At 47.8% G+C, this 144,179-nt stretch overlaps 1 protein-coding gene and 1 pseudogene across 1 annotated transcript; one reads left to right on the top strand and one right to left on the bottom strand.

Annotated features, from left to right (window-relative positions):
* Positions 1-25,766: 25,766 nt before the first annotated feature.
* LOC126530605 (uncharacterized) lies at positions 25,767-49,154 on the top strand. Its single transcript, XM_050177867.3, has 4 exons — positions 25,767-25,837; positions 37,976-39,854; positions 42,682-43,212; positions 46,080-49,154. The coding sequence occupies exons 1-3, from the start codon at positions 25,767-25,769 to the stop codon at positions 43,129-43,131; spliced, it is 2,400 nt and encodes a 799-aa protein (XP_050033824.2). The 3' UTR covers positions 43,132-43,212; positions 46,080-49,154.
* A 6,051-nt stretch (positions 49,155-55,205) lies between these two features.
* LOC126531888 (uncharacterized) lies at positions 55,206-110,029 on the bottom strand (annotated as a pseudogene).
* Positions 110,030-144,179: the final 34,150 nt, after the last annotated feature.

The following is a 144,179-nucleotide window of genomic DNA, read 5'->3' on the forward strand; positions in this document are numbered from 1 at the left end:
CAGCCCAGCAGCAGTTGCTTTGACTGCCACGACCATGTTAAAGGGACACTAAAGGTTAATTTAAGTCAACGTGGACTGTTGAAATACCATCCCAGAAACCTTCGTGCGAGGAAGAAGCTTATTTTAAGGGAAAATGCGTTCTCAAGCGTCCGCGTACCTCTAGCGCAGTTCAAGTCGCCCGCCCTCAGATCGAGGAGTGGTGACGTCGTGGTCTCAGTGACGTTGTGCCATCGGTGAGTAGAAAACGTCCGCAGACGACGCTACGGCTTTTCTGCGCAAAACGCAAACGCGCGGCCAGAAACAGAGCCAAGACAGAGCCCACAGCAGCGCGAAAGCGGAACTGTGGTGGCTAGCGGAAGGGAAAGCGCACGACGATAAGCTGGTTCTTTATTTTATGACGTCAACCTTGACGCTCGCTGACGCAGACCCTGACAAGGACACATTGGCTCGCGATGCTGGGCTCGACTTCAGCGATTAAGCCCTGACGAACGGCGCCTGCTGCTGGGGGCTCGCGCTGCCGGCTTCGTTGCGTGCTACTACGACGGCAACTGTATGTCATGGCTGTACATATTCGCACATTTGTAGCTTTTCCTTCGTGAAAAGCAAATGCTGTACTCACCGCCCCATCTTCGACCTTCAGTTGTTCTTGCGCTTCGGAGAATGCAGGCAAGACCAACGGAATAGCGCTACGGGAAATCGCTGCTTTGAAAGGCACTCCACACGATTTCAGTAAGTCGGCGTTGAACTCGTAATCTTCTGGACGAAGGTGCAGCGAGCACACTATGCGATTTTTCGGCTCTTTGCCAACGAGATGTGGCAGAGGTAGGGCCCTTAACCACTTCGAATGGAGAGGTTCACTCGTTGGCACACAGTGATAAGTAACTTTGGATTCGCCGCTGCAACTGCCCTTGGCAAAGTTCCGCGGACCGTTCGCGCAACCCACGACATCACATGGACGTGGCATTCTCACTGCTTGTTCCAAATACAAGTTTCGCGAGCCAGAAGAACGAGCGCAGCACCATGCGATAACGAAACAACGCGCAGAGTCGAGCGAAAACGAAACCTTTCGACCACCCATACTACTCAAGGGTAACGTCAAAATGTTTTTTCTTAGAATCGAATAGAAGTAGACAAGTAGCATTTTCTTCCGTCTTATAATCTAATGAAATGATATTTTTAATACGAGTAGTTGAGTACTAGTGACATAAATTATGATGAGGAGTGCCTTCGTCATCGGGCTAGTACCGGAATGTCGCCGGAGGGTCTCAAATCATGTCATGCATTTACCTCAATTTCTCGGTTACTAACCCTTTCGCTATCACGGACGTACCGGTACGCCTTCGCGCTTCCCCCCCCCCACAGTGTCATTGACGTACCGGTACGTTCTCTATCGTGCGTTCAAAATTTCGCGCCTGAGCGCAAAGCTTGCGCTCCTGGATGGGCCACGCCATCTGATGACTCTTTCTACAAGTTCGTATTTTCGCCTCGACCTGTGTAACACCATGTATTGAAGAGTACGGTGCGACGGCCTCTCGCCCCTCGCTCTCTGCTGAGTGGCGCGGTGGCTCCGTGTTCGCTGTATCATGCGTCGCGCGCGTGTGGTTATGGGTTCGAGGGTTGTTCTGCCATCTCCGCTGGTTTGAAGGTTTTTATTTTTATTCTGTTGGTGTGTCTGTTTTACGGCGCGTCAAGTTCAGAGGCACGCGCCGCGCCGTTGCCTCTCCGAAAAGAGTGACTCGATTGCTGCTTTCGCTCTCTCGCCACACCCTCACTTCCGACTTGCAGCAGTAAACGTAAAGCTCTTCGAACTTTGTTTTAGCCTTTTTCCATCTCCCTCTGTCTTCTTGATTACGCAACGTCCCATTTCTCTCCGTTGTGCGGGCGACTGAAAGCGCATCCTCCCCGCGCGCGGTTGCTTTCGGATGGCTGAGCGCGCGGACCTTCGTCTGCTCATTGGAGTGGTGGCTCAATTCCGATTCAGAATACGAGCTGAGCTCGGATTCGGACTCGGACAGTCTCATGCGAGGAAGAGGTGAGTTCCGCATCGTCAGATTCGGATGTTGAACGGATGTTATAGTCAGGCTGATGATGATGTTTACTAACAGCAGCTGCAGAACACTGAAATGTGCATATTGCATTCACTATGCTGTTTGTACACCAATCATAATCAAAAATAAATTGCTATGTTCATTCCCTGTTATGCTCGTTCCCTGAAACCAAGCCGACACTGGGGTGGGTGGCGTCACGGCCAGAAAGGTCCGACAGCGAAAGGGCTAAAGCTCTGTTCGCGATTATATTGACGCCTTAGACCTTCTAGACCATTGCTCTATCACTTTAACTTGACTTCATAATAACCTTTAGTGTCCCTTTAACATGTCGCATCCACGCTTACTAAGATAACGGCCCCGGCAGATGGAGTCAGGGAGGCTTCAAATAAGTACGACGCAAACAATAAGAAATTTGAATCTCTTGTTTATGTAACAAAACTGCTATCTGCTCATGAGACAGGTCGCAGAATCGCCTAAGACAGAATTTACTGTACTATCCCGTACCACGCATGATGTAAATCTTGGTATTGACTTCTTACTGTAGTGTGGAACAACATTAGACTGCAGGGAGTGATGTGAGACCATCAGCGCTTGACGACGTTCCATGCGATTGTAAAGAAGTATTTTCCGTGTCCACTGATATACGTGTACCTGCTCAGACGGCAATATTCATCCCAGTGACCTCGCTGTACGTCCGTGTTGGTTTTTGCTGTGGGTTAATTGAACCCGAATACGTCGGCACTCTAAAGAAGAACGTACTTGTCTCTCGCTCAGTTATCGAAATTACAGAAAGTTGTGCTCACTTGTGGCCGATGAATGCGTCCTCCGAGTTGGTTATTTCGCCTGCCGTACTGAAGGTAGCGCGCTTCCAGGAAGATGGTGTAGCGAGAATTCGTGTACCTGCTACTTTCATGGACGCAAGCTCGCCACTTGTTGACCACTCTTCAAAATTTAGGAGCATGATTAATAAATCGTTCCCCTCTTCGCACCAACAACCACTTCAAGGGCTCCTTGCCCGCTGTGCTCCAGTGTTTGACTTTTCACAAGAGCGTCTGCATTCATCACTGCACTCCCGCGCACACCACCGCATCAATACTGGAAAAGCGTCGCCAATACAACAGAAGCCGTACCATGTTTCTTCTGCCGAGCGCAAAGTGATCGCCGATGAAGTTACAGACATGCTACACAAAGGCGTCATCCAGGAGTCCAGTAGTCCGTTGGCGGCTCCATCTATATTGGTCAAGAAGAAAGATGATTCATGGCGATTCTGCGTCAGCTACAGGCGCCTAAACACAGTGACAAAAAGGATGTGTATCCTTTCCCATGTATAGGTGACGCCATCGACTGTTTACATTCTGCCTCGTACAGGTGCCTCTGTCGATATGCGCTCAGGCTACTGGTAGATACCAATGCACCCCCCAGACAAGAAAAGACTGCCTTCATAACGCCGGATGGACTCTTCGAGATGAAAACGTTTCGGGGGCCGACATCGTGCGGAGCATGGGCTTACGACTGTTTCTAACCCAGGTGCTGCTTGCTTCATGGATCATCTGGTCAGCAACCTTCGTCGAGGACTTCATTCAAGATAACACGCCTGCAGGTCATATGCGGGGCTATGACGGCGACCGAGTTAACATAACAGGGCAAGTTTTCCCGCTCAGCATAGACCAGACTGCTTCATCCATCTGGCGACCTGGTACATCGCCAACGAGCGTATCTAAACGCCCACCGCATGCAGTTGCATTTGTGGCCGACACCGAACGGTGCATAGGCTTACAAGTGTTCGTAACCCAGGTTAGTTACTTGCACAATTCCAGCTGATGTAGGTGTTCTGACAGTTTTCTGTTTATGGTGTCGTGCCGCATTGACATTGACATTCGTGAATGTTTCGAAAACTTGCTCACTGGGTGTTGATATTTGATGTGTCATACTGCTTGTTTGCGTGCGCTGCTACTGTTACCAGGCGATGTTCAAGTCAACCCTGGCCCTAGGAGAGCCAAGTTTAGCTCTCAGACTCCTGCGAAATCGCAGCCATACTCGAGGCAGTCAGCGAATAGAGTAAGGACAGTCAGAGTTACTGTCAGGAATTAAGACAGTGCAACAATGGCAGACCAGTGTTCACGCAAAACTGGAAAACTTTCATGAGAGAAAAACAAACCTTGAACCCGCCGTGGTTGCTCAGTGGCTATGGTGTTGGGCTGCTGAGCACGAGGTCGCGGGATCGAATCGCGGCCACGGCGGCCGCATTTCGATGGGGGCGAAATGCGAAAACACCCGTCTACTTAGATTTAGGTGCACGTTAAAGAACCCCAGGTGGTCGAAATTTCCGGAGTCCTCCACTACGGCGTGCCTCATAATCAGAAAGTGGTTTTGGCACGTAAAACCCCATAATTGAATTTTAACAAACCTTGAGAAAGCCTTGCCAATTACCCACAATGCTGGTTTTTCTCGAGATTCATGTCATGGTGATGCCATATCGCAAATGTCGCAGAGTATCGCAACTTTCAAGGCGGTGGCACAATGTCACAATCTTTTTTTGCTTGCCTGACAGCAAGACCGAAACATGGGCTTAATCTGAGAACTGGGTCATTTCTGTGTGCTGAGAGCATGTGGGCATAACGCTGGAAAAATCCCAAATTGAAAGAGCGCGCAGCATTGGTCATTTCAGACCAATAAGAACCGTCCAGCAGTTACGTTCTGTCACTTTAAAGACAAGGAATCTATTCTTGCTTCAGGGAGTAAATTGAAATCCACCGATTATGCTGTATGAGGGGATATTTTGTTGCGAATTCGGCAGGCCTGTAAAAAGCTTTTCGAACTTGTTAAGCCAAAAAGTTCTTACTTCAATATCCGATATGATAAGCTGCCACTTGATGACCATGGTCACGTTTATGATGCAGTATCTGACAACGTATTTCAGTTGACGCGATTACTATATGATTGCCCAATTTAAGCAGCTAGGTACAGGGACAGGAGTGGTTTTCGATCTCAATCCAGCAACTAGTCTCGCAGAATTAAACGTTTTGCTGACAAACGGCCGCAGCATCAAAAATAAAAGCGATGGACTAGCAAGTGTTATTCTCTCGTCGGATACCCAAGTTATTATCGGTACTAAATCTTGGCTGGATGAAAGTGTGTGTAATGCAGAAGTGTTTCCATCTGGATTTAAAACATACAGGAGGGGCAGAGGCGGTCACGGCGGCGGTGTTTTCATCTTGGTCGATAAGGCATTTTCAAGCGCTCTAATTGATAGAAGAAACGATGAATGTGAAAGTGTCTGGTGCAAATCGATGCTACGCAGTGGTGAACATATTGGGTCCAACTCATTTTAACTTAGTGCAGGTGATGGCAGCATTGAACCCATACAATCGCTTTCGGACACGATGGAGTGCTATGAGTGGGATTTTTTACTTGGAGGGGATTTCAAGATGCCCCATGTGCTATGGGTTGACAGTCTTCTCATTTCTAGCTGTCTCTCCGCATTATCGTTCGAATTTAACAATATAATGACTACAAATGGTCTCTACCAGAACATTGATTTCCCAGCATGGAAGCTTGGAAATAAAGCTTCCACACTTGATTTAATTTTTTCTAGCTCCTACAATATGGTAAAACCTGTCTTAGCGCTCCATGCTATCAGTGATCATCAGACCTTTATGGCGCGCATATCGTGCACGACTTGATAATGTGAGGCCTTGTCGACTACTTCGAAGAATTTCTAGCCGCTAGTACATTTACAAATGTTAATGTCTGATACTAGCTCTTAAAAAACGCGCTACCGGAACTCACAGAGAAACACGTTCCACGTAAAACTTTCACTGGCATAAACAGGCGAAACAAGCCATGGTTCACCAATCACATTAAATGTCTACTAAACCGCAGACCTCGGATAATCAGCAGGTATAACCGAAGTAAGAATCCCGAATTACTTAATAAAGCGAAACAAATACGGACAGAAATAAATTTAGAAAAGAAGAAAGCCAAGGATACATTTTACTCTACCCTGAACGATAAACTTAAGCGCAACCTCCGTTCTTGCTGAAGGGCTGAAAGAAGCGAGCGCGCGACTTTCCAGCCATTCCATTGTCAACATCTACTTCTGTTTCGATAAGGCCATCTACAAGCAAGTCCACGGCATACCCATTGGTGCTTGTATCGGTGACCGCTGCGAATCTTACATTGGAATGACTGGAAAGTCGCGCGCGCTCTTTTTCAACCCTTCACCAATAATTTTTCTACGCTACGTTGACGATTGCTTTGGAGTAATCAAGTGCGTGCTTTGGAAACTTTCGCCACGCATCTAAACAATCAAGCAGATCCATTCAGTTCACGGTTGAGATGGAGACAGACATGGAACTGCCTTTTTTATGTATTGGTGAAAAGAAGCAATGGTGCGCTTTCCTTCAACGTTTTCAGAAAGAGTACACAAACTGGCCGGTACCTGAATTTCTTGTCCGTGCACCCTGACGCTCACAAGAGATCAGTTGTTGCCTCCTTGTTGAGACTTGCGAGCCGCATTTGCACGAAACCTGAATGCTTAAATTTCAACGTGCAGACAATCCGGAAAGATCTTTCGACGTGTGGTTACCCCCCTGCGTTCATGAGTGCTGTGGAACACCGTTTGTTCAACCCTTTCCAAGCTGGCAGTGCCCGTCCAAAGAAACGAGCTTCCATTCCTTACGTGCCCGGGACAAACTAGACCTGGTCACGCGTGCTGCGTAAATATGACGTTGAGGTGGCTGACGTTCCTGTTCGCAACTTGAGGCACGCACTCATTAGCGGGAAGGACAAGCTGCTGAAGGAAGCCTTTCCTGGCGTTCTTTACAAGATCCCTTGTGAGAATGGCGATTGTGTCTACATAGGGGAGACGGGCAACATTAAACAGCGGCTGCGCCAACATCAATGCGATGTCGATAAGAGAACAGTGAATGACTTCATATGCTTTGGCAGAGCACGTAGCCACGACTACGCTGGATTGTATTAAGGCACCATATTGACTGAATTAATTGTGGTCTAATCGGCCAGAAAAGAAACTGGAAGTCGCGGCTGTACCTGGAGTGTCTCGACATAAAAACAGAACATGCGCTCAGTCGAAACGAAGGAACCCTCCCCCCGTCTTATGCGCACTGCTTACATGCTGAAACCTATTTCAACAGGCACTTCAGCCTTTTTCGCGCCATTGTGAACAAGGCTCGGTATGGAAGCCAAAGCGTCTCGTCTTTGAATAAGTTTTACTTGGTCGGTGCACGTCTTTCTTTGTCAATAATCACGTATCCAACGCACATTGGGTCAAACCAGCTCCCTTCATTTCACCACGCCTAGACCACATGATCAAGGTTAGCTTGCCGCGTAACAGAGTCACTTATTCCCAGTCATTCGTTCTTAAAATATGCCATGACTGGAACCTCCTTCCTGCTTTGTTATTCAGCATTACAAACACTGATAATTTCCCCAGATCACTTGCAGCGTATACTGAATAATTTTTCGTTTCATTTTGTTTTTGTGTTCTTATCTGTTCAGTTTACGCATGCTTTAGTGTTTTTCTTCGTTTGTACGCCTAAAATACAGTTGCGCGACATTATTTGATGAAATTATTGTTTATATTCTCATTGTGTATTTTTGTTTTCGTTTTTATCTTTTTCCTTATACGTGCACGTGATGATAGCACCCTTCCCTCTCTAATGCATCGTATGCCCTGAGGGTACAATAAATAAATAAATAAATAAATAAATAAATAAATAAATAAATAAATAAATAATTAAATAAATAAATAAATAACAAAAGGCAAGATAGGATAAATGCGGGTAGAAGTCGTCTACACTGACTATCCAAGTATGTGCACAGCCGAAAGGCATCATGTATGAGCACTGTACAGCAGTCGCGCTCTTTTGTCGTGCTTTCGGCACGGCGCGCCATCTGGTGACGCCGCCGTGAAGCCCGCGCGAACCGAGCGGCACATACACAATTACCTGAGTTGGCGTCAAATAGGCTCAAGGGAGAGCGGTACGTACAGTGCTCACGGAATGAAACGCGTCAATTTAGGGCTAAGTAGTGCGCATACTTTCGTTTCAACCGGCTGCAGTTCGTGTCACATCGACGTAATTTTGGCGCAAACGCTTACAACGGAGTCCTCGTCACGTTTGGTGACCAAATTCCTAGCGACATGACATGGTGCTCTCGCGTAGTTTGCACATATGTAGGGTTCTACTAAATGCTCCGTGTCCTATTTCATTCCGTGAGCACTGTACACATGGCCACATAGCGAGTGGCACAGGCCCAGTGGCATGTATAGATCACTCTATAATTTCCTGTAATAAATTTGGCATGGATAGTAGGCGTCATTGTACCAAGTACGAGGACACGTCCCACGCGTCTCGCGAGGTGCTTCTTTCTCAATAATTTCAGTATCAAAGCACACAGCGCCATAATCTTGCTTCGAGCGGCGGTTCTCTCACCTGCAAAGACTGGTACCTTCCTTCGTTGGTCGGAGCGAACCATCGCGTGCAGGTACCTCGGCAATTCTTCGAGTACCAGGTCCAGCACGAGCGTGAAAATTCCGAGGCAGAGCAACACGACGAAAAAATCAGCGCGCATAACATCTGCTACTTCTTCTTACTCCTTCTTGCTTGCGTGTTTCCCATTCCATGGCACTTACCCACTACGTGGGATTGGTGAACAATCCCGAGCTCAGATTCCGAGGGTAGATAAAATTATGTCCGCACCGGGCAAACCACTGGACATCGGCAACCTGCGTCCCATCTCGCTGACGTCCTGCGTGGGCAAGGTGCTGGAGCACGTGGTCGCCAACCGGTGGCAGGAATACCTAGAGAAGGAAGGCCTCTATCCTGACACGATGATCGGCCTCCGGCGCAGACTCAGCACACAAGATGCCATGTTACAACTCAAACAAGAAATCGTCGACAACAAGACACAAGACAGCAAAGTAATTCTGGGTCTCGATTTACAAAGTGCATTCGACAAAGTTAAACACTCAGCCATATTAGGACAAGTATCAAGACTCAACATGGGGGTAACGAGCTACAATTATATTCTAGACTTCTTGACCAACCGCACGGTAGAACTGCACGCCGGAGACCTCAAGCTCCCCGAACACAAGCTTGGCAGTACGGGTACTCCACAGGGTTCGGTCATATCGCCGTTGCTCTTTAACCTCGTCATGATCGGGGTAGCGAGGGCAGTAGCGGGGACCGGCGTCCGGCATACTATCTACGCCGACGACATTACCCTGTGGGCGGTCGGTGGCACCGACGCCAGCATCGAGCAACAGCTGCAAGCGGCGGTTACCGCCATCGAGCAGCACCTTGATGGCACAGGCCTAATGTACTCGCCCGCGAAATCCGAGCTGTTCGTCCTCACACCGCTTCGACCGGGACGGAAGCGCGCTCCTCTTCGGGAGTGTGATCACATCAAAATTGTGACTGCATCGGGGCAACGCATCCCCGAGGTGCCCAAGATCAGAGTACTGGGCCTGCTGCTCAACAAGAGCGGCCGCAACGACGAGACCATCAACAAGCTTACCACCAAGGCAATGGACGCCATCCGGCTCATACATCGAGTCTCTACACGACGGGCGGGCATGCGTGAAGACAGTCTCGTGCGCCTTGTCCAGTCGTTCGTGATCAGTCACATTGCCTACGTTGCGGCCTACCTTAATTGGCACGTCACTGACAGGACCAAGATCAACACGCTGATCAGACGGGCTTACAAGACGGCGCTGGGTTTAATGGAGACCACGAGTACGGCTCGGCTCTTGCAGCTCGGCGTCCATAACACCCTAGAAGAAATAGCCGAGGCGCAGCTCACCGCGCAATTCGAGCGCCTCTCTACCACCAAGACGGGGCGCAGTATACTGACGTCCCTGGGTTACAACCCCCAAGCTCCCAGCCGGCAACCGTGCGAGATCACAGATGAGGCGCGGGCCCACATTTACGTGGACCCCATCCCGAAGAACATGCACCCAGAATCCAACCAAGAACGGCGGCAGGCGCGGGCCAAGGCCCTCACCGAACAACACGCCCAAGACCCGCACGCCCGGTATGTGGACGCCGCGGAATACAAGTGGGAAGGCTTCGCAGCAGTGGTCGTTGCGGCGGCTAACGGCACCAAGACAACGGCAGCGAGCGTGCGGTGCACGAACGCCACAGACGCTGAGGAGGTTGCCATCGCTCTGGCGATCACCGAGGCCGAGTGTCGCACCGTGCTCAGCGACTCGAGGAATGCCGTGCGCAATTTTGCCAAGGGACGAATATGCGCGCCGGCGGCCGCCATCATCGGCAAGCTCCAATTTCAAGACCGCGGCAGCACCGTCCGTATCAAGTGGTTCCCGGCGCACGCCGGCGAGTGTGCATCCTCACCGAACCACAACGAGACGGCCCATTCGGCGGCGCGAGCGCTTACCTTCCGCGCCCCCGAGAGTGACCGTTCCGTGTGGTGGTTCGAAACCAAGGACAGATTGACTAGTTATGCCGAAGTAACCAAGTGTTACCGCTTAGCTCGACGGACAATGCCGCCTCCCCACCCGGCACTCAGTCGGGAGGAGGCCGTAATCCTAAGACAAATACAGACCGCGTCACTCCTCGCCCCCGCAATGCTGCACGTGCTTCACCCAGAGCTCTATCCGAGTGGGCTGTGTGGTGTTTGTGCAGCGGGTCCGGCGGACCAATGGCACATCATGTGGGACTGTGCCAGGTTCCCGACGGCAGCTACCTCCAGGACTTACCCGCCAGAACTTCAAAGTGCACTGCAGTCTACAGACAAGGACTCACAACTATGGGCCGTCCAGCGGGCCCGGGGTGCGCTCGAAAAGCACAAGCCTCGTGACCCACTACAAACAGGCCCAACGGGGCTAGTGCAGAGTAGAGTATAACCCCGGGTCGACGCTTGGCCAGCGTCACGACTCGTTAAATCGTCGTTTGCCGGCACTTTATTAAAGTTATTCCTATCCTATTCCTATCCTATTGTAGGCAATCACTACGGTGTGGGGGCCCGTCAGAATATTACATACACTATTTGTTGGGCCCCGTCACTGTTGATTTGAGGGGCCCCTTTTTATTCCAGCGCGTCTTATGTGCACAGAGTTTTGCTAGTCATTGAAAGGTGAGGGGTGTGGGGAGATTCTGTTACAAAAGTTTTGGATCTGCTGCTGTTACCCGCCATTATAGCGTCATGGCTATAATAAAGGGCCCCCTCAGTATAATTAGTTCCTTTATACAATGAGAGCGTGAGAGCGTTTCCCAGCGTTGACGCTGCAAGAGAGCTTCGCACTCTCGCGCGTACCATCACGTTGAGTTACTGGCATACACCGCTGAACTCTAAGCGTCCATTATACAGGCCCGTCCCATCAGTGAATTGAAATTAACAACAAGCTTTTCACGACACCACGAAGCACCGCTGTGTCGGCTGTGGGTAGGAGGGGCATTCACTAACTCCTGCAACCATCGTGCTGGAATGCGCGCTGTGCAAGTGTGAAGAGTCCATTATTAATAATCTGCGCGACTGTCCTTGCTTCGATAATGAACGTCATACTCTACAGTGTGCCTTGAATAGACTGGAAGACAGGCTATTTCATGAAGCAAAGGTCTTGGGAGCCTGCACTCAGAGTTCATCAGCCCAGAAAGTCATTCGAGCGCTCCTTCAGTATCTGAACCCAATAGATTTGAGTACCCGACTGTGGACATACTGTACCTAGCTTAGTGCATGTAAAAATGCGGTATAGACGCATGTCGTCCCTCTCTCTTTCTTTCACTCTCCGGTCCCCCTTCCCACGGGTACGGTAGCAAGCTGGACTCAGCCTGGTTAACCTCCCGGTATTTCCTTCCTCTCTTCTCTCCCCCTCTCTCTCCAGGCGTTGACACTGAGCCACGCAGTCCTTGAGTTTCTCGTAAAAGGCGGGAAAGCCGTCCCAACGGTTGCGTCACTGTCGCGATCCACCTTTTTTCATTTTCCTGCGCTACCACCGGCCGCACACCGCCGAAAACAATTGGGAATTGTTCCGTCAGGCCCATTTGAGCTACCTAAACGTTGCTTTGAGCAAGTTAGTTGGGCCTGCGACTTGTTGAGCTGGGCGTATTTATTGTCAATGGCCTCCGCGGGCCAGCCCATAGTTCCAGGAGGCTAACTGGCTCTTACCGATGGCTGAATGAGACACATGCGTGGTCCTACGCTAACACAATGGCTCATAAACGACTACCTGCTGTCCTCGGGTATGCGCTGCGATCGCCAGTTGGAGAGGGGTCGACGTTTCGAAGAAGGCTACATCCGGAATATGATGTACAATCATATTCTTTGCTTTTTGATCACGTTGCACTTGCGACATTGCGCACTTTGCAGTTTGCTCGCCGCGCACCCATCTGGCGTGTGCGTGTGCATGTAGTCGTTGGCTACTGTAACGTGAGCAGCAGTAGCCCAGTCTTTCGACGTGCTAAAGAAAATAACAGCGCAAGCCTTTTGTTCATTTTCTTTGCGTCCTTTCACCTGTTCACCATGTGGCTGGCGTTAGATAATTGCGTTCTATTTGCGCTGCTACATAGCTGGCATTCATTATGCTCACTGCAGAAGTTGCTTTTTTGTACCTCATGCGCTACCACGTTAACTGTATCTTCTTTTTTCTTCATTTGTCTTGCATTTGGGTTTAATCTTTAGCATTCCCACTGTAAGTCTCCTTTTCAAGAAATTGATTCTTTGTTATTGTCACGGTGCCACGACAGGGACGAAGACGACGATCGCCAACAAGACGAAAGAGACGAATTAGTGGGGCTAACCCAACGTTCAGCCTTACTGGTTGCACCACTCTTATCTTCTGCAGAACTTGATTTCCCTGATGTTACTGACCTTACCGACACCGTATCGATCGAGCTCTGTTGCGCCGACTTTGTTCGTCTATTTCCGCAGGCACTCCCCTGTATCACAACTGTGCCCAAGCGGTGTGTACCGGATGGTGGCTACATCGTCACTCCCTGTGTGTCAGTGCCTTATTTTCGCGCGGCGTGTCGTTTCCTCACACCGTAGTGACCGTATCGGCTAACAAAACTTACCTTCCGCTCCTGAATTTCGAATTCTGCCCTCAGGTACTACCCAAAGGAATCTCTCTCGCCAAATTCTCGACGTCGCACAAGTACGACCTTTCTTCGCTCTCACCTCTTCTGTCTTCCTCCGACTCTTCCGCTGCCCGCAATTCTCTAGCGCACGACAATATTACCAAGAAGATAGCCCTGCACCTTACCCACACACAAACCGACGATCTTCGTCATGTTCATACATCTTATTCCGCCATTTTTCGCCTTGATGCTCGGCCTTTGGGCCAAAGCTCCCAAGTTGAGCTTCGCATGCGTACCGGAGATGCACCGCCTATTTACAGATGGCCCTATCGCGTGTCACACGCCGAGTGCCGAGTAATACAACAGGAGGTTGATAAGATGCTTACCAAGGACATTATTGAACCATCGTCGGGTCCGTAGCTCATCCTGTCTTGGTAAAAAAGAAGGACAACACCTTGCGATTCTGCATAGATTACCACCATCTAAACAGGATAACAAAGAAGGATGTTGATCCACTGCCACACATAGACGACACAATGGATTGCTACACGGTGTAACGTATTTTTCATCGATAGACCTGAGCTCCGGTTACTGGCAGATTGCCGTCGATGACGTGGACTGTGAGAAGACCGCATTTGTTACTCCAGATGGCCTTTATCAGTGTCGTGTCATGCCGCTCAGCTTGTGCAACCCTCCAGCTACCTTCGAGCGCATGATGGACATGCTCATCCGCAGCTTTAAGTGGTCTATATGCCTTTATTACCTCGTCGACGTCATCGTGTTCTCGCCGACCTTCGCGTCACACCTTGAACGCCTTTCGTCTGTTATTTCCGTCTTCCGTGCTGCTCGGCTACAATTAAATTCTTGAAAGTGTCACTTTGGTCGCCGCCAAATTAGAATCCTCGATCGGTCGACTCATCTGGCGTCCGCCCCAATCCCGCAAAAGTTCGTGTTGTTCTCGATATTCCTGTGCCGACCTGTGCCAAAGACGTCCGCAGCTTTGTAGGCTTATGCTCTTATTTCCGTCGATTTGTCAGAAATGTTGTGTACATTGCTCTGCCTCTGTCTGAACTTCTGAAGAAAGGCGCCCCCCTTTCATGGGATCCTGACCAAGATTCTCCCTTCCAACACCTTAACACCCTGCTCACTACTCCGCCAATTCTCGCTCACTTTGACCCATCCGCCCGTCTTGCTATGGAATTGGCGCCGTTTTAGCTCAGTGTCAATGTGGGCGTGACAAAGTATTGGGTACGCAAGTCACCTGCTTTCACACGCTTAACTCAATTACTCCATTACAGAGCGTGAGTGCCTCGCACTCATATGGGTAGTGAGCAAATCCCTGCCGTACTTATACGATCGACCTTTCACTGTCACCACGGGCCATCGCGCTCTCTGTTGGCTCTCGACACTTAAGGATCCAACGGGGGTCGTCGGTCGCTGGGCACTACGTCTTCAAGAATTCACCTGCACGGTGGTGTGCAAGTCATGTAGGCTCCACCAGGATGCCGCTTGTTTGTCTCGGCACCCAGTTGACGCTCCTGACTCCAGTGATGCACCTGCTGGAGTATTCACGCTTTCCGCCATCCACCACATCGCGAGGAGCAAGCACGTGACACATCCTTGCGCGACCTCATCAGCCGTCTCCGTTCTGACCCGTCAGACCATTCGCTTAACTTGATCCTTGTTTCGGATGGCAGCTTATACCGTCTAAATATGCGCATAGAACGACATGAACTGCTGATAGTCTTCCCTTCTCATCTGCGGGCAGCTGTACTCGCGCAACTCCATGATGTCCCTATCGCTGGCCACCTGGGTCTTTCCAGAACCTACGAACGTGTCCGGCGACGATTTTCCTGGCCTGGACTTTACCGTACCGTGGGACGTTATGTCGCTGCTTGCAAATTATGCCAACGTCGTAAAAAGCCTGCTTTGCTTCCGGCTGGAACCCTCCAGCCTATTTATTTACCCACCGATCCGTTTTATCGTGTTGGCCTCGACCTGTTGCGCCCTTTCGTAACTCCAGAGCGGGGAATAAATACATCGCCGTTGCAACGCAGTATTCAACCCGCTATGCCGTCACACAAGCCATCCCGGCCAGTTGTGCTACTGACGTTGCAGACCTCCTGCTCCAAGACGTCATTTTGCACCACGAAGCTCCTCGCCAGCTTCTCACAGACAGGGGTCGCAACTTTTTATCTTGGGTTATTGAAGATCTACTTCGCTTTGTGCCACGAAACACAAGTTCACGACATCATACCGCCCTCAAACGAACGGCCTCAGTGAACGCCTGAACAGAGCACTTACAGATATGCTCTCGATTTATGCCTCCGCAGATCATCGGGACTGGGACGTCCCGCTTCCATTTGTGCCGTTCGCGTACGATTCGTCACGTCATCGACACCGCTCTCTACTCCTCCTTCTATCTCCTCTTTAGTCGTGACCCGACATTGCCCTTCGACACGCTACTGCGAACTGCTCTCGAGTCCCCGTCCGAGTACGCTCGCGACGCTATAGCTACAGCCGCCCAGGCACGTCAGATTGCCCACCGTCGCCTTTCTGAGTCGCAGGCAACATAGAAGTATCTTTATGACAACCGTCATTGTGATGTGCAGTTCTCTGCCGGCGATCTCGTCCTCCTTCGGATTCCTTCACGGCGTGTGGGCCTATCGGAAAAGCTGCTCTTCCGGTACTCTGGCCCGTACCGCGTCGTCCGACAGCTCAGTGATGTGACTTATGAAGTAGCTCCAGGCGATGCTTCCCCGTCGTCCACGACTGATATCGTCCACGTGGGTCGTGTCAAGCCATATCATGCGGCCGCCATCTAGAATGCGCGGGGTCGACGCTTTCGCCGCCGAGGGTTATGTCATGGTCGCACGAGAGGGACAAAGACGACGATCTCCAACAAGACGAAAGAGACGACGTACTGGGGCTAACCTAACGTTCGGCCATACTGGTTTTACCGGCCATATCTTCTGCAAGGTAAACACGGTCCTATCTAAGCTTATATCTCGGCCCGTTTCATTTTCAACTCTTAGAATATTTTGTCAATAACATGAATCGAGTGTTTGAAAGAGAAATGGGTTTACGCGGAAAAGAAAAAGCATTACACCCAAGATTTGCGGCAATCTTTACCGAACAGACAATTTTTCACACTTCAAGTGGTCCTGTTCTGTATTTACAGATTAAGTGGAACATGTCAGCATGCTGTCGGTGTGCTACTGACTGCAGCTAGTGCAGCTTCCCTCCAGCCTACGAGCGCGGATCTGCCGTACGTTTGGATTGCTCCTCCGCGCGGTAGTCATTTCATTCATGAGCTATATATAACCCAGATTGTAACAGAGGTTATCACAATCATTTCAATTTCTACTTAAGAAGCTGGAGCCTCCAAAGCCCGTGTAAAACTTAAGATAAGCAGTATCAATGTTCTAAAATAAAAGAGTGCGTTTCTCTAAACTCATGTATGCTGTTTTCAGTTTAGCATTTTCCTTCTTTAGTTTGATGTTTTCCCAGAGCCTTTTGTTGATTATTTCCGTGCTAGCGATAGCATTTACTTCATTAGATCACATTCCATTTTCAGAGCGTCTTTTCATTTGGCATCCGGCTCCCAAATTTGGCCCATCATCTTGAGGAAGAAATCCTTGCACAGCGTTATTTACATGTGCACCTGCGAATGACTAGAATAGCAAGTAATGCGGAGGTGTTTATAGGGCATACGAGGATACCTGCTGTGGTGACATCACAGCCAGACCGAAGTTTTTCAAGATCGTCAAATTATGGTTGTATTCTGATTGTAGCTTTCACCTCGCGTGTAGAGGTCTATCTTAAGACCCTTGCTCACAAAGACAGGTTCTCACTTCTTTTGTTCGTTTCACAGGATCATCCATAAACTTGTGCATGTCATGACTTCAGGATTCCCAACTGAAGCGTTGCGCCCAAAGTCAGTATCGGCAGCTTCAACTCAGCATAGCAGCTTCAACAGTAACTGTTGAAGCTGCTTTCGCTTCAGCAGTTACTGTCATCAACGAAAGTCCACAAGAAGGGACAGAAAGGGTCCCTGAGCCATTATACAGCCACAGGACTGTGAGTGACGGTGTGAAGTGTGCTTTCTCTGCTTTAATATCTCACTCGAGTGACTAGGCTGCAAATAGTTGGACATCAACACAGTGACGTAGCTAGAAATCTCGTTCGGGGGGTAGGGGGGCTCACAATGCAGCTCGGCCTCCTCCTTATGGAATCTGTCGAGGGAACAAATACATATATAATAACTGCACTGCCATTGTCAAAGACGCCGCAAACGAATTCTTGAACGCTACGCACTGTCAAGACAAGTAACATATATTTCTTTTATGCGAAGCATATTACTAGAGCTTAACCCAGCTCCTCAGGCGCGGCGGTGTCGCCTTCAATACCACGTGACACCGTGACGTCACGACAGAGGAGAAACGGGGCTCCAACTCGCGCCGTCGCTCGCGGCGTCGCGGCGGTATATAAGCAGCTGCGCTTGTTTCTAGGTGGCTTTGGCTCAATTCTTGCAAGATGGGCTGGGTGGGAATCGAACCAGGGTCTCCGGAGTGTGAGACGGAGACGCTACCACTGAGCCACGAGTACGATGCTTCAAAGCGGTACAAAAGCGCCTCTAGTGAATGCGGTGTTGCCTTAGAAACGAGCTGTTTCTAAGGCTCAGGCGTGCGTCGCTTGCTCAGGCGCACATTTCGTTGCCGCGCCGAACGCTGCGTTGCTCGACGCTCACCGCGTCCAATGCGGGGCGCGTAGTCGCTGCGCCGTAGCCCATTGTCTTACACCCCTTGGCGGGTCGACGGGAACGCTGTCGCGTTCCACTCTTGAAGGCGAAGCAGAGTAACGCATGAGTTGTTTCTTCGTCTAGCCGAACCAAATATAGCCAAGCATCAGCAGTTCACCAGGCTAAACAGTGGTTCAACAACTAAAATAAAGGCTAGTATGCTTCGCATCCTGGGCTTAACCTTAGCTAAGCCACAGCCATTTTTTCATAAAAAAATGTATTCCTATGTCGCGGCAATTGCGTCAGAAATAACTGATGTCAATGCTTCGATGTTGTCTATTTAATCAGTAAAGAAAATAATACACGATCTTAATAACTCTATCAATTCGAAACCAGCAAAGCAGTGAATGCTGCTGAAATCAAAAACGTAAAGGTCATGAAATGAGCAACTCGAGGACAAATATTTCAATGAAACTTTGTCATTCAAGATTCTTGTTTACATTTTTGTACATATGCAACAGCCAGGAAAAAATCTCAATGACGCTGCCCTTCGTTTCAATGTATTGTGTAGGAGCAGCTGTCTCCGGTCGTGTATTGTAACTGCACCGAAATTATAGTTGCCACAGAGAGCAGATATAAAAAGGAGGAGTTCAGCAAAATGTACATTAAAAATGAGAAGATACAATGGAATATATAATTCCGAAGATATAGCTTGATAAAAGGCAAAACGTGTCACAGGAAAGAAAGTTCACGGCATGTATACACAAAACCTAGCAACAATATATTTAAATATACGTATAAGTTTCCAATAAATCTACGTATGTAAGCAAGAGAGTTTGTATATAATGCGTCAAACAAGACAAATAAACGTGTAGCCCAATCACACATTTACAGATCATGGAATCCTAAGGCCCACCCTCCTCCCTCCAATCCCCCCCATCCATCGCGCGCAACGGAAGTCGGCGCGCTTCCTCCCTGCTTTTCACCCTTGAGCCCACAAGAGTGAGCCACCATGGTCAGCTAACTCCCCCCCCCCCCCCCTTCTATGCTTTGACTACCACATACAGCATGCGGCGCGCGGTGACGATGTTATCGCCCTTGGACTTTATATGGAACATGACGGCGCCGGCAGGAATGCGCCTGGAGTATCGATATAATTACAATTGCAATAATATAATAAGGATAGGATAGGATAGGAATAACTTTAATAAAGTGCCGGCAAACGACTATTTAACGAGTCGTGACGCTGGCCAAGCGTCGACCCGGGGTTATACTCTACTCTGCACTAGCCCCGTTGGGCCCGTTTGTAGTGGGGCACGAGGCTTGTGCTTTTCGAGCGCACCCCGGGCCTGCTGGACGGCCCATAGTTGTGAGTCCTTGTCTGTAGACTGCAGTGCACGTTGAAGTTCTGGCGGGTAAGTCCTGGAGTTAGCTGCCGTCGGGAACCTGGCACAGTCCCACATAATGTGCCATTGGCCCGCCGGACCCGCTGCACAAACACCACACAGCCCACTCGGATAGAGCTCTGGGTGAAGCACGTGCAGCATTGCGGGGGTGAGGAGTGACGCGGTCTGTATTTGTCTTAGGATTACGGCCTCCTCCCGACTGAGTGCCGGGTGGGGAGGCGGCATTGTCCGTCGAGCTAAGCGGTAACACTTGGTTACTTCGGCATAACTAGTCAATCTGTCCTTGGTTTCGAACCACCACACGGAACGGTCACTCTCGGGGGCGCGGAAGGTAAGCGCTCGCGCCGCCGAATGGGCCGTCTCGTTGTGGTTCGGTGAGGATGAACACTCGCCGGCGTGCGCCGGGAACCACTTGATACGGACGGTGCTGCCGCGGTCTTGAAATTGGAGCTTGCCGATGATGGCGGCCGCCGGCGCGCATATTCGCCCCTTGGCAAAATTGCGCACGGCATTCCTCGAGTCGCTGAGCACGGTGCGACACTCGGCCTCGGTGATCGCCAGAGCGATGGCAACCTCCTCAGCGTCTGTGGCGTTCGTGCACCGCACGCTCGCTGCCGTTGTCTTGGTACCGTTAGCCGCCGCAACGACCACTGCTGCGAAGCCTTCCCGCTTGTATTCCGCGGCGTCCACATACCGGGCGTGCGGGTCTTGGGCGTGTTGTTCGGTGAGGGCCTTGGCCCGCGCCTGCCGCCGTTCTTGGTTGTATTCTGGGTGCATGTTCTTCGGGATGGGGTCCACGTAAATGTGGGCCCGCGCCTCATCAGTGATCTCGCATGGTTGCCGGCTGGGAGCTTGGGGGTTGTAACCCAGGGACGTCAGTATACTGCGCCCCGTCTTGGTGGTAGAGAGGCGCTCGAATTGCGCGGTGAGCTGCGCTTCGGCTATTTCTTCTAGGGTGTTATGGACGCCGAGCTGCAAGAGCCGAGCCGTACTAGTGGTCTCCCTTAAACCCAGCGCCGTCTTGTAAGCCCGTCTGATCAGCGTGTTGATCTTGGTCCTGTCAGTGACGTGCCAATTAAGGTAGGCCGCGACGTAGGCAATGTGACTGATCACGAACGACTGGACAAGGCGCACGAGACTGTCTTCACGCATGCCCGCCCGTCGTGTAGAGACTCGATGTATGAGCCGGATGGCGTCCATTGCCTTGGTGGTAAGCTTGTTGATGGTCTCGTCGTTTCGGCCGCTCTTGTTGAGCAGCAGGCCCAGTACTCTGATCTTGGGCACCTCGGGGATGCGTTGCCCCGATGCAGTCACAATTTTGATGTGATCACACTCCCGAAGAGGAGCGCGCTTCCGTCCCGGTCGAAGCGGTGTGAGGACGAACAGCTCGGATTTGGCGGGCGAGCACATTAGGCCTGTGCCATCAAGGTGCTGCTCGATGGCGGTAACCGCCGCTTGCAGCTGTTGCTCGATGCTGGCGTCGGTGCCACCGACCGCCCACAGGGTAATGTCGTCGGCGTAGATAGTATGCCGGACGCCGGTCCCCGCTACTGCCCTCGCTACCCCGATCATGACGAGGTTAAAGAGCAACGGCGATATGACCGAACCCTGTGGAGTATCCGGCAACTAAAGATTCTCGTGGCCCATTGCTTTCCTCAAAAGAAGTAACAAAATCAAACTTTCACCATCAACAGTCTTTTTTTGTTCTTTTGTAGGGCGGGGACACCGAAATGAAAAACGCAAACGAAAGCATGTTGGCCACAATGAAATGCCTACTTCGGGCACCCAATGTGGATACCGAAGGAATATCGAAGAAAACGTGAGACGCTCAGTCCACAGAGAACCATACGCATACTACTCGGTATCCTGCACCGGTGAGACAAAAGACCTTCCGGAGAGGTTGCGATAACGTCGAAGTTAAGGTGATGCCCTCAAGCGAACGCGTTGCAATCTCTCGAGTCCACAAAGTGATGCCGGTAATCGACCATTGTTTCTATTTCTCGTCTGCTAGTCAGAAAGTGTGCAAAACTCTGCCAGAGAAAAATGAACGCGCACCGAAGTGCGCTGCCCGGTGGTCGGGGCAACACGAGAAAAACGCATGTACTCTGGCTGGCTCTGGCAGCCAACGGGTTGCGAAAACAAGAAAATTGAAGAGGCTCAATGTGTCCTCGCGAATAAAGGTCGAAGTAGAAAAACATAAATGAGAACAAAGTTACCTTTGCTGGCTTTAGGGTCGTGACATGGATGCTCTTGCGCTCGGGAACAAAAATGTTGAGATTCTTTTCTGTGACATGACGTCACAAATGAACCACCACAACGCTTCGACTCATCGGACCTCGCTGCGTGCTTTGGCAGATTGTCTTATAGTGTGTTGATTTGGCTTGTCTCTTTGTGTGGTCCGATGAACGACTTTAGAAAAGTCGATGAACCTTTGGCGTAAAATTTTTATAAGAACACAAAGCACGACTTTAGAAATGTTAATGCACCTTTCCCATCAAACGTTTATGAGAACTTTGTACCGATAATGTTTCAAAATCGAAATCCATGTGCTCTGTAGATTCCGCGGCCTCTGCGAGATGCAGCGACGAGCCCGCTCACCACGAGCCCGCATCAAAACGCCCTTGAAAGGTTGTGCTCGGATGGAGCTCCCTGCGTTATGTGCATATACATGGAGGTGCATGGGCGCTGCCATGAAATGCAGCCCGAGTTCGTAGTGTTCGCGCCCAGATGTCTTTTCGAACGTGAAAAAGACATTCTAGAAAAAATCCAGAATAATATCCAGCGCCGGGGGTTGTTTTGGTCGGCGGTGCATCACAGCACGAACAATTTCGGGGGAGGGGAGAGACTGAAGCCCCATAAGAATACACTTCAAAATCGTAGAAAAACATTCAGATTAAAATTTTTGCACAATATATATCATTCTAAGACCGGCCTCAATCGTGATAGCTACATTAGGCCACCGGAGTACACTTCTGGCAGGCGCGATCACCCACTTAAAATTAAAGAGTATAGATGTAGAACTGAGCTTTTTAAGATGTCATTTTTTCCTAAGACGGTCAGTGAGTGGAACAGATTGCCCAGCGATGTTGTATTGCTATCTTCAAATGATGCCTTTGCTTCAGCCGTATGACTTGAAATTTTTTTTCTTTTTTTTTTTCTCTGTACGTTGTGCTTGCGTCAACAGAACCGCTTTGTTTCACTTCGCACATGTACGGTTATGCTCTGCTTTTTTGTTTCTTCTTTTTGTTGTGACGGCAATTTGCCCTGATCTGTATCTTGCTTTTTCATGTATTCTATATTAACTGCTGTTTATCAATGATATATGTACTTCTCCCCCCCCCACTGTAATGCCAAACTGGCGCTGTGGGTACTGTGATAAATAAAAAAAAATAAGTCTCCCCTCCCCTGGCGGCTCTCCTGCACCCAGAGTGAGCCAATATTCTATTGGGCAGGCTTTTGTCATTAGCAGGCAGTCGTGTGCATGTAATAGTTTATCACCGTAAACTGGTTGAGCTTCAACAATCTGGCCCACTCAGTTTCAAAGGGCAACTGTTAGCCTCCAGTTATCCACTCCCTCTTGCCCGCAAATTCTGGCATCGAAAATTTTTCGTCTAGTAAACAGCAACTAATAGGCGAAATTATAGAAAATGGCAACGTAGCTGCCGCACAGACGTTGCTCACATATAGCGCGCCAGGTCATGCGCGATGTGTTACAGCTGCCAGTGATAACCGGATGACGTTTTCCATAGCAGGGTACGTAGCTCGGAAGTACGTACTGAAGACAGGCTCCGAGCAGCGCTGGAAACATCTTGTAATGCTAAAGAAGTGGGCTGAAAATCTGAAGCTAACACAGTTGACACGCATGAAGGACGATGGTAGACTGCTTTACCCTTCTAGACTATTGTGTAAGTTTATTCTTGATCTAGAAAAAGCTTTGAGAACACGTTTCAGTTTGCTGGAGCTGCAAGCTGACAGCATACTGGACATCCTAAGCCGAATTAAGGCGAAGCAGTAAAATGTGCGCAGCTTGCACTAGTGGTGCAAGGCTGGCGTCAACAGCGGAGCTTGTGATCGCCTAGCTTTTATGTGGCTTGCCTAAGTTTTTTCTAGGTTTTGCGAGGTTGTGCTAGGTTTTGCTAAGTTGTTGTCTCGGCGTGCTTGACACTGGCAGTTTTCGAGCAGTCGAAGGGGTCGGATCGCCTTCTCGGTGACGTCGAGCATTCAGGCGCCGACTCTGGCGTTCTCAGAACTGAAACTCGGGATCCTCGACTCGGCGTCGCCTCTTCTCAGCCGCAGCTTCGGCGCGGTATTCGCTATCAGCACGGCCGCTACGTATCGCATGTCGCTCGGCAGTACGGCACTCTTCCTGATCATCATCATCATCATCACCTTGGTTACGCCCACTGCAGGGCAAAGGCCTCTCCAATACTTCTCCAACTACCCCGGTCATGTACTAATTGTGGTCATGTTTTCCATGCAAACTTCTTAATCTCATGCGCCCACCTAACTTTCTGCCGCCCCTGCTACGCTTGCCTTCCCTTGGAATCCAGTCCGTGACCCTTAATGACCAACGGTTATCTTCCCTCCTCATTACATGTCCTGCCCATGCCCATTTCTTTTCCTTGATTTCAACTAAGTTGTCATTCACTCGCGTCTGTTCCCTCACCCAATCTGCTCTTTTCTTATCCCTTAACGTTACACCTATCATTCTTCTTTCCATAGCTCGTTGCGTCCTCCTCAATTTAAGTAGTCTTCCTGGTGAGCCGCTTCTTTTTCGGGCGTCCGGACTTTGTTCGGTCTTCCCATGGCAGCAGCACGGAGTAGAGGAGACGAGAGGCGTGTCGCCGCGACGGCTGTTCCAAGCATTTATTCGCCTGTGACATCATGACTTCGGCCTACGCGCGTGGGGTGCGGGGAGGTTACGTGGCTCGGTGCTCTCGCAGGTGGTTGCTAGGCGTCACGAAGCGGCGCACTGCTGAGCTGAGTTTTCTGATCACGCTCCACGGTGGAATTAAAAGCTTAAACAGCTCCGCTGTTAAAACCAGCTTGGTTGTCCTGATTATTCTGAGGGCGTTCTAGCTGAGGTAACATTTCATTACATTAACACTCGGCTCCACTTCCTAACTAAAAGCATGAACCAGAGTATTGCTAAAAAACGCGAAGTAACCAAAGTCATAAAGCTCAGTAAGTGCTAAGTACTGACCATGTTTATCTGACGCGTTATTTGTGGTGCGAATCTGTGGGATGCTTTAGAAATAAAAAGATGTCCTTGTTTTCATGTTTGATGCTCTGCACTGTATTCCGTACAGCACCCTCCTATATAATAAGCCTTCACCACAACTATATTGAATTCACCCGAAACGTGTAGACCTATATTTAGCAATTAATCGCGTTCGCTGTGTAGCGAAGGTTCTGAGCGCGGGTGGTAAATAAAAAAAAAAGTTATGGATGAAGTGGTCCCCAAGATATACACAAAGGCTAAGCCATGCAGTGACTAACCTGACTATCTTATGTTTAAATTAACCAGAAAGCAAACACGCGCATTAGAACTGCAGCTGAAACTATTGAAGGAACTCTACAACGCGGCCGAAGCTTCTAGGACAGGTAGCAGTGGCTACATCTCGCGGCGTTCGTGGAAAAGGAGAATGCCAGAGCCCGGCCGGTTGCGCCACTAGATTATCTTCTAGTTCACTACATTTTGGAGCAATCTAGCGCGTACCCATCAATGCAGAGTCAATGGCAAATACAACCCAATCAGACAACCTGCAGTAATTATTGCTGATTGTGAGATGTGATCGAATTTGCGTTACGGCGAATTGGTGCACCGTGGCAGCTCAAATAATTCCCTCCGGCCTTCAATATAAACGAAAAAAGAAAAGCAGACACTCCGTGTAGTATGCTTTGCCGGTGCCAGGTGGCGCCAGTGCTCGCCTTAGCGCTCTCCTCCTCACTGGAGTGCTCCCCGAAAAATCGATCACCACCGAGTTGCGCCCCATCCGAGCCCACCCTTCGCTGAAGACAACCCATCTCCCCCACTTCATACGACGTTCTCATTTTCGCAGCAGTGCCTGAGCACTGAAATGTTAAACGAAACGCCTTAAGGTGTCTGCAGCTGAAGCTAAGCGCCGCCTGAGCGCAGTAAGATTTGGCAGGAAAGCGTCCACTTGATAAGCGTCCTCGCGCGCCGTAGTAGAATAGTATGTTCTTTTTCAATACAACGATAGGAGTCAACTGAACAAGGGTCTGGATCTGAGCTAGTTGCTACGGCTCTTTTCGCCGTCCGTGTCTATGTGCGCTTAACCTACCGAGAGGAGTGAACGCTTTCAGCTGCTCAACGCTTAAGAATGTCGATGAAGAAATATTCCTGGATAAAGGATAACTGCGCGCCACGCATGTCTTGAAGCAACAATAACACCATGCTGTTTTGGTAGCTTGGCCAAGACTGTGGCTTTCCAGAAGTGCGCGTGAGTGCTGTCAGGAAGAGGGAACGACGGGTCACGGAGGCTCAGACATCATGGCGGAGAGTGGTCCTGCACCGGACGGCGAACCATCGATGGAGGAAGGCGCAGCAGGGAGTGATTGCGGGTGAGTTCGTGTTTTTGCGTGTATCCCCTATGTATTCCTCTATCATATGATGCACCAGTGACAGGGGGACACTAGTCGTGTATTTCGAGCCAAAGAAAAAGGTGAATTACATCATTGCGCGCTTGGCAAAACAGTTCGAAAGGCAAGTACTTTTCCTGACTCCAGTCAAGGAGATGGGAAAGGCAAGACAACGTTGCTCCAACTCAACGTAAACGTTAGATGAAATAGGGCTGCGGCATGCGTGACGTGTTGTGTAAGCATCGTTCTGCCTGAAATTGAGCAGTAAATAAATAAACCTGGCTTGGAAAGCTCTTTTCTCGTGAAGCTGACGTGCTATTCTGAAATGCACTCACGTGAATGCCGCTTTAGATGGTATATAAAGCTCGTCTTGCGTTTCAAGGCAAAACACACACACACAACAACAACAACACGCAAGGACAGAACGACTGACGATAGAAACAGGACCAGGATCTCATGCAGAACTTTTATACTCGAGTTCAAGCAGACAAGAGTCTTATAAAGGTGTAGGATGAATAAATTATTTTTTGTAAAAATGAGCTGACATTGGAGTAGTCCGAGGTTAGCGCGCCCGTAGTCCAGAATGGGTTAAAAAAAATGTACTGAAGAAATTTCTGCGAAGGCATCAGAGTTTACCGTTAGCGTTGTTTACTATGTAAATATATTTAACGTGCATTTGCCAGGTAAGATTAGTAGCTGTGTATATGAGATTCCATGCACATGTATTGCATGCGAATTTTTTCTAAAGGAAATCTTAGAATGTAACAATCTTGCTCACGACTAACTCAGTGTATGGCTGTATGCCCGTAGTAATTTGCATTTTTTCGTATTAAGACGCATTTCCTGTGCTTTAAACGTAGCGCAGATTTTGTAGAGCTCGTATTTTAGGAAGAAAACAATTATTGCAAAATTTCAAACGTGGCCGATATGAGAAATGTTTTGCAACTTTGATGCCCCTTCGCGCGTTTGCTCTTTCATAGAGACACTTGAAGACAGAGTTAAATATAGAATGCTGCCTTTGCAGCATTCCTGCAGAAGATGTGTTGCTACTTCACATAGAAGATAAGAAAAAAAATGGGTAAATAAGCAAGGTTTAGCAGAAAAGCTCCTTTACGACAAAAGAAATGAAAAAAAAAACCCACGGAAACAACTTTTAAATTTTTTGTTTGTAAGTCCACTTATGTAAGGCAAAACATGGATGCAATATCATGTTTTTTTTTTCGTTCCCCCTATTCACAATATATAATAAATCAAAGTGGCCGATTTTTAGCGTCCTGTTTTTAGTGTACTGAGGCCTCGTTCCGGTTTTTTAACACTTACTCTATCTAAAATAAATGAAAAAAAAGCAACGGTTGCCATAAATGAAGGGAAGTTTACCTCAGATTTTCATTGTAGCGAGAACAGTGAACGTGTTTTCTTCTGGGTTTCCTGGGACTCAATGCCTGAGAGAACCATCTCGACCCTATTTGTGGTGCTCGAACAAATTTATTGCGTGTCCCTTGCAGTTAAAAAAGCTTAATCCCCGTCAGTTGCGCGGCAGCGGCAGTTCTCGCAACGGGCATCACATATCCGCTTGACTGCTCGTGGGCGCCACACCCACACATGCCACGAATCAATTTTCGCTGTCGATGCTGCTCGACGGGTGCAGCAGGCGCACGCAGCCACGCCACATTCTCGAGCTTGCCGCCAAGTTCGGAGAGCATCTCGTGCGCCGATTGAATGGAGGCGGCACTTGCAGGCCTCTGGTTGTGCAGGGAAGCTTCGTGCTTAAGGAGTCCACCCACACCGTGACCGGCTTTCCATGCCCGGCAGCGGAAAACGTCCGCCTCGCGGACGTCTACTTGGCGCGCCACAACTCATACACTTGGTACTTATTTTTAAAAGGGCTCGCTCTACCGATCAATGGCGTAGGTGACGTGACAGCAGATGGGTGCTTTTTCATTTAACACGTCGTGCACCCCACCTAGGGCGTAGCAGGCGTGCGCTGCATCGCGACGCATGTTGTCGCTTATGACAGCGCAGCTGTGTGATCCCTTCCTTGTCGCGGAGACGCAGGTGAAGATTTAGATTTGTTGCTCGTGCCAATGATACGATTGTGTTTCATTTCAGAGAAGGACAGTCCAGTTTTCCGCGAAATCAGAACGATGCTTCCGCGCGGCTGACCCTTATTGTCCTCATGAATAGCCATGACTTGAGGGCTGCGTATGCATTCGTGAGTAATGCATTTGGCCACCGATTTCGCTACCTCATTCACAAAAATTTGAGGACGCTTAAGCTTCAAGAGTGGAACGCCATAGCATTCAAAGATCCCTGACTGCGTCTCACGCTTCCCGGCAACTACACCTTATGTAACCGTAATGTTTACCTGGAAGGGCTCGCGGCGAACGCTATGCATTAAGGCAAGCTTCCTGGCAGAAACGCTGCCTCTTGCGAGGGCCGACCCCAGAAGTTGCGCACTGGCGCGCCAAAAGAAAAATTACATAATTTTCACGTTTCTGTTATCGTATCGAACTTTTAAAATTTCAGTCCGAGATTTCACATAAAAGGCATGCGCTGTTGGTGTTTTGTTTCATGGCATTTGTTTCTGGGCTGTCATAGTCACAATTCTGAGGAATAACTTAGTAAAAGATGTAAGACAAGTTGTGAGCAACTTTAATAATATAAGAAAAACATTAGTACCGTATAACATATAAGGCAATTTTGCTCATGGGGCGCCAACGCCGGCTACTGAGCCGGACGCCGGATTTTCTGCAACACGAGGCCGTTAACGCTATCGCGTGAAAAACGGTTGGAGATGACGTCTTCTTGATTAAGTCGCCGCTTTCTCAAGGAGCGAACGTGATCTTGTCCTCGTCAACCATTCTCAGACGAGCCAAAGTGAGGTTTTTACTCCATGGGTAGCTCTCGCATTGATCTGCCATACAATCTAGCGTTGGGAAACCGCGAAAGGCACAATGTTTTCAACCCTTCTAGCGAACTTTCGACCCGCCGTAGTTGCTCAGTGGCTATGGTGTCGGGCTGCTAAGCACGGCGTCGCGGGATTGAATCCCGCCCACGGCGGCCGCATTTCGATGGGGGCGAAATGCGAGAACACCCGTGGTACTTAGATTTAGGTGCACGTTAAAGACTCCCAGGTGGTCCAAATTATTCCTGCGTGCCTCATAATCAGAAAGCGCTTTTGGCACGTAAGACCCCATAATTTAATTTTTAAGCAAGCTTTGCATGCCACTTACGTTCCCCGGCAGGGAGACGCAAAGGTTGGCGCAGCAAACCTCTTCTGGTGCGAGTAGCACCAAATTTGGACGCCGGCTGTAAAACTTTGACAGAGCGGTGGAAGTTCTGGGTTGAGCTGCATCGAACATCTGGAACCGCTCGCGGATAGGACGTGTAATAAATTGCTTTGAGACCTACTCTCTCTGGCCGTTCGTGATGACTGACACAATGTCCTTCTTGTTCCGAGTCTGCCGAGAGTACCCAAGTTCGTCCTTGGTGAAGTAGCCGAGCGCAGCTTGCACATTCGATGTGCTTAACATTAACCGCGTGTACGAAATAGGATCTGACCACATATCATGTTTCTCGCGCCAATTTCGGGCCTTTCTGAGCATGTACGTTGTGACAGCTGGGATTGCCTCTGGAACGCGTTTGTTTCCCTCTTCTGGTGGCATAATGGTTAAGAGGCAGAGGCGCTCTCGATAGGACTTTGAAGCCTTGTACTCTTGCTTCAAGCTTTTTAACCAGTCATCGCACGCCCGACAAACTGTTACAGATAATCCAGGTGTGCTGTCGCTTCCGTATGCAGCGTTTAGAGTTGAGTGCATCTTCGTCACAACGATGCTTTAGATCTCGGCCCGGTTTCTCTTTAGGTAAGACCGTGTGCTGCGTTTGGGAATTGAAGGTGGAGGCTCCAATGGTGAAACGTAAAAAGAAAAGTGGACGTACATATTCAATTCATCAATTGCTTCTTCTTCCTGAGTAAATGCTTAGTCTTCTTCATCACTCGTCTAAGCAGGTGAAGGCAGGATTTATATATATTCTACATTTCTATATAACTATATTCGCTTCTGTGCACTATGAACGCAGACGAACAACACATCGTAATATTCTGGGGGCCTGGACACAGAGGAATCAAGGGTAATATTTTGGCCATCAACTCGCTACACCGAGAAAAGCTCAAAACGCTCCCACGACTGTCGCAGCCATAGATATGAAAGCGTTCCGGTAGAAAAAATATTAGAAGCTATTGGCAACATCTTTAAGATGCTGAAATAACTAATAAGTTTCACCTAATCAATAACGGTTAGGGACTTGGTCATCAACAAAGAAATCACGGGAAGCGGATGTCGTCTAAACTCGAGGTAATGATCCTCCTATCTGTGCCAAATGTAACGAGAGGTTGACCGTCCTTCACATCTTACTGGAGTGCCGGGAAGCAAAATTTGAAAGGAAAAAACACTTCACTCTAGCCTGCAGGCAACATATCTCGGACTGCGCCCGTCCTTGTCCCTCGCTGTCTTTGGTGCTCTTTCGCCTCCCGTGGCCCTTGCATCATAAAAACCTCATTCATCATCATCAACATCAACACAAAAAGAACCAATTTCATTTGTTTCCCATCAGTGATACGATGTTACACCTGAAGAGTGAAGATGCTAGCTAGAGGACAAAGCGAGCACACACTCATAAGAGCATCAAGATGTTCAATCTGTGTTGTTAGTTCTGAGAGCACTTTACGTGTCGGTTACAGCTTTGAAGGGAAGTCGGTACGAGGAAAGAGGTGAAAACACAGCTGGTGTAATATGCTGGTGAAAGGTAGCATTTCACGTTTACCGTTATTGCTGTCTTTCTTTTATCATTTGAATGGAATTTTATTTATTCTGCTCATCACAGAAAAGAATCAGAAGCTAAAGGCCGTATGAACTCACGAAGGATTTTGCTCCTACAACAATTCGGACCGCAAGCCATACACGTACAGCACACAAATTCCACAGACATGGTGAAATCATGGCGAGTGTCGCGATACAAAATGTTATTTACGTGAAAAAGAGAAAATGTCTATAAAAATCCGAAAATTGTAAACAAGAATCTCAAGGCAGATTTTGTTTACAACTTACAAGTGTAACTTCAAAATGAAATAAAATATATCACAATATACTGCGGTTTCAATCAGACAGACTCAACATTGTTCCGAATGAGAAAAGACTGATGTGATTAATTCGAACTCTCCACAATTTCGTCATCATAATCATGTAGTCGATTTAGTAGTGAAGGTGCTTCGTAACTGGCTAGTTGTTTTCAATAATTAGTTCTTATTTTTGGCTTTCTCATAAGCTGTCAGAAGATATAGTGCGGATTAGAGTGCATTATGGATATACTGTGATTTGCTTTCTTTAATGTATCGCAGCAACCTGTAGTAGTGAACCTGGTTTGCCTTTAACACAGAACGTCTTATTGAAAATGGTTTGGTGATAAATAATTAAACATGACCATGATACCCTCGAACGCACGTGAGACTATTTCTTGTAGCGCTATCAATTTATCGTAAACTCTTAGCCAAGTAGTGCCCCAAATTAATATTGTAACGGTAACGAAGAACTCCGCAAGTGAAAGAAGAGGAAGAGAATGGCAAGTATAGTGATACAATTATTTCATCTGAAAATTCCTAACATTTTGTTTGAATTTCTAACTTTAATTTCTTCACTCCCACGCTCTGTTATTAAAATTTATTTTTTGTTTTAATTCCAAACACTAGAAACCGCCTGATTCTTAGGCAATCCCCCATAGTGGGTATGCGCCAGGGTTAGAAAACAAGACATGACAAGAAGGATAGAGTAGCATTGGGTCAGAATAGTTGTGCTTTGGGGCGGCTGAGATTTGGGTGGGTCGTGTATCGCTTGGAACGAGTTCAAGGCGCCGGGCCCCCATTATATTTTCGTGGAAGCGGTCATGTTAAACCGCACCAAGGCGTCCTCTTTCCCCATGCCTTCGCTCGCATATAGCTGCCGCATTCTAAGCCGGCGCCATCATCGGCCCCTCGACTGGGCCACCCCATTTCCGCGAACGACGCCACCGTCGCTTCCATCTCAGGCTTCAGATTCTGGTACGACACCTGCAAACATTCACCATGTAACTTCTGATTCTATCATCCCTTGGAGAAATCTCCATGACTGTGACTGCTTTCGGAAAAAGTGTAAGTGTCCCACCCATTGTGGTGCAAAACCTTTGCGCACCCTTAATTTTGGGCTGCAACTGGTGCTCAACACTGGGCGTGAGCATGAACTTTAACCACGCCAGGTATATAATTGCTCCCTCACGATCCGGCACTTGACCTGGCAGTCAACACAGTCGCAAATAAGATGCTGTCCTCGTGCGCGCGCTCTATATTTGAGTTCGCCAGCCATGCGGTCGCAGGAGCTCTCTCCTTTCTCAGCAATGGCACTTCGTCGTTGCGCAAGCATTTCTCTTGCTTTCGTACGAGAGTACAAGCCTTCTCAACATGGATATGTGCACTAACGACAGCGCTTCTACCGAAGCCGCACAAAAATGAACATGTTCGCCCACCGCAACTGTTTTATCTCCTGTGCTGGCAATATCTACAGTAACCATACGCTTGTCTTCTGCTGCGTGGGTACCCGTTCGTTGCCACATGGACGTATGCTTACATGCGGATGTCTTCGTTGACTGCACTATCTGCTCGGGACCGCGCAATGAGTTTGCCATCCCACGCTCTTTACTGCGCTCCTCTTCTGCATTTGCTGTCCTGGCGTTCAACCTATCAGACAGCCCACTGCGCGTGCACTCTGGAACTGTGTTGGCGTCCGGGGCTGCCCTTTAGCCCTGCTCCGTCCTCACAACAGTGCAACACTGTACTTCTCCAGAGAGTGGCGATGACTTCGTCGTCTTCAATGCGTTCCATTTCGGCCCAAACCTAACGTCATCCGATAAGTCAGATACTCAAGCATTGCTGGTGAAATTTCAAAGGTGCTTGGCGTTATCACCGAGCGAACGTGGCTGCACTACTCGTGTTCGTCACAAAATAAACACTGGCTTCCATGCACTCGTTCGGCACAACCCCCGTCGTGTTTCTCCTGCTCAAGTGGAAGATATATTACACTTTGGCATCATATCTCGCTCCTTTAGTCCTTGGTCATCCCCCCTATAGTTCTCGTGAGAAAGACGGATGGCCCTGCGCAATTTCGCGTAGAATATCGCCGCCTCAACAGCATTCTCGAACCGGTTGTATACCCTCTTCCTTGCCTCGACGACGCCTTAGATCGGCTTCAGGGGGTCAGATATTTCACTACACTCGATCGCCTCTCCGGCTAATGGCAGGTCGGGCTCGACGAGAACGACCACCTGACCTAACGAGCTGGACGCACATGCCTTTGCATCGGCCGCTCTTCGACTTCATCCAAGCAACAGACCTACGTCCTTTTTATTCAATATATGCCGTAGGGTATACTGGTGCCAAATAAACAGACCGTCACTAGCTCATTCGTGCCCCTTGTCCCTTCCCTCGAAAGCTTGGAAATGCGCATAATGTTGCCATAGCGACAGCGTAATCGCAGCTACGGGCGCAGGAACAAGCTATGAAAAAAAACTCGCGTGAAAAGCAAAGCCAGGTAACATCTCATGTGTTAACGATGGCACGAAGGTTACGCTTTGATGGCCTGTTGTAATTTTCTCCTTTATCTTTTCTGTTCCTCGAGCAGGAGTAACCGCCGCGACAGCACAGTGGCTGTAGCGTTGCGCTGCTGAGCTCTTGGTCGCGGGTGCGATCCCAGTCGTGGCAACCGCATTTAGAGAGGAAGGGAAATGAGCAAAAAAAAAAGAGTAAATCACCGCCCCTTCTAGTCCGTGAAGATGATCGAACAGTGAAACTGTGTTAGTTACACCGAGCGTTACACAGGGTGTTCTATTTTGCTTGCGCGTGAAGTACAGCTCTACTCCTCCAGTGGGTCTATCTGAGTTGCATGTTAGCACTAGTGCAGTGAATTCATTCACTTGCGACATGTTGGCATCGCACGTGTCCGTGAAACAGATGACATCGACTTTCTAAGAATGTCATCGTGAATCATGTCAGGAGCGTGCTTGTTTAGAGAACGGACGTTTAGCAATGTCAATGTAACTTCACTACGATTCACTGTAAGACCTTCTAGGCAAGCCTCTGTCAGTCTTCACAGGGTGTTTGCGAAGTCTAATGGATTCATCTGCCAGCTGCCGGTCAACATTCTCCTTCCGTGGTAGAATCGGTAAGCCCCTTTGATGTTGGTCAAGTACAACCGGTTGATGTCGGCGCATCGGCTGAGCGCCGCATCGACAAGGTTCTGCTGGTAAGAAATGTATGGCTCATACCCCCTTAAGCACTAGTTGATACTACCGTAAACGCGGCGTCCCCATTACGACGACAAAAGCGAAGTGAAATTCTACGCTGGACTAACGAGCGGCAACCTAGCCAGCTGGGGAAGACGACCACGACAACGAACGCGGAAGCAGTGGCACCAGCGCGTTCGCGCGTTAGCACCACGTAGCGCCAACAAGCCAGCTGTGGAAGAAGACGACGACGCTGGAGCCATTGCTGATGATGACAGCTTTAGCGAAGTCCGACAACGACGGCACATGGTCCGCATAAACAGCTTCGCTGTAAAAGGCGGTGCATCCATTCTTTAAAGATGATGGACGACTTTAAGGCTATTACCAATGTACGGTATATTGTGCTTAGTGCGTAATTGTTATAACCACTCCACACTTTAAAGCCTTTGGTACTTAGGGTATCATAAATAATTAAGTAAATAAATATTACTCCCGCCTACGACTCGTCTGATAATAAGATTGTCGTTATGGCATAATTTTTTTTTTGACCTGGATTGCGCGGCTCATCTTTTAAGGTATTCACACACGTTGATGATGTTGATAGGCCAATGTCGTGCGACTTTCTTGAGGTTGACAGAGAGAGAGAGAGAGAGAGAATAAACATTTTTATTCGGTGAATGCAGCTTTGGAGAGGCGTCCTCATTCCAGAATACCTTGAGCTCGGGCCGCGTCCTGGGCCCTCGCAATCAGCCGTTGCTGATCCTCGAGGTCGGAGCTGGCCAAGGCTCTTTCCAAAGCTCGTTAGTGGGGTAAGGGTTTGGAGGATTTAATGGTGCCGCTCTGCAACCCCCTACTATGTGCCTGAGGGACCCGGGCTCTGCGCAGAAGCGGCATTGCGGAGAGAATTGTGTAGGGGCTATCAGGTGATTTCTGGTTGGGTGGGGGAATGTATTAACCTGTAGAGCTCGGAGGAATCGCTCCTGCTCTCTAGGTAGTGACTTGTGTGGGGGTGCATATGTTCTGCGGGTTAGCTTGTAGTGTTGTGTGATGTCTTGGTACGAGACTAAAGGGTGCATGCGCTCGGGTTCAGACTCCTCGGCGTCGGCTCGGTGGGTCTGATCTCGAGCCACGTGGTTGGCGACCTCGTTGCCAGGAATGCCTTGATGAGCTGGCGCCCAGATGATCATGACTGATCTCGTTGGCGGCTTTTGATTGATGATCCGGAGCGTAGTGGTATGAATTCTGCCGCTAGCAAAGTTGCGGCGCGCCTGTTGGGAGTCGGTCACTATGACTTCAACCACTGTTTGGGAGAGCGCGAGGGCTATGGCCGCTTCCTCGGCTTGGAGGGGATTGTTTTGTGCGAGCGAAATGCTGCTGCGATGTTCTTTGTTGACGACTACGGTGGCTGTTCTGGCCGCGTGTCTGGGCTAAGAAGCAGCATCCGTGTAGGCTGTGGAGGGTAAAGTCCCGTATCGCTTGTGTATGGCCAGGGCGCGTGCCTCCCTTCGCTCTGCGTTGTGCACTGGGTGCATATTGCGAGGTAGAGGACGTACGGTGATGTTGCTCCGGATAGCATGGGGTAAGCTCACAGTCTGAGGCGGCGGACGGCTCAGAGGGGCAGAGAGCCCCAGGCGTAAGAGAATGGACCTCCCTGTTTCCGTTACCGCCAGCCTTCTTCGCTGACTGGATAAATGTGCCTCGATCAGCTCCTCGGCCGTGTTGTGCACACCTAGTCGTACTAGGCGTTCTGTGGACGTACTGATCGGCAGGCCCATCGCCTGCTTATATGCCTTTTTGATCATTGTGTTGATTTTCCTGAGTTCCGTCGCGTTGAGTAGTGCGTATGGAATAGCGTAAGTTATTCTAGACACGACGAAAGCTTGGACAAGCCGAAGCGTGTCCGCCTCCCCCATGCCTCTTGTCTTGGTTGTTATTCGCCGGATCATGTGGGTAACTTGGGCTGTTGTATTCTTAAGCTTTTGAATTAATATTGTATTGGTGCGATCCGACTGGAAACCATTCCCAGTATCTTTACGCTCTGAGACGGAACGATGGTGTGTCCCTCCAGTTGTATGTTGATAGTGGGCGAGTCGGATCTGTGCTTCTCTCGCGGTGAGACCAGGAGTAGCTCCGACTTTTGGGGGGCGCAGCTGAGCCCGCATGACTTAGCATAGTCGCTCACCACGTCTGCAGCTTCCTGCAAGCAGTTCTCCATTTCCCCGATGGACCACACTATAGGAATAACAGTCTTGGAAATTGCACCGCAACGCCACACCTATATTTTTGGGACGGCGCGGTGGGTTGTGCTCGGATAAAAAGTTACAGAGGCACTTCAGTTTCCTTACGTGCATTGAATGCGAAAGCATTCTTGCCTTGTCGACTATATCGACGTCCATGTCCCTTGACTATGTCGCATGACGTGATCACTTGGTCACGTTCTCGAATTAAGCAAAGTCAGTTTTAAGGGTGGGTCAAAGCAATTTTGGGATTGGGCTAGGTCAGTTTTGAACGTAAGTCATACAATTTTCGAATTGGGAAAAGTACATTTTGGGGATGGGCCACCCAAACTTTGGGGATGATCAATTCAATTTTAGCAAGTGGGCCAGGTCGGTTTTGAACGTTGGTCAACTCAAATTTCGAATTGCGCAAAGTTAATTTTGGGGGTGGGTCAAGTAAATTTTGAGAGTAGGCCAGGTCGGTTTTGAACGTGGGCGAACTCAATTTTCGAATTGGGCAAATCCAATTTTTTGGGCGTGAGCCACGGCGTCCGTCCGACGACGTGGCTCACCGTGAGATCACCGTGAGACGACGTGGCTCACCGTGAGGCCCGAACGTGACGTCATCGAACGGGCCGGGAACGTGACGTCATCACTTAGTCACTTTGGTCTTGGTACCATCGTATGTTAACGCTGGACGCTTCCCGGATTTTCCGCTTCATGGGGCATATAATGCTGTCGCATTAATACACTTCAACTCGTACAACACCTGGCAGGCAACTGCGGCGCCATTCACCCATGAAGGTTTTCTCAATCGAGATATTTTATAGAGGGTTTAAATTAGCAGCACGTTTTTAGTGACAGCAATGGTGATAACTGTGAAGTGCGTGAAGCAAACGTACCTTTCTTTCTATATCTTTTTTGCTATCAGTTTCTGTTTCCACTATGAAGGTAACGACATATATAGTATCGCGCAAGAACAAATAAGAACGGCGCACAGGTGGAGAGTCAAGCCAGTCTATACAGCACAACTGCTTACGTGCATTCCCACTCACTGAGATTCTGGCCCTATCATGCCCCCCTCCACCTGCGTTTCCCCCTACCCCTATATAGAGCATAGCTTGCAGGCGCATCTACCAATCTCTACCCCTTACTCTGTTAGTATTGTGCAGTGCCAATACCATGCCGTTAACAATATATTTCTTTAGTGGGCCTACTTGTGCTCCAAAAAACTAGGGGATACTCAAATCACACTGATGGTTTGAGCACGGTCAACGTAGGCCTTCGAAATCTGGAATGACAGGTCAAGTCCGTCTGCTATTTACGCCTGTATGTAATCCCGTACATTCTAGAGTGCTCGCTGGTGGTGGCCTATATTCAAGAATGTGCAACACTATTCTGGGCGCGCACGCAGTCTCTTTCGTCAAACTCTTTACTACAGAATGAGTGACAAAACTCAATAAGGGCGGGATACAGTAGGCGCGTATGGCGCCAAGCAACAGCTTGATGGCGGTGATAATCATGTGTAAAAACATTCACCAGCAGAGAGCAAAAGAATACACGCATGACAGTATTGAAGGTCTGTCTGTGCATGCAGGTTACCACAGCCGGACAACGTCCTGGACTACGCCCTGTTCGTGTCGCCAGTGTGTCCCGAACTCGGACCAGCAGAACTGCTCGCCGACGCCGTCAGGTGCGCCGACATTCAGCTGGACAGCGTCACCTGGCATTCGATAGCGCCCTCTCGTTGCCGACATACTGTTAACCACCTGCGAGCGTGGAACGAACTTCTCTGGGAGATACGCGTAGAGCTCCTGGAGACTAGTCCAGGGATACTCGCGCTTTGTTCGAATCCACCCACCACGTGGTGCAAGGATGACGGTGACGTCGTCCCGGACAAAGGCGACGTGGGCTTCCGCGCTCAGCGCTACAGGAGTGCCGTGCTTCTCTTCCATTGGCTCCTGCTGAACAACTACTGCGTGAGAACCGTGGAGCTTGACGCCTGCCTCTTGCGTCACCACCACGTGCTGTTTTTCGACACCCTAGAACAGGCACCGTGGTTGCAGCGGCTGAGCTTGGGTTCTTACAAACTCGACGATGCGTCTACTGTAGGACTGACGCAAGTCCTCCCTAGACTGGTGCGACTTCGGGAACTTGAGTTGTACGATCTGTCCATGTGGGGACAGGTCAACGAATGCTGTGCTTTTGAGCGTGCCACGCGCTATCTGCTTAAAAAGACGGCATCGCTAAAGCGCCTACGCCTGACGAGGATCCTTTTCACATTAATTAACGCCACGCGTATCGTGAAAGGGCTCGAGAAGAACTCGACTCTTGAGGGTTTGCACATAGATTGGAATATTATTGAGCAACATGGCTCGCGTTTTGCCGATTACCTCGCTGGGAACGTCACTCTTCGAGAGCTCACGATAGAGGACTGGAGCTACTCGTTGCCTAATATGGGCACCGTGTTCAAAGCGTTGGAAACAAACCGAAACATAGTCCGAATAGTCGGTGATGGTATCTACATGAACATGGAAGACATTCGGGCTTTGAGCAATGCACTCTTGGTCAACGACGTTGTCGAGAGCATTGACCTAACCAAGTGCCGCTGGTGCACCGAACACCAACAAGGGGCCAAAGTCGCCGAAAGCATGTTAGAGCATGGTGCGACCTGTCACCCGTTCGCGAATTTTCTAACTCATAACAAGTCTCTCCATTTCCTGGGACTTCCTGAAGATATGCTGACCAGTGAGTGGGCACAATGTTTCTTAGAGGCCCTTGGTCGCTCCCACCCGTGCTTGAGGGTCGACGCTGGTTACGTAAACCAAGACAGACTCTGTGACCTACTCCCTCTTGCCAAGTCAAACGGATGCCTTGGCAAGTTTACCTTCCGAACGACCATTGACAACGTGATATCCGTGATCACACTCAATGAGGTACAATGCCTGAAAGGGGTAATCTGTCCCGGACCTTCGGAAGCAGGACTTGGGCGTGCGAACTCCTCAAAGCCGAGGAATCCCGTTCGAGCAAGATGCCCGCGCAACAGCAAGAGGCACAGCAGTGGGCACAGCAGGCATGTCACGGATAACCCTCCTCTCCTCATCACGGACATGCGAAGAGCCACGGACGCACTGGAGGAGATGATAAGTCTGCTTGTAATGTCGAAGAATCTTACGAGTCTGCACATCAATTTCTTCCGAGACGTAAGTGAAGATGCGACGCAGCTCCTGGCGGATTTTCTGAACCACACGAGGACACTGACTGACTTGGCCATTGTACTCGACTGCAAACCCGAGGCTGCGCGTATTATATTCGACGGCCTCAACCATAACAGAAGCCTGTCCACACTATCGGTGCAGACGTCACACGCGCAGTGTTTCAAGGACCTTCCCGACAAACTGGCATTTCTCATATTGTGCAGCGGGCACATGACGCGGCTAGAGTTTCCTCTCCTGGGCCCCTCGCAAACGACACAGGTGTGTGTGTTTTGTCTTGTCGCTGACGTAGAAGTGCAGCCACGGTTAGAGACTGTCCATTGATTCAAAGGGGCTACGTCTGCAAATACTTGCGCTGAGAAAAAGAGTCATATTATTAAAAAAAATCAAACGGTAGGACATGAGAAATAACCTCACCCACAGCTACATTTATTGGGAGCTTTTCAAGGAAAGCGTCAGAATGGGCCAGCCATTTTGCGCACGCAGATGAGATCGGACAGAGGAATTCAAGTTGCTAGAGTGCCACTTTTGGTGTCTCTTTCTAGTCGCTGCATATTACGGTAGCACAGACACTGAAGAAATATACGTGCACGCAGCCCGGTCTTTCGAAAGAACAAACGAAGCATGTTGTCAAAAGAAGTTTGTTGAACTCTATTATCGCCAATGAAAGCTCAGAGGTTGGCATCCCGCAACGCTTAGTGAAGAATATTGGCTCAGTTCCCGCCGTAACGATGAAATCCGCGCACTGCCCCTGATAGTAGCAGGCTTCTCTACAATGCATCTAGCGCGCGCCGCCGTAGCAGATGACGCGGCTCAAGACTCCGCTCTAAAGCGGGGGCTACATGGGGCGTTTTTCTCCTGCGATTATCGCGCGCCAAAAAAAAAAAAAAAAAAGAAACGCGCTGGCGGGACGCCGGCCAGGCTACATGAGGCGTACGAGCGGCGAACGCCGCCGCAGTGTGGCCAGACAAGGCAAAAATGTTTTGGCTACCACTAAATAAACGAACAATGCTTATATGTTGTTTGCTTGTGTAATAATTAATAAATTATGCAATAAATACCTCCCTAATATGTCTATAAACATTACCAGGTATGTTTAGTATTGTATCGATATTTTTGTGGATGTTCAGCGGAGAGAGTTGGCCGGAAATGTTTCGTCTGGCAACCTTGTGCGACTGAAACGGCGTGCGGATTGCGCAGAGTTTCTATCTGAGCTTCGTTCTGTTCATTGGTTGTGGCTCTCGCTGCTGAAAACTAATTTTAAAAAGAGTTTTCATTTACTTCGCGCGGACGGCAAGCAGGAAGTGACTCCGACAGGCACTTACGGTAGCGTCAGATGCGTGCGCGCTGCGTCAAAATCTAGCCGGTCCTGATCGGCGGCGGCGGGCGTTTTTCTCGACGCCGGGCGTCAAATCGGCGCCGTGAGGCGAAAATCGCCTCAAAAACGCTCCATGTATTCCGGGCTTTAGAGCGTCTGCGCCTGCGCGCGTTGCTGCCGCCGCCGGACTCCAGTTACAGCGTGTAGAATAGGCACTGTACTCCAGGGCTCACCGCATCGCGATGCAATGCGCTGCGAGTTTTCCCCTTAGTGTGGAACAGCCTATACAGCGCCATGCTTGCCTATCAGGGTACTCTGGGGTACTTGTGTATTCCTTTTAACGAAATATAAGTGCACTAACGCCAGCTTTTGTTTAATATTTCTGAATGAACGAAAGTCGCACAGTCTTCTTGTGTGGCATGAAGTAAGCAAGAGACTAGTCTAGACCGCACGTTGCCAGAGTGTACGATGCCACAGGCCGCTGCTGCGGAGGTTGCAGATTGATTCCGCCACCGTCTGTAGCATCTACACCTTGGGCTTCAGAGAATAATAATAAATTCTGGGGTGTTACATGCCACAAACACGATCTGACTATGAGACATGCCGTAGTGGGGGAATCAGGATTAATCTTGACCACCTTGGGTTCTCTAAGACGCGTCTAAGTCTATACATACGTACGGTCGTTCAGAAGCATACTGTCCCACAGAAGCAGCTGCAGCCGGCATCGAATCCGCGATCTCTAACTCAAACATGGTCAGCACGCGGATGCCGTGACCGGTAAATCGAGCCCGAGACCTCAGGCTTATAGATTAAAATTTAGATTTGGATAACCTCCACGATTTAAATTTAGGAACTATATACATGCCGAATCGGCACAATCTGTATCACCGATTCTGTAAACAGTGCTCCATAATATTTTTTTTTCTGTCTGCGGTTCTTTAAGGTGTATACACAGCACAGTACACGGATGTTCTTGCATTCCACTTCCGTGGAAATGCGGCCGCCGTAGCCAGGAGTCGAATATGTCCTATTGATCCTCAAACTGGTACTCAACAGGAGAGCGCCACTGAGCCATCGATGCGGGTAGAAGCACAATACCATTGCCCCGAGAAACAATAGAATATCTTAGTGCCACTATTAGCAGTAAGTTATTTTATATCCATTGCAGCACAAAGACCTCGCCCGACGATATCCCATTAGACCTGTCTTATGCATACAGGCAGACTCCACGCAGTGCCCGTGCCTAGTTTCTCCACAGATTTGTAGCCGTTTGCGGATTACCGCAGGAGTAAATGTAAGTTAGCCGGGTTGGTGGTGCCACCTGTTGGAGAAGTGTTCAGCGAGACAAACATAGAGCTGTTATGTGTGTTAAATGCGTCTAAGACATTGCGGTTAGACAAATTTTCAACAAATGTCGCTACCAGCATCGTTACTGCCGCACACATCTCCGGTAAACCGGTAATAAGCAGGTGTTTGCTAAAGAAGGCTGGTTGGTACATGACATATATATTGCATTCACCGCAATAAACCCGTTGTTGTTAGTCAGATCCTTCTCTGTCGTGCTCTCGTCATACAGCCCAAAGCGCTGTTCCCGTCCTAGCGGTAAAGCGCAAACGGGAGGAAGCTTGCGGATAACCTAGAACTCTGCTATCTTCCTCCACGTTTTTCTGCACCCAAAGCACCCGTTCTGTAATGTAATAGACCACCGGTTATAAGCTCGATGCATTGCATTTTGTTGTGATGCAGGTCTAACGATTGTTGCCTGTGCAGGTGTACTGGAAGCTGCCGCGACGCGTAATGGAGGCTGTGCCGCTAGTGGTGTCGCCCACTGACGGGCTGGCCGTGTGCCAGCAGCAGATCAAGCTCATCTTCAACAAGGTTCGCACGGACGCCATGCTCGAGCGCGAGGCGACTACTTTCGTCATGGGAACAAGCAGGACAACGGCGGCCGCCGAGGCATTCCAACGGCACGGGGGAAGCCCGGAACTGCTCGCCAGAGTGCGCGAAACGGGACTATTAAGAGGAGAGCTCGCTCAAGCCAAAATCAAAGCCGCTCGGGAGCGGCTTGCATTGGACTTTTTTGTTCTCACAGGAGTCGTGCGGGAGCATGTGGTGTGTCTAAAAAGTGCGACTGGAGCAACTCAGATCGATCAGGTGTTGAATGCCCGTGTGCTAATAAACATCGTCAGGCACCTTATGGTGTCGGACGTGGTTAGGTGAAAGCCCTTCTTCGTTTTACCTGAATGAGCATGGACGTTGAGATTGAAACTGCCGGATACAGGCTCTGCGCCCGCCCAAGAGGTGAGTTGTTGCTATCTTATTCGCTCTCATTGCCGATGAGCTCAAGACCCGCTGTATTATACTGGGCATAGTTGCGTATACAAACGCTGAGGGGCACAAATTTTCATCATTCGGGGAGCGACAATAACCTTGAATGAAAATAACATGTCCCGATCGAATCATGGCAGTTCAGAATAAGGACATGTTCTCATTTTATTTCAAATATGACACGCACCACCGAGAGAGAGAGAGAGAGAGAGAGAGAGAGAGAGAGAGAGAGAGATAAAGGATTGCACAGAAAGGCAGGGAGGTTAACTAGAGGTGATTCCGGTTGGCTACCCTGCACGGGGGAAGGGTTAAGGGGGATAAAAAGAGCAAGAGAATGGAAGGAGGAGATAGATAGAAAGAGAGACAAGCACTAACAAAGCACGCACACTTAGAGCGGTAGGGGGCGGTGTTATTAAAGTCTACCGTGAAGCCCGGTAGACAGCAGAAACCTTCATTACCCGAGTAGGGCCTTCAACGCGAATGTTCTTTCAAAGCACTGACCTAAAGCTTTGAGTTCTGACAGTGGACGATTGTCCAACGGGTTCGTTACTCTGCACATCACTTGTCTCTGGGCGCTATATCGCGGGCAGACACAGATAATATGTGTAAGCGTCTCATCGCTGTTGCATGTGTAGCACGTGGGGCTGTTGGCCATTCCAGTAAGGAAAGCATATGAGGTCGTAAAGGCAACGCCTAGCCACAGACGGTGCAGCATGGTCTGTTCACGTCGTGGTGACCCAGGCGGGAGGTGCATCCGTATGTCCGGAGACAACGAACGCAAACGACACATGCTGAAATGTTTACATCTTGAGGTAGTACACAAATTTATCGTTACGTAGACATGTTTTCGAAAGAGGCACAAAGTCGCCTCGTTCAATGTGAAAGCCGCTATTGGCGGCTTTAGCTCAGTGGGAAAGGAGAACAGGAGATCTGGACACCAGTGAACAAGACGAGAGGGGAAAACTGATTTTGGTGCTTATGTTTTGAAACAGTGCTTGGATGTTCTTTTATGTCTAGTCGTATTCTAAATTAAATTCCTTATTTCCCCGCGATGGCCTTTCAAAAGCAAAAGCAAAAAAAAAAAGACAGCTCTATTACAGTGAATGCAATTTGTATGTTTCCAGCCTAACCTGGGTCTCTATGCTACTTATTTTGCCGTATTTCTTAGTGTAAATTGTAGCGCTGTTCGAATATTTGAAACTTTCGAATAACGAATCGAATACTGTAGTAGTAGTAGTATTCGATTCGGCCTTTTATTCGCTATTCGTAAATGCGAATATTTATGGAACACTTTTCGAATATCTCGAAACGTCAAATGTACCCAGATAAAAATAAAACATCCGCGCGGGCATAGTACGGGGGACGTTCCGAAAGTTTTTTACTACATACTGTGACGGTATTATATTCAGAATATTAGAATTAATGTCGCCAACGCCACGGGATGGGATTAGCTTGAGGTTATTTATCAAGCATGCGACACTTTCAACTGTTATTTCTACAGGTGACATGTATTGGTAGTTTCGATACATCCGGCAGATAAGGCTGATCTTCTGTGGTGAATATTGAAGAAAAATAAGTATTGAAAGTAGAAGCGCACTGAGTACCTGAGAGGGGAGTGTTGTTATTGTTGTGGCCGACTAAAGTGAAAAATGGACAGCCAACCTTCATTGACAGATCAATTTTAAATACAAGGTCACTATAACTGTAATAAAACGAACTGCGCTAATAGCCCCTCTACAATTTTAGAGCCTAGTTGCAAACAAGCTTTTCACGAACGACAGGCTGCTTTGTGACCAGCTTTCCAGAAACGCTAAATAAGTGGTTGTTGAGAAAACACCAGACGGTATGGAAAAAGAAAACAGAAAGCTGCTGAAGTATCTGTATATAGTACATACAGTAACTGACCCGCTAAATGGAAAACATCACCGGTGGCAGCCTAAAAGATAAAACTTCTGCGTGAATGGACTGTAAGAAACAGTAATTGGCATACCAGAAACAAAAATAACCGGTGGGCACGTAAAGGATAAGAAGAGGAACTGAGGGGCCCGATTTTTGTTAGTCAAAATCATACGAAGCCAAAAGTCATTGAAGAAAACGGAAGCATAGGGAAAATCATTTAATTTTTGGTGGAAGCTAAAAAATTATAAGCTGAAGCTAAGTAAAAGCAGAGGAAAAAGTAACTTGCTGCCGGTGGAAGCCCAACCGGTAAACTCTGCATCGCGCGCGTGTTGTATTCGCCCTTCTGCTACGCCGACGACCACGTCCGCATTGTAGGGTATTTATCATATGTGTACATGATCTAACCCAAGTGTTAGCCAGCACCACACTTACACTGCGAAACCGAAAACAATGATGCTTGCAAAACCCATTTTGTTTGTGCATTCTGTCGAAAACGTTTATCCTTGTAGTTCTGATAATTTGCGGTACTGCGTTCAGCAGGAGAACAGTAACTCGACTTTAAGAGTCGGTTGTTGCGAAACATTTGGTTAGTTCCAATATTCAAAAATACCCAATAGATCATTTTTAAATATGAATCGATTATACACTAACTATTCATATTCGTATTCGCAACTCCGAATATTCGTCCACCTGGGATATTTCTTTTTCCTATGGTAACGCACCACGAACGGCTGATCGTCGGATTTTATTTTTTTCTGGGCATGCTGCTAAATTCAACTCAACGGCATTGGATTGACAACTATTTTATATAAATGTATTTGTATATCGTGGACTCCCTCTCTGAAACGGCTAGCAATTGGGCGACAAAACCTTTTCAAAAGAAAAAGAAAAGAAGTGTGGTGCACGAAAACTTATTGTTCCTTTTTGTTACATGTATGCAGGTTGGCTGTGCCTGGAGAAGAGTTTTTTAGCTGCACCAGGAAGCAAGAATCTCGACACCAGTCTTATCGAATTCCAGCAGGAGCGTCGCAAACACACGTCAATTGCTTGTGACGACGCCACGGATATCTGAGCACGGTCGGTGAAGTGAGAGTTGCAACGCCGCGAAAAAAACTGCTGTTCTGAACACTTTCGCCTACAAGCAAGCGACTGAGGAGGCGCAGCGGCCTCTGCTGGTGCTCACGGAAGCAAATAGTGCCACGTGATGACTTTGTTATCATTCTGTACAGTGCTGGCCGTTTAAAGCCTGTGTCGGTGTTTGGGAAGTGTGAAGCCCGTTGCAACAACGTTTATGCGGCGTTCAGCCTTCCCCGTCGTCGAAGAAGCAGTCTGATAAATAACCCTGAATGAGCTTCCGTGCGACGCTCGGATAGGCCGGATGGCTACCGAAGAGCGTTGGGGGAGCTGCGTCATGGCCGTGGAAGCACGCGCATGCTGGACTCCGTGTACCAGTGCAACAAGATGGACTCCTTGGTAGATCATGATGGTCTATAGGGCACGGAGGAGGGTGAACAAACTAAGACACGGCACACGGTGCAGTTTTGTGTAGTTGTGTTTCTAACGGTAGAGAAGGGTCGTGTTAACTTGGCCGGAATATATGCATGTAGCGCTAAAGACGGCAATAGTGAGCGGCCGCCTTGATGAGCCGTAATAAGGCCTCAGAGATGGATAATTTATTGGGACCTATGAAGAGAAGAGGGCAAGTGAGATTCTAATGTTCGCTGTGAACCAAGAGACCAAGGGTTAGAGAACTCGCTGCAGGAGGCACGGTAAGACGACGATTGTCGGAGCATTGCAGCGGGCCTACCTGAGGACTTTTCTGATCCACCGCGCCTAAACTACATGAGACCGGCAACTACTTTCTCTGCTTCCCAGACTGGGAAATGCGACAGGTTGCGGGCGGCCCTGTAAGACAGCGGCGGAGAGGCGCCGGAGTGAATGGCCACTGTTGTGGGAGAGGGCGGGTACATAGGAGCCGCGCGCCACCTCAGTCGTGCGCAGAAGAGTGGTCGGTGTAATTTCTGCAGTTTCTGACGAGAATGAAGGCGCAGTCGTTGGGAGAAGAGGTTAGCGAAAGTAGCCACTGGTGAGCGGCGATATTGAAGCACGAGCTGCTTTAGTTGGCGAATACGCCGACAGCGAGGGCGCTGAGAGTGGCAATGCGAAAATAGGAGGCGCTTTACTATTCGTAGTCTCAAAGAGCCTATCACCAGATGCATTGGAAGCAGACAAGCACGGTGCGCACATCGCACGCTGTCTGCGATACATCGAACCGCGGCACGGCGTCAGAACAGTTCAAATTTCGAACGAAACCAATGTTGACAGCCAGGCCTGTAAGCGTGGATGCATTGATAGAAACCGCGCGAAAACACGGGGAAAGAAGGAGACAGATGGGCGCAGACTTACGCCTGTGTTTACTGAGTCTATCAGTATCAATCTATGTTTCCTTGTGTCCCAAGGCTACGCGTACTTCTTTCGACGACACCTATTATGACGCGTGGCTTCGATAAGACATCCAATGCACAGCGCGCAAAACCGTCACTGGAAGTGTGCCGCGTAGCAAGAAGGGGAAGACAGATAAAGAATGGAGGCAGCAATCGGTGGAAGTAACATGATACGGTCCTTCAGATTTGGTGCGGGGGAAGGCAGGGAAAGAACGTCGCTTGCGGATGCTAGTTTTGGCAGTGGGTGTCTGTCGGCGAAGGGGGTAAACGAGCGCAGTATGGTAGGCATAATTTAAAGAAGTTATTCTCTCTCTCTCTGCGTGTGTCTCTACTGGCAGTGAAGCTCGCTTCAGGGCATCATAGCTACGTGGCCCTTTAATTACTCCCGTATCTCCTCAGCTAACACAGCGATTTGAAAATTTAGTGAGGTAAAGTGCTTTCTAGACGGCGCTTTACAACCAGTGTATTAGAAGATGAAATTTTCATGGTAGCACGGAGGGAAATGCTTTGCTATTTGAAGCCCTAGCTGGACGGCAAAAAAAAGTAAGTAAATAAATAAAAATAAAGCATTCCGGAGCTAACATCCCCACCAGGATGAGACATGTGTGCGCGGTAGTGAAAATTCGAAGACCACTCGACACATGCTAATGCAATGCGAAGGTATTCACCCAGTAAGACCGGTAGGGAACGTCCGCCTTTCAGGCATTTAAATTAGATGGAAGCATTAAGCGGTCAGCTGTCGACATAGGAGATCTTTAAAGTATAGGAGGAAAAAAAGAAGGGGAGAGCTTGACAGGACTGGATCCGTTGCAGGCATAGTAACTAAACAATCTAGAAATGGAGGTTTTAAGGAAGCCAGAAATGATTAGGGAGACATTGACAAAACGCTAGCTAGGCTGATGAATAATCTGTATATTACTCAATTAGATAAAGCAGGCTAAGTGACTATTTGTCCCCGCATCATTTCGAAGGATATCCGAATAAATCAGCATCGTCCTCATCATAACCGAAAGTTTTGATTGGACCTGGCGAGGGAATTATTCAATATTAAGGCAGGTTGGCTGAGTTCCTAGCCGTCTTCCGCGAGGAAGCTTTCTTACGGTGAGCGAACGGCTTCCGACGGCGACAATTCTGCCCGGGCCATCATTCAATTCGTTTCCGATGACTGTGCAGCGATCATTTTGCCAGGACGGGGTAGCGCAATAAAAGTTGACTTGTTCTGTTGCAGTGCCAGATCAGTGTCTCTCTACTTTAGTACAGGGGTGTGCGAATAATCAAAATTTTCGATTAGTATTCGATTTGAGAATTTACTATTCGAAACGGTCAATATTTTTTTTTAAGACTGCGAAGTCTTGATTTCATGGTAACAAATAAATCTCATTGCTAAAACGAAGAAAGAAAGTTCACGGCAAAAGCGCTGTGAAAACAAACGAAATTTTATTCATGTCTACTCAGAACTGTTTATGCACATACAGAAGAAATGAAAAAGAACAAAAACGAAGAACAAACCCCAATGAAGCGAAATGGCAAGCAGAGAGAAAGAGAGAATAAACATGTTTATTATGCAACACATCTGATTACACGGTATCATGCAAAGTTTCTGATTTTTGGCTAAAGCACACGAAAGCATATGTTCATGTGTAATACGGTCCCTCCTCTTATATGAAGATGTGCACCTGCTAAACTACGGTGTGTAGCTGCACATAATAAAGTCCGAAGCCGCATTAGAAGTTGTTTTAACCCTTTAGATGCCACTGACATACCGGCACGCTATGCACTGCCAACGCTTGGACGTGCGCACCAACATGAAGGTGGCGAGCTCCGAGATAGTTGCGGCACCTCTTGTATATTTCTATAAGCATATTTTCTCAGTCATAGCCTCCGAGGCTTGGTATTTTGTAAACTACTCCAGCAGAGTGGAATGACGTAGTACACCGGTCGGTTTCCAAACGCGCTTGTAAGCTAACGAGAAAATGTTGTGTAGCCAGTGGATCGACGCAAATAACACATTTCCACCATATCTTTGCCCTACGTTTTTAAGACCATGGGCCGATGTGAGGTCGTGACATGTTCACTATCAGGACGCACAAAGTTTATCGACTATTCCGCGTTACTGTACCAGAAAAGGCCACTTGGTAGCCATGTGGAGCCAAGATATATATATATATACAAAAGAACCAGGCTACCCTGAATGCTGGCGACCGTTTTCATATCAAACATTCCGAGCATATTGTGAACTATTTTACGAACCACTGCACGGTCGCTTATTCCGCCTTTGTCATCGATGTCGTCCACCTTGATATTCAGTCCCGCAGCTGTGGAATTATTTAAAGAGATGAAAGAGTACACCATACAGGTAAACCACGGAAAGATTTTTGTAGGCAAATGCGGCATTTCGGTGCATGCTTTCAATGAGCTATTTGCTTCATATTTAAAATCAACGACCACGTATCGGGGAGGCAACGTTTATCTACACAAAGCGCAAGTGTGCAGCAGGTCGAGAATGCGAAAATTAACCGTACGCTAAAAGAAAAAGTCAGTGGTATGACGCACCGCATTTTTTGGTACGTACGCGGATGATTACTCAATCAGTAATGCAGAACTTTCGAAAGGTGGCAAAATTACTTTAGACAATTTTACGCTAGAGAGAAAAGACCTTCAGCTCACTCATGAACTGCACTTATCAGACATCCGTCTGAAGTTTCGCCGCGATCACGTTTAATGATGCATATATTCCAAGATCCGGAATACCTATCCTTCCATTCAGTTAAGGTCATTCAAAAGGACCGTAAGAGGAATTGCTTTTTTGTGCCTTATACGTTCACTAGTGAAATAATGTGTACGTCACATCGAGTATAGCATTTCGGCGCAGTCGACGCGCTGGAGAAAGGCAGGGTTTCATGAAGGAGTTAATGGAACGGTGTGCGAAAGTTGCATTAACAAATAAAAGGAAATATCCTTCAGAGATACATGCTAATGATACAGCTGATGCACCCAAGAATTGAGTACTAAACGTCAAGCCACCACGAAAACGAAGCCGCTTCGTATCACGCGTCGCAGCACTACGGCGACTGTAAATACGGCTGACCTCCAACTCTTAAGGCGATAGAGGATACGGAATTATTGGTCTTCAAAAGACGCGCACATCTTTTGTTTTCGTTTATATTCGGATCATATGCAGACAGACAAGCTAACTTGTAGTGTAATCATTCACCTTTGAAAGCCCATTCGGGCGCAGGTCGCGTGTACAGTGTAATACATGGCACGCCGCCCCACGACAAGCGTGTACGGAACTGCGAGATTCGCGGTACAAGTACGCAGATTATGCACTAGCTAACTAATATTGCACTAACTGTGGGATTCGGTGCAAGCGAAGATTTCGTGAGGCAGTAAGGCAAAATTGGTCCCCTACGGTCGTTGCCTGCTGTTTTTATAAGCAAAGTTTATTGCTAATCCTACTACTACCACAAAAGAGACGCTACATATTTCAGTGACGAGCGCGCCCTTCAGCCATCATGGTGAACCTTGCAGAGAAATCGGAACTTGCATTCAGCGTTAAAAGGTCAGGAATCATAAAAGGCCGCGGGCACGACTGATTGAAACGTGTCCCGTAACTGATATCTTCATCCACGGCCATACTGGGCTCTGTCCCGCGGAGGTCCAGTGCGGCCGTGCTTCGTCGTCTGGCAAAAGAGGCACGCGCTCACGTTTTGCGAGTAAATTGTTGCCAGACGACGCGGGCTAACACGCCAAGCGTCTCAAAGGGCTGCCGTGGAATTTGGCAAGGCGGTTTTATTCCGCCGTTCCAGTCTTGCGTCAAAGTCTCAATAAATTTACAGAAGGACAAAAAATTGGGGAGTTCGCAACACTTCCGGCGCCTACTGCAAAAGCACTAAAGGAAACACATTGGGGAACTACAAGGAGGATTACATTGGGAAACTATTATGATTCACTTTTGCTTCGTAATGTAGTTTCCCAAAGTATGCCCCCATGTGTTCCATTTAGTGCTTTCGCAGTAGCCCTCAGAAGTGTTTTGGGGTTGCATTGGACAAACTTTAAAGGACACAAAAAAGAAAATATTTCTTCTGCATCAGTAAATTACCTTTCTACGACACCAAAAACACCACTCTTACCACGATAAGACGCTTGGTAAGCCAGAAAAAGCGCAAGAACCGAAGACGGGTGGCGACGCCTCCTTGAAGCTCCCGCACCTGGTCGCTGTGACGTCATGGATCTTGATGGCGTCTTCTAGGGCCTACTTAAGTATATAGCAGTACAGTTTGACTACAGTGTGTTCTAAAGGAACCAAATATTAAACATGGCAAGTTTCGGGAACATATACTCAGCCAACGCGGCCCAAATGCGAAAACATACTTTGGAATCCCTGACGTCATTGTGACCTACTGACGTCGGGGTTTCGGCGCGAAATTCAAATACTGATACTTCAACCTTCATTTCCTCATCTAATAATCAAGCTATTATTTTGAAATGTGTGCCTGCAGAGTTCTCAAACAGTGATTTATTAGTCTAACCTGATTTATTCTTTCACTTAAGTGTCCGTTTGAGAAAGGTCCTGCAGGACGCACGTCAGTGCGCAGTGGGCGTCTCCCACGCAGGGACCGACTCCGTACCTGGCGGCCGCTGCGCGAGCCTGCTGGGCGGCCCATTGATGGTCTTGTAGGAGCGGGCTTCATAGGGTCTTCTCCCACTTGTCTGAGGAAGAGTCAGGCGGAGCGTTTCTACACTCCCAGAGGGCGTGTGCAAGTGTCGCCGCGACCCCGTACGAGGGGCAGGCATCGTCGGGACAGATGTCCGGGTAGATCACGTGTAACGTGGTGGGGTTGGGATAGGTATGTGTTTGTAACAAGCGTAGTGTTAGCGCCTGCAGCCTGTTTATTTTGTTGTGCGGGGCCGGAAGGAGACGTGGTCACAAGTAAAAGTGTTTAGTGATTTCATGGTACGCTACTGGGGCGTCCCTGTTCGCCTCCAACTCACAGAGACGCGGTTGCCCGGGGATGATGGGGCGATCGGTAGCGCGCGCGCAGCGTCGTGGGCTGTCTCGTTGAGGTTGGACGGGGTGCCCGGGATCCGACCCAGCTGGGCAGGAAACCAGATGACGGTGTGGTGTTTGAGGGTGCTCGGATCAGCGCCGCGGAGGACGCGTAACGCCTGGTCGGAGACGACTCCTCTCTGGAATGTTTTGATGGCCGGTCTCGAGTCACTGAATATTATCTTTCGCTTGTCGTCGAGCATTGCCAGGGCTATGGCCACTTGCTCCGCCACCTCGGCGTCGCGTGTGAGTACCGTGGCGGCGTTTAGTGTCCGCTGCGAGGACGAGACCGCTACCGCGGCGAAGGCTCGGTTGCATTGGTAGGCGGCGACGTCCACGAAAGCGACGTCGTCCGCTTTCTTGTTTATGCATTTGAGGAATGCAGTCGCCCAGGCTAGGCGTCTGCCTCGCTTGTGTTCCGGATGTACGTTTCGCGGAATGGGTGTGATCGTGATCAGATCGCGGAGCTCGCGGGGAACCGGCGTAAACTCCGGTGGATCCTGGGTGTTCTGTGGGAAGTAACCGAGCTCGCGCAAGATGTGACGGCCCGTCTTCGCTGTCGTCAGTCGTATCAGCTGCGTTCTCTCCTGAGCCTCAGCGACCTCTTCGAGCGTATTGTACACCCATGAGCAAAAGTACACGGACCACAAGGTCACCGAAAAAACAGAATTTCTTCGTAATTAACACGCATCAATGAAAACTGACGGGTGCACTAGAAAATTCGTAATGCCAAGTTTGGAATATAGTTTTTACTTTCAACTTGCATTCACAGACAGAGGAGAAAATGAGTTTTATCGTGCAATCCCTGGTCCGTATACTTTTGCTCACGGGTGTACATCCCAAGCTCGAGGAGTCGATACGACGGCGTCGTGATCGGGAGCCCGAGGGCCCGCTTCACTACCTTTCGGGTGAGTGTAGAGCTTGTCACGCTCCGATTGTTTCCACTTGTGCATTGCTGCGACGTAGGTAAAGTGATATAGGACGAATGCGTGTACGAGACGTCGCAGGTTGTCTTCTTTGAGGCCGTTGTGACGGTTGGCCACTCTGCGTACGAGTCGTGTAGCATTGTCTGTCTTTGTCGTCTGCTTGTGGACCGTTTGGATGTTTGATCCACCCGCCTCGATTATCATTCCCAGTACTCGGTTGGAGTCAACCCTGGGGAGTGGGCAAGCGTCTCTGGTGCGGGCGGTGATGTTGCGCTCGGTCGGGGATTTCCATCCCTTAGGCCTTTTGCCCTGTCATTTTGTACACTAAACCAACAGCTCCGATTTGGCGGAGGAGCACATGAGGCCCGTGTGGTCGAAGTAGGACTCGGCGGTTTCGACTGCCTCCTGCAGAACGGATTCAATAAAGCCGTACGACCCCGCGGAGCACCAGATTGTGATGTCGTCCGCGGATGGTTGAGACCTTGGTTGAGACCTTGTATCTTCGAGAGGCGTTCGGAGAGCCCGATCATCACCAGGTTGAACAGCGTCGGCGAGAGGACGAAGCCCTGGGGGGTGCCACGTTGTCCAAGCTCGACTTCTTCCGACGTGAGATCTCCGGCACGGATCACGGCCCTGCGACGGGTTAGGAAGGAGCGGACAAATTCGTAGAACCGGCGCCCGAGCCCTAGGTCCGCGATCGCCTTAAGTATTGCCGAGTGCTCGACGCTATCGAACACCTTCTCCAAGTCAAGATCGAGTATGGCGCGGGTGCCCCAAGTGGCCCCGGCGCCTACGATCCGGTGTTTCAGCAGAAGCATCGTATCCTCCGTCGAGAGCGCGGGTTGGAAGCCGATCATGCGTTGTGTGAAACTTCCATATAGCGACCGACTCTGTTGAGTACGACATGCTCGGCCACTTTACCCACGCACGACGTTAGCGAGATGGGGCGAAGGTTATTGAGGCCAGGTGTTTTGCCCGGTTTTGGAATGAGGATCGTCTGGGCCAGTTTCCAGACGTCAGGTAACTCGCTCCGCCTCCACACGTCATTGATGGCGCCCGCGAAGTACACGACTAAGGGGTCGTCCAAGTTTCGCAGGAGCTTGTTGGTTATGCCATCAGAGCCCGGGGCGGAACGACCGTTCAGTTCGTGGAGAGCCCGGCGTACCTCCTCGACGAAAAATTCGGCGTTGAGGAGGGTGTTGTCGGTACCTGTGCAATCGGGATGTAGGGTCGGCGGGCCTGTAGGTATGGGTAGGTACCTATGCACAAGGGCCTTGAGGACGTCATTCCGGCGAAGCGGTGCCTTTAGCCTGGTGAAGGACTTATGTGAGCGAGTGGCGCTGGTTCGTGCGGGTGTTGGTGTCGTCGTGTTTGAGGAGGTTCCACGTCTTGCCGTTGCCGACCTGTCCGTCGACCGAGTTACAGACCTCGTCCCACTGCTATTTGGATAGAGTGCTACAGTGTTCGGTTATGTTCTTGTTCAGTTATGCAATGCGTTTGCGGAGCCTGGGGTTTAGACGCTGGCTCTTCCCTTGTGTCAGTAGAGACTGTTTGGCCTCGAGCAAGTGGGCGAGGTGGCTGTCCATCTTCTCGATTGACATGTCCGAGCTGACTGTTCTCGTGGCCTCACCGACGTCGGCCTTGAGCTCAGCCGTCCACCTCTCGAGGTTCGGGGGCAGTGTCGGGAGGGAGTCGTGAGGCGCGAGTCTTGCGAAAGAGGTCCCAGTCGACTCCCTTGTACGACTTGTGCTTCCTGACGATGGTGGGTAAGTGAGAGGCCAGTATGAGATGGTCGCTGCCAAGATTCTCCGCAAGATTCGACCAGCGTGCGTGGGCTGTGTTCTTCAACACAAGGGAACACACAAGGGAACGCCTCGTCCGTCATTAGGGTGAAATCCAGGTCATTCGCATGCTGCCACAGCGGCGTACCCTGGGGGGTGTCATACACGTCACCCCAGGTGCGATGCGCAGCGTTAAAGTCGCCAGCGATCACGAGCCGGTTTGAGCCTGCCAGACGGATGGCTCTCTGGAATAGGCGTCGGAAACGGTGACTCTTTTGTCTAGGGCGGCTGTACACGTTGAGGATGTACACACTTTGTCGGGACGCGTCGCTTGGGAGAATCTCCGTCATGACGTTGTCAACCTCGGACGTGCCGAGGTCGCGCGTGAGGCAGGTGAGCTTTTTAGAGACCAGCGTGGCGTTACCGCGCCCTCCCGTGAGGCCGGGTAACTACTGGTAAGCAGTGAACGTGGCGGTGTGTGTGAGAGTTTCTTGCAGTAGGATTACGTGGGGCTTGGCGTCGTGGCTGCGTAGGTATTGCTGCAGGGAGCCCTCACCCCCCCCCCCCTTTCCGCGTAGTGAAACTCCTGCAGTTCCACTGACCAATGCGGAACATTTCATCTGGCCTGGCCATCTTGATGCTTGTTGGGGTCGGCCCGGGCGCCCGACGGTAGGAAGAGGACCACGTGTGCTGGTGAAGTGGGCGTGTGGTGTTGTGGCGAGACAGGCTTATCCGCGGCAATGGCGGAGGTTATGACATTTTCGATATAATGTTCGACTGTTCCAAACCGTTTACCGTTGGCCGTGAGGGTGGACTTCACGTGGGCCATATTTTCTCCGAGAAAGCGGAGGCTCTTTTAATTGCTGACAGCGTACTTTAAAACTGGCCTAACTCGGGTTGCAGTTCTGATCGGGCGCGAGCGACGGCGCGTTTCTTGGGCGTGCTCCCGCCGTCGGCGCTACCAGCGCTAACAGGTTGCGGCGGTGTTGGGCATAATGCGGCTGGCACAATGGCTGCGCGCGTTCCTGTCGTTTTGTACTCGTATCCAGCTTTTCTGGACAGGAGGGTTTAGTTCGCGTGAGCGCCGCCACGTGGCGTACTGACCTTAAGCTTTTCAATCTTCCCGCTGTGACGCGTGATGACGTCAATAAAACAAAATAAAATAATTAAAAGCTATTCCTGGGTATTGAACCTCGCCACAATGCTTGTCCCGCAGGCGTTATCACTGTTCCTGATAAAGCGTAGCCGCTCGTCGCATGGAAATGATTCATCATCCTAAGAGCGTTTAGTCGCAGTGAGCGACGATGAATTCGGGGATTTTGATACGGTTCATTTATTCTCATTTCCTTTTTTTATACTAAGGAGTAAGCAAGCTAGGGTAATCGTCTGAAGCAACCCGCAGCAGCCTTTCTTCAGTCGGCACATTATCTGAACTTCCGAACATCGCACAGCGTCTACGAGAGACGCCGTCGTGGACGGCTCTTCATTTTGACTTGTCGATTTCGTTAAGCTGCCCCCAATTATTTCCCTAGCGACTTTTCTATCCGCACTCATAGGCCACCGCAGCAGCTCCAAATCTAGATGTGCATAACTATTTAGATGGATACATGGAGAAGTTGGTTTTGCACTTTGAGGCAAAAGGCAGACGCAAGAATTGTACAAACCTTCTCCGTGGGGTCGTCCGTTAACATGCTATGGCCGAAGCTGCTCACACTATTACGTCCCATTTACTGGCCACCGGGCAAGGTGCACATTTGGGCATGACATATACAGTACTTCCAGTTACTTGTGTAAGTACAGCCCTGTCACGGTTATCCACGTGCATAAAAGAAGACCACTATTAAAGATTATTGTTCAGTAATATATGCGGGATTTGTCCGTTCTCTATATTGTCTACCATGTTTTCGTTCCGCCTATATAATATAACCGCACTGTAGACTAGCAGATGTCGAACGCCAAAATGGCTAACCACATACTCAAAACCTGGCGCGCAACTCCTGACACTTGTATTCAAGAGTTGTGCGACCCCCAAAAACATTTTTAAGGAATAGTAAATAATAAATTGTGGGGTTTCATGTGCCAAAACCATTATCTGATTATGAGGCACGCGTTAGTTCGGGATTCCGTTATAATTTGGACCAGCTGGGGTTCTTTAACCTAAATCTATGTACACGGGTGTTTTCGCATTTCGCCCCATCAAAATACGACCGCCGCGGCTAGCATTTGATCTCGCGACATCGTGCTTAGCAGCCCAACACTACATCCACTAAGCAACTAGGAATGTTGGCAGTTCGAGGAAGGTGATAGTCGGCACTTGAGACAATTTGTTTGCATCGTCATGGCGCGAGAATTGGTACCAGTCGTCAAAGAATGACCGCAGAGTGCATTGTATTTAATGTGATGGAGTCCGCGCCCAAAATTTTATACCCGAATCACCCTGTAACGACTGACGACCAGGCATCTCGCTTATATGTGCAGTCGCCTGACAGTTTCCGGGCGCTGGCGTCGGCCACAAGACCTACTTAACCTCTCTACAACACTTGCCCATATTCTCGCCTTATTTCGCACCATCGGGTTTCGGCTGAACTCCTTCAACAGCCAATTTATTTGTGCAGAATTTTGGCTACCAACTTTATGTTTTTTTTTATGTTTAAGTCATATTTTATATTTAAGCTAGTACTGTCCTGAGATTTCCAGTGAGTTCACTTTTCCCGAAATGCCTGCAGTTTTGTCAGCCTCTGCTCATATTTTGGAGGATTATTACTAGACGCTGAAACCATAGCACGGCCCCTACCATGCTGCTTAAAAATAAATTTTATTTTCCTGAGGTCTTGTGCAAGCTTCTGTCTTGCCATTCATCAACTTCCTGATTTCCCTGTCACTTATATCCCATTTTGACGACTACGATCCCACGGAAGTTGGCAATGATGTAATGACCATGAGATTAAAGCCGTTCTACCGTGGACACTAAAGCCGCTTTTGCTCACTGCGAATGAAAATATTGTATTAATGAGCGCCAATCTTAAGCATATTCATTCACAGCCGAAAAAATTATGGGGATCCCATGCACTGTGGGAATCGATGTAAGTGAAGCTTTTATGTTGTTTGCTTATATTGACGAGAAGTAGCGGTAATGCTGACTGCGAATGTATAATTTCTTAAGCATTTAGTGCAATACGAGAGTAGCGAGTTGATGGCAAATGTCACCTTGCGTGCACCACTGCTTTTTGTCCGCGTAGTACACAACTTACAGCGAGACTTGTTTGCTTGAGGCATTGTTGTGTGCCAATGTTTATAACTCATGAGGGGGTTGAGCATTGTCACTGCTTCACATGGCACATTGCATCGCGGCTGACGTGTAGGCAGAACTATGAGGATCTACGTGCTAAAACCATAATAAGATTATGAGGCACGCCGTAGAGTCGGACTCCCGATTAATTTTGAAACCCTGGTGTTCTTTAACGTGCACCTAAATCTAAGTGCACGACTGCTTTTGTATTTCGCTCCCATCGAAATCCAGCTCCGCGGTAGGGATCCAAACCACGACGTCGAGCGGTGCCATAGCCGCACAGCTACCGTGGCGGGCACAGAAGCGTTGATTTGACGTCCGACCGCTTCCTTAGTGTTGCATAGACCCTACGGCGATTTAATGTGGCTTTGCATCTGCACGCCCTCCGTGAATATTCCGCTTGACGAATTTGCATGGTGTTTGTTTTTGACAAAAAGCAGAACCGTACAGTACTGTACCTTCCATTTGGCCCACAACTGTTGTCGTGTCTATAGTAGTAGCGTTTCCTCACCTTCGTTTCCTTAACATAACCTTTTCTCTGTGACAACCCTCCCTCCTGTATGGGAACTGCGAGCGAAGAGTGGCAAGGCTGTTAATCACTCGTTTCGCGATTGCCGCCGGTTTTACCCATTCTCTGCCTCATCTCCTTGCTTCCTCTCTACCATTCTGTTTACCTCTCCTCAGGACTCGCACGTTAGTAGAGCGGTAAGCGCTGCAGTTTCTTCAATGCTTTTGTGGGGGGTCACAGGTAATTACAGCTGTAAAGAGGCTAATATAACGACGCCCAGAGAGCTCCAGAGAGCACTGTGCGCATGTGACGCGATGAAAGACGCGAATGGTCTAGTTTGTTTACTACAGACCTACAAGACTTTTTTTTTTCAGTATGTTTATTATTTGCATTGTCCACAGGTATACTGTGGAGGCAGTTCCTTTATACTGCATTGTAAAAATAAGTGAACTTGTTTTCGAATTATATTCTCTTATAATGTTGTATTCTTGCTATCAATGTCGTGCGTAATCTACACAGAGTGCTCAGGCGGCCTCTAATGCTTTCACTTTTTGCTTGATTACGCCCGCCGTTGTAATGCAAATAAACGGAGCTTGAACTCATTTTCGCAGAGATAAACGCTGAATAAAACGCTGACGTCACGCTGAACAAAATACGCGGCGAGGTATGGCAGATGAATAAGTAATTGCCAGGATTGGTATTTGGTAAACGTTAATTACTAAGAACGGCGGGGGCTTATACTACCGCAAAGGACGCATGCTGGGTGGTGACTCCAATCATTTGCTCGCTGCATGACACATCTACACTGAAATTAAACTGGTTTCAGAAATTCACGCTTATATTCTCTCGACCCTTAACGGCGACTTCGCCTGCTACCTGAACTCTTTCTTTTTTTCTCTCTTTTTGTACCTCGCTCCTTTCCCAATCTACGGGGACGTGCTTCCACCGACGTTCGGTTCTCCTTTTTTTAATGAATTCATTCACTCATTCATTTAATCCTAAATTGCTGCAAAAGGTAGCGTCTCACCTCAATAATCATCCTCTCTCTCACCTGGAATCTGCCATTGCAAAACAACGCTGCTATGTTGCATATGGCTGGCCGTCGCATATAGAATTTTCTAGGAATATCCAGCAGCGCGCATGCAATTTTCGGTTGGTGATGAGACAGTACAGAACCCCTTCTCTGATACTTCCACACTTAACCCTCTGCTCCGTGAGCAACTATTACCCGGTTCGAAGGCAGACCACTATCGGCGAAAAATATCCTGTGAACTTGGTCTAAGCATCATTCAATTCACAAGGCCACAGAAGACCAACCGTGCTTATTGAAAGTGCCTGCACTGTGTGTACTGCAGGGTTCACTCACGCCACCTCTTCATTATTTTTCGTTATCTCTCAGTTTATCTCTCTGTTTATCGTTATCTAGGGCACGACAGCGCAGCGGGTATGGCACGCTCAGGCTGGTTCTTGTTACAGGGTGCTATCCCCTGGGCGGTCTGTTCTTGGTTTGTTCCCCCAAGCCAGAACTTTGGTGTCAAGTTATCACTACCACTGTCTGAATCATAGCGCTGGAAGCCGGTTCTGGACGAAGCTTGCTTCACCAACTGGCAACCGGGGCGTGCGACGACTACCCTCGACACAGCGTGCGGAAGCCTTAAATGCCAGCCATCAACAGCGCACGTTGGGCGCGACAGCGCACCGGGAATGGAACGCGCACGCTGGTTCTTGTTACAGGTCAGTTACCTGAATAATGCGGCGTGTGTTAGGAGCTGTAACTACTGTTTATGTGTGGTCTCCTGCCCTGTAGAGCTTCATGATTTGTTTAAGCTGTTTTTGCTGTTGTATTCCAACATTCACAATGCTTTTTCTGCCCTTCTGCTCATACTTTCTGGAGACGTTGAACCAAATCCTGGTCCAATGTACAAAACTGAAGCTGATGCATTTGCCCAGGCTCTAGAATCAATTCGAAAGCTTGAAAATTGTCCCGCTGCTTCAATCGCTGTACTTAAGGAGACGAAACAAAAGCAAGAGGCAGCAAAAAACGAAATCAAGCTGCTCAGTGCAAAAATCATAAAATTAGAATCCGCCACTTCTTCGTATTCCACAGCCGAAGCCCGGACAAATTCTGATGCTATAAGCAACGTTTCCAAGCAAGTGGCAGCCATATCTTCAAGATGTAATGACACTGAAAATAGACTACGCCACTCGAATCTCTTGTTTTTTGGAATAGATGATGATCCCAAAGAAGATTGGGCTGCATCCGAGCAAAAGATTGTCAAGTTTTGCTTAGAAAAACATGGCGCGTCCACGACAGCTCAACAATTCGAGCGCGGGCACCGTTTGGGCAAACATTCGCCAGAAAAACGCAGGCCAATCAGCAAAGGTCACTTTTTTCAAAGACAAAGTGCGTATCTTGGCTTCAGCACCTAAACTTAAGGGATCGACGTTTTCAATCCGGGAGGTTGTTTCTCCCGCGACGCGATAAGGGAGGCGGAAATTAATTAGCTTTGCTAAGAATAATAACAAAGCTTTTAAGTTGCATGTTGACCGAATGCGCATAGACTCTGAGATGTACACCCACGATGTCTCAACCAATGCACTTGTCATGGTCAACAGATAGCTCCGGCACAATACGCATGTGCGCAATCACCATAAACCAAATCAAACGTTTACTTCTTCATCCTTATGACCGTCGTTTGCTAACATCCGTGGTATTATGTCAAAGCGCGATCTTGTTTCTTCTTTTCTTGACGATTGCAGTTCGGATGCTCTTGCTTTTACAGAAACCCGGTTAAACCCTGGAATAACTGACAACGAAATTTTCCCCGGTAACACAACCTACAACATGCACAGGCGCGACCGAGATAAGAAAAGAGGGGGCGCTGTCATGATAGGAATTAAAAAGAATATCACATCTTTTGTTGTTCAAGCCCATACTAACCTCGAAATCATTTGGGTAGCTCGCTCTGTATCAACCGTGAATGTACTGCTCGGTAACTGTTACCGTGCGCCGGATTCTGATTTTTCCTTCGTAACTGCATTACTTGACAGTATTAATGAAGTAATTGGTCTGTATCAGGCAGTTATAATGTACCTATTTGGAGACTTCCGTTTTCCTTTAATCGACTGGGTTAATTTATCCGCTTAGTGTCATATGTGCACAAGATTTATTTCCTTAACATTATATTTTAACCTATTTCAAGTAGTTAATCAACCGACTTGCAATTCCAATATTTTGGATCTCATTTGAACAACAGCTCCAGCAACTGTCAAACATATAACTTACTTAGATGGATTCAGTGATCACCAGCTACTCCAAGTGACCATCGATATTCCGTGCGCGTCCACCGGTTCCACAACAAAGGAAATTAGAGACTACAATAAAGGTAATTATAATATCATCAATTTAGAACTAGACAACTTTTTTATTGATGTATTGGAGCCATCCTTTTACAACATATCTGTCAATGAAAAATGGGTTCTATTCAGAGATAAGTTGTCTGCATTGATTGAAAAGCACGTTCCTCTTGTTACTAACGATTATTCCAACCCATGTTTTACTAAAACTCTTCACAGAATGAGAAACAAGAAAAAACGCCTATATGAAAACGAAAAGCGCGTACAAACAACATTGGCTTGGGATAAATACAAAAGCAATCTAAAAGAGTACTGCGTAGCTTTACTGGTCGCCAAGAATAAATATTTTTCAAAAGACTTACCGGGAATTCTTACAAGCAATCCAAGAAAATTCTGGAACATAGTTAACCCAAGTAATAAGTGAGTAATATTTCATTGCAGGATAAAAACAACGCACCTATTACGGACAGTCAATGTCCGACAGCATTAAACTCGTTTTTCACATCCGTCTTTACAAGAGAAGATAGTTGTAACACACGTTTTGTTCCCGATTTTGATTTCCAGTACATGGCTCCCATCACTATCACTTTAAAAGGTGTAGTCGATCTCACAGATAACTTTAAGATATCCTCATCCTCTGGCATAGATGGTATAAATTTTAAGATACTAAACACACAATACTAGTATCAAGCAAAATTCTCCTACACCTATTTAACCCCTTCCTTACAACTGGTATGCTTCCTACGGACTGGAAGATAGGAAAAGTAGTCCCTGTCTTTAAGAAACGTAACAAGAGTTCTAGTGATAATTACCCTCCTATATCACTAGCGTGCATTTGCTGCAACATGCTGGAACACATTATCGCATCCCATATATATTATCATCCTGAATGGAATAACTTCTTTTACCCGGAACAACATGGTTTCCGAAAAGGATTTTCTTGCGAAACCCAACTGCTACAATTCACGTCAGACTTACACTTTGATATGAACAGTAATAAACAAACTGACTGCACCTTTTTGGACTTCTCGAAAGCATTCGATCGTGTAGCCCACAGTCGCCTGATATCAAAGATCTCAGCAATTAAACTCGACTCACTAACCCTATCATGGATTCGTAATTTTTTTTACTAATCGCGAACAGTTCACTGTTGTTGATAACTTTTCCTCTGGCCTCTCTGACGTCACCTCTGGTGTACCTCAAGGCAGTGTACTTGGACCTCTTCTTTTTTTAATTTACATTAACGACTTACCGAGCAATATATCATCTTCTGTACGATTATTTGATGACGACTGCATTGTATACCTTTCGATTAACTATCCCTTTGACCGCGCAGCACTCCAAAATGATCTTGCACAAAAATTACAATTATTCAAAAAATTATAGTAACCAGTCAAGTGTAACCCAAATAAAAATCGATCTTTCGTTGCAACCACCAACTACTCGCCGTGATATTGCCCTTCTATTATTATTTCATAGATTAGTTCACACAGTTGGCCTAGCCTTCTCAAACCTCAAAAAAGCATCCTCGACGTCACAACGACTGAACAGTCAGTTCAGCTACACCCGAATTTATGGCAACGCACACGCTTTTTATTTTTCAGATTTTCCCCGTGCGGTCCGTTTATGGAACGCTCTACCAGATACCATTGCATGCCAATCTAAACACAATGCATTTCGCAATTTGCTAACCGATGAATATACCGTTTCAACCATCTAAACACGTCATGTCTTTTGTAATTTTCCTGCATTTTTTCTACAAGTTACTGAAAGAATTTCAGTGGTCCCAATTTTTTACAATACTTACTACTTTATAACATGCAAAAAACGTTTACAATGTTATTATGCTATTATGTTATTGTTTACCACCTATTGTTATTGCTCTACATGTTGTATTTGCTAATGTATTAATTTTACATGTTGTGTGTATACTCCTTTCATTATACGGATGTTTAGTTTTTCGCGATTCCATACAAATATGTTACCGTATTTCGCCCCTTACACTATGCCTTCTCGAAAGCCTGTAAGGTACATGTAAATAAATAAATAAATGAATAAATAAATAAATAAATAAATAAATAAATAAATAAATATTTTATGACGTAGCACTAGGATTGTTAAAGTGGAAAAAAGTGTAAGCGTCACGCTGGTCACGTGGGAGAGGTAGAGAGGAGATGGGACCGCTTAGAAAAGTTTATATATATATGCATGGTGGTGTGCTCCAGACCCTAGAAGAAACAGGACGTGTGCCGAATGAGGAACTGAACAACACTGCAATTTGGTAAATGTGGCATAAATCATGGAACCGGGACCTCACAGACGTAATGCTCACCGCATTTCTCTCGCATTTACCGCTAAATTACCATTAAATTTTTCCCCTTCCCACGTGCAGGGCACCCAATGGGGCACGTCTATGATTAAACTCTTTGCCTTCCACACTTCCATTATCTGCCCTTTTCATTGGTATGCTGAAATTTTTTTTTTGTCGGCGGCCTGCTTCATCTCTCACAGGACGAAGTATAAATCGAAAGAAACCTAGCTGCGCTAGTCGAGGGCAGTTCTTTCGGATTCCTGACGCGTCGATTTAAAAGATACATTTCCTATCAAAGCCTAAATGAGAGCGATACAGGCCATTTCAGTTACGGTAGCTCGTGGGTTTGGACTAACGACGCTACTCACGCAGAAATTTCATCTTTTTCGCGATTGTGAACTGGAGTGAAAGTCAGGAGGGTGACACGCCTTCCCGAAATAAAAATTCGGAATGGCCCTTTGTTTTAAGGTTGGACGTACGTCAACGACCCACAATACAAAACACCTCCAAGTGCTTATCAGCTTACAAAAGGGGAAGTCAGATGAGACCTTTTCAAGTGGATAGGCTTTAAATTATCATAAGGACAATTTTACTTGAAATTTCTTTCCTTGCCATCGAGGCGAAAGCAGGCTAATAAGCATTTAAATTTCCTTTATTCTTGAGACCTTCTGTTAGTGTCCAGGTTGCTGTCATTTACAACTTCTGAGATTAAAAAGTCAGTTGTGAATAAAAGATTATTTGTACAACAAAAAACCTAGTCCCTTTCTCACTATTCACTCAATGGAAATGTAGCATGTCGATACTGTCAAGTTGTAGCGGTGTGAAGAACAAGGCAGCTCCAACAGAGTGAGTCACGAATATAACTCATTACAAGGCGAGCTTGCGCTGGAAAAGCAAATAATGAAAGCACAATGATGGCTGCGTGCAAAATAGTGCTTCCTCTGAATCTGATCTATGAATCAAGGCATCGGTCCATCAGATTGGAATGGTCGTACATTGCAGCGCAATCGCGGGCGCTGAACTGTGATCGAGAATGTATACGCCAGTATTCGCTTCACGCGTGCAATCTGATTAGATAACTCTCTTTCGCTATTGAACCAGTGACGACATTATGGATACTTGAAATACATGCAGGCGCGTCTTGAGCTAAGCGATAACCTTGGAACAGTGGTGGGACGCTAAAGGAAGCTCACTCGTAAAAAATAATAATAATGTACTGTTGCTTCGAATATTAGCTGAAATATAATGCTCGTGGTAAGAGTGGCCCCCAAGACTGCACAGTGGCGCAGACATAGCAAAAGTCGCGGGACTAATCACTTTCAGACTATTGGAAGTTATTAAACCTGTTCTTCGCGTGTCAATGTTGCGCTGTATTTCAGGGGACAGTTCCATCATGAGCACTGTGTCGGAGCTCATATTTCACGTGACTTTACATATGTTAGCAATAACTGTCACAAAATTACAGTATTTACTTTTTTTATGTATTAACATTTGACAGCCTAAATATTTGCCGCAAACACCCATCCTAATACATTAGTACTTTTGTCCACGCTATCCGCGTGTGTCCATTATGTCCACACTGCTCCATCAATTGCAAAGTACTGAAGAATATATTCGTGACACGGTTCAACTTTCTGTAATCTACAAAGAAGCGTAGTGTGTTGTCTTTCTTTCGGACTAACACTACAATATCGAATGCTTTCCCCAAGCACCTGTTTTATCGCGAAAGCGTAAAGGGTCCGGTGCCTCAGAAAATCTCGTGTCGGCGTCGGCGGCATTGTCAGTGAGAAAAAATTTTCGTACATAATTCGGCGTATGTCTATGCCATGCCTTGCTAGATCAACAGCGCATACCTTTTATGGTAAATCTCCTAAAACTGAGAAAATGGGCTCTGTTCTCCGACTCAAAATCGGCATTACAGTGCACGTAGTCAGTTGTCGGTTGTCAAGAACAGCTGACATGCGAAATCGTGAAACTTCACCATCACGTCCAACAAGATCACGAGGTTGTCTTTCAGTGGGTACTTGGCCATTGTGAAATGAGTGGCAATGATTCCGCCGATAACGCTGCTCGCACAGCACATCAAGGAGAGCACAACTTTCGAATTCCGCTTTCGAGGGCAGACGCCGCAAGGCCGTTTTTACACGTGAAACGCAGTCGCTCACTGGCCGAGTGGAACTCGCCAAACTTAAGACTTACACGACTGCATCGAATAAACACCTCACTGCAACTCCGACCTCCATTCGGACTTCCCCGACGTGAAGCTACGCTTCTCCGTCGCCTTGGGTTAGGAGTTGCCTTCACAAAGGCCTGCTCTACATTAATTGGAGTGACCGACAGTACAGCACCTGAGGTCTCCGGCACCGAAGAAAATATCGAGCACCTGCAGTGCCACTGTCCACGATATGCCCCAGAAAGGCAAGAACTTGCTAATGTTCTCCAAAAACTGGACAATCGGCCGCTTTCAGTGCAGGTGCTGCTGTAATACCGCCCCCATCGGTCGTCGGTCCCATAAAGTGGTGAAGGCATTTTTGTGCTTCTTGAGGGCGACGGGCTCGTGTGAATGTCTGTGACTACTAGTGCAACAACTATTAAACCACACGCATCAGTGAACTCACCGCTAATTTTGTTCTTTCCTCCCCTCCTCTCTCGCCCTGTTGTCTTTGTTTTCCCCTTCCCGATTCCCCCGGTACAGGGTAGCCAACCGGACATTATTCTGGTTCACCTCCCTGTCTTCTGCTTCTCTTTTTCCTTCTTTCCTTCTTTCTTTTCTTCTAAAACTGAATTGTTAAAAGAGTGAAACAACGTTAAAAATCTGAAAATGATGTAATTTTCTTGGCGCGGCGGTGCACTACCTCCGGGATCGGGCCACGAAAGAGACCGCATTTCTGCCAGAACGCTCGCCTTCATACATAGCGTTCGCCGCCAGCGTTTCCCGGTAAACATTACAGTTACATAAGCTGCATTTGCCGGGAAGCGTGAGAAGCAGTCGGGGATCTTTGAATGCTATCGCGTTCCCCTCTTAAATGCAAAGCTTAACTGTCCCGCGACTTTTTATTCTTAATGACACCAGGAAATTGAGCCTGATGCCAGCAACGCTCAGAAATGTAATCGGGAGCGCACACAATGTTCTCGTACACCTTCTGTGATGTACCGTAGCACTGAGGTGCTTCTTGTAAAATGTATAAGAATCCGTTGCAGAGGCAGAAGTGCACGTCTGCGCACGTGCTTTTAAACTCATGAACTTCATTTGTGCCAAGAAAACCTGTCCATGCTTTCGCACTTGCTCCATAGGGAGCCTAATGCACTATCAATATACGGGCTATTTTAATTGCGCCGAATAAAAATACTAACCAATATAAGTCTTCGTGAGATCCTTTTATAATTCGAGTGTTCATATTGGTAACCTCTAGATACGGATAAGTTGAGACGTTGTGTGTGTAATTAATGAAGCTACGCTAAATATATTTACAAGTATTGATCCTAAATGGCTAAAGAATATTAGTTGTTTGGAGCCTGGTCCTCGAGCTTATCTAGCCGAGCGAAGACATTTTGATTAAACATGCTTCTGTAAGAGCTATGCGAGCAAATATTTTCTAATTAAATAGTGTCGGAAAGCGTAAGTTACGCAGAAAAAGAGTCTATAAAGTCAACCTGACCGCCCACAACTTTTGTGATGTGAATAATATGGCTACGTAAGCGTGTTCCTGGTAGCCAGTCCGCTTTCGATTTTTATTAAGAGGAAGCTTTAGCTGGGGAAAAACTCCGACGCAGCCTATTCAGATACATGCAAAAGGCAAAAACGCTTTTCTGAGATACCCCTCACAGATTTTAATGAAATTCGTTGCATTTGAGAGAGAAAGTTAAGTTCTAGTGACTGTTCAAAGCAGAATTTCGATTTAGGGCCTCAATCTTGTTGAAAAGATTTTCAAACATTCGGCAGTTTGAATACAATAGAAGCACCAATTTTACAAATTATTAGCTCTGTATCAAAAACAGATATCGCGGTTCTGTAAACGGCATACACTAGATCATTGAAAGCGGACAAATTTGATTTGTCATTAGATTTCTTGCGTGATTGTCTTACGTTGTGTGCAATGGTTCCGCAAAAGCTGCATTTACATATTATTGAATTTATTGAGGTTCATGTGTAACGCATCAATTTTGTCCGCTTTAGATGTACTATTAGATGCAATTCACATATTTGTTACATAATTTTTCTTTGCTGAGTTACAGTGTTGTAAGTTTGATAGTTTCGTTTTCTGAAGATGTCAGATTCTTTCCACTTTTTAATAAAAAAGTCGGCGACCTATATCCAACATTGGAAACAGTCACTATATTTTAAATCTTTCTTTTAAATGCAACAAACCTAGCCAAATTTGGTGCAGTGGTGGCCCAGCAAAACAATTTCTCCTTTTACATGGATTTCGATAGGAGCACCTGAGCTAAAGCTTCCTCTTAACGCTGCTTATTGGAAGGCAAGCAGTTCACTGTTTTAATATACCAGCCAACAGGTGCCGCCGAAAGCTTGCTTATTCGTAGAAGCGACACATGATGCAATGATGGTGCAGGTTTAGTGCGTCGCTGGCTTGAAGACAGTGAGTGAGCTGCCGGTAGCGGCTCACGGAGCCGCGCCGATGGTGACGGTGCCATCGTGATGAAATCTGGGGCGATGATATTGACGGCTCAGGCGTCTTTTATTTATGCCTTGATTTCGGTTTCAGAAAGAGAGCGCTATAAATGCAGAGTCATTCGTTCTTGTCTCGTAGATTTAAATACGAGATTAAATAAACTCTCTTTCCCATTCAACTCGGAGAGTAGGCATAAACAGGGAAGCATACATACACACACACACACACACACACACACACACACACACACACACACACACGCGCACGCACACACACACACACACACACACACACACACACACACAGGCACACACACATACACACACACGCACCAAAATGTACGCACGCATGCACCCGGAACTGCACGCACACACAAACGCGCGTATGCTCCCACACGCATACGTGCACGCACTCGTGCGCATACACATTCAAACACGGAGACACAAACAAGCGCACACACACAAATACAAGAACACACACACGCACGCTCAGCGCGTGTACACGCATACACCCTCCCTCTCCTTCCCTGCTGCCTCGCAGAAACATGCGGGTGCAAACAGACTGAATGGCACTCGTTATGCAATGACCGTTCGAACTCCAGCTGTAACAAATGTCTTTACCGTTTAAATTTGGCGCTTCTTGAAGTCAATTTGCCCCCTGCCCATAGGGTACAATATCATTTGCTCCTGCTGAAAGCACTGCAATTTATAGTTATTTTTAAATCTACGCAAAGTCCAGGAGGCAGAACTGCGGGTCCACTTTTCTGGCTTCTTCATCGAGAATGAAACATTCATCCGAAAATCTTTGAAGGCGTTGAAGGAGAAGTAAAAAAGGGAGCCCAGTATACGATAATTGCACAAGGTAACTGCTCTTACAATGAAATTCAGGAAAGCATTCTGCCTTTAGGAGTAGCAGTCAGAAGTTGCCTATGGAACGATGATCAGCATGAACAAACTTTATTGAATTCGCCGAAGGGTCTCCACCCTCCCCTTTGCAGGGGATGCGGGGGGGGGGGGGGGACCCAACTTAGGCGTCGGGCACGATCCCATGGGCCCTGGCGGCGTCTTCGGCCTGCCGGATTAAGCGTGCCTGTTTTTTTTTGGGTCGGAGCTGAGGAGAGCGACCACCCACCCCCGCCCGCGAGGGAGTTCGACCCTCATGATAGCCTCCGGGCAGGCTTAGAGCAAGCGGCTCAGGTCCGCACTGTTGTTACAGAATTTACATTCATCTGAATAAATTTCCGGTGTATAGTGATTCATTGTTACCGGACTTGGGAACGTTTGTGCCTGAAGGAGGTGCCACACCCCCACCTGACTCTTGCTTAATGTGCCGTGTGCTGGAGGGTAAACCTTCCTGCTTAGTCTATAATGCACGTGACCTCTCTGTAACTGGAAATCCTTTCAAATCCCTTGTCCTCCTTCTCCCATCTCGAAGAGGTCGATCCAGAGGCTCGGGCTGTGAGTCCTCGTGCCGTCCCGTGTGCACTCTATTTGCCCGGCAAGTGCCTCGAGCGGCCAGTCGCGCGGCAATTTCGAGTGCATTTACGAGCATGTTTCATGCTCGAAAAAAACGAAACACTTTCACGTAGCACGTATTGAGCAACAGAAAGCTGGATCGGGTGTTTCGCGTGCCTTTCTAAATTTTCTTGTCGAAGGTTTTCATCTAATTATAATATTTGACAAGTTGAATAATTAAGACTAAATGTCTAATTTGCTGGGATGAGAAAAATAAATTGAATATGTCTAAGCGACGACAAACAACATTACCTTGGTTCTCTCGTGCTACGTGGTATTGGCATATCTTTAAACTCTAGTTCAAGTTCGCTGGGCCATCTGTATAACAAATCTTACTCTATGCCAACGATGTCATTTATATAAACGCTAAAAAGTAAGGGGCCCAGTACGCTCCCTTGAGGTACACCACCTTGTATGCGCACCTTGTATTGTAGACAGTATGGGACAGATTCAAGCGGGCATTCCTATGTCGAGATAATTGCCCCTCTTCCCCGAAAAAGCGTCACCCCTTTACGCCCTGAGCAGACACAAACGGCTGGATCCAAAGGAGGAGACACGAACGGGAAGAGCTCGTCGACTTCTGAACCTCAAAAACGCACTGAGACTTCCGCAGATTGCCCAAGTTTTCCAAAAAGACATCGACTACCAGAAGACCGCAAGGGGTTGTTGAATGCCGTCTTTGGCCCCGTGTTAGGCTGTACCGCTCGAGACTCGGATAGAGTAACAATCATATACCAATGCAGTGAACACATTCTTTTCCAGTTTTTTCATCATAACGATGCCCGCCTTTGTCGTCCTTTCATGATTCTAGCGGTGAAGACCAACGTCAACCGGTCGAGATCACATCAGGGCATAGTTATTGAGTGAATACGTCACAGTTCAAACTGTCTAAGGCCTTACTAAAATCAATAAAAAGGCCTAAAGCAAAAAAAAAAGTTGGCTTCAATGTTCCAGAGTATAACTTCCTTCAGTGTATAGCTGTTTCCGTCAATCGACCTTTCTTAAATCCAAATTGATTGTTAGACAAAGAATCTTACGCATCAGAAAAAAATTGGCTTCACGAACGAAAATTATATTGCCACGAGGCGCTGCAGGAGCGAACGATGATGAGAGGACTGACGAAGATGACGATCGCCGATAGTCACGCGCACAGGCTCCATCTTGTATGCCTGACATGCAGCCCGTTGTATATATCTTGGAGAGTGTGGGTTTTTCAAGTTTCAAGACGGATCTACGCGGCGGACGATGCCAGCGCACGGTGCGGACGAGGATGCTTCCAGCAGGTAACCAACCGTGCCTCAACCATCCGCCACCAACAAAGTCTTCGTCTTCACACAACCCCGTGACCCAGGTACATTTTCCGGCTCTGACAACATCGACGTCGAAGACTAGCTTCAACTGTACGAAAGATTGAGCTCTAGCAACAACTGGGACCTGACAATGATGCTAGCGAACACCATCATTTACGTGGCAGGCACGGCACAAGAGTGATTTCTGAACCACGAGCAGAAATCTACGAGAGGTATGTAATCAAAAGCTCATCAAACTGTTCAGCAGCCCCGTCGGATGCCGTCGTGCTGCGCAGAAAGAACTTCCATGCCGAGCTCAGACTTGCACAGAGTCCTATGTGACGTACATCCAGGACGTGCTCACGCTCGCACAGTGCAACTCCTCCACATTGCAAGACGTCATCAATGAATGCCGACGTTATGAAGAAGAGAAATCACCGCGTTACTCAGAACTTCACACGTCTTCCGAACACGGCTGCGACCTCTACCTGCGAGGACCTCCAACTCCCACCCGTTCCTGCTGCATCCGACAATATTGTGCGCATCATCCGCCGCGAGATTGACGCTGCCTCCCCATTACCCTTCAGGTGCATAACCGCGACGAGTCCCATGCAACCATTTTTCTTAACCAAACCGTTGTGGGTCAAGAACTCGCGAAGGCAGGATTACAGACGCTTTGCCCAGTCAACGGACCTGACTACTGTCCACACGCCGCACCTCAAATACACAGAAGCCCGAGCATTCGTCCTCGCTATATGAACTCCGAAGAATGGCGCATTTCCAATGACACGGCTATCTGCTTCTGTTGTGGAAGCGTTGGACAGATTTCTTGCCATTGTCGCAGTGCTTAAAACTTGCAGCCTTGGCAGAGCTATCGAAACATCTGACGTCCAGGTGGTAGTTTCCGAGTGCCGGTCATGGCCAGCACATCCGCCATCACTAACCGCCATCAGTCCCCCTCGCTATCCCCACACCTGCCCCGCTCAGGTCTGCGTCGTCTCTCAACTTCTCCCTCAAGCTCCCGCCGGTCATCGGCAAACTGACGGGCGCGGCTCCGAGACGTGAGCCTGCCACGACGATCCGATCCGGAATTCCTCTGCTCACAACACCTGGAGATCACAACTTCATCAACATAGACGTTGATGGTATACCTTCTTTCGCACTCGTTGAGACCGGCGCCCACATATCGGTCATGAACTGAAACCTCCGTATTCGTCTGAAGATTGTTCTTATCCCTGCTCTGATCACTGTAGTCCCCGTAGTAGATGGTGCGACTCCGGCTGTTGCTGGGTTGTGTACCACCCGTGTCACTGTAGCCGGACGCCACACTTCAGTTTTGTTTTACGTCTTGGATCAGTGCCCACATGCAATCCTCTTAGGAGTTGATTTTCTCTCGGCACATAAAAAGCACGGCACCCAACGACCAGGAGCTTCATAACGAACGCCGAAGCAGCTAGGCCTAGCGTTGCCGCAGTGGTGGCTACGGCGTCCAGCAGATATACGTGCGAGAGCGCGGGTTCGAGGTTGCGAGGTAATCAAAATGGTAGTGGTGGTGGCTTTGGTTAATGACATTTCGGACCACCGGTCATGGCAGAACGTCCGGAAAGTCGGACGGCGAAAAGCTCTTGTGTCGGAAATTTCAGGCGTTTTGATACATTGACTGTGTGGGTGGTGCCGCGAAGCCGTCCAAATTATAGGGAATGCCGAAAGTCGGTCATCGACTGTGCACTGGCAACTCCTCCAGCCGACCACAGGGCGTCAAAGATGATTCATTACGATGGCTGTCTGGTACTAGGACCAACATTACCGCGACTTTCGACCCTTTCAATAAAATTACAGCTAATTTTCACTGATAGAGGGACAAATTCCCTGAGTTTTCCCGGCGTTTTTCCAGACTATTTAAAATCATTGAGAATTCCCAGTTTTCAGGTGGTCCCGGTTGGTAGACACCCTGCAAGAGCACTCTTACACAGTGGTGGATAGGACAGACTGACTTCATGAAGACGCTGATTGCTTGTCACGTCATCCAGTGGACCCACCAGGCGAGCCTCAGACCGACGAGTCAACTTGCGTCCTCGCGCTTACCGCGTTTGGTGACGTCGCCGATGAGCAATGACGCGACCCTTACCTGCGAGAAATCATTCTCAGCCTGACGGACCTGCCAACTTCCCCCTCTTCGCGTATGTTTGTGCTACAAAATTTATTTATTTATTTATTTATTTATTTATTTGTTTATGTATTGACCCACAGCGCCACTTGCACAACAGTGGGGTGGTTTTGGTTGTACATTGCAAGGGCAGCCACAATGACAATGCAAACACTTCATTGTGAGTAATATTAACAAGAACTGGAGGTAAAGGATTCCAATCTCGAACAGTGTTACGAAAAAACGACATCTCGTACATATCGGTTCTTGACCTGAATTCGCGCACTTTATGATTCTTATCAACCCATTCGGATCTGTAGTGTGGATGAAGAATGTACTTCTCCCTATGAATATCAATCCTATTCTAATATATATTATGAAAAAATTTCAGCCTTAGCTTTGTCCTTCTTACTTCAACTGGTTTTCCATTCTAATTCCTTTTTTATGCCAGATACACTATGTATTTACTATAATTCCCAGAAACATAGCGGGCCGCTAAGTTCTGGATTCTTTCTAATTTTTGTCTGTCGGTCTTTGTCGGCGGGTCCCATACAGTACAAGCATATTCCAGCGCGAGCGTAGTATACGTTTCAAACAGTCAATCCCTAGAGTCTCGCGTAAACATTCTCGTGTTACGGCGCAAAAAACCCAACAGTTTGCAAGCTTTCCCAGCAATATAATCAACATGTCGTTGCCAACATAGTTTTGAGTTGATGTAGACACCAAAACACTAATATTCGAGAAGAGTTGCACATTATTATATTGGAGAACAAGGTGCACAATATGCACCTTGCATCATTGTCTTTCTGTTAGCGCATAATAACTTTTCGTTTTCTACGATTTGCTGTGAGGGTTTCGCTAGTTCATGTTGCGCTTTCTTTAAACATTATATAGCAGCATCACAAACGTCGCCGACAGCCTCGTTTAACACTTATTTCCAGATACGAATGGTATCGGCAAATACGTTTCCTTTATTTCTTAATGCACCGTATCGTCGAGCTTATTTATTGGTCACGTTACTCTGACTTGCTTCCCGCTTGGGCCATCACACGAACGCAAATCATATAAGGTAGCTTAAACCCTACACTTACACCCTTCGGGGTAGCTCAGTGGCTTGGGGGTTGCGCGACTGTGCTGCAGTGGGACGGGTTCGAAGCCCGGCCCCGAAGGCCGCGTACAAATGGAGGATGTACGCGAAAACCCTCTTGTACACACCCTACAGACCTCCACTGCAGGGCTGTATATATTGTATATAGTGTTGATCCGTTGATATAGTGTGTTGTTATTGTGTGTTGTTAAGTTTCTGTTTGAGGGTAGAGGTTGGGTCGGGATTTTTTTTTTTTGAGCTTTTATCCTTCTTTTACGGACTTTCCCAATGCAGCTGTCACTCGATGCTTCCTCGGCCTTAACGCTACAACTTGGACTACTGTGCAAATGCCAATACCTATGCACACGAAAAGACAACTTGGGTGGCTGGGTGTAAGTTTAGGCACGTGCCGTTGGGTACGCGGGCGGGCAAGGAAGTTGGGCCACTCACCGTGTACAATTGAGGGAACATATTGCGTTCACAGCCGCCGCCAACCCACGCTACTCTTTTAGGAGGCCAACGCGTGGACTTAATGACAGCGCCTCTAGATGTCGCAGTGTGCAGCAATATTTTCTAGTCCTGTAAAGAATACGGGAGTGACAGGCGTAGGTCTATAGTTTGCTGTGTCATTCCTGTTAGCGCAGTTAAAGGGGTCCTGAACCGCCTATCGGCCTTGGCGAGAAAACACCGTCCGCGTGTAGCGAACGCTGCTGTGAAAATGTCAGGCAAATTTTGCAATCGTGCGCGGCCCGTGGATCTCCCAAGCTACCTTTTTCTCAAACACTCTCTTTTCAACAGAAGCCTGCCACTCAGTCTTTTCTAGACGCTTTATTCCCTGATATAGCATATTCTCATACGTGGCTGCTGTTGGTAATAACTGACACCAGTCATGAAGGGTGTTTGGATCAGTGCGCTTTTTCCTACTGTTAATCTGTATATTTATTGACGAAGTTTATGAAACAGGTTGGCGGATATGAAAACCGGGTTTCGAATTTCGATAAGAGTTACGTACTTCTGCAAGACGCCGACTATCGTCCGCTCACGCTCGGCCACGCCGCCCACGTAGGAACTAAACATTGGCCAGGCAGTTTATTACTGTCGCAGCCGTGGGGTCTCGCTAATTTCAACAATTTTTTAACGCTCAACTATCCTCGAACGACGCGAAATGTAAGGTCAGAGCACACGAACGCTTGCCAGCGCACGCTCACTTCTGGCCGCTCCTGGTTAGACGCCTTTGCAGAATATTGACGGCGCTTCAACGTGCGCGAGTTGGATGTGGCTACTATCCATCGTTGAAGGCGGTGAAGGACAAAGCCGGTCCGCCCCCTGTGGCACGGTCAGACTGGAGCATTTGAGCGCGAGCGTGCACTCAAGCACTGTCGTGCTCAAAGCACACGCTGCGCCTGCGCAATACAATTGCATCTAGCTGCCGTCTGCCACGCAGCGTAGATTTCGCGGCCGCCGCGGGGTGTCGCGACAAGTCCACTGACTAAGCGCACTGCAGCTCGCTGAGGACAACCGTGTTTGGCTAAATCCCCTCAATAATTTACGCTTGGCCCGTCGTAGGCGCTACAAGCAAAAATAGTGTCATCTAAGAGAACATCCAAAATCAATCTTGAACTACCCGCCACGGTGACGTTATGTAGGCAGAGCGTTGTGGTTCTAGATAGCCTTCACTTATAGCCTTCGCTTTGCAAGGCACTGAAGATGAAGCGGAATACCGTTCACATGCACTTCTCGCAGGCGCTTATGTAACTTTTGTTTGTTTGTTTATTCCTCACGGGCTCCTATATTTGGAGTATGTTGTGTGTGACGGGGGGGAGGGGGGCATACATTGATTTTCGTAAAAACAGAGAGCACATGAAAACAAGCAAATAAAAACAAAGAAATATACTGAGCCCCTTACAAAACCTAATTGCAAATAAAAAGACTGCTTCCAAGTTACTATAAAACGCCTTACTGTGATAGAAAAACTGTTGTTATACATAGCTAAATTGAAACATTAGGAAATAACCGTGCTAATAGCAACCACTAAACAGCGTTATATGTGGTTAACGTTAAGCTTCTGAGCGCAGCATTACCGCGAAAGAAGAAGTATTTTAATGATTGGAAATGTAGAGAGGTCGGCCGGATAATGGAGCATCTGGCCTGCTACTCTACGTAAGGGAAGGGGAAGAGGGGAAGAAAAAGGGTCACAATGGGGGATGATAATGGGAGGAACGAGGTGAATGACACATTACACAACTGGTATCACAGGCGTGTGTCCAGGCCCGTGTTACCTAGGAAACGTGAAAGTGCACGCATTGTCTCTGTCGTCTGCCAACTCTGTGGCCACGCGCCTATCAAGAGGTCCTCCGACAGTGGTCCATTGTGTAAATGTCTCAATGTATCTGCCAATATCAGTCTTTCTCGCGCATACTCAGGGCACACCACGAGCACATGTTCTATAGTCTCTACAGGGCCACACACTGAACAGTCCGGGGAGTCTGTCCGTCTAATAATGTGCAAATATTTGCGCGTGAAGGCGACGCCTAATCGCAGTCTGTGTATCAGGCATGTATGAGGGCGTGGAATTCCACGCAGAATAGGAAATTTCATATCGGGATCCAGGCTTTTAAGGCGGACGTGACGAGCGTCTGGCTGGACCCAGTATCTTCTCGTCGCACTCGTCATTAATTCCGACAGGAGGCATGTGATGTCCGGTCTGGAGAATGGCACTACAGTTCGCAGGCCATTGCTGAGGGCGCGCCTTGCTGCAGCATCGGCCATCTCATTACCGTTGAGCCCACAGTGTCCCGGGATCCATTGGAACACTATGCGGTGGTGTTTTTCTTGAGCGTATGAAAGTAGCTCAGTGATCTGCAGGGCCAGAACCTGATATGCGGTGTGGCGCAGGAAACATCCCAAAATTTGCAGCGCGGGTTTTGAGTCCGTGAAAATGCACCACTCTTGAGGTCTTTCCCCGCAGATGTGGCGAATCGCTTCCCGAATAGCCACAAGCTCTGCAGCGGTTGATGTTCAATTATGGTCTAGTATGAAACCTCGAGTCATCTGTTGGGCTGGTATCACCACAGCTGCTGTCGATGCCTTAGGTGACGCGGAGCCGTCTGTGTAAACATGAACATATGTCTGGTATTCTGACCTGATGTACGCGAGAGCAAGTTGTTGTAGTCCACTGACGGGAACCAATGATTTCTTTAGTATGCCGGGGACATGTACGCATACGGAAGGTTGAACCATCACCCATGGTGGTTTGACGGGGTGATATGAAAGGGCATAGCCTGATGTTATGTGGGGTAGATGGCAGCGGAGTGCACTTGTGAAACTGCTGTCCGGTCGCTCATGTAGAACCGACGTCAATGGATGGCAATGGTGTCGTGTCAGTAAGCGTAAATACACACGAAGTGGTTCGTGGGACAGGTATATCGGTAATGGGCATACGTGGGCTTCCTCAATTGTGCCTTTGTTGGAGGCACGCCGTGGCAACCCGAGGTATATTTTTAGTGCCTGCGCTTGCACGCTCTCTAATGTCCGTAAGCAGGAAATGCTCACGTTTGAGAGTATCGGAAGGCTGTATCGAATGTAGCCTACGAAAAGATGATTGATAAAGTCTTAGTAATGAGCCTTCCGTGGGGCCCCATTTCATGCCTGTTGCGAAGCGAAGAACATGGCAAAACAGATTGAGTTTTTGCTTCAACATATTAACATGCTTCGTCCATGACAAACCGCGGTCGATGATAATGCCCAAGAATCTGTGGTGGGAGACATAAGGTATTATGACACCGTTAATGGAGATCGGGTAGCGGCAGACGGATTTGCGCGTGAATGCAACCACAGCACATTTTTCGGCAGCTAAGCGCAAACCCTGACGCCGTAATGCCACTAATACTATCTGGGAGATCATACCAGTAGCTACTTGCTCTTCGCAGCTAATACGTGCTGATATCTGGGGTTCGGCCAAAAGGATGCGCATATATCCGTTGCCTACGCAGCCGGCGTCGTGCACATTGATGACGTATGCTAGTGGCAATGTATTTCCATGTGCACTGTAAATAATTTTAAGGAGTAAAGAAACAAGAAGCTCTCTTTCGTCGTGATTACAAGAATGAAAGTGTGAATGCGGACTTCATGTTGGTCACACTAGAGCGATGATGACAATCCATGGCGGTGAAACATGCTGCTTGGTTTTGTACCCATTCTAGTGAATTGATCATATCGGCTTGAGGTGGTGACCAGAAGGGTATCTGTATGCCGGAAGAATCTGCACGCTGTGAATTTGTGTAATATGTGTTCTGTGTGTTCTATTTTTTGTAGTATGCGCTTTATTATAAGTTTATGCTTTCTATGCGTTGCAGTTTCACGTTTGCGAGAAGAAAATGCTGATAACTATACGCTGGTGTTTTACGTTTTCTGTATTCTATTGCGAACGCGGTATGGATTATGAAGCATGAAAAATTCTATGCATTATGCATTGTATAATTGAATAATGCATGTTATACGCCGTATTTCGTTAAATGCGGGAATAAAACTTTAACAGAATTTATTTAATCCGTCTGCAGTGAACTTGCCGGTAACCGCGACTGCCTCGCCGAATCTCCCGCCAGGAGCCACTGCCAGGCACTGGCACCCCAAGCGGCGGCCGTCGGCAACACGCTGTTCAACCGGCTCGAAGTCGCCTACTGCTCGGCCTGCCGGCCCTGCCAGCGATGGAACCGACTATTGCTCCTTGCGGTTCTTGCCATTGCGTGAGCCGTGGTGGTCATAGGAGATTCGTAGATGATTAATGCGCGCGAAAGTTGATCCACCTCGTCGAAAAGAAGAGGAATTTCGTTTCGTTTTCTTATTTAGATTGCGCGGCGCGCTTGCACTAGTATACTAAGCTTGAAGAAAATTTTCCGGAACATTACCGGCGCGATTGCTTGGCCACCATGGGCCTATTCTTACCTCTGGCTCACGAATACAATCGTTCGTCAGCAGCGCCTCACTCCACATTCTCGGCTATCAGTGCTTTGTGGCGGAAGATTAATTGCTCTGTCGTGCAATATTGTGCAAGCTTCATTCATCGTCATACGCAATTTGATGATATCGTGTTTTTATTTCACTTCTATTTCTTTATTGCATAATGAAATTTAAGCTATGTCGATAAGTATTGTTTATATTTTTGGTTTAGCTACGCGCCCGAACATTTTAGCTGCACTTCTCTTTTCGCGGTGCGAATTCTGAATAAAATGATATTCATTAAACACAATGTCAGCTGCCTAATCTCGGCAGCACTGCTTACACTAATATTATTTGGTATTTTCAAATGCGTTTCATCGTAAGGTGGCTGCCCATTAAAAGCTCTGCAATTTCCGGCCTGCGACTATCGGCAAAGTTGGCGCATTGTCGAGGGGACACTGGTATAACTATGGATTTCACCAGAGGAATTCGTCCTCGTATATTTGATTTATTTCCTTCAGAAATAAAACGCTCTGCCTACATAACGTCACCGTGGCGGGTAGTTCAAGATTGATTTTGGATGTTCTCTTAGATGACACTATTTTTGCTTGTAGCGCCTACGACGCGCCAAGCGTAAATTATTGAGGGGATTTAGCCAAACACGGTTGTCCTCAGCGAGCTGCAGTGCGCTTAGTCAGTGGACTTGTCGCCACACCCCGAGGTGGCCGCGAAATCTACGCTACGTGGCAGACGGCAGCTAGATGCAATTGTATTGCGCAGGCGCAGCGTGTGCTTTGAGCACGACAGTGCTTGAGTGCACGCTCGCGCTCAAATGCTCCAGTCTCACCGTGCCACAGGGTGCGGACCGGCTTTGTCCGTCACCAGCTTCAACGATGGATAGTAGCCACATCCAACTCGCGCACGTTGAAGCGCCGTCAATATTCTGCAAAGGCGTCTAACCAGGAGCGGCCAGAAGTGAGCGTGCGGTTGCAAGCGTTCGTGTGCTCGGACCTTACCTTTCGCATCGTTCGAGGATAGTTGACCGTTAAAAATTGTTGAAATTAGCGAGACCCCACGGTTGCGACAGTAATAAACTGTCTGGCCAATGTTTAGTTCGTGCGTGGGCGGCCGTTGCCGAGCGTGAGCAGACAATAGTTGCCGTCTTTCAGAAGTGCGTAATTCTTATCGAAATTTGAAACCCCGTTTTCACTTCCTCCAGCCTGTTTATTAAACTGGGTCAATAAATATACACAGTAACAGTTGGAAGAAGCGCACTGTTCCAAATACCCTACCTCACTGGTGTCAGTTACTACCAACAGCAGCCACGTATGAGAATATGCTACATAACGGAAGAAAGCGTCTAGAAAAGACTGAGTGGCAGGCTTCTGTTGAAAAGAGCGTGTTGGAGAAAAAGGCAACTTGAGAGCTCCACGGGCCGCGCACGATTGCAAAATTTGGCTGACATCTTCACAGCAGCGCACCCTACACCCGGGCGGTGTTTTCTCGCCAAGGCCGATAGGCGGTTCAGGACCCCTTTAAGTGCGCTAACAGGAATGACACAGCAAACTATAGGCCTGTCACTCCCGTATTCTTTAGAGGACAAGAAAATACTGCTGCACACTGCGCCATCTAGTGGCGCTGTCGAGCAGCGTGGGTTGGCGGCGGCTGTGAACGTAATTTGTTCTCTCAATTGTACACGATGAGTGGCCCAACATCCTTGCCCGCTAGCCTACCTTACGTCACGTGCCTAAACTTGCACCCAGCCACCCAAGTTGTCTTTTCGTGTGCATAGCCATTGGCCCTTGCACAGTAGTCCAAGTTGTAGCGTTAAGGCCGAGGGAGCATCGAGTGACAGCTGCATTGGGAAAGTCCGTAAAAGAAGGATAAAAGCTAAAAAAAAAAAAATCCCGACCCAACCTCTACCCTCAAACAGAAACTTAACAACACACAATAACAACACACTATATCAACGGATCAACACTATATACAATATATACAGCCCTGCAGTGGAGGTCTGTAGGGTGTGTACAAGAGGGTTTTCGCGTACATCCTCCATTTGTACGCGGCCTTCGGGGCCGGGCTTCGAACCCGTCCCACTGCAGCACAGTCGCGCAACCCCCAAGCCACTGAGCTACCCCGAAGGGTGTAAGCGTAGGGTTTAAGCTACCTTATATGATTTGCGTTCGTGTGATGGCCCAAGCGGGAAGCAAGTCAGAGTAACGTGATCTATAAATAAGCTCGACGATACGGTGCATTAGAAAATAAAGGAAACGTATTTGCCGATACCATTCGTAACTGGAAATAAGCGTTAATCGAGGCTGTCGGTGACGTTTGTGATGCTGCTATATAATGTTTAAAGAAAACGCAACATGGACGAGCGAAACCCTCGCAGCAAATCGTGAAGAACGAAAAGTTTTCATGCGCTAATAGAAAGACAATGATGCAAGGTGCATAGTCTGCACCTTGTTCTCGAATACAAGAATGTGCAACTGTTTTCGAATATAAGTATTTAGGCGTGTACTTTAACGCAAAACTATGTTGGCATCGGCATGTTGATTATGTTGCTGCGAAAGCTTGCAAAATGTTGGGTTTTTTGCGCCGTAACACGAGAATGCTTCCGCAATACTCTAGGGATTCACTGTTGAAAACGTACATTAGGTCCGCGCTGGAATATGCTTGTACTGTGTGGGACCCGCCGACAAAGACCGAGATGCCAAAATGACAAGGAATCCAGAACTTAGCGGCCCGCTATGTTTCTGGGAATTATAATAAATACATTACTGTATCTGGTATAACGCAGGAATTAGAGTTTGAACCCCTTGAAGTAAGAAGGAGAAATCTAAGGCTGAAATTTTTTCATAAGATATGTTAGAATGGTATTGCTATTCCTAGGGAGAAGTACATTCTTCATCCACACTACAGATCCAAGCGGGCTGATAATAACCATAAAGTGCGCGAATTCAGGTGAAGAACCAATATGTTCAACATGTCGTTTTTTCCTCAGACTGTTCGAGATTGGAATGCTTTATCTTCATTTCTTGTTGATATTACTGACAATGAAGTGTTTGCATTGTCATTGTGACTGCCCTTGCAATGTACAGCCAAAACCACCCCACTGTTGCGCACCTGTGGCGCTGTGGTTTTTTAAATAAATAAATAAATAAATAAATAAATAAATAAATAAATACATAAATAAATAAAAAATAAAAAGATAAATAAATAAATTTTGCAGCACAAACATACGCGAAGAGGGTGAAGTTGGCCGGTCCGTCAGGCTGAGAACGATTTCTCGCAGGTAAGGTTCGCGTCATTGCTCATCGGCGATGTCACCAAACGCGGAAAGCGCGAGGACGCAAGTCGACTCGCTGGTCTCAGGCTGGCCTATGGGTCCACTGGATGACGTGACAAGCAATCAGCGCCCTCATGGATTCAGCCTGTCTTATCCACCACTGTGTAAGAGTGCTCTTGCAGGGTGTCTACCAAGAGGGAAAACCGGGAAAACTGTGAATTCTGAGGGATTTTGAGTAGTCTGGAAACACTCCGCAAAAACTCAGGGAATTTGTGCATTATGCGAACAACGAAAAACTGCGCAAAAAAGAACAAGACAGAGAAAGAACCACACGAGAAAGTCCTGTTCTTTTTTGCGCAGTTTTTCGTTGTTCGCATAATGTCATACCAACTTGCCCCTCACCGTACGCTTCTAGAATTTGTCCCTCTATCCGTGAAAATTAACTGTAATTTTATTGAAAGGGTCGAAAGTCGCGGTAAAGCTGGTCCTAGTACCAGACAGGAATCGTAATGAATCAATTTTGACGCCCTGTGGTCGGCTGGAGGAGTTGCCAGTGCACAGTCGATGACCGACTTTCGGGATTCCCTCTAATTTGCACGGCTTCGCGGCACCACCCATACAGTCAATGTATCAAAACGCCTGAAATTTCCGACGCAAGAGCACTTCGCCATCCGACTTTCCGGACGTTCTGCCGTGACCGGTGGTCCGAAACGTCATTAATCAAAGCCACCACCGCTGCCATTTTGATTACCTCGCAACCTCGAACCCGCGCTCTCGCACGTATATCTGCTGGACGCCGTAGCCACCACTGCGGCAACGCTAGGCCTAACTGCTTCGGCGTTCGTTATGAAGCTCCTGGTCGTTGGGTGCCGTGCTTTTTATGTGCCGAGAGAAAGTCAAGTCCTACGAAAATTGCATGTGGGCGCTGATTCAAGACGTAAAACAAAACTGAAGTGTGGCGTCCGGCTACAGTGTCACGGGTCGTACACAACCCAGCAACAGCCGGAATCGCAGCATCGGCTACACGGACTACAGCGATCGGAGCAGGGATAAGAACAATCTCCAGACGAATACGGAGGTTTCAGTTCATGACCGATATGTGGGCGCCGGTGTCAATGAGTGCCATGACAGGTATACCGTCTACGTCTACGTTGATGAAGTTTTGATGTCCAGGTAGTGTGTGTAGGGGAATTGCGGGTCGGGTCGTCGTGGCAGCCTCACCTCTCGGAGTTGCGCCCGTCAGTTTTCGGATGAGCGGCGGGAGGTTGAGGGAGAAGGAGAGCGACGACGCAGAGCTGAGCGGGGCAGGTGTGGGGATGGCGAGGGGCAGAGGTTTGATCGTGCTGGCGATTGTGGCGGAGCGCTGTCGTGGTCATTGTGTACCGGCACTCGGGTTAGGATAGATCGGCCAAGGCCGCGAGTTCCATGCACTGCAACAATGGCGAGAAATGCGTCCAACGCGTCTACAACATCAACGGAGGGGCCTGTCATCGGAAGTGCGCCAGTTTGCGGAATTCTGATAATGACGACGAACGGTGGGGCGCCTGTATAACTCAGGTGCGGCGGGTGGCTGGTACTCAAGTCCATTGACTGGGCAAAGCGTCTGTAATCCTGCCTTCGCGAGTTCTTGACGCACAACGGTTTGGTTAAGAAAAATGGTTGCAGGGGACTCGTCGCGGTTACGCACCTGAAGGGTAAATGGGGAGGCAGCGTCAATCTCGCGGCGGATGATGCGCACAGTAGTGTCGGATGCAGCAAGAACGGGTGGGAGTTGGAGGTCCTCGCAAGTAGAGGTCGCCGCCGTGTTCGGAAGACGTGTGAAGTTCTGAGTAACGTGGTGACTTTCTCTTCTTCATAACGTCGGCATTCATTGATGACGTCTTGCAATGTGGAGGAGTTGCACTGTGGAAGCGTGAGCACGTCCTGGATGTACGTCACATAGGACTCTGTGCAAGTCTGAGCTCGGCATGGAAGTTCTTTCTGCGCAGCACGACGGCATCCGATGGAGCTGCTGAACAGTTTGATGAGCTTTTGATTACGTACCTCTCGTATATTTCTGTTCATGGTTCAGAAATCACTCTTGTGCCGTGCCCTCCACGTAAATCATGGTGTTCGCTAGCATCATAGTCAGGTCCCAGTTGTTGCTACACCCTTAGCTGGGTAACCCCTAGTATAGGTGCACAAATTCGCATTTATAAGGTACATTGTAACTAATATATTATAAGTTACATTGTAACTAATACAAAATATAAGGTACGTTGTAACCATTGTATTACAAGGTACATTGTAACCAATATAAATTAAAAGGTACAATGTTACCCTTGAAAAATTTGCAGCATTAGAGGTTACGCTGTAGTCCTTTATTTTCTAAAAGCAAATGTAACCTCTAAAGGATGTCTTAAATTTAGGGGTTAGTTCAGTAGCTTATACGGATATTTTCTTCTTCATTGCATTCTATTTTTATAGCCAAACTAGAAAATTTGCACTGTTCCACGACAAGATATTGCCATATCGAATTGGGGCGATATTGTCATGCCTGCCAGCTGGCTATGTTCTCACCTCAGATTATAGTTATGCTGGTGTTTAAATTGTGGGACTATAAAAGAAGAGACTCACTGTCAATGCATTTCGTTAAAGCTTTAAAGAGAGCATGTAATTTGCTCGGATTGGTATCGACCCAAACATCTTTATTTCAGTCCCATAATTCAAAATTCTACATGACAATCTTTGGCGAGAAGAAATCAGAGGCAACTGACACGCACCACAATGTTGGCCCCATTCGAGATGCAGAACATTTTGAATCATGACGCCATGATAGATTTTATAGGTTAGCATAACAATACACCGCAATCACAATAGAGACATCTGAATAAATAGCCGAAGTAACCCCTAAATTTAACATAGCCTTTGGGGGACAGTTCTTGCTTGACTGCCAATACAACTCAGCTGTAAGTTTCTAACACATACTGCATCTGAGTTAATGTCCCTCTAAATTATGTGGAAGTCAAAAATACCTTCAGTTCCTAGAGTATTGCATACTTGTGCAGAAAAGCCACTATTTATTAAATATCCATCTTCCAAAGGCACAAAATTACTTGAAGTACACTCAATGAAGAAAAACAGTTGGGGAAGCAACATATGCATGAGTATTGTAGATTGGCCATAATAATTTAGTTCAGGTGAGCAAAAGCATACTGCAAAGCGCTGCTAGCAATAATATTGTGACAATGAGTTGTTTTAATGTAGTTGAAGGCAATGTCGTTATTTCACTTCCCAACTATGCACCTAGCCTTTGTAATAAGCTGTTCCGTTTAATATTCTGTGAATGTTCCCCAAAAATAAGTTGGAGTACTCTCAGGTACGAAATTCTTTATTACTAGTTTTTTGTTCAACAAGGTCTGATACAAAAATACCACCCATGAGACCTCCCATATACAGTCATTGAAGCACAACTGTGTGAAATGACAAAGATCAGAATTGATGCTATTTAATAACTGCAATACAAGATTTCTGCACAGGCACAGGGATATATACCGATCTGCTCACTGAGCAAAGGGCAAATAGAGTGCATTACATTTTGCAAAACAACTATCTACGTGGGTGAATTAAATGTTTAAGCTATGTTTATAAGAAATTCTGAGGCCTGTGGATGCACAAATGAAATAAAATTAACCAGCCTTCACCACAAGGGAGAGGAACAAATGACTAGAGCAAGTAAATGCACTGCTTCTGACTAGAAGTAAACAATGTATGATGTGAAAAAAAAAACAGCTGCTTGTGGTGTAAGCCTCTCCCGCCTTTGGAGCTAACCAACCGCATTGAAGTAAATCACACACTATGTTGTTTTTTTCTTTCACTTCAGAGTTGGTAAAAACATGGAAAGCAGCGCGAACAGCACTACTCCCTAGATAAAATTTTTACTGCTTAGGAGCGCAAAGAGACGTTTCAGACGGGTAGAAAGCAGTCCTTTCACTAGCTTGTCTCCTGGCAGCACAAGTTTTTGCACGAGAGCAAGCATTTGGTAAAATGCAAATGGATATTCTAGGTTCTTAACATAATATGCCAAAAGGCAAAAAATAAGTGCCCGTTGTATTCCAGACGTGGAGACAGTGATGACTTCGGCTTGGCTGCCAGCAAAAATACATATCTTGTCAGGAGTGCAGTAAATGTGAGGTGCTGTTACTTGGAGCTCATCAGCTGGCAATGCCATCTTGAAAAGAAATTAAAGATGACATAAACCACTGCCAGAAATTTATTTATGTAGTTTAGAGCACGGCACGCATGTCGCATTTTCCCACATAATAAAACAAAGAGAAGTACGAACAAGGGCAAAAGGAGAGAAGTCAGCTAGGAAAGTTGGCACTAGTAAACCGGGCAGGTGTGTTACTCACAGTCAACATGCATTGACTGTGCCTTAGTAGTTTGGATTTCCTAACTCACTGAAAACAACTAACGCTCAAAACTCGCATCTGTAGCCTAGTGTAGGTTGAGCCAGTTCCCCTGCGTTGTTCTCTTAAAAGTTCGCATCTCTTTACGCAAAACAATATCCACTGTCAAACGTTAAACACGAACGAGAGCACGGATACCTGTCCAGCTCAGCTGCACTGCACGGCTCCCGACGGCAGACGACGGGCGAGCTGTGCTCGCATCACTGCCAACGGCGCCGCTAATATTAGCGTATTTTCTGCATTGTGTATAATTATTGCGAAGAGCGACAGCAACGGTATGAAATATTGCGGCTTGTGAGCGTCGGTGATTCATTCCGAAGCGCCATAAGCCGACGTGAACCGGAAAAGGCCTAGCGACGATATCGGCGCCGCCGAGCGATGAGCGGCGGTAAGGCTGCCGACGTTGCCAGAACGACCACTCCTCGGTCGCTACTTCGCTGTACGGATGCGACACAAATGGGTCCCGGTAACATCATATGATCACATCCTATCTACGGCAAGTAAATCTCGCCGTTCGCGAGGAAAGCCGCCGTCGAACGGCGGCCCGCGAACGGCGCGCGGCGGCCTGCCGTGCCGGTAACGTGGACGAGCGTTAAAGTGTCGTTTTTGAGCGTGGAAGAAACACGGATGCATTTCCGCGCAAATCGCTGCTTACCCCTTTGCTTTCTCTCTTTCTTTTTTTTTGCACTTCCCTGACCTATAATGAAAGAAAAGCTGCAGCCTAGCTATATGCTGAATACAGACAAACCACTACAATGCAAGAACACTTACCAAGTTCGTCTATTTCCCCATGCGATCCGGGGCTGTGGTCGCAGTAGTCACAGCGAATGTTCGCCGAAATGAGGACACTGAAGTGCTCAGAGTCACAATATGGCTCTTTGCAACGGCCGCGTATTATCCCAAACAAGTCTCTGTTCGTCACTGCTATAGACGACCGCACGCCAAGTTTCATCCTAGACGCCAGCGCTCGTTTCTCCCCTGGCGGAACGATTTCATCTCCAACGGGTGTAGGTTTCCGCCGCCGCTTCCCTTAGCGGTCGCGCCCGCGTTCAGTTCGCGCTGCGCGTGAAACGTCTCTTGTTTGCGACGGCGCCTCTTCGGATGACCGGAAATTATTATTGTGTTGTTAACTGTCACGACAGCAGTGTAAACACGAAAGGGTTGATGCCACCAGTGAAATTCTGCCGATTCACAAGAAAATGGTACGAAATTAGCAGACGACACACATGGATTACTGCGGTGCGCCGAGCGAAGTAAACAACTAGAAAACGAAGCGAGCTCGTTCATTGATCACTCCTGAGTGTATGACGGTTTTTATATGTAACCCACATGAATTTAATAATTACTCGGTACATAATCCTTTTATTCATATAAAAACTTTAAGTTGTTCGACGAGCGCTTGTCCTGTCTTCTTTCTCGTGTTTCGTTTATATGTGCGCTGGCCAAGAATGGAAACCACTTCTGGTGTATGCGCTAGCAGTGGCCGAAGTTCACGCGTGCCGAGAAATTGAATATGTGCACGATGCATTGAGCATGACCAGAGTTCATTCCCGCTTCACCACTGCACCGATCGATCGAGTTGCTGGACGATACACGCCCGCGTCTTGGTCGCGCCGGCATTGCTGAAGCAGGAATGATTACTAATACTTTCAACTTCCGTCTCTTGAGCACTGTTAAAAAATGGCCAAGCTGTCTACACTGCTGCTTCTATTCCATATTGTAGGGGACGCCCTAGTTGAAGTTGTGTTTGCATGTCGTACTTGTGCTATGCAGCGATATATTTTTGAGAGCAGCATTCCGGGCAAGTTGGTAATCCATTACTTAAATGATATTGCGCGACAAAAAACGACACGGACGTGAGAGACGACACACCAAGCGCTTGGTGTGTCGACGACATGCGCTTCGTGTCGCGCAATATCATTTAAGTCATCGATATATTTTGTTTATTTCCGCACAGTGTCGATGGAAGACCGTTGTCGCCATCAGAGACAACACGGATTTGTAGCAAACATATTGCGAGAAACTTCAAAAATGACTTTAGCTCGTATGTGCCGTATGTATGTGCCGCATCGTATGTGCTGACGATTTTTCCGGCGGTACATACGATGTCGTTTCCAATCACCTGCTCAGCGTCACTTACATGGTTAAGCAGACGCTGCCCTTTCGCCGCATTGCAGCCATAAAAATAATCGTCAAGCGCACCGATAGAAGCGTGTACAGTCTGTTTCACACTTAGGGGAAAACTCGGAACGTATTGCATCGCGATGCGGCAAGCAATGGAGTCGTGCGGTGGCAGCAGCTCGAGCAGGCGCAGACGCTCGAGGGGCGGAGTCGTGATCTGCGTCGTCTGCTACGGCGGCGCGCGCTGGCCGCATTGTCGGGAAGCGTGCTACTGTCAGGGGCAGTGCACGTATATTTCTTCACTGTGTGTGCTACCGTAATAAGCAGCGACAAGACGCACTAAGATGTGCGCGCAACGTGTTCAGTCTTTGTTTGACTCGAAAGGAAAACAAAGCACTCAACAATGATAACTATGGGAGTCGAACACGATGAAACAAACGGATACGATTAAATGAATGTTTTAGGTTCAGACAATGAGCTGGAAATGATTTTTCTCGACAATCATTCGCTACACCAGACAGACTCTGCCCGCCGGCGGGGAATTGGACACGTCACGCACGGAACTTCAGTTAGTATCTCGTCATGTCCCCAGCGGCAGCGATGACAGCGCTCATCCTGGAAGGCAGTGAAGTGCAGAATGACTTGATCAGGGATGTGTTCATTCGCAGCACGTCTCAGTCGCTGACGATGGTGGATCGAAGCCTATCCTCGGGCGACTGATAGAGGGGATGGTGCGCCAGCGATACTTTCAACGAGCCCCAGACATTTTAAATGACGTTGGCGCCCGGGGATTGAGGCGGCCACTCCAAGAGAGTGACTGTGCGCTCTTCTAGCAGTTGTTGCACCACACGAGCAGTGTGGATCGGCGACCTATCGCGTTGGAATATATAGTCGCCTTCCAGAAACGGGCCGTCAAGAATGCATGGAATCAGTACGTCGTCTATGACTGCCCTGCAGCGATGAACTTACCTTTGAGGCATATCAGTTGGCGTCGCACAACGGATAGTAAAGAATACCGGCTCATTTCACGCCGTAACGATGAGATCGGCGCCCTGCAACTGATAGTAGAACGTTTAGCGACAATGCGGCCAGCGCGCGCCGCCGTTGCAGACGACGCCGTTCAAGATCCCGCCCCTTGAGCACCTGCGCGAGCTGCTGCCGCCGCCTGACTCAAGTGCTCGCCGCATCGCGATGCAATGCGCTCCGAGTTTTCCCCTAAATGTGAAACAGACTGTACACCGCCCTTCACGCGCACACACGTAGGCACACTCCGCGCGCGGCGCGAAACGTGCCCAAACACGCGCAGTGCAGGAGGCAATCAAGGCGGCGCGAACGAGAGATGGGAGAGGGGTACCACCCGCTAATAGAATTTTGCTTCGCATGCGGCGCTCTCAACGCCGGCGCAGCAGCGCCGCTCTCGGTGCCGTTCTTGTCTATTGCCACTGACAAAATTGGCGCCGAAAATAGCAACAAAACACACATACACAGTTCACAACGCCATGTTTGCAACTACTTCCCGTCATATAATCATAGAATAAAGGACATTAGAGAAGGGAAACTGTACCTTCCACAGTGGTTCGAAAATAAGAAGCGGCAGCGCATGGAACTTATCGGGGGGCCCGACAGATGGCGCTACTTAAACAAAAAGCGGCAATTTTTTTTTTCTTTAGTACAATATTCAATATGGCCGCTTCATACCGGTGCCGTACGCTGGGTACGCGCCGTGCTCGCCTCGCTGGCTTTGCGGCATGCCTCAGCTGCCGCGTTTTAATGGCCAGGAGACTAAAGAGCCTCTACTGACGCCCATACAAACAAGCCACAAGTGAGTGAACAGGACGTGCGACTTTATTGGCAGAAGAAAAGCAGTGCACCTTGTCATACAAGATCAGAAATAAAATTTGCATGTCGAGATGCGCTGAAACCATTAACGCGAGCTCGTAAACTGCTCACTTTCGTCGCCGCACATGGCGATCTGGTAACGAGCGACAATCAGTAGCGCAAGGAAATTGGGCAGTGCACCACCTGTTTGCATTAACAGTCGCCGTAACTTACATTGCGAAGCAATCGGGTGACGCAAGGCATCTGCTGCCGCAACCAACACAACGACATGGACTAAACGGCATTTTAGCGTTCCCGCCTTTCCAACCTGCACGTTTCTTTTTGTTCTTTCGGGGGCCGCTAATGTGTAACTCATAGTTGGTGCCCCACATTCTCAATGTGGGCATCACCATTTTGCAGCCAGTTTTGCAGGCCTTTCCACCTATGTGGCTATCAACTTCGGACCATGTAATAACGTGTGCTGTCTCCGCTCACGCCACATCACGGCCGATGAAGGCCCACAAGCATAATTTGCCGGCGGCTGCAGCAAGAAATGTCGAATGGGGAGAGCACCAATTACGGTGCATGTAAATTGGGAGTCTTTGTCGCTGCGTGGACTGCAGGAGCAGATGGTTACCTCGGGAGACTGTTGCCCATGCAGCTCACCAGGTCGCCACATCGAAGAAACATAACACGGCGACCATTATCAAATTAGACTCTGCATTCAATCACCGCATAAGGTTCAGACAATACACTGTGCATTGGCTAAGATCCATATGACAACAGTGGGCATTCACGCACTACAAATTGCATACAGCTTATTCAGCTATCCGACTTCAGGCACAGTACTTGCCTACGTCGCACATGGTGGTCTAGTAACGAGTGACAACCAGCAGCACAAGCAGATTGGACAGTGCCCCACCTGTTTACACTGACAGTCACCGTAACTTGTACTGCGAATCAATCGGGTGACGCAGGCACCTGCTGCCATAGCCAACACAGCGACATGAACTACCCGGCATCCTAGTGTTACCTCCTTTCCTACATGCACGTTTCTTTTTGTTCTTTCGGTGGCCACTAATTTGTTGCTCACACTTGGCGCCCCACCTGCTCTCAATATGGATGTGGTCTGTTTTGTGGGAATCGCCATTTCGCAGCCACTTTTACAGGCCTTTCCACCCATGTGGATATCAACTTCATACACTTCAAACCATGTAATCATGTATGATAGTCTCTGTTCACGCCAAACCATGGCCAAAGAAGGCCACAAGCACGCTTTACCCACGGCTGCAGCAGGAAAGGACAAACAGGGAGCACCAATCACACTACATGTAAACAGGGAGTTTGTGTCACTGTGTGGACTGCAGGAGCAGGTGCTTACCTCGAGAGGCCATTGGCCAATACAGCTGAACAGGCTGCCACATCCCAGAAATGTAACACGGCAACCATGACCAAGTGGGACAACATTGAAACAAGATTATGCAATCAAATCACTTCAGCATACTCTAACATAATGCTCAATCTATACATTGGCACTATGCATTGGCTACGATCTACATGACAACAGTGAGCATACACGCACACGGGTTGCTTGCGGCACATTCAACCGTCCGACTGTAGGCATAGTGCTTGCCTTCGTCGCACACTGCAGTCTGGTAACAAGCAACAACCAGCAGCGCAAGCAGACTGGACAGTGTGTCCCACATGTTTTCACCGACAGTCGGCGTTGAATATGAGCAGCTTGCATTGCGAAGCAATCGGGTGACGCAAGCATCTGCTGCCACAGCCAACAGCGACATGGAGTTCCCGGCATTTTAGCGTTACCGCCTTTCCAACCTGCATGTTTCTTTTTGTTCTTTTGCATGCCACTAATGTGTAACTCACACTTGGTCCCCCACATTCTCTATATATGGGCATTGTCGGTTTTGTGAACATCACTATTTTGCAGTCACTTTTGCAGGCCTTTCCACACATGTGGATATCAACTTCATACACTTAGAACCATGTAATTATGTATGAGAGTCTCCGTTGACGCCAAATCATGGCCGAGGAAGACCACAAGCAAAATTTGCACACGGCAGCAGCAGGAAAGGACGGAACGGGGAGCACCAACCATGGTGTGCGTGTAAATTCGCAGTCTATGTCACTGCGCGGACTGTAGGAGCAGGTGCTTGCCTCGAGAGACTGTTTCCCATTGCAACTGACCACGCTCCCACATATGAGAAACGTAACACAGTGACAAGTACCAAGTCGGACAGCGCCGAAACCAGATTCTGCAATCAATCACTTCAATGTAGCTTACACAAAAACACAGGCTGTCGAGCAAGAATAGCAATCCTGAATGAGACTAGGAATTCAATATGGGAATGAGAAAGCTTGCATTCAAGAACGAAGCCACTCTACCTTGCAAGCATTGAAAGCCAATAACATTAACAAAAGTTAAATGCTACATAGCACACAGTGTAAAGGTTAATGCAAGACACACGCCAATGCTGCATCAGCTATTTCAGGAGAGGAATTGCACATGGCAACATACACTAGAAAGAACTGCTACACATATGTTATGCTACTAGACAGTGACTGGCATTAAGTATGAGCAAAGAATCGGTTGACCTTTATTGTTTGTATGAGAAATAGAAATGATCTCTAACAAAAGTGTGGAATGAAAAAGCTTGCATTCATTGAAACAAAATTATACTTGGCAAGAACTGGCAAGGCCAGGAAGCTCACTAAGGAAGGGCAAGCTGACAGAACACTCTTAGCCAGCGTCATCTGTGCTTGTTCAGAGGTTGCAGGTACATCTGAAGACAAATAATTTTTGTTGTTGAGGTACCTGGATGACTCGGCCAATATGCGTGCTGGTGGAATGATGGCGTAGGCTCTTTTGACGCTTGAAACAGTCGTCCGTAGACTTGATATCTCATCCAAATAATTCTGGAATGGCTTCTTTGTGGTCTTGCGAATTCAGCTCCAGCCAATTCCTGTTGGTGTAAATGGGGGCTCCCGTGATGACCAAGATGTACTTGGCAGAGACTCTGTTGGGGCAGAACAATGGCACATGAGATACAGCAGAGATTATCCAAACTCATGTAGTGCTTTCTTTTATGTTCGAACTAATTATGCTGAACTGTAAACATGAACAAATGTTCATATCATCTGCTACAAACAACTGACATGTATCTCAAGACTAGCAAGCCAATACAGCATATATCAAGCATATTTATTTCTGAACCAGGTGTTGTTTACCTTGTAGTAGCAGCCAAAGTCCACACAATGACCTTGTTGTAGCAGGCAGCAGCTTCTGTTTAGTGCATGGAGTGTGTTGCTTTATACTGGTGCCATCCTCATTACTGCATGTCTGGAACAGAAATTTTGACTGCATCAGAAATTGAATAAGCACAATTTTGCAATATAAAATGCGTAAAGGTGCGACATATACATTGCAATGGTTTGTGGCTACAGAACACATGCAAATGTACACTGTTTGTTCTAGGGTGCTTAAGCAGCATGGTAAATAAATATGGTTACTCTCCGTAAAATTGATGTCTGCGTAACTACAATGCATGTCAACAGCTTAAGTATTATTAAGATCACAAATAAATACATTTGTGCGCTCGTTTATACACTAGAAGAGATCACACTGCTGATTTCACAAGCAAATAGATGAAAGACATGAAGCTATTAGAAATGATGCATTCTTTTTGTGCATGAACGTGATGCACCGCTTCACTACTGCAAAAATAGATGTCCTGAGGTAAGCCAAACTAAACAGCAAGAACATTTGGAACCAACAGGTACAAAATATGGGTGAATTATCATGTGTGCAACTGTTTAATACATTAAATTCAGTACTTTAGTTTCAGTTTATCAAAACGTTATTCGGTTCTGTGAACGAAAGAAGTTGCCGGCGGACTCGAAAAAAAAATATATATTGATAAGGCAACTCAATCACTTATGGCTACGGCTACAACGAGATGAAAAATGTGACGCGCGTTCCGATATCGTTTCTCTTTCGTGAATGTGTGTATAATGATGGCCTCGCAACTGAAAGTTTATTTCGGAAACAGCAACGGAGGGTCCTGACTGCCCTTATGTAATGCAGCATCTAGTTCGTTAACTTACCTCCGCCTGTAAGTTAACGAGACGAATAAATTACATAGCGATTGAAGCAGTGATGTTAAACGACTCACCCGTATTGCTGTCCCCAGTTGCAGCAGGACCCGGCTCCCATTTCGATGCAGACGTGTTCCACATGGCTCACGACTGAAACCTAGCTTTCAAGCTTACACCCCAAATGAAATAACGCGAGACATCGAAGCGCAGTAAACTGGTGTTAGCACAAAATAACCAATAAATGTACGAACGAACCAAGGAATCCGTACCTGCCGCGCACGCGAACATACCGGTAAAAATTTTAAATCCAGGCCAGAGGTCACGTGGCAGGTCGATGATGCTGAACGCTATTTTGCGTTTAAAATGACAAAAAACAACAAAGTTGGTAATGAAAAGTACAATGTAAAATTAGGAATTATAATTTTGTAGTCTTTATCATGCAATAAAAACGCTTCGTTTACTGTTGAAGAAAGTTTGTAGGTTAAAATTGCGCTTACTACGGCGCCTCTAGCGGGAGATAATGTGCTCAACGGGGAACCTTTTTAATTGGTGCACTATGCCTGTTGCTTTAGCAGCGCCGCGCGGTCGATTTTTTCGCCCTCTGTGGCCATTTGTCGAACTTGAGAGTGTGCGGGCCCTGATGCAATGCTAAAACTATATACGGAAACGCGGAGAGATGACATAAAAACATGGCCGCTGCTTCTGTACTGAAGTACAGTAACTGAAGCACGATTCGGACATTCTGATCCGGCTGCACATATTTAAACAAAAACAGGTTCGTTGAGGGTAAAACAAAAATACAAACTTATGGACATAGTGCGCTCTTGGAAACAATGCTGCTGCATTGAACAGAATTATTCTCTATAGCTATCATGGTGGTAGAACTTCAGTCAACTGTACTTTTCATCTGTCTACATGGCTCCGTGGTAATGGAGCGGCTGTATGCGGCTTTTCCGTGCTGGGTTTGCTGCGCTGACATGCATTGGCGCGTTGCATCAACCGTGTTGCTGCTGTACAATATAGGGAAATGTGGCGTGTTGCAGACGTTGACTCGTGCCGTTGCTGAGTGCACAAAAATAATGGGAGAAACGTGCCAAGCGTTTTAATGATTGCGTTTTGTTTGTTCCGAATTCGCACCTCGGCTGCAGAGATTGTTTGCTAAAATGCTCAGGCGATATATCTTCCGTTGGGGCAATACTCAATAAATTCTTTGGACGCTTTCTAGGCAACGACGGATTGTGCTGGATGGCTGTAACATAAGGAAAATGTTCGTACATCAGTCTGCGATTGAGCTTGCTCCATGAATGCACCCAACCAAATTCGCACTGAGTAAACACGGCAAAAGGCCCTTCCAGGTTCCTACCATATAGTAATAATAACCATGCTTCTTTTTTCTTGCCTCATGAAGAAGGCAGAAGTGCCAGAGGAGCATTATTTTATAATGTTATAAGCTAAACGTATGTCAAAAGGGCTCCCCAATCCGTGAATGTGAGACCCATAAGAAACAACAAAAACACTTTACGGCGGCATGTGTCGGCAGCGGCATGCGACGGCAACGAGATAGATTTCTGCAGGACACATGTAGGGTCTGTGAAAAGCGCTAATTGTATATAATACTTGCTCAGTCGATGGTTGTACTTCCGGCAAGAATCGTCATTATTCTTGCAGAACAATCTTTTCCCGCGGCTTACTTCCGATATGCGGCTCTGCCGGCTCAATGAGTAATTTGCTCTCAGTCAAAATGTGCGACTGAACACCCGTACAAGTGCTTATCAAGTGGATCAACCATGTGTGCACACAGGTAACTTATCCTGCGCTTTGTTAATGAGTAAATTGCGAACTTCCCCTCCCTATATAATGTCTCCGTGGGGTCTCGATTAAAGGTTACTAAAATTCTATAGGTTACAATATAGAGGTTACATGCTGGCAGCAGATCAATGTAACTAATAAGCAGCACCCGTATCACTCAGTTTCGTCATTGTAACCCTTAGCATGAGCAATATAATGAAAACATCAAAAGGACGGGCGAAATAACCGCTATTTTATTCGTTACTCATGTTTATAGGTATACTTATAGGTTACCAAGATTAGAGTGTATATAGTGCTCACCCTTTCGTATAGTTGAAGCTAGTCTCCGACGTCGGTGTTGTCAGACCCGGAAAATGTACCCGGGTCACGGGGTTGTGTGCAGACGAAGAAGTTGTTGGTGGCGGATGGTTGAGGCACGGTTGGTTACTTGCTGGAGGCATCCTCGTCCGCACGGTGCGTTGGCATCGTCCGCTGCATAGATCCGTCTTGAAACTTTAAAAACCCGCACTCTCCACCAAATATTACGGGGAGAAAACACGCTTGACAATATATTTACAAGATATGTACAACGGGCAGCGGGACAGGCATACAAGATAGAGACTGTGCAAACGACTATCGGCTATCGTCGTCTTCGTCAGTCCTCTCATCATCGTTAGCTCCTGCAGCGCCTCGTATATATATAATTTTTGTTCGCGTGGCCAATGTTTTCTGATGCGTAAGATTCTTTGTCTTGAGATCGATTTGGATTTAAGAAAGGTCGATCCACGGAAACAGCTATACACTGAAAGAAGTTATACTCCGGAACATTGAAGCCAACTTTTTGTTTTACTTTAGGCACTTTGATTGATTTTAGTAAGGCCTTTGGCAGCTTGAACTACGACGTATTAACTAAAAAACTATCCCCTGATGTGACCTCGACTGGGTGAAGTTGGTCTTCAGCGCAAGAATCATGAAAGGACGACAAAGACGGGCATCGTTATGATGAAAAAACTGGAAAAGAATGTGTTCACTTCATTGGTGCATGATTGTGACTCTATCCGAGTCTCGAGCGGTACTGCCTAAAACGGGGGCAAAGACGGCCTTCAACAACCCCTTGCGGTCTTGTGGTAGCCGATGTCTTCTTGGAAAACTTGGGGAACCTGCGGAAGTGTCAGTGCGTTTGTGAGGTTGAGAAGTCGACGAGCTCTTTCCGTTCGTGTCTCCTCCTGTGGGTCCTGCCGTTTGTGTCTGCTCAGGGCGTAAACGGGTGACGCTTTTTCGTGGAAAAGGGCGCAATTATCTCGACATGGAAACGCCCGCTTGATTCTTTCCCACATTGGTGAGGTCTAAGCCCAAGCTTATGCTAACAGCCTTTCCTGGGACGCGGCAAATCATCTCGTCATAAGAATGCAATCCTGAACGTTTCTCACGCTTGGCAGGTCGATCATAACACCCGATACATAACACCCATGGCAGGTCTATCGAATTGTTTAAAGCTTACCTAAACAACCGTAAACTCTCCGTGTCGTTAGATAACTAACTATCACGTTCCTTACACATACAAAGTGGTCTACTTCAAGGGAGCGTACTGGGCCCCTTAATTTTTAGCGTCGATATATATAACATCGTTGGCATAGAGTAAGATTTGTTATACAGGGAGTCCCAGCCAACATTAACTAGAGTTGGAAGATATGCGAATACGACGTAGCTAGACAGAACCAAGGTAATGTTGTTTGTCGTCGCTTACACATATTCAAATTATTTTTTTCAGCCCAGCAAATTAGACTATTAGTCTTAATTATTCAACTTGTCAAATATTATAATTAGGTGAAAAGCTTCGACAAGAAAATTGTAGAGAGCCACGCGAAACACTCGATCCAGCTTTCTGTTGCTCAATACGTGCTACGTGAAAGTGTTTTTTTTTTTTTCGAGCATGAAACGAGCTCGTAAATGCACGCGAAAATGCCGCGCGACTGGGCGCTCGAGGCACTTGCCGGGCAAATAGAGTGCACACGGGACGGCACGAGGACTCACAGCCCGAGCCTCTGGATCGACCACTTCGAGATGGGAGAAGGAGGACAAGGGATTTGAAAGGATTACCAGTTACTGAGAGGTCACGTGCATTATACACTAAGCAGGAGGATTTACCCTCCAGCACACGGCACATTAAGCAAGAGTCAGGCGGGGGTGTGGCACCTCCAGGAGGCACTAACCTTCCCAAGTCCGGTAACAATGAATCACTATACACCGGAAATTTATTCAGACGAATGTAAATTCTGTAAGGAACAGTGCGGACCTGAGCGGCATGCTCAGGGCCTGCCTGGAGGTATTCATGAGGGTCGAACTCCCTCACGGGCGGGGGTGGGTGGTCGCTCTCCTCAGCTCCGACCCACAAAAAACAGGCACGCTTAATCTGGCAGGTCGAAGACGCCGCCAGGGCCCACGGGATCGTGGCCGACGCCTAAGTTGGGACCCCCCCCCATCCCCTGCAAAGGGGAGGGTGGGGACCCTTCGGCGAATTCAATAAAGTTTGTTCATCCTCATCATCATCCCATCGGCAACTTCTGACTGCTACTCCTGAACGCAGAATGCTTTTCTGAATTTCATTGTAAGAGTAGTTACCTTGTGTGACTATCGTATACAGCGGCGCTATAACGTAAAGCTATTCCAAACTTTTCTATTCCAATTTTGCAATCAGCCTTCCGCGATTGGTCAAGAACTTTTTCCACCACCCCCGTTTCACCTGTCTGCCACGCGAAGTCACGAAAACCGCGATAGCTCCCCATCTGCATGCATGCATAACCGTGTATACTCCGTGTATACACGTGTATACACGGATTATGCATGGTTTGACCGAACAAAAGAAAGATAGTTATTTCAGATTCGACGCCTCTTCGCCATTAGCACTCGGCCATTGGTCAAAAGTTTTCGGGCTGCGACCACTTCCCCTGCCTCTCACGCGACATCACGAAGCCGCAAAAACCCTCCGCGTCACCCGTTCACCAAAAAGCGTCACCCGTTTACGCCCTGAGCAGACACAAACGGCAGGACCAAAAGGAGGAGACACCAACGGGAAGAGCTCGTCGACTTCTTAACCTCACAAACGCACTGACACTTCCGAAGGTTCCCCAAGTTTTCCAAGAAGACATCGGCTGCCACAAGACCACAAGGGGTTGTTGAAGGCCGTCTTTGCCCCCGTGTTAGGCAGTACCGCTCGAGACTCGGGTGGAGTCACAATCTTGCACCAATGAAGTGAACACATTCTTTCCCAGTTTTTTCATCATAACGATGCCCGCCCTTTTAGTCCTTTCATGATTCTTGCGGTGAAGCCCAACTTCACCCTGTCGAGATCACATCAGGAGATAGTTCTTCAGTTAATAGGTCGTAATTCACGCTGTCATAGGCCTCACTAAAATCAATGAAAAGGCCTACAGTAAAAAAAAAATAACTTGGCTTCATTGTTCCAGAGTACACCTTCATTCAGTGTATGGCTGTCGCCATGGATCGACTTAACTTAAATCCAAATTGATCGTAAGACCAAGAATCTTACGCATCAGAAAAAATTGGCCACGCGAACAAAAATTATATATCCACGAGGCACTGCAGGAGCCAACGATGATGAGAGGACTGACGAAGACGACGATCGCCGATAGTCGTATGCATAGGCTCTATCTTGTATGCCTGTCCTGCTGCCCGCTGTACATATCTTGTAAATATATTGTCAAGCCTCTTTTCTCCCCGTAGCATTTGGTGGAGAGTGCGGGTTCTTCAAGTTTCAAGACGGATCCATGGAGCGGACGATGCCAGCGCACGGTGGGGACGAGGATGCTTCCAGCAGATCACCAACCGTGCCTCAACCATCCACCGCCGACCACCCCAAAATTTTGACACAACCGCCCGATCCAGCTACATTTTTCGCACTGACAACACCGACGTCGAACATTGGCTTCAACTGTACAAACGGGTGAGCACTAGCAACAACTGGGACTTGACTATGATGCTAGGGAACACCATATTTTACATAGCGGGCACGGCACAAGAGGGGCTTCTGAACCACGAACAGGACCATCGGATGCCGTCGTGCTGCGCAGAAAGAACTTGCATGCCGAGCTCAGACTTGCACCGATTCCTATGTGAGGTACATCCAGGACGTGCTTGCGCTCGCACAGCGCAACTCATCCACAATGAATGCCGACGCTATGAAGAAGAGAAAGTCGCCGCGTTACTCAGACCTTCACACGTCTTCCGAACACGGCTGCGACGTCTACCTGCGAGGACCTCCGTCTCCCACCAGTTCCACCCGTTCCTGCTGCATCCGACAACCTTGTGCGCATCATACGCCGCGAGATTGACGCTGCCTCCCCATTTACCCTTCACGTGCATAACCGCCACGAGTCCCATGCAACCATTTTTCTTATCCAAACCGTTGTGCGTCAAAAACTCGCGAAGGCAGGATTACAGAAGCTTTGCCCAGTCAACGGACTTGAGTACCAGCCCCCGCCGCACCTGATAATGACGCCCCACCGTTCGTCGTCATTATCGGAATTCCGAAAAATGGCACACTTCCAATGACAGTGCCTTCTGTTTCTGTTGTGGACGCGTTGGACGCATTTCCTGCCATTGTCGCAGTGCATGGAACTCGCGGCCTTGGGCGCTCTATCGACACACGAGTGCCGGTACACAATAACCACGAGAGCGCTCCGCTATATTTGCCAACACGATCAAACAGCTGCCCCTCGCCATCCCCACACCTTCCCCGCTCACCTCTGCGTCGTCGCTCTCTTTCTCCCTCAAACTTCCGCCGCTCATCGGAAAACTGACGGGCGCAGCTCCGAGAGGTGAGCCTCCCACGACGACCCGACCCGGAATTCCCTTACTCACACTACCTGGACATCAAATCTTCATCAACGTATACGTGGACGGTATACCTGTCATCGCACTCATTGACACCGCCGCCCACATATCGGTCATGAACTCAAACCTGCGTATTCGTCTTAAGAAAGTTCTTGTCCCTTCTGCGATCGCTGTAGTCCGCGTAGCCGATGGTGCGACTCCGGCCGTTGCTGGGTTGTGTACGACCCGTGTCACTGTAGCCGGACGTCACTCTTCAGTTTTGTTTTACCTCTTGGATCAGTGCCCACATGCAATCGTCTTAGGACTTGACTTTCTCTCGGCACATAAAAAGCGCGGCACCCAACGGCAAGAAGGTGCATAGCGAACGCTGAAGCAGCTAGGTCTAGCGTTGCCGCAGTGGTAGCTACGGCTGCAGGGCGGATCTGCGTTCGAGAGCGCCGGTTTGACGCGGCGAGGTAAACAATATGGCAGTGTTCGTGGTTTTGATTATTGACGTTCCGGACCTGTGATCACGGCAAAATGTCCGGAAAATCAGACGGCGAAGACTTCTTGCGTCCGAAATTTCATACGTTCTGATACATTGACTCTAAGGGTGGTGCCGCGAAGGCGTCCAAATTATCGGGGATCCGGAAAGTCGGTCGTTGACTGTACGATGGCAACTCCTCCTGCCGACCCCAGGGCGTCAAAGATGATTCATTACGATTCCTGTTTGTTACTCGAGCCAGCATTACCGCGACTTTCGACCCTTTCAATAAAATTACATTTTGCCTGTTAGAGGCACCAATTTCTTGAGTTTTCCCCGAGTTTTTCCAGACTACTCAAAATCCTTTGTTAGGCACTGAGAGAGTACTCTTACACGGCGGTAGATAAGACAGGCTGGCACCGTGAGGACGCTGATTGCTTGTCACGACATCCAGTAGACCCACCAAGCTAGCCTGAGACCGGCGAGTCAACTTGCGTCCTCGGGCTTACCACGTTTGGTGATATCGGCAATGAGCAACGACGCGACCCTTACCTGAGAGACATCATTCGCTGCCTGATGGACCTGCCAACTTCACCCACTTCGCGCAAGTTTGTGCTGCAAGATGGCATATTGTAGCGTTACAACATGCACCCCCATGGCCCTGAATTGCTACTCTTCTTTCCCCAACATAGGCGTGAGATTGTGCTCACACAGTTGCATGATGTTCCACCGCTGGTCATCGGGGAGTCTCAAAGGCATATGACCGTGTTCGGCGTCGTTTCATTACTTACTTCGCCTCGTGTAAATCTTGTCAGTACCGAAAAAACCAGCAGCCCTACCAGCTAGCCGTCTTCAGCCCACTGAAATGCAATCTTCGCCATTCTTTAGAGTTGGTCTTAATCTCCCTGGCCCTTTTCCTCTATCCCTTAGTGGGAACAAGTGGATAGTAGTTGTTACTGACTACATGACCCGGTACGTGATCACGCGGGCTCTCCCTACCCGTTGTGCAACCGACGTCGCTGACTTCCTTCTCGACGCAGTGATACTTTACCACGGCACTCCCCAACAATTCCTATTAGACCAGGGCGGCTCCATTCCCTCATAGGTTATCCAGGACATCTTGCACACCTGCGCTTTTTGGAAACCGGCACATCGCTTTGATATAAACAATCGTGCCTATACATTATAACCTATTTAACCATGCTATATTTCGTGAATAATTGAATTGACCTTGCATCATTGTCTTTCTATTAGCGCATGAAAACTTATTGTTCTGCACGATTTGCTGTAAGGATTTCGCTCGTTCATGTTGCATTTCCTTTAAACATTATATGGTGCAGTGAAGAGGAATGCTCGGTGCTGCATACACATCGCCAGTCGACCGGGATGCGCAAGCTTCGAGATTGCCTGAGCTGTTCTGGTTGAGACACGCTGCCTGTTGCTCTCTTGTACCATATTCATATTAGATTCTGGTGGAGGTGCTGCGGCTTTCCCCTAACCAGGAATTACGCACCCTAACTCTGCCATCCGTCATGCCTGACGGGCCCAGCCCGACAACCCCACCGGTTGCTCCATCCATCGTATGTGTGTCTTCATATCTTAAGCGGCACCGATGAGAAAGACGTTGAAGATTGGCTGGAATCGTATGAACGCGCCCGCAACACCAACAAATGGGACGATCCGCTCAAGCTCGGCAATGCGATCTTCTATTTATCGGGCGTCGCCAAGCTGTGCTTCAAAAACCTAGAAGCCGATCTCCGCATGTGCACTAGCTTCGAAAGCGGCATCGCAGAAGTTTTCTGCCGCCCTTGCTTGCGCAAACTTCACGCTGAACAACGCCTATGAAGCATATCCCAGCAAACTGGTGAAACGTTCACCAGCCACACAGAGGACATCATCGACCTCTGCCGGCGTGCCAACCCGACGATGGCGAAAGCGGACAAGGTACGTCACACCATGAAGGGCATTTCCGATGATGCCTTTCATACACTGCTATCCAAAAACCCAGGCGCTGTTTCTCAGGTCTTTCAGCTTTGCCAGAGTTTCGACGAGCTCTGCAGACAGCGTCTGCTTACGTGGCACCCTCCTGCGTGCGACAAAACCATCGCGAGTATGACCGCGGCTCCTGAGATGGACTGCCTTGTTTGCCAAATAAAAGACTTCGTCTGTGCTAAGGTCGCTCTTCAGCTTTCGCTGCTGTTATCAGCCACGCCACCGCCTTGGCGTTCGCAAGCCAACCATCGCCAGGTCATCCACGAGCAAGTGTGCGCAGCTCTCCCTTCTGCCCGCGAGACTCCGCTGGTGCCGACTCCCATTGCTTTTCCCGAGTTGACAGCACCTCTCAGCTACGCCGAGCCTCTCGCGCGGCCACCACCTCCGACCTTTGCGCCATCCCCATCAGTCGTGCCAGTGTGTCCAGCTCCTCACTTCGTTCAGCCGCGGTACCCACGCAGTAGTGGACAATGGCGCGCTCCTGACAACCGGCTAATATGTTTTGCCTGTGGTCTACCTGATCATGTTGCACGATATTGTCGTTGCCGCGTCCTACCGCCGTCGCTTCGTGTTACATAGTTACGACACATGTGCCGTGTCTTACTGTATAAGACAGCACACCGTTCGAAGGTTGGAACATGAATCTTTATTGCTTCCGTCTCGGAGCGTATATATACGAAACAGAGAGGAGGAAAGGGGAAAAGGGAGAACAAGGGAAGGATAGCAAACGATAAACGCACGTGCCGTCAGCGCTTGCAAGGCAGTCTGATTGCGGCTGACGTCACTTTACAACATCTCTTCTCCCTTAATACTGAAGTCGCTGTACTGGTTTTCTTTGACGTGTAGAGCGCCGCAAGGCTTGGGCTGATCTGACGGGTTCAGCGTTGCTCCCTGCGAGTTCCGGCTGAAGTTCATGCTCAGGTTCTGTTATGCCCCCTTGTTAGGCTGGCGTTCTCGGCAACAATGGGTAGTCGCGAGGAGTAGCTGTTCTTGATTCTCGATTTGCCGCTTCTTGGTCTTTACCAAGCGGTGGCGTCGCATCTTCCCGGTTCCGCACCTGGTCAACATGTCGTCTTACTGATCCGGCTGGTGTTCGAATGCTCACCATCCGAGAGCCTGTTGTAGACTCTACAATTCCTGGAGTCCATTTCTCACCCGTTCCGAAGTTGCGGGCGTACACGGTTTCTTCAGGCAATGGCAGTGGCCATTCGTCTGCTTCGTTGGCTGGCCCTGCGTGTACAGGAAGGAAACATGTATCTAAACGGGATCGAATTTTGTATCCGAAGAGCAGCTCTGACGGTGATTTTCCAGAGCGGTTAGGTGTCCTTCTGGAATGGAAAAGCAGCCTGTTTATGTTATCTCTCAACCGCCCCTCACCAATCTTCTTGAGGCCGTCCTTAATTGTCCTGACAGCCCTTTCTGCTAGTCCGTTCGATTGAGGGTGATATACAGCTGTGCGCAGATGCGTTATGTTGTTCCTCTTGACAAAAGTAGTGAACTCGTCAGCGGCAAACTGCGTTCCATTATCGGATACGATGGTTCGTGGCACGCCAAATCTGCAGAAGATACCGCACAGGCAGTTGATCGTGCATGAAGCATTTGCTTGTCGGAGGGGGACAGCTTCAATCCACTTGCTGTATGCGTCCACGACCACGAGTATCATGTTCCCTGCTATAGGTCCCGCAAAATCGATATGCGCCCTTGCCCATTTTTCAACAGTAGCGGGCCAGCTTTTTGGCGTTGCTGTAGCTGCCATGGGCAGGTTTTGAACACAACTCTGACATGACGCTTTCACTGCCTCAATTTCGCGATCTAACCCTGGCCACCAGAATGACGATCTAGCCACCGACTTCATAGCGGACGATCCCTGGTGCGTCTCATGCAAAAGGTATAATATGCGACGTCGCGCCTCCATCGGAACGACTACTCGCCGGCCCCAGTATAACAACCCGTGGGCCAAAGAAAGCTCCAATTTCTTGTCAAAAAAAGGTGCGACACTCGTGCTCAAGCCTTTTGCGCAGGGCGGCCAACCGTTCTTAGTAAATCGCATAACTTGACTGAGAGCAGGGTCACCAGCAGTCAACTGCCTTAGCTCCTCGACACAGTTCCCTCATCGAACACAGTCAAGGCCAGCAGATAGTCTGGCGGGTCCGCTTCTGGTGGCTTCGGCTCAGACGTCCGTTGTGGCAGTCTACTAAGGGCGTCAGCGTTGAGCAATTGTTTACCAGGAGAGTATTGAAGCTGATAGCGGAATCCGCCTAAGTACAGCGCCCAGCGCTGTATTCTGGCGGCTGCCAATGCTGGAGTTGGTCAATCCGCCTTCAGCAGGCCCACGAGCGGCTGGTGGTCGGTGACCAATACGAATTATCGGCCTACGAGATAATCACGGAATTTGGACACTCCAAACACAAGAGCAAGGGCTTCCCTCTCAAGCTGGGAATAATTTTTCTCAGCCCTTGTTAGCGTTCTAGAACGGAACCCGACAGGTTTGTTTATCTTTCCGAATGTATGGAAAAGCACGGCCCCTATTCCGTCCTGTGAAGCGTCACATTCTAGCTTGAGGGGTCTCTCGGGATCATAGTGAGCCAGCACAGCCGCTTCCCGAAGGCATTTTTTTGCTTCACGAAAGGCTGCTTCTTGTGCATGTCCCCAGAACCAACGTGTGCTGTTCTCCAATAACTTGTACAGCGGTGCAAGTACGGAAGACATGTTGGGCACGAACTTCGAATAAAATGTAATCATGCCCAGAAACGACCTCAACTGCTGAACATTTTCTGGGTTGGGGGCTCGCGCGATTGCTTCAACATGCTTCTCTATTGGATGCAGACCTTCACGATCAATTTTATGACCCAGATACGTCACTGCCTCTTGGCGAAACCTGCATTTCGCAAGTCTGAGCTTCACTCCATGTTCACGAAAACGCTGCAGTACTCGTCCTAACGTGTCGGTGCTACCAAGTTTTTCTGATACCAAAACGTCGTCAAGGTAAGCCTCAACACCTGTCAGGCCCTGCAGAACTGTTTCTATTTTCCGCTGGAAGATGGCAGGCGCGGAAGCTATGCCGAACGGCAGTCGATTGTAGCAAAACAACCCACGGTGTGTATTGATTACGCGCATCTTCCTTGAGTCCTCATCGAGGGGAACTTGGTTATACGCGTCTCTTAAATCCAGCGTGCTGAAGCAGTCCCCACCGTTCAGGCATGCGAAAATGTCATCAATAGCTGGCAGCGGGTACTGCTCCAGTTCACAGACGGGATTCAAGGTCACCTTAATATCAACGCAGATTCTAACCGCGCCGTTCTTCTTCATTAAAGGCACAATGGGAGTAGCCCACTCGGCGTGCGTTACAGGTGACAGTACTCCAAGCGTTACGAGCCTATCAATCTCTTTCGAAACTTTGTCGCGTAAAGCAAATGGAAGGGAACGGGCCTTACAAAATTTCGGCATGGCGCCTTCCTTGAGCTTCAGATGGACAGGGTGTCCGTCAATTAGACCCAGCTCGGGGCTGAAGACGTCATTGAATTCTGACAGGACGGCATGAATGGCGGGGGTACGGCTGCTTCCTGGACCAGAGCTTTGTTGCACTAATACGTTCAACACCGAGAATCCTGCGTCATTGAACTTGGAAATAAACTCTCGTCCAGAGAGGCTCGGACCTGAACAGTTCAGGACCATCAAGGAACTCTTGACCTCCTTGTCGTTGTAGGACACTGACATACTCAGTTTCCCTAATACTGGAAGTTCTCCAAGATAACAGGACAGTTTAATGAATGCGGTTTCTAATTGCGGCTAATGTTCACGGTTTTTCTCAAAAATCTCTTTGGACACAACACAGACCGGTGAACCGGTGTCCACAATCATAGCTACGTCAATGCCATACCATGTGAAAGCACGAAGAATAGGTGGTGGTAGCCGACCATTGGAGGGTGCGGTTAGTGTCCAAATGTGCGCACCGTCTGCATTTTCCTCGGTGACATCCACTGTTACTGCAAACGCTTCTCCTTGTCTGCATTGTGAACGAGCTTTTGGGCGTCCTTTCCGCACGTCGCTTTGGCACATCTTCGCCAGATGGCCGTATACACCACAGCGGTAACACCTCGCTTTCGCCCAGCCACAGGCGTTTCTGTTGTGTTTCTGACTTCCGCAACGCCCACATACTGACACTAGTTCATCAGCTTGTCGTGCACTGACCTTGAGCACGGGTTCAATGTCAGATGACATCTTCTTTGCATCTTTTTCCGCTGCTTCAGCTGATATGGCAATTGTTTCAGCCTCCCTCAACGTCAAATCTGTTTTCGCTAATAGCTGCATCTGAACAGCGCTTGACCTCACTCCACAGACGATCCTGTCGCGAAGCATCCGGTCTAGCATGCCACCGAAATTACAGCCATCCGCAATCCGGTGAACTTCAACGATGAACTGTTGAATGGGCTCACCTTCCAACTGGCAGCGATTGAAGAACCGATAGCTTTCCGTTATTTCATGACGCTTGGGGTCGAAGTAGTCATCCAAAACTTTGACTGCTTCCTCGTACGTAAGCGAGTTTGGCTTCCTCGGTGCAACCTGTCCTGAGAGCACTTGCACGGTGCGCGTACTCAATGCTGCTACCAGCAGCGCCCTCTTCTTTCCCGAGTCACTGACGCCAGTTGCCTCAAATTAAGCTTCTGCCTTCGTGATGTAAGCCTTCCAGTTGCCGGACTGGTCATCGTATTCCGGTAGTTGATGATGAGCCATGGTCGGTATTTCCGCGGCCGCTGCTTCCTGCTTAACTGCCTGGCTTAATTCATTTTTCACCTCGAGGGTTCTGTCTCACCCTCGTCGCCACTGTTACATAGCTACGACACGCGTGCCGTGTTTTACTGTATACGACAGCACGCCGTTCGAAGGTTGGAACATGAATCTTTATTGCTTCCGTCTCGGAGCATATATATATACGAAACAGAGAGGGGGAAAGGGGAAAGGGAGAACAAGGGAAGGATATCAAACGATAAACGCACGTGCCGTCAGCGCTTGCAAGGCAGTCTGATTGCGGCTGACGTCACTTTACAACAATAGTGTAGTGAAGAGGAATGCGCGGCGCTGCAGACACATCGCCAGTCGTCAGGGACGCGCGAGCTCGAGATTGCCTGAGCTGCTCTGGTCGAGACACGCTGCCTGTTGTTCTCTTGTACCATATTCATATTAGATTCTGGTGCAGGTGCTGTGGTTTTCCCCCAACCTGGAATTACGCACCCTAACTCTGCCATCCATCAAGAGTGACGGCCCCAGCCCGACAACCCCACCGGTTACTCCAGCCATCGTATGTGCCGGTGCCTGGCATCAGCGGGATCCTGATATCTTCAGCGGCACCGATGAGAAAGATGTTGAAGATTGTCTGGAATCGTATGAACGCGCCAGCAACACCAAAAAATGGGACGATCCCCTCAATCTCGGTAACGCGATTTTCTATTTATCGGGCGTCGCCGAGCTGTGCTTCAAAAACCACGAAGCCGATCTCCGCATGTGGGCTAGCTTCAAAACAGGCATCGCAAAAAAATTCGGCCGCCCTGGCATGCACAAAATACGCGCTGAACAACGCCTAGGAAGCCTATCCCAGCAAACTGGTCAAACGTTCACCAGCTACATAGAGGACATCGTCGACCTCTGCCGGCTTATCAACCAGACGATAACGAAAGCGGACAAGGTACGTCACATCATGAAGGGCATTTCTGATGATTTCTTTCATATGCTGCTATCCAAAAACCCAGGCACTGTGTCTCAGGTCATTCAGCTTTGCCAGAGTTTCGATGAGCTCTGCAGACAGCGTCTTCTCACGCGGCGCCCCCTTGCGTGGGACGAAACTATCGCGAGCATGACCACGGCTCCTGAGATGGACTGCCTTCTTTGCCAAATAAAAGAGTTCGTCCGTGCTGAGGTCGCTCATCAGCTTTCGCTGCTGTCCTCTGCCACACCACCCCCTTGGCCTTCACCGGCCAACCTTCGCCAGGTCATCCACGAGTAAGTGTGCGCAGCTCTCCCTTCTGCCCGCGTGACTCCGCCGGGGCCGACTCCTATTGCTTTTCCCGAGGTGACAGCACCTCTCAGCTACGCCGAGGCTCTCGCGCGGCCACGACCTCCGACCTTTGCGCCATCTCCATCAGTTGTGGCACTGTGCCCAGCTCCTCACTTCGTTCAGCCGCGGTACCCACAAGCAGTGGACAATGGCGCGCTCCTGTCAACCGGGTAATATATTTTGCCTGTGGTCTACCTGGTCACGTTGCACGATTTTGTCGTCGCCGCGCTACGTCCTACCGCCGTAGCTTCGATGCCGCAACATACGTATTCCCATACCTGTCATCCTCCGCGTCTAAGAATCCTGGCCAGATGTCTTCCTACTCGGACGACCGCCCTCTTGTTGACCGCCGTTCGCCATCGTCTCAACGCCACTCGCTTTCGCCGATGCGTCGTAGTCCTTCTTCGCCGGTACGGGAAAACTAATCGTCGCAGTTCCAGAGGCAAGAACTGCGTCACCCACGAACAGACCAAGGCCTCTCCCTTCTCCAACTAATGTTATTCACGTATATGTGGACGGCGTCGCTGCACTCGCCCTCGTTGACACTGGTGCCGCAGTTTCAGTTATTGTTCCAAACATTGCCGTTCGCTCAGAATAAGTACGACGCCACTGTCCAACGTGTCACTTCGAACTGGCAGCGCAGAACGCATCACGCCTGCAGCTGCGTGTACTGCTCGCGTTGTAATCAACGGTCTCCTCTACACCGTCAAATTTTTAGTGCTGTGTTCTTGTTCCCACGATCTTATATTGGGCTGGGAATTGATTTCCGCTTATAAGGCCGTCATCAACTGTTCTCGTGCTGAAGTGGAATTTCAAACGCTGTGTAATGCCACACTCCTTGACGTTCGTGATCCTGAAGATGAAGTATTTGTTGGCGAATATATTGCAATTCCACCGCACTCATCTGCCCTTGCCACAGTGTCATGCAACATTGTTGCTAATGCCAGCGTGCTTTTTACGTCATCTCCAATTATCGCTGGTCGCAGATGTTCCCCGCTGCATTTCGCTCTTTTGGACGTTTATGCCGGCGTCAGCAGACTGCTCGTCGCCAACCGATTGTCCTGTCCCCTGACTTTGCTTCGTGGGGAGTGCGATGGCCGTGCCCAGTGTGTCGACCATGCTGCCATCATTGACATTCCAACTGGTTCTATCGCAACTCATGAGGTCGCCGGAGTGACCTGTAACCCCGCGCCGGAACCCACTTCGCATGATGATTCACATAGCTCCATCGCCGACACAATCACTGTTTCTCAACGCGCCCAGCTTCTACGCCTTCTGGACAAGTTCCGTTCGTCTTTCGATTGCTAGCATGTTCCCTTGGGCCGCACGTTAACTGTTTGTCAACGCATCGACACGCGTACCAGTGTGCCACTGCGAGAAAGACCATATCGTGTATCCGCTACCGAGCGCCGTATTTTCGACGACCAATTAGCTGACATGCTCAAGCGCGGCGTCATTCAGCCTTCGGATAGCCCCTGGGCATCTCCCGTTGTTCTTGTTAAGAAGAACGATGGATCGATTCGATTCTGTGTCGATTACCGTCGTCTTAACAAAATAACTCGTAAAGAGGTTTACCCTCTTCCGAGAATTGACGACGCCCTTGACTGTCTCCAAGGCGCTTAACTCTTCTCTTCTATCGACCTACTCAGCAGCTATCGGCAAGTCCCCATGGCACCCGAAGACCAACCTAATACGGCCTTTGTAACACCAGATGGCCTATACGAATTTCGTGTAATGCCTTTCGGGTTTCGCAACGCCCCCGCAACATTTGAGCGTATAATAGACAACCTTTAGCGTAGTCTGAAGTGGTAGACGTGCCTGTGCTACTTAGATGTGGTTATCTCTTAGCCCGATTTTCCCGCCCATCTCTGTAGGCTGGAGGAAGTGTTACAGTGCCTAACTAGAGCCGGACCTCAGCTCAACATGAAGAAATGCTACTTTGGCGCAAGTGAGCTCACCATCCTTGGCCATGTAGTATCTAAACACGGTATTTTTCCTGACGCCACAAAGCTCCGTGCAGTTGCTGATTTTCCCATGCCTTCCCCGGTAAGAGAACTTTGCTGCTTCCTTGACCTGTGTTTTTACTTTCTTCGCTTCATTCAGAATTTTGCATTCATCACCGCTCCCTTGAATCAGTTTCTACGGAGCGACTTGCACGACTACGCCTGGTCATCCACTTGTGACGATGCCTTCCAAGAGTTGCGTCGTCTACTGACCTCACCGCTTATACTACGTCACTTCGACCCGACAGCTCCGACCGAAGTACACACCGACAACAGCGGTGTTGGACTCGTCACTGTGCTCGCACAGCGCAAATCTTGATTTGACGAGTACGTCATTGCATACGCAAGCCGCACCCTCACCAAAGCCGAGAAGAATTATTCCTTTACGGAGAAGGAATGTTTGGTCATAATCTGCGCACTTGGAAAATTTCGACTCTACGTCTATGGCCGTGCCTTCCACGTGATTACAGACCAGAAGGCACTTTGTTGGTTTTCCACGTTGAAGGACCCCTCAGGCCGATCAGCTCGCTGGGCTTTGCGGTTGCAAGATTTCAACGTGCACGTTGTATACAGGTCTGCCCTCCGCCACACCAATGCCGACGCGCTTCCCCGTTCGCCCGTGTCAACCGAAAGCGATGCCTGCCTCTCTCCCATTGACGAAGTACTTTCGTTCCCAACAGGCTGCGACATTGCTTCGGGGCAACGCAAGGATACCTGGATTAGTACTCTTATCCGGTTCCTTTCAAACCCGTCTACTGTTCCTTCACCTTCTCGAGCTTTGCGCAGCCAAGCATCTCACTTCGAAATTCAGGATGGACTTGTATATTGCCGGAATTACGTCTCTGACGACCGCAAAAGGTTGCTGGTCATAACTCGATATCTGTGTGAAATATGCTCTGCCTTCCATAGTGATACTTAAAGAAGGGAATTGCGCTAAAAAAGACACGGACGAGTAAGGACATGAAAGGGCGCACTCGTCCGTGTCTTTTTTAGCGCAATTCCCTTCTTTAAGTATGTATGACCGACTCGCCCAACAACGTGCTCTCCTGAATTCCATAGTGACCCGCAGTGTGCACATGCGGGTGTCTTCAAGACGTACACCCGGCTTCGCTCCCGGTTTTATTGGCATGGCACGTACATATTTGTGTGCAAGTACATTCGGTCGGTCCCTCAGTGCCAACGCCACAAGGTTCCTGCTCAGCTTGTCTCCACTCCAGCCAATCCCGTGTCCTGCCAGGCCCTTGAATGGACCTTGACCTGTTTGGACCCTTTCCAAGCACGGCTTTCGAAACCACTGGATAGTCCTCACAATCGTCGATTTGACGCGATACGCAGAAACAGCCGCTCTGCTGGTGCCAACACCCGTGACATAGCATCCTCCCTCCTGAAAAACTTTATTCTCCGTCACGATGCACCTCGCGAACTTTTGAGGGATAGAGGACGTTTCTTCCTCTCCGAAGTCGTAAACGCGCTCCTTGCTGAATGTCGCATCGTTCATCGCACCACCACTGCCTACCATCCTCAAACTAATGGTCTGACGGAAAGATTTCACCACACCCTTGGCGACATTCTCTCCAAATAAGTCGCCTCTGATCACCCTGATTTGGACTTCATTTTGCAATTCATCACGTTCGCCTACAACACTGCACCACAGGCGACCACAAACTTCTCCCCGTTCTTCCTCTTGTATGGCCGCGAACCTTCGATTACCCTCGAAACCATTCTTCCGTACAGAGCCGACTCATACGAATGTACCCCCATCTCTGAAAATGCCCGCCGCGCAGAAGAATGCCGTCAGCTCGCCCGTTCCTTTACAGCCGTCGACCAATGGCAACAAAAGCCTCGACGTGACGATGATCAGCCGCATTGTCACTTTCTTCCGGACTTCCTTGTGTGGCTTTGTGTTCCCGCCGTTCCTGCTGGACTGTCGTCCAAGCTTGTGTCCAAATATCAAGGACCCTACCGTGTGGTCGCGCAGACATCGGCTGTGAACTATATTGTCGAGCCTGTCACGCCACCTACGGACCAACGCTGTCGTGGTCGTGAAACCGTCCACGTAGAACGCCTGAAGCAGTATTACGACCCCATGATTCTGTGTTCGCCATGAGTCGCCAGGATGGGTCCTTTTCCTATGGGGGCGATTGTAGTAAAGAGGAATGCCCGCCGCCGCCGACACATCGCCAGTCGCCCGGGAGGCAGGAGCTCAAGATTGCCTGAGCTGCTCTGGTTGAGACACGCCTCTACTGCACTCTTGTACCGTATTCATATTAGATATATAGCAGCATCACAGACGTCACCGGTAGCCTCGATTAACACTTATTTCCAAATACGAATGGTATCGGCAAATACATTTTCTTTATATTATTTTGCACCGTACCGTCGAGCTTATATATTGATCCCGTTACTCTGGCTTGCTGCCCGCGTCCGCCATCACACGTACGCAAATCATATAAGGTAGCTTAAACCCTACGCTTACACCCTTCGGGGTAGCTCAGTGGCTTGGGGGTTGCGCGACTGTGCTGCAGTGGGACGGGTTCGAAGCCCGGCCCCGAAGGCCGCGTACAAATGGAGGATGTACGCGAAAACCCTCTTGTACACACCCTACAGACCTCCACTGCAGGGCTGTATATATTGTATATAGTGTTGATCCGTTGATATAGTGTGTTGTTATTGTGTATTGTTAAGTTTCTGTTTGAGGGAAGAGGTTGGGTCGGGATGTTTCTTTTTTTAACTTTTATCCTTCTTTTACGGACTTTCCCAACGCAGCTGTCACTCGATGCTCCCTCGGCCTTAACGCTACAACTTGGACTACTGTAGAAGTGCCAATAGCTATGCACACAAAAAGACAACTTGGGTGGCTGGGTGTACGTTTAGGCGCGTGCCGTAGGGTACGGGGGCGGGCAAGGAAGTTAGGCCACTCATCGCGTACAATTGAGGGAACATAATGCGCTCACAGCCACCGGCAACCCACGCTGCTCTTCTCGGAAGCCACGCCTCGTCTTCATGAAAACGCCACTAGATGGCGCCGAGTGTAGCAATATTTTCTAGTCCTGTAAAGAGTACGGCAGTGACAGGCGTAGGCCTATAATTTGCCGTGTCATTCCTCTTAGCGCACCTAAAGGGGTCCTGAACCGCCTATCTGCCTTGGCGAGAAAACACCGTCCGCGTGTAGCGTACGCTGCTGTGAAGATGTCAGCCAAATTTTGCAATCGTGCGCGGCCCGTGGAGCTCGCAAGTTACCTTTTTCTCAAACACTCAATTTTCAACAGAAGCCTGCCACTCAGTCTTTTCTAGACGCTTTATTCCGTGATATAGCATATTCTCATACGCGGCTGGTATTGGTAAACAGCTCACACCAGTCAAGAAGGGCGTTGTGATCAGTGCGCTTTTCCCTACTGTTACTCTGTATATTTATTGACGCAGTTTAGGAAACAGGTTGGAGGATATGAAAATCGGGTTTCGAATTTCGATAAGAATTACGTACTTCTGGAAGACGCTGACTATCGTCTCCTCAGGCGCGACCACGGCCACCCGCGTAGGAACTAAACATTGGCCAGGCAGTTTATTACTGTCGCAGCCATAGGGTCTCGCTAATTTCGACTATTTTTTAACGCTCAACTATCCTCGAACGACGCGATAGGTAAGGTCAGAGTACACGAACGCTTGCCAGCGCACGCTCACTTCTGGCCGCTCCTGGTTAGACGCCTTTGCATAATATTGACGGCACTTCAACGTGCGCGAGTTGGATGTGGTTACTATCCATCGTTGAAGCTGGTGAAGGACAAAGCCGGTCCGCACCCCGTAGCACGGTCAGACTGCAGCATTCGAGCGCGAGCGTGCACTCAAGCACTGTCGTGCTCAAAGCAGACGCTGCGACTACGCAATGCACTTGCACCTAGCTGCCGTCTGCAACGTAGCGTAGATTCCGCGGCCGCCGCGGGGTGTCACGAAAAGTGCACTGAAAAAGCGCACTGCGGCTCGCTGAGGACAACCGTGCTTGGCTAAAGCCCCTCAATAATTTACGCTTCGCGCGTCGTAGGCGCTACAAGGAAAAATAGTGTCGTCCAAGCGAACATCCAAAATCAAACTTGAATTGCCCGGAACGGTGACTTTACGTAGGTAGAGCGTTGTGGGCACATCCCGATCCGATGTAGCCTTCGCTTTGCAAGGCACGGAAGAAGAAGCCGCAATACCGTTCACATGCACATCTCGCAGGCGCTTATGTAACTTTGTTTGTGTCTGTGTTTACAATCTCATTGAGGTGCGACCTTGCCTTTGCCTTTTGTATATACATTCTTGTGGATGTATAGGACTGCGTGCTGTGGATTTCTGGCCCCGTGACATCGTTTTTTTTTCAATTTCTTATTGAATATGTTTTTATATATTCTCGCGTGGTAGTGACGTATAAAGAACACAGTAGTAATGCTGTGAAAGACGAAACTAGCTTTTATTGGGCGAACATGTGCCCACGAATACAGGCTACGCTCAAAGAAGGGTGACAGTGGCTAACACAGTCGGCGATCGTCAAAATCTGATCAGCGCGTCAAGCGCGTTGGCTTTTATACATCAGTTGTCGAATGTCGTATAGTAATCGCTGGGACCCGCGTGTCTTCCACAAAGCTGGAAGACTGACAAGTGACAAGTCATGACAAGACTTATTTAGAATATCCGCATGATGTGATTATACGTGTTTTCTTAACGTCCCTTGAATGACATTAAAAACACCCAAAATAATAATTTTTAAAGCAAATAAATCAAATGTATGAAGACGAATTCCTCTAGCAAACACATAGTTACACCAGTGCCGCCCTCGTCAACCTGCGAATTTCGCCTAGAGTCGCAGGCCAGAATTTGCAGCGCTTTTAAGTGGCAGCCACGTTACGATGAAACGCATTTGAAACCTGGAATAACATCATTAGTGTAAGTAGTGCTGCCGACATCAGGCTGCTGACATTGTGTTTAATGAATACCATTTTATTCAGAAATCGCACCACGAAAAGAGAAATGCAGCTAAAATGTTCGGGCGCGTGGCTAAACCACAATATAAACACTGCTGAATGATGTAGGTAAATTTTTTTATGAAATAACGAAAACAAAATCAAATAAAAACACGATATCATCAAATTTCGTGTGACGATGAATGAAGGTTGCACAGTATTGCACATGAGAGCATGAGAACCTAACCTAACCTAACCTAACCTAACCTAACCTAACCTAACCTAAATCTTCCGCCACAAAGCACTGATAGCCGGCAATGTGGAATGAGGCGCTGCTGACGAATGATTGTATTCGTGAGCCCAAGGTACGGCCATCGAGGCCAAGCAATCACGCCAGTACTGTTCCGGAAAAATTTCTTCAAACTTATTAGTATACTAGTGCAAGCGCGCAGCGCCATCTAAATAAAAAATGAAACGAAATTCCTCTTTTTGACGAGGCGGATTAACTTTCGCAACGCATTATTCATCTACGAATATCCTTTGACCACTACGGCTGACGCAATGGCAACAACCGCGAGGAGCAATAGACCTCAGACTCTGCCCAGGCGGCGCTGCGGAAAAACCCGTCATCAGCGCCCCCATCGGAGCCTTGGCGCGAACTGAGGAGTGCAAGGAGAGCTGTCCGCAAGCGAAGGTGCAGAGGGCACGGTGGACTCTCCTCTTACGTTTGTGTTGAGGCACGGTTTCCTAAAAATGAAGGACCTGGAAAGCTTCTTCCTCTCATCCACGCTTCGGAAAGGAAGCTTAGCAGGGCGAAGTACATGTAGAATATAAAATAAAGCCTAAAGTGTTATTTCGGCGTGCTGCAACTCGCAAGTACAGAGAGCATCAGGTTTGTCTATAGGCAATCAGCACAAAAATCTAAGCATTTCAAATTGTTTCATATTGAATATGTCCTGAACACAAGACTTATTAAGTATCTCCTATATTTTTATGTATTTTATCGTAATGTTTTGTCTCCCAATTATTCACAGAGAGTAAATCCTTCCATAGCCTTTTCCAGGGCAGCAAACACAAAACGTTTTCCAAGGCAGCGAATAGCGTGCGATCACAACGAAAGTAAGCTTCCTACAGTGCCTACGCGCTGCATCTTTCTTTCTCGCAGGAGCTACAGCATCGCTCAGTAACTTAATTTGAACTTTTTGCAGACGCTTCGAGCAACAAGCGCGCACAAATAAATATAAATAAATGCGACATTTTTTTCTTTACGCATGTGCGTTATTTCGCAATTGCTCATCCAGTGCTCCTACAGCAACTTTATTGCTCCCATCTGAAAAACGCAGTCGAGCAGGCTCAGCGCATTGCGAAGCGTGCTTGTTGTATCGGCGCAGGACATACAAGATACCGAAAGTAGAAATGAGCTCGCGATGCAACGATGCTCTTGAATAGGATTTTGAATTCATAAACGAACCAAAATGTTTGGTTAAGCTGACCTGCCAGATCTCTCCGTTCCACTTGTTGAGTCAAGCAGAGACGGACGTCTGTTAAGAGGCGGAGATATCGATGGCAGATAAAGAAGATGGTTCGCTACGTTGTTTTTTCTGTTACCAACGAAGTGGCGGCTGCAGATTCTTGAGTTTTTGCTTAGTTACCACGGTCCTCACTCAGGGCTACGCAACAGAATTACAGAAGAACAAAATTGTCGCACTTTCTCATGCGAACCGCTGTGTTGTGGGGAATGCAAGTAATCCGATTACCCAACAGGTTGAACGGCCTGTATCCAGCGCTCTAACCTTTCCACTTCATACGATCGCGATGGAAATCGGTAAAACTGAATGTTGTTATTCCGTCCTTCACGTTCATGTCAATTTACAACAGAACAGTAGCGTCGATTGCGGCGTTTCTTTGTAGCGCGCGGAGCTATCGCGGTTTCCGTCGTTTCCGCCATCAAACTGACGAATGAGCCAGCAAGCGCTTTATGGCAGTTCGGAGGCACGTCCGACTAGCGTAGAAATTCATACCTCCCTGTCAGTGTGTTAAATGCGCCAAACGCTCGCCATATGGACCAATATCTAGTTAAATCGTTGTTTCGCAGTCGCTATCTGCATAGGCACCTTAGCAAGGGAGTCGGGCTTCGCAATACTCAATTACTGCCCCTTCGCACCGGCAGGTGGCACTACGCGTCTTGAAAAAACTCCAGAGTCTGACCACGGCCGGACTCGAGCGGCAGCGGCGCGCCTTCTTGTTACCGCCTGCGCAATGGGGGTAGTTGCCGCCTGCGGCCGCAGCTTTGACGGGGCGCTGCAGCCCTGCCCCTCCGCCGGCGCGGAATGTATGCGCGCGTTCGCTGCAGCATCAATTTTGAAAGGTTTTCGGGCTTTTGGGGCTTGTTACTATTGCGCAACATCAGGCAGCAGTGTGCAGAAATGCTTCATGCTTGACTTTTTCTTTCTAGTATCAGGAAATCAGCCCATACCCAGCTGCTGTGCTGATAAGCTGCGAAATAGCAGCACTATCACCCCGCGACGCAGTTCTGGCTGATACAACTTAATTCTTCCGTTTCAATAACTGAGGGACTTAAATGTAATGTCTATCACCACTTAGAAAATGCTTTTTTTGCGCGTTCCGCCATACGTGGGATGTAATGCAGAGCGGGACCGGATTCTGCAGCAGTTACCGTTACGTCAGGCTCTAGCTGCCCTCAGGTACTGCGGATGTGAGCGGCACGTGCACCGCCATACGGCAACGATACCGGTAACGATAACGATAACGATACACTCTGCTCAAACTTTGTAATAAAGGAAGGGAAGCGTTAACGCTCCCCTTACGAAAGAACACGGAATAAAATGTTTAACAGATATTTTATTTACAGTAAACTAATTTATCAGAGCAGTGCACATCAATGATATCTGACACTATGGGCAAGCTTCCTTAAAATAATATAAATGGCAAAACATCACTGATACATAACTGCTTTTACGATGTAAACACTAAGATATGGATTCACGCCTTTGCCATGAAAATAAGTTCGAATGATGAAACGCGCCTTTCTGTTACAAAGGACTACTTGAATATGAAATCTCAAGCACACACGCAGCGGTAACTCTAACTTACGGAACATTATAGCCTGAAATGTTTCCTTGAAGGCTTGTGCACATAGGTACATGACTTATCATTTTTATCAGTGACCGTTTTCGTGTAATTAATGAGGAGTATTCTTACGAATTTCTCAGCAATTAAGCAGGCCGACCTTCTAGCATGGCTATTATCCACCCCTTCTGGACATCTGAGTAGGCACGACCTTTCAAGCTGCGGTTCGAGTATTGTTTGAAACACCTCGAGAACATTTGTCCGCGGCAACTGCTCCACAGCCTTTTCAAAGAAAATCACTATTTTATCCAAAAGGGCTAACAGTTCTGGCGTTGGATAATAGAGCCCACTTCTGTGTTGGCCCTGCAGAAGCTTGAAAACTGGATCACTCCGATTACTAGTCGTGACAAGCAGAGTGCAGGCATCGCATCCAAATTCAGCGATTAGCTTTGCAAAATAACCGCCTACATATGCGAGGCCCGAGCATGTTACGGAGGGCGTCGGAGCAGCAGAATCCTCTGTCACGTTTTTGAGGTCTTCTAACAGAGCTGGCGACAGTGTTGCAGCCAGTTCCTGAGCGTCAACTTCAAGTACCTTGACGTCTTTTGGACGTAAGACTTTTTCTTTCACGATATGGTCCAGTGCAGCCGTAACAGCTCTTGCGTCCAGCATATCGTTTCCACCACACATCGATCTTAGCCTGCCGAAAAGTGCTTCAATCGGGTCACTGTTCAATTTTTTTTGTGAGCACGTAGTTCACACCTCTCCTTAGCAGGTAGCGCACTGTCTGCACAGTTGACTTTGACGTGAATAGTAGGGCTTCGAATGTTTCACTCGTGAAGGCATCCTTTCCCGTGGCAAGTGAAACGTTCTGGATGTTCTTTATGTAGCTGGGAAATTCGCCTCCAAGCCACAGCAAACGAACGTCATCTTCTTCAGAAATCGGCACCTTTTGTCCACTTCCGTTGTAAGTTGTATCGTGAATGTCAAACCATTTCTTCATTGCTGTCATGAAGTGAATTGAAGAGCTTGCCTCCTTGAAAACGAAGAGAGCACGGTCACTGTGCGAGTTTTCTTGAAGGTGCTCCAGCGCTGCGATCACTGGGGGCGAGAATACCTGCACAGCTCGCAGCACGTTCATCTTCTCCAGATTTGACGGATACACATGCTTCCTCGTTAAATTTCTTGCCAATTTCACCGTCATGTCTTTTTGGTACTCATATAGTTTTTGCACCAACATACCACTGATGACACCTGCGCCGTCCGTCAGTTCACGCTCTAGAAATTGGCTTCGGATATTCTTGAGTACGTGGCATGGGTCGAAACTTAAGAAGATTATTCGGTCCTTATCATGGGGGTGTTCCACTACCGTCGAGAGGCACCCGTTACCCAAGTGCTTGAACATTGTCGTGTTGGCAGAGTAATTATCCGTAACAATGCGTACAATAATGAAGCCACATGACTCCACAGCTGCTATGACCTCTTTCGTCCATGCTAGCAAGTCCCTTCCACTCAGCTGCCTGGTAAAATAGTAAGCGCATGGAATTTTGTACTGGCTAGTGATACCATGGAGCACAAAGCACAAGACTGTTTGCTAGACTGGCCTTTGAGCAGGATGGCACGTTGTCGTTCGGTCTGTCTTTGAAGCCAAATACTGTGTCAGTTTTTCTGTCATAAAGACATTTAGACTTTGTAGCAGCCTCGTCTATTATTAGCGAAGCCATGTGCTGCTTGCTGCTAAGCATCGAAGATTTGTGAATCAGCCTCTCTTGCATCGCGGAGCTCATCCCCGATGACGTTGGAGTTGGGCCCATGTATCTCTGGATCGTGCACTTGGCTGGCAGTGTTAGAAGACCGGATGTTCGGGCGTGGTCATAGCCTTTTGGCGATAGAAATCTCCATATCACGCACTCTCGAATGATTTCCTCTGGGTAGCATGGTCGTTGCAGTCCATAGCTTTCAATCTGATGAAGGAGGAATACTGCCTTCTTGTTTCCTTCGTGCGAATCCGCAACAATCCTCTTGACCGAAGCATGGCTTTTGCTGTTACGGTAGTACTCGACCACTTTCTTTTCGGCTGTGAGATCTTGCAGAACCTCCGTATACCTAGAACGGTGATACGTAACCTGCGAGCGAAGTCTTCCGATCACTGCAAGGCATCGACTGGCGCGCTGAGTGGCGTTGTTTGTCGTTTGTGTGCTGATATCAAGCATCGTGCGCTTTTCAGGGACATCGTTGGCTGTGCTGGGAACATCATGCTCACATTCTGCTGCGTCTGCTTTCCGCTTGACTGGTATCCGAGGGGGAACACGGTCTCGATCTGTGGGATCTTTCCGAGCTTTCTTAGAGCAAGGTGCCAGATAGGAGGGGTACGCTTCAAAAACGGTCGGAACAGCGCCTGGGAGGAGTTTTTGATGCGACATCCGGGAGCATAATCACTGTCACGAAAGTGCTTGCTGCATACTACAGTCGATGCAGACTTGTCATTGATGACGAGATTTTTTCTCGAAATGTTCTTCAGCCATTTAGCGCACAGTTCTGCATCACTAGGAAACTGATGGAAAGAAACACCGGGACTCTTCCCGGACCGAGATTTGCAAAATGGAACACAACAGTACACCATGGTGCGATGTACGATTCACGGTATGCAGGACAAAGAGCACTCACATACAGGCAAGGGCACCATGACGTCCGCGGAGCCGCAGGTTTCTTTTCTCCGACGATTCGCTGGCTGGTAAGAGAAAGGTCAAAGTGCAGGAAGTCCGTGACGAATAAATTATCGACGCCGGAGTGCCCCAAAACTCGCAAATTCAAGAAAAAAGAGCACGCTGCTGCCTGTAGTCCAGCCGTGATTCAACGTGCTACCGCCGCTACGGGGCAGCGCGCAGGAAAGAGAGGGGTCGTGACTTTAGGAGGGGTAGGGCCGCCGCGCCCTCACGCGGCGAGCGGCGGCGTGAGGCGCTGAGAAATTTTTTCCTTGCTCGCCGGGCGAATGCTCAGGCCGTAACCAGAACGCGCGCCGCTGCCGCTCGAGTCCGGCCGTGGTCTGACGTCCATAGTTGTTCCCATCGCTGGCAGGGCCGGCAGGCCGAGCAGTAGGCGTCGTCGAGCCGTTTCAACAGTGTGTTGCCGATGGCCGCCGCTTGGGGTGCCAGTGCCTGGCAGTGGTTCCTGGCGGCAGATTCGGCGACGCAGTCGCGGTAACCGGCAAGTTCACTGCAGACGGATCATATAAATTTGCTTAAATATTTATTCCCGCATTTGAGGAAATACCGCGTATAACATGATATCATTTATTATACAATGCATATTGCATAAATATGGCATGATTCCTAATACGTACCGTACGTAATAGAATGCATATTATACAGAATATCAACCAATAATTCTCAATGTATTCTCGCAAACGTGAAATTGCAGTGCAAAGGACACACCAATTTATAATAAAATATACATTAGGCAAAATATAACTCACGGAACACAAGTTACATAAATCCAGAGCGTGCAGATTCTTCTGGCACAGATACCCTTCTAGTCGCCCCGTCAAGCGTATCTAATCAATTCATTAGAATCGGTGCAAAACGAAGCAGCACGTTTCACTGCCAAGGATTGTCATCGCTGCAGTAGTGTAACCAACATGCAGTACACGTTCGCACTTTCATCCTTGGAATCACGACGAAAGAGAGCTACTCCTTAACATTTGCTTACAGTGCACATGGAAATACATTGCCACTAGGTTACGTCATCAATGTGCATCACGCCCGCTGCGTAGCGAACGCATATATGCGTCTCCTTTCAACCTAACCCAAGATAGCAGTCCGTGTGCGCCACCAGGTGCAAGCAGCTACTGCAATGATCTTCCAGGGAGTATCACTAACGTTCGCCATAATGCTGCGTTCCGAAACTCAACATTACCCACCTATAACGCTGCTTAGAGCTTGCTATTATCACGGTTATTGCTTAATGTCTCTAACTATGTATAATGCTTCTTTTCTAGCACAGTAAGAGGTTTTTACGGTGACTTGAAAGTGTTCGTTTCATTTGGAATGAGCCTTATGTATAACGCTTAGTTCTTTATTTTGGTTTCCTATGTTTTTATGTGCTCTGTTTTTACAAAATTAATTTTACAAAATAAATAAATAAATAATGAATACCTTCTCCCACCGTAGGGTGTGGGGTGAAAGATATTTGTGTGTCAATACTCATTTGGTATGCTTGCTGCTACAACAACAACAACGACTACAACAGCAGGGGCTTCAAAAAACTGAGGCGCAGAGTTTGTGCGGCGCGATGCGGATGATACGCGTCGTCCTCGACCTGACGGCATTGCGGTACAAAGGAACAGTGTAGAAATCTTTCATTTTCCAGTCACACGACTCCCGTTCCTGTGTGAATTCCTTAAGCTAGCAGGCTGTAAAATGACAAATGGAGGTAAAAGGAGAGCAGTACTGCGCTTAATTTAAAGAAGGTAAGCAAGTGGAACCTCTAAAGGAGGATACATGTTACGGAAATATATGAATGTTTCGTACATCTGCACCATTACCTAATTCTTGAAAGCGAACGACTGCTTAATGCTGAGACGCTTATCGCGTTCAATAAAGATGTTGTATTCACAAGTAGGATATATCAAAAGAAGTACATCTTAGAAGACCCACCCGACAGTTTTCCCCTGTGCGTTGAATTTCCACTCTGGGCATTGGTGTCCTTAAAAGTTCTGCACCCCAAGGCTTCTGTTTTGCCGCAGGAGTCATGCACTGACGTTTGCACGATATCTCTTCTCTTTAAAAGTGAGTGTGCTGCCGATTTCAACGACTTTAATTAGGCTTTTCACATTCATTTGTCTAGCATGCTCCTCACACTATTCGTTTAGCACTGCTGAATATACGAATGTATCTTATTGAATTCTTTTTTCACATTCATCTCGCATCATGAAATTCTGCTTCTCATCGCACGAGGTACTTAACTGAACCATGACGTTCTTTGAACAGACCTGGCACTCACGCTAGAAAAGCTACTTACCGTCACCATTAAAGAAGAAAGAAGGTAACGAAGCCGTTCTCGCTAAATGTTCTTTCTTTCCGGAATGTGTCAAAAATTTTACAGCGAAAGTTTACAGGGGAGTTCCACAACGGGGGGTGCTATCCTGAATATTGTGAAATCCCGCCACGTTGACAAATTTGGCAACGAGGGCTTTTTGAGCCAATCAGGGAGGCCGTAGCAACCTTCCGGGCCAATCAGAGGTGAGAAGCTTGCGAATTCTACAAGATGGCGGAATTTGTCAAAGTCCCGAATAGTAGCCCGGACCTCGTGCGGCGGTGGCATCGAAGGCCGACGGCTGCATGCAAGGGTGTGGTCAGCATCAAGTGTCAATCAAATGAGAGCCAGGAAAGCAGCCTGCGATGGAGTACCAGAAGCGGTCGTATGACCAGAACGCCGGTGAGAACGCGCAAGTCGGACGCATGCGTTGGTATAACCGGTGTACCATACTAGGGATATACGTCCGAAGTAACGGAGGGCCTCGGTGTACTAAGCTCGGACGTTGCGAAGCATATCTAAGAGAACGTACTGGGTGTAGAACAGAAATTAGCACCGGATGTATGAAAGCGCCTGCAAAGTATTGGGTTGAGTTTTAACAGTGGCAGAATAGATCCTTACGGATTTACGAAGGGTGTCTTTTCACTGCATGAATGGTGCCTTAGTTACAAAGCAAGCAAGCAGGCAAACAAACAAACAAAAAAGAACCAAGCAACCAAAGAAACAATCAACCAACCAAACAAATAAATCAACTAAAAATAAATAAATAAATACTGGGGCCTGAAATGCATCAGGGTAGTGTATTTTACTTATTTTACGTGGCCTATTTGGTAAACTATACCCTTCTTCCTTGCACCATATATGCTTGTACAGGTTCCCAGTGGTTTCATTCCTATTCGACACTTTCGAATGTGATGTTGGCACGAATTAGCATGTCAACATTAGCGTGTCAGTAAAAGTTGACGTAAGCCATAAAGGTGATCTAAAATAGCTTTTCCCGCCAGTCTATCACATAGTCACGCTATACGGTCAAGGCAATTAACCATGCAGCAAAGGTCAACAAGATTTTAAAATCGAAGCAATTTTTTTCTGCCTAGTACGTGCGCGCGCAGACGCACACATGGAAAAACTCTCACCTCTCTAAATTCCTTCGTGCGAGCGGTCCCTGTTGCCTGACCTAGTCGCACCTGATAACGCGAGACTTTGCGTATGGCTGTAGAGGTGGCTTCTCCACATTAAGAGTCTTTGCAGGGAGAAGACTGCTTCTGCAAATCCGTCCTTTGAGCATGTCGCAACACTGGTGGCGTTTGCGTGTGCGTATTGGAGGAGGTCGGAGCCGTGAGAAGTTAACCCTAAAGGAAGTTATTTAGCAGTACGGGGGGGAGTAAGTCCTTACATCAACATGTTCTTCTTTAAACGTAAGCGTTCGTAGTCCAGGAGTCGATGGTTCGGACACTGAGTATATATGATGGACGAAATGAGGGGTGAGGGAGATGTTGGTTCGTGTAGACCGCCAAATCGTGCTGTCTATTTGAGAAAGTTTTGCCTGTGGTAGGGAAAGAGAGTAGTGGTTACACCGAAGCCCGTGAAGCGTAGCCTTTTTTTCTTTGTTAAGCGCTTACAGAATCTCGGGGTCGGAGTCCTCTGCAGAGTACATGGAGGTCTGGAGACTGCTGTGGTGGCTATACCGATAACGCCCAAATCTTATGGGCATGCCCTCCCTCCCAAACCTCTCTGAAAGCTTCCTTGTCAAAAATACATTGCCGCCTTCACCTCACTTCCAGGTGGAAGTTCCTCGCTTTCTGTCGGACCCTATTTGTAATCTTCCAGTAAACCCAGATATCACATATCAGAGCTGTACTGGAAGTTTAAGGGCATCAAGCTAGGTGCAAAATAAATATGTTAACTATATCTATATTTCTCTTCGAGGATTGATAAAAAATCTCTAACAAAAGTAAATTGATACGAAACAAGGCTTCCCTGGAGTTTTGCGCTTTTTTGTCTTTTGCATTCCATCTTCATCGGTGTTTGAAAGTCACGGCTTGGATTCGAACCAGCGACTTTAAGGTCAGCACAAGAAAACGATGGCTTATCAACTACAGCCCTGATTATGACTGGTGACCCCTTTAGGTAATCACTATCTACAGCAATGTATTAATTGGAGTAGCACTCTCATATTGCGCCTTTATTACCCACTTCGTACCTTTGGCGAAAAACGTTTATTTTTATCGTTACACGAAAAAAAATTGTACCACGCTCTTCTTTAAAGTATCGAACGCATGTTCTCAGTTTTAAGTGCATTGATAAAAACCCCAGGTGAAGCAAAATGACTGCGGAGCCCCCCCCCCCCCCCCCCCACCCCACTACGGTGTGCCTCATAATGGGAACGCGGTTTTGTCACGTAAAACCCCGTAATTACAAAAATAAAAGATTCACTGCAAGAGCTACCGCTGCTGCTACTTTACCTGGAAGGTACAGGAGGGACTTGTTGTCAGCCGAAGCTGTGGCGCCGCAGCTGTCATCAAATTCAGATAACAGATCTTTTCGGAGCATCGATATCACGGACTTGAGGAAACGAGAGCCCGAGCAGCCGTTCTCTTCAGCAGCCGAACGCAGACAGGACGCCATATCTCGCACCAACCTAAAAGCGAGGGAAGGGAAGAAAAAAAAAGATTGTGCGCAGACAATCGACGACAATTGCCGATGTAAGCGAAAAGCCAAACGCTTTCAGGAAGCTATTCGCTGTAACAAATGCATGATGCACTTCAAGGCATCACTCACATTTGATGCAGTGAGGACATTTAAATAGTGTTTGTTGTTTCGTTGAGCAATTCTGTCGAGAACAGAGCTCTTATTCAGTGCGAACCTATAGGCCTAGTACACGTGGCTATACATGTAATAAGCCTGTTCGTAGTGTGTGTGCGCTGTCTGCGGCGGTGCGAGCACAAGCGTGAAAGGCGAGAGGCATCCTGCTCTCTCGCAGCCGCCACGTGGGGAGATGGCGGGGGGGGAGGAGTGATTCCCTGGTGCTCCACCAGGCTTCGAATCCTTCAGATGCCCCCAAAGCACTGGCTTCATCATCATCATCACCATCATCATCATCATCATCCTAGTTACTCCCACTGCAGGGCAAAGGCATCTCCCACACTTCTCCATCTACCCGGTGATGCGCTAATTGTGGCCATGTTGTCCCTGCAAACTTCTTAATTTTATCCATCCACCTAACTTACTGCCGCCCCCTGCTACGCTTCTCTTGGAATCCAGTCTGTAACCCTTAATGACGATCGGTTAACTTCCCTCCTCCCGACACGCCCTGCCGATGCCCATATCTTTTTCTTGATTTCAACTAAGATGTCATTAAGTCGCATTTGTTCCCTCACCAAATCTGCTCTATTCTTATCCCTTAACGTTGCACCCATCATTCTTCTTTTCATAGTTCGTTGCGTCGTCCTTAATTTAAGAACCCTTTTAGTAAGCCTCCAGGTTTCTGCCCCGTGCGTGATTACTGGTAAGGCACAGATGTTATACACTTTTCTCTTGATGGATAATGGCAACCTGCATTTCATGATCTGAGAATGCCTGCCAAACCCACTCCAGCCCATTCTTATTCTTCTGATTATTTCGGTCTCATGATCCGGATCCGCGGTCACTACCTGCCCTAAGTACATGTATTCCCTTAGCACTTCGAGTGCCTCGCTAACTATCGTAAACTGCTCTTCTCTTCCGAGACTGTTAAACATCACTTTAGTTTTCTGCAGATTAATTTTTAGACCCACCCTTCTCCTTTGCCGCTGCAGGTCAGTGAGCATGCATTGCAGTTGGCTCCCTGAGTTACTAAGCAAGGCAACATCATCAGCGAATCGCAAGTTACTAATGTATTCTCCGTTGACTCTTATCCTCAATTCTTCCCAATCCAGATCTCTGAATACCTCCTGTAAACGCGCTGTGAATAGCATTGGAGAGATCGTATCTCCCTGCCTGCCACCGTTCTTTATTGGGATTTTGTTGCTTTCTTTATGGAGGACTACGGTGACTGTGGAGCAGCAATATATACATTTCAGTATATTTACATACGGCTCGTCTACACCCTGATGCCGTAATGCCTCCATGACTGCTGAGGATTCGCCTGAATCAAACATTTTCTCGTAACCAATGAAAGCTATATATAAGGGTTGGTTATATTCTGCACATTTCTCTTTCACCTGATTGATACCGTGAATAAGGTCTATTCTTGAGTAGCCTTTACGGAATCCTGCCTGGTCGTTTGGTTCACAGAAGTCTAAGGTATTCTTCATTCTACTTGCGATTACCTTAGTAAATACTTTGTAGGCAATGGACAATAAGCTGGTCGGTCTACAATTTTTCAAGTCTTGGGCGTCCCCTTTCTCATGGATTAGGATTATGTTAGCGTTCTTCCAAGATTCCGGTACGCTCGAGATCATGAAGCATTGCGTATATAGGGCGGCCAGTTCCTGTAGAACAATCTGCCCACCATCCTTTAAAAAATCTGCTTTTACCTGATCCTCCCCAGCTGCCTTCCCCCTTTTTATTGCTCCCATGGCTTTCTTTACTTCTTCCGGCGGTACTTGTGGGATTTCAAATTCTTCTGAACTATTCTTTCTTCCATTATCTTTGTGGGTGCTACTGCTACAGTACAAATCTCTATAGAACACCTCAGCTACTTGAACTATCTCATCCATGTCAGCAGTGATATTGCCGGCTTTCTCTCTTAACGCATATATTTGATTCTCGCCTATTCCTAGTTTCTTCTTCACTGCTTTTAGGCTTCCTCCGTTCCTGATAGCATGTTCGATTCCATCCATATTATACTTCGTTTTGTCGGCTCTCTGGCGCTTCTTCATTAACTTCTAAAGTTATACCAGTTCTATTCTAGCTGTAGGGTTAGACGCTTACATACATTGGCGTTTCTTGATCAGATCTTTTGTCTCCTGCGATAGCTTAATGGCATCCTGTCTAACAGAGTTACCACCGACTTATATTGCACACTCCTTAATGATGCCCATAAGATTGTCGTTCATATCTTCAACACTAAGGTCCTCTTCCTGAGTTAAAGCCGAACACCTGTTCTATAGCTTGATCTGGAATTCCTCTATTGTCCCTCTTACCACTAACTCATTGATCGGCTTCTTATGTACCAGTTTCTTCCGTTCCCTCCTCAAGTCTAGGCTAATTCGAGTTCTTACTATCCTATGGTCACTGCAGCGCACCTTGCCGAGCACATCCACATCTTGTATGATGCCAGGGTTAGCGCGGAGTATAAAGTCTATTTCATTTCTAGTCTCGCCATTCGGGCTCCTCCAAGTCCACTTTCAGCTATCCCACTTGCGGAAGAAGGTATTCAATATCCGCATATTATTCTGTTCTGCAACCTCTACTAATAACTCTACCTTGGTATTCCTAGAGCCTATGCCACATTCTCCCACCGACTTGTCTCCAGCCTGCTTCTTGCCTACCCTGGCATTGAAGTCGCCCATCAGTATAGTGTATGTTGTTTTGACATTACCCCTCGGCGATTCCACGTCTTCATAGAAGCTTTCTACTTCCTGGTCATCATGACCTGATGTAGGGGCGTAGACCTGTACGACCTTCAATTTGTGCCTCTCATTAAGTTTCACAGCAAGACCTGCCACCCCCTCGTTGATGCTACAGAATTCCTGTATGTTACCAGCTATGTCCTTATTAATCAGGAATCCGACTCCTAGTTATCGCCTGTCCGCTACACCCCGGTAACAGAGGACGTGCACGCTTTTTAGCACTGTATGTGCTTCTTTAGTTCTCCTAACTTCACTGAGCCCTATTATATCCCATTTACTGCGTTCTAATTCCTCCAATAGCACTCCTAGACTCGCCTCATTAGATTACGTTCTAGCGTTAAACGTTCCCAGGTTCAGATTCCGATCTCTGGCGTTGCACGTCTCAAAGAGTTATATTGTTAGCGTTCGCAGACGAAAGTGCGCCGAAACTCGGTTGGGCGAGACAACATGACATTTGCATCGGCGCCATCGCATCAGTGGCGAAAGTCCGGCCACTGCCACGAAAACTGGTGAAAGGGCGAAAGGAAGCTATTCGCTTAAAAAAATGATATGGAAAAATTTCAGGCGCCAAAAACGTCATAAACTGTGATCGAGTAAAAGAAACAAAAGGTAGCAGTTTCCCCCGTATGGCGAAGCGTTGGCAAAGATATCAATGTGCCAGACTGTTACACACGACGTAGGTCTGGTAGTATTATTGGCAGCATTAGTTGCAGGAAACGTTGGTATACTAAGTCGATGCACGTGGCGTCATGCCACTCAAGGACACACGTGAAGAGAGTTCAGTCGATGAACGCGAGCGCTGGCGCTCGCAACTCCGTCGGGAGGACATATACGACGGCAGCGGGAAGTTCGCGCTACTTGTCCCTGCTGAACGTTCCCTGCTGCCGCTCCCTTCGCCATTTCAACTGTTCCGCGCCTCCGGAAGTGAACGTTCGGAACGTTCCGGAAGTGAACGTTCCCTGCTGCCGCTCCCTTCGTCATTTCAACTGTTCCGCGCCTCTGCAGGTCAGGTGACCTGCAACACGTGGTGTGCGAGCCGCGTGTTCGCTCCGCTGTGCACACTTGGCGGTCTTGTCCACGCATGCACCGTCGTACCCCACCCAGCACGACGGACGGCAACGGCGGTGCGGACGGCGATACGTTCGTTCGTTTCGTTTGTAAATATTCGTTTGTAAATTTCGATGACTCAATAAAAAAGATTGTGTAAACTGCCCAGTGGATCGTTGCGTATTGCTCCTCAAGCAGAAGTTCAAACGTGTCCGATCCCATGCGGCGGGGCCCCATTCGAATTGGTGTGGTGTATACGAAAGAACTCACGCGCTTCTATACATACGAACGTTAAGAAACACCGGACGTAAGATTTTTAAGGAGCCTTCCTTTAGGTCACAGCCCACTGCTGTGTGCAGCTTCTAGTTTTTAGGTCAGCCAGTTCTTGGTCGATTTTTGTAAAGGGAATAAATAGATGACAGGATTTCCGGCACGTGATTCGCTTTTTCCATCTGTTCTTATCACCCAAGGTGTTCCACTTTTTTTCCCGGCTTTATTGCTGATGGATATAAATAAATCAAGTAATAAACAATTCCATCGTCCGCTTGCTCCTACGCAGGGAAAGTGGCTAGATGAGCATGCCTGGGACATTTTATCTGTACTCTAAATAAATATTTTCTTGATGACAAAGTGCTCAAAGTGTTTATTATTATTGTTATTCTTCTTATTATTATTACTATTATTATTACTGTTATTATTATTATTAGGCAGTGCGGTGGAGCGTGTGACCCTGTCATAATCGCTTTTTCTTCTTGTTAGGTCTGCTTGCGTCGTAGCGCTCGAAAACGGTTTGCGTGCCTGGTCTATCTACCGCATGGATCGCAAGTTCTGCACCATCTGACGTCATCAGCCCACCGGACACCTGACACTTGCACGTGCTGAGCTGGCATCGTTCAACGAGGGTCCAGCGCCTACCAATCAAAGCATCACACGAAGAACTGGAAACTGTAAAACCGAGCATTCGCTCACGATCGGATGCAGTCCCGCGGAGCGTGTTAACCTGTCATAATCGCTTGTTCTTCTTGTTAGGTAAGAACAGTTGCCTTTGATTCTCTGTTGTCTTCACCTTTCCCCCCCGGACTGACTCGTAGAGCTCGTGAAAGTGCCTCGTTTCTTTTAACATGGTATTTGAAGTGTGCATTGCTTGCCACAGTGCGTTACCCGATGATGGTCGTTTTATGTCGTGCGCTGAATGTAAACATGGCTACCATTTCGGTCAACCTTGTTCAGGCATAGCGCCTAGTACTTTTGCGACGAAGAGTCAAGCTAAGCGAGAAACGTGGGTCTGCAAAAAATGTCGGGCTGGCAGGCAGCGAGACGCTTCAGCATCGCAGATGGAGTGTAACCAGACAGGGAACGGCAGTTCTGTAGAGCCATCCTTGGCTTCTGAGCTCAGGGAAATAAAAGGCAGTATTGCTTCTTTGTTAACTCTGCATGCAGAAGTGGATTCCATGCTTCTCCTGAAAACTGAGTTTACTAAGCTTTCTATGACTGTTAAAAACCTAGAGGAATCGGTCTCATTTGTGTCTAAACAGTATGACTCGGTACTGAAGCAGATGAAAGCTAACAAAAAGCGTGAAAAGGCCCAGGAAGAGGAAATTGTGCGCTTGAATGAAGCGGTCAAGGCCCAAGCGATACAGCTTGATCTTCTGCAGGATGTACAGAATGAGAACGAACAGTACAATAGAAAGAATAACTTGGAAATTGGAGGCCTTCCACTGGAACAAAATGAAAACCTTAGGCATGTTTTATCAGAGGTAGCCATTAAGCTAGCGCTAACGAACTTTTCAAGCGCTGATGTAGAAGCGGTGCACCGCTTGCATAGTAAACGTAAAACAATCCCGACAGTCCTGATACAGTTCACTTCTGTAGCAGCGAAAGAAGCTTGGTTTGATTCACGAGGGAAGCTGCGGCGATAACACCAGAATCGTTCCCTACCCAAATTGTTTTTCAACGATAACTTGACAAAGGCAAATCGCAGTTTGTTTTGGCGTGCAAGAAGCGTGTCTAGGGAGAACGGGTACAAGTTTGCCTGGGTAAAAGGCGGTAAGATTTTTGTAAAGAAGGGCGGAGGTGCACCTTTGATCCGAGTAATCAGGCCCGCTGATATTGCTAGGATTGTATAAGCAGCATGGCGTCTAGTTTCTGTGCGGTTCCTGATTTTAGAAGTTTCAAAAGTGCGTTTGGCCTGAGGTCACAACATAATTTTACTTTCGTCAGCGTAAACATAAGAAGCCTACGAAAGTACTGGAATGAATTTAAAGAGATAGCGGAAGCGGCTAGCAATTACGTTGGCGCTTTTGTTCTCACTGAGATAAATATACCACACGTCGGGGCCAATATGTTTACGCTGTCTGGTTATCGCTCACATTTCGTGACCCGGCCATGAGGGCGTGGAGGTGGTTTAGCGATTTTTGTTAGTGACATGTACGTTACGTCTGGAATAGATATTACGTTTGTTCATGCGGAATGCCTGGCCATAAAAATAAGTCTTTCAAACACAGAGCTAATCCTACTTTCGCTATATCGTCCACCATGTAACAGTGTGAGGCGATTCTTGGCATAGCTCGATGAAATACTGGGCAAATGGGGTTCAGCTGTGCAGTTATGCTTAGCTGGTGATTTGAACATAAATACGCTATGCGTCACGTCAACTACTGTTTCCGATTACTTATCCATTTTGTCTTCTTATGGTTTGGAATCCACCATAACTCATCCGACTAGAGAAGAGTGCTTAAATAACCGAGTCGTAGCGTCCTGCATAGACCACATTGTGGTGCGCGCATCTGACTATTCTGTGGCTGCTTGCGTTATAAATCAGAGGTTAGCTGACCACTACTTTGTGGCATGTCGCCTTTCGAAGCCTTCTCTATCTGTAGAACATCAATCGGTTGGGAACACAAAAAGAAATAGAATGAGAATACAAATCACTAATACAAAAATGTTCGACCAACACATCACTAATTTTGCCTGGTCTCTGCTGATTGATGGCAGTGCACCCGATAAGGTATACGAAAAGTTCTCCACTCAACTTAAACACTTTGAGCGCCTAAGCGCATATACTGTCATGAAAACATGCAGAAATAATATTAGCTGGATAATGCCGATATTATGCGTGCCATATCTTTTAGGGATTGGATCTGGAAGCGCTGAAAACGTTCTCCTAAAGATGAGAGATTAAAAGCTGAACATAACATGACAAGAAACAGGGTAGTCGGGCTCTTGCGAACAGCAAAGAGAATGTATTTTTTTAACAAATTCAACCAGTCGCGCAAAAGTCCCGCGAAAACGTGGTCTATAATAAATCATCTTAGGAGAGGTGACGTGCCTTCTAATCCCACTGACTCATTTCTAGATGACAAAACCGAGGTAGTTAACGCATTCAACCGTTTTTTTCTCGCGTGCTTCTGAAAACGCTTTATCCCAACAGAAAAACTACTGCACGCTGAAGGAAACTGTGTCGGCGTCCGCTTTTTTGCCTAGCTGATCAACACCTGACCTGAAAAGGATTCTTTTTAGGTTTCGGCAAAATAAACCACTAGGAATAGATGGCATATCTGTAGGCACTCTGCGAAGAAACTTCGATGTGCTTGCGAACATCTTGCTTTTTTTTTAATTAATGGCTTTTTAGAAACTGCAGTAATTTCCGAGACTCTGAAAACGGCTATAGTTAAGCAACTATATGAGGGAGGCAGGAAAGATAAGGTTGAAAACTATCGACCAATCTCAACATGTGTGGTTGGTCACAGATAGTTATGGGCGACAAGGAAACCCTCAGTAGCAAGCAATGGCTTACAGCCGGTGTTCCCCAGGGCTCAATTCTATCACCTCTTTTATTTAACATATTCGTAAATGATCTTCCTCTAGTGATTTCTAAAGGCACTATCTATCAGTATGCTGACGATACGGTAATATTAACAAAGCATATAAATTATGAAAAGGCTGTGGGTGCCCTGTAAAATACAATACACAGTGTAATGCACTGGTTTACGAAAAATTGTATTAATGTAAATATCAGGAAGACACAGTTAATATGTTTTAGAAATCCCTTAAAGACCACAGCAATAAACATTCCAGTATTCTTGCATGACCAGCACTGTGTTTCATGTACATGTACCCCTGTTCAGTATGTAGATTCTGTGAAATATCTCGGTTTATTTATTGATAGCCGCATGTCGTGGCAGCATCATCTGGCCTATCTGTGTGGCAAACTTAGGAGTGTCGCTTGGTTGCTTTTTAATATAAAAGGTTTCACCCAATTATCGGTAAAGAAAACCATAGTGCATGCATCCAGTATCTTGCGATACGGAATGACCGTTTTCTCTTTCTGCGCATTGCGATGACAAACGAGAATTGAGTTTCGTAAAACATATATTGAAAAGTGTTGCCTATGGCTGTGCCCAGATGTTAGGTGACAATTCATTTTCAGCGTTAGGTTTTCCTTCATTTCAGTCGTTATTTAAGCAAACTGTTGTTCTTCGTCATTTTTTGAACGACCAATTCAGAGAAAGATATATAGCCCCTCGACTTTTTAGGGACAACATTCGTTTCAATGTCCCTCGTTCATCAACTAGGTATGGCGAGGCACGGCGATGCGTCTATGTGCCCAAAAGCTTTAATGATCTACCTGGCGAATTTTTCTCGGTTCAGTCAAAAAAGGTTTTAAAGAAAATGTCATCTTCCATTTGAGTTTTTTTATGTATGGGTATGTGTTTATTTCAAGTAATTTGGTTGTCTTAACCTGTACATCTGTATGAGCTTACAAAAATGTTCACTACGTTGCCATAACTTGTTTTTAATTTTTGCTTTTTGTTCTATATAAGCATGAAAAAAATTTTCACTGTGTTGGACTACCCTGTATTACTACTTTTTCTTTTTGATCTAGATAAGCGTGAAAATATGTTCACGCTACATTGTATTAACATGTATTTAATTTTCCTTTTGTTTGCACAATGTTTTGTCGGCACTAAGGTTACGCATGTATGTACATACACCGACCTCATCGCTGTTGCCGGCGCTGCTGGGCCTAGTCACACAAGCCATTTAGGCTTCGACAGGCCCGCTTACTCTGTATTTTTTTCTTGTGGTGCATAACTACATATTATTATTATTTTTTTTTCAGTTGCAACCGAATGCACAGCATCACTGCCTGCTTGAGGAGAGGAATGCACGTGTAGTAACAGGCGTGTACTGGGGCCATCAACCGTTGGTTCTTACGCCCATACGCTAGTGCAACGTCACGGATTTTAATTTTCTTTTTTTTTCGCATTTAGGTCGTTGTGGCATAGCAAATGTGTTCGAAGCTTGTTAAGTGTAATCTTTGGCTTGCGCAGAATACAATGCAGTTCACGGTTACTAGTTAAAAGAAAGGATTAACGAAGTCCTAGCAGACGCCTTCAGAATCTCGTCACGGCGAGCTCGTAACGGGAACTTCAAATTCGTATCGGGGCCATCCGTGTTCGTCGTTCTTGCGTCTTTTCTGGATTATCGAGCTTACTGTCGTCCAAGAGCTGCTTTCTTCTTTGTTTCGTAGTGAGCGATGCGTAATGAACTTAGGCAGCTCGAATAATTCTTCTCTTTAGTGTATTTTTCAGCAAACAACACGCGTGTGCGGCACGCAGGCACTCACGGGCCGACGGCGGCAGTCTTCGCCCAATCGTCGACCGCAGCGGCGGAGCCGTTCCGCGTTGACGGCAGCGTGCGGTCGAAGGCGACGCCGCACAGCACCAGGCTCCGGACGGCCTTGAGCTGGTCGCACGACGTCTGCCAGTCGAGCCGCAGCAAGCGCCGCCGCCTGTCGTCGTCTGCACGAACCTCGAGTGGTGAAGTGTACCGTTCATCAGTCGGGAGTGAATGCGCGATTAGTGGCTAGTATAACGGTTCTTTTTATTACGCCTAAAATAGCCCCACGTCGAATTGAAGAAAAAGAAAAGGACGACGTGGGATATACTCCAGAACCAAATATATATATATATATATATATATATATATATATATATATATATATATATATATATATATATATTATAATACCGAGACCGATCAAGTTGTCCAGCGCTGTTTATTCCAAAAAAGGCAACGCCCGCAGCTCACGCGCGAAGAAGTCGAAGAAGAGGGAAGATGATGATGGCTATGTACAAATGAAAACGACGAAGTACGTTAATAGTGCTTACAATATATATATATATATATATATATATATATATTCGTAGAATAGCCTTTCTGCCGAAGGTTGTTCCACGTCCGCCACCAAGGTCTGTGAGTGGTGGCGCTGGCTAACACTCCCAGGGCTCTACAAGGTAACATAAAACACCCAAGAAAGTGGACGACGAAACAGCGCCGCGGTAACTCAATTGGTAGAGCATCGCACCCGAAATGCGAAGGTTGTGGGATAGTTCCCCAAATGCGGCAAGTTGTTTTTTCATCCACTTTCATTTCCATTAATTTATCGTTTTTTTTTATTTAATTTATGAAGCACAAGTAATTTCCCCTGTGTTGTCCTTGGTGTCAGTGTTTGTTGGCCTATTATTATATGACTAATAAAAATCGGGCCCCTCGGTTAACCCCCTTTCTTCTCGTTTAGTGTAATCCTCAGAATTCCTTCTAAGCAAATGCGAACTTGCCAACTCAGCTCCAGTCCGTAAATTGAAAAAAAAAAGGGGAACTGTCCTGAAGTGGTTAGCCGTAAAAGTAATTGGAGAAGTATTGTTCAACAGTGAATTATGCATCTTGATTTGTACCGCTAGTAATATCCGCCTCTGATTAGTTCAGCCCGAGGAATATAGTTGGGCTATCTCTCGCATGTGGTTTTTTTAAAGAAATCTGTCAACAGTATATAGTAACCGAGTTTATGCACGAGATGCAAATAAAAACAGCTTAGGGATCAACCTACCGCGGCAGAGAAAGGGCTATTGCATGAGTGTGTACAGGGTACAAGGTTTAAAAAACGTTAACGTGATTCAAACAGCAAAATAAAAAAATGGAATTCCAGCAGTACAAATCATCAGGATGGCTGTCGACGTGCCAAGTGATTAAAATTAAAGTAATTTAGCTACACACCGTATTGACACCGCCGAAACGCGTCTTGTATGAGGCAGTCGGACACCGCCCTCGCACTTGTCTTTCGACACGCTGCGCCATCTGGTGCCGCCACCGCAAAGTCCGCACGTGGCGCTCGCCTTAATATATATATTCATATGACGCGGATTCGACACGGCTCAGCACCGGATAAATTTCAAGGGTTATTTTTGTAAGTGAAGAGCGGCATATGCCGAGTAGCAGACTGTTGTTGACTCAAGATGGCGTGAAAAGGTTAGATTGCAAACATAAATACCGGGAACTTGGCGCAATTCCCAAAGAATTATAACCGCAATAAATATATACTGTTACGGTGTACAAAAATAAAGAAAAAGAACCCTTCAAAGCTACATTGCAATCTAGTGCGGTGCGAAATTTATTAAATGGAAATGAGAAAATATCCACTCCCGCCCCCATCACGCAGAGTAAATACAGCGATGCAGGAAACATACGATCAAAGAAACTAAGATCAGGAATGATCAGACTAAACTCCTGACATGGACATACGTTTCCTTTACGAAACCATAAACCACTTGCCCTTTCCGTTAGCTTTCAAATCACCGTCTCTTTTCGTGTATATTCCTATGCACTTTCAAGCACGATGACCTTGTACAGATCTACTTAGCCTCTGGCATGGAAAACCAACTAACTACTTTACGAGCCTTAATAACTATTAGGGGTGTCCCAATGTTCAGAACTTTCGAATAACGAATAACGACGGAAACTTCGGTCGTCGAATAGAATAGTCACTACTGAAAAACTCCAATAGTTTTAGAATATATTACTTGTTCGACCATAGACGAACAAACCTGCAACTGAAGCAGAAATGCGATAACTTTCATCCCACTCACAGGGGACACGACAGTGGACAGACAAAACGCTCTGTCACTCAGACAGCCAGGCTTCTCACGCCAAACACGACTACCCGCAATGACATGTTGGTTGGACACGTCGTTCGACAGTGGGCATTGTTTGGTGCTTTTTGTAGAGGCAGCACCTGCGTCCTCTTGCCGGAATAAATGAGAATACCTTTCATTTCGAGATATTTCGAGATAAAAGTGTTTGCTTTTCCCTCTGCCATCAGTGCAGACAACACGCATGACTGATTCGGTCGCCAAGGTGTGCATAAATACTAATTGGCATAGAACGTTACCTTTAAAAAACTGAATTAAAATTAAATTTATTAAAAATGACAATGCATGACGACGTATGCTCCGAAGGGTCCCGAGTTTATGAGAAATATGCTTAGTTTTCCTAATGCTCTTTTTTATTATTTTATTGAAGGCTGCTTTTCAATGTTCAATGTAATGACAAACTTTCCATCTGTATGAAGACCAGGATGTGACACTTGTTGGTGAGCAGGTTGTACGTTATTCCGAAACTGCTTTAAAAGATCTTCGTTTTTATTCTATTTGACTGACTTCTGGCCGCCATTCGATTCCTATTTGACTCGATCTCTAAAACTGCTCTTCGCACACACCTGTTCAACTACAGTGAGATGACTATTTGAACGTGCGGTTAAAGCGAGAAAGGCCGGACGCGTTATCTTGGCTAACCCTACAGAGCTCAATGTAACATTTAACTGACACGATGAGTGTGGTACCTCACGCCGAAAATACCTCATGTCGGTTTATGTACGGGAAATGCAACGCTCGGACAGCCAGGCTCTCTTTCGCTAAACGCGATTCACTCGAAATAAAATCTTGATTCTCCCCTGTATACTGTACTGCCACGTGGTGGCACCAAATCTTCGAGTGCGTTCCTTTGTCGTCCTCACACTATACTGACACCGCCGAGAGAGTTCATTGTTTCACAACGCCGGTAAGTATTGCTTTCGCATTTTTCAGATACGCCGGTCGAAGCCTTTAACGAGCAGTAGACTTGCGGTCGAGTGCGTCCGCTTAACCGCAACTTGGCGGGACCTGCAGCCTGACCCGTGTTTCGTGTAGACGTGCTTGACGACCTCATTCAGCTTCGCGATCTGCTCGGCAAACTCTTCGCAGCCGATGGCGCCGGTCGCCACGCACATGTAGAAGGTCTGCAGTAATCTGTGTTGAAGAGAGACAGAGAGGGAGAGAGAGAGATAAGGAAAATAAATTAGAATATAAGTTCTGAGGTTTTGCGCGCCAAAGTCCTGATCTGATTACGATTTACACATAATAGTAGGAGACTCCGGATAAATTTTGATTACGTTGATTCTTTTTTGTGTGTGTCGGTTCAAGCGTGCACCCGCGCATGATACAGGATCGTTTTTTAGCATCCCACCATAATCAGAATGCGGCTGAAGCGACTGGCATGGAATCCATGACATCGTGCACACACGATACCCGTTAAGCTTGAATTGAATTCTGGGGTTTCACGCGGTAAGAGCACGATTTGATTATGAGGCACGCCGTAGTGAAGTACTCCGGATTAATTTTTGACCACCGAGAGATCGTTAACGTGGCCCCAAAGCGCGGGATACGGGCGTCTTTCTTTTTTTTTTTTTTATAGCCACTAAGCTACGGCGGCGAATCAGGAGAGGAACGTGAGAGTAGTTATTACAGGAGAGATCAAAGAAGTACTGACAGCTTTCTTTTTTTTTTTTGCTTATTATGCGCGCTTCTCGCGAGCAAATGAATGTGTCAGTAAGCAAATATAAAGTCTGGGAAGCGCTTATAATAGTGACACGGTGCAGATCTTTTTCCTGTGACCGTTTCTCACCGACTAATCATTGTTAGATGGTTATCGCTCTGCGCAAGATGCGCCTTCGCGTATTCAAACTTTCGCGAATCTGGTCGCCAATTCTACAGCGAAAGAATGCTGTCTATTCAGACTGCGTGCGCGACGCGAACAGTGGTGCATGTACAGTGCGGTTAAATGTTAAAGCCAACACTCTAATGTGCGGCTCTCTCTCTCTCTCTCTCCGATTAAAACACGTTGGCGGGCTAGTTGGTTTGTATTCACTATAGAATGTCTAGGGGCGACTGAACGATGACGTAGAAAGAAACAGATACACAGAGAGAGCGCTACTTTCAACGGTAGATTTTACTTTCGCAGACACCGATAAATATATACCGAACGAGCGGAAACAAACGAGACAACGACAAAAAAAGAAAACGTTCAGTGGCGCATGTCGAGGAACAACACACGTGTCCGAGGCATGATCAAAACATGCACTCCAATAGTTACAACGATAAACCGAGGAATCGTGTCTTCTTTTCAGATAGCGACACTGATGGCTTGCTCACAGGGCTTTCCTCTAATGCGCGTTGCGTAGAAATAAGTTAGGTATGGTTACGTTGTTCACTAAAAAGTTAAAACTGAAGAGCGGCGCATATTTTATGTGGCGCGCTCACACCTAGCAGCCGCCTGGCGACAGCAGGAACGTAGCGAGCCAGCGTAATATGACGTCATGAATCCGCCTCACTGGCTCGCAAGCCGAACACGTTTTGTAGAATATATAGTAAATCGGGGCAAAGTAAATACTTGGGAAGCCCTGATGCTTGCCACAAGGTTATCAGGGGTATGTAACGTATGGAACTTCACTTATCGCAAGGAAACGACATTGAATGAATGCTTGGCAAAATGGCGTTGTCAATGAGTGTGGATCATTTCTGCGTTCTAAAATTATAAGACGCTACATTTATGTGCCTGCTCCTGCATGGGTCGCGGTTAGTCTGCAATATGTAGAATAATCATAAAAAAAAAGTTGCAAATGCCAGGTCGCTAATCCCTTAGCCTAATATGTTTTTTGTGTGTTTATGACGAAACGAAATGACGACCTAAAATTAAATGCCGGCGCTTTACGTGCAAGAAAAAAAAACGCTATCTGATTATGAGGCACGCCGTAGTAGTCGGAGAGTCCTGGAATAATTTTCATTACCTCAGGTTCTTTAAGGTACACCCATATATGAGTGGACGAGTGTTTTTGCGTTTTTACCACATATAAATATGGTCTCTGCAGCAGGATTCGAACCCACTACCTTGATCCCCGCAGCTCCACGCTATAATCGCTGAAGTTGTATGGGTGACGATTCCTGTTAGGACCTTCTTGAGACGGGGCGTTAAGAAATAGTCACGTGGCCTGCGTGAGCGAACCAGCGTTAA

Source organism: Dermacentor andersoni, chromosome 4 (genome assembly GCF_023375885.2).
Source record: "Dermacentor andersoni chromosome 4, qqDerAnde1_hic_scaffold, whole genome shotgun sequence".
NCBI lineage: Eukaryota > Metazoa > Arthropoda > Arachnida > Ixodida > Ixodidae > Dermacentor > Dermacentor andersoni.

What these genes read in the sequence shown, in the direction of transcription:
- LOC126530605 (XM_050177867.3), top strand. Translation starts at nt 25,767, where the DNA reads ATGGCGGAGAGTGGTCCTGCACCGGACGGCGAACCATCGATGGAGGAA. An exon ending in GCAGCAGGGAGTGATTGCGG is followed by an intron (nt 25,838 to 37,975) that starts GTGAGTTCGTGT and finishes CTGTGCATGCAG; the next exon opens with GTTACCACAGCCGGACAACG. An exon ending in GCCCCTCGCAAACGACACAG is followed by an intron (nt 39,855 to 42,681) that starts GTGTGTGTGTTT and finishes TTGCCTGTGCAG; the next exon opens with GTGTACTGGAAGCTGCCGCG.